We start from the raw sequence: 121896 nt of genomic DNA on the forward strand, positions 1-121896 counted from the left end.
ATGCTTCCAGGCATAATGTACATGATTTTTTTTTTAAAACAGGCATCGAAGCATCTTTCAAAGCCTGCTCTATGTCATCCTTTAGTTTGACCCTCCTATTGAGACACTCATCCCTTTTGGCATAGCTTTGGAATGAGCTTTAGTTTATTACGGTGTCTGTGACTTTCCTACGATGATACACTGCAGAACGACACAAATCAACATTTATTGGTGAGTCCACAGTTCTGCACGTTATCGCAGGTGCAGCGAGATGCTTATGTTTCTAGCTCCAACAATGCAGCAAATATCTAGCGAAATCTACAAAGTTAAACATTGTAGTTTGCCTGGTTCTCTTTTATCAATGAACATTCTTCCAGAAGAGCATAGTTCTTGGAAAGGATTTACCTCATCAGCCTCAGGTTGTCTCAGATAGAGGATGTCTCTTATAGGAGGAAAACACAGACTACAAATGGAAGTGAGAAATGCTGCCATCTTCTGGAGAAGAATATAAAGCTTTTGCCATCCAAGGTATTTGACTGGTTCATCAAGAATCCTTATGAAGAAACAGTGGTAAGATTAGAAGGTATTGTGGGTTCATGTACAGTTGTTGGATACATACAGCATTTAGAAAATCTGTTTTAGGAGAGAGGATGAAAAATAGTCCACATTTAAAGGCTGGAATGGGCTCCATACAATGGGATTTCTAGGCAACATGCCAAGCTGCTGGGCTTGTGGGCTGGATGAGAATCACCTGGGTGTGCAGCAGAACCCACCATATACATTACCACTGTTCAAACAGGGCTGATGTGTAGGTGGTTTGTTCAGGGAGACCTATACGTGGGTGGTTTCCCTCTCCAAGCACTAAACTTTTGACAGGCCACAGCAAACTACACACCAGTTCTTGCACAGATGGAAGGATAGAGAGAAAGGAGGGAGGCTTTGGACAGGACTTAGTAGGTTTTATATGATAAGGTGTGTTTGGAAAACCATGAGTTATGAGTGGCCTTGCACTTTTTCATACACCACATGACCAAAAGTATGTTCGCCAAAAATCTCATTCCAAAATCATGGGCATTAATATGGACTTGGTCCCCCCTTTGCTGCTATAACAGCCTCCACTCTTCTAGGAAGGCTTTCCACTAGATGTTGGAATATTGCTGCGGGGACTGGCTTCCATTCAGCCACAAGAGCATTAGTGAGGTTTGGCACTGATGTTGGGCAATTAGGCCTGGCTCGCAGTCGGCGTTCCAATTCATCCCAAAGGTGTTCGATGGTGTTGAGGTCAGGGATCTTTGCATGCCAGTCAAGTTTTTCCACACCAATCTCGACAAACCAGGTCTGTATGGACCTCGCTTTGTGTTCGGGGGCATTGTCATGGTGAAACAGGAAAGGGCCTTCCCCAAACTGTTGCCACAAAGTTGGAATCACAGAATTGACTACAAAGTCATTGTATAATGTAGGTTAAGAATTTCCACTGGGATTCTTTTCCTCTAACCCTATTACAGGGGCTGAGTCACTGGCTTACTGGGGTTCTCTCATGCCGTCCCTGGAAGGGGTACGTCACCTGAGTGGGTTGATTCACTGATGTGGTCATCCTGTCTGGGTTAGAGCCCCCCCTTGGGTTGTGCCATAGCGAAGATCTTTGTGGGCTATACTCAGCCTTGTCTCAGGATGGTAAGTTGGTGGTTGAAGATATCCCTCTAGTGGTGTGGGGGCTGTACTTTGGCAAAGTGGGTGGGGTTATATCCTTCCTGTTTGGCCCTGTCCGGGGGTGTCCTCGGGTAGGGCCACAGTGTCTCCTGACCCCTCCTGTCTCAGACTCCAGTATTTATGCTGCAGTAGTTTATGTGTCGGGGGGCTGGGGTCAGTTTGTTATATCTGGAGTACTTCTCCTGTCCTATTCGGTGTCCTGTGTGAATCTAAGTGTGCGTTCTCTAATTCTCTCCTTCTCTCTTTCTTTCTCTCTCTCGGAGGACCTGAGCCCTAGGACCATGCCCCAGGACTACCTGACATGATGACTCCTTGCTGTCCCCAGTCCACCTGACCGTGCTGCTGCTCCAGTTTCAACTGTTCTGCCTTATTGTTATTCGACCATACTGGTCATTTATGAACATTTGAACATCTTGGCCATGTTCTGTTATAATCTCCACCCGGCACAGCCAGAAGAGGACTGGCCACCCCACATAGCCTGGTTCCTCTCTAGGTTTCTTCCTAGGTTTTGGCCTTTCTAGGGAGTTTTTCCTAGCCACCGTGCTTCTACACCTGCATTGCTTGCTGTTTGGGGTTTTAGGCTGGGTTTCTGTACAGCACTTTGAGATATCAGCTGATGTGCGAAGGGCTATATAAATAAATTTGATTTGATTTAAAGATTTCCCTTCACTGGAACTAAGGGGTCTTTCCCAAATCATGAAAAACAGCCCCAGACCATTATTCCTCCTCCATCAAACTTCACAGTTGGCACTATGCATTCGGGTAGGTAGCATTCTCCTGGCATCCGCCAAACCCAGATTCGTCCGTCGGACTGCCAGATGGTGAAGCGTGCTTCATCACTCCAGAGAAATCGTTTCCACTGTTCCAGAGTCCAATGGCAGCGAGCTTTACACCACTCCAGCCAACTCTTGGTTTTGTTCATGGTGATCTTAGACTTGGCTGCTTGGCCATGGAAACCAATTTCATGAAGCTCCTGATGAACAGTTCTTATGCTGACATTGCATCATGAGGCAGTTTGTAAATTGGTAATGAGTGTTGCAACCGAGTACAGGCGATTTTTACCCCCCTACGTGCTTCAGCACTCGGCGGTCCCGCTCTGTGAGCTTGTGTGGCCTACCACTTCGCAACTGAGCCGTTGATGCTAATAGACGTTTCCACTTCACAATAACAGCACTTAGAGTTGACCGGGGCAGCTGTAGCAGGGCAGAAATGTGAAAAATGGACTTGTTGGAAATGTGGCATCCTATGACGGTGCCACGTTGAAGGTCACTGAGCTGTTCAGTAAGGCCATTCTACTGCCAATGTTTGTCTATGGAGATTGCATGGCTGTGTGCTTGAATTTACACACCTGTCAGTAACGGTTGTGGCTGAAATAACCAAATCCACTCATTTGAAAGGGTGTCCACATACTTTTGTATACAGTGCCTTGCGAAAGTATTCGGCCCCCTTGAACTTTGCGACCTTTTGCCACATTTCAGGCTTCAAACATAAAGATATAAAACTGTATTTTTTGTGAAGAATCAACAACAAGTGGGACACAATCATGAAGTAGAACGACATTTATTGGATATTTCAAACTTTTAACAAATCAAAAACTGAAAAATTGGGCGTTCAAAATTATTCAGCCCCCTTAAGTTAATACTTTGTAGCGTCACCTTTTGCTGCGATTACAGCTGTAAGTCGCTTGGGGTATGTCTCTATCAGTTTTGCACATCGAGAGACTGACATTTTTTCCCATTCCTCCTTGCAAAACAGCTCGAGCTCAGTGATGTTGGATGGAGAGCATTTGTGAACAGCAGTTTTCAGTTCTTTCCACAGATTCTCGATTGGATTCAGGTCTGGACTTTGACTTGGCCATTCTAACACCTGGATATGTTTATTTTTGAACCATTCCATTGTAGATTTTGCTTTATGTTTTGGATCATTGTCTTGTTGGAAGACAAATCTCCGTCCCAGTCTCAGGTCTTTTGCAGACTCCATCAGGTTTTCTTCCAGAATGGTCCTGTATTTGGCTCCATCCATCTTCCCATCAATTTTAACCATCTTCCCTGTCCCTGCTGAAGAAAAGCAGGCCCAAACCATGATGCTGCCACCACCATGTTTGACAGTGGGGATGGTGAGTTCAGCTGTGTTGCTTTTACGCCAAACATAACGTTTTGCATTGTTGCCAAAAAGTTCAATTTTGGTTTCATCTGACCAGAGCACCTTCTTCCACATGTTTGGTGTGTCTCCCAGGTGGCTTGTGGCAAACTTTAAACAACACTTTTTATGGATATCTTTAAGAAATGGCTTTCTTCTTGCCACTCTTCCATAAAGGCCAGATTTGTGCAATATACGACTGATTGTTGTCCTATGGACAGAGTCTCCCACCTCAGCTGTAGATCTCTGCAGTTCATCCAGAGTGATCATGGGCCTCTTGGCTGCATCTCTGATCAGTCTTCTCCTTGTATGAGCTGAAAGTTTAGAGGGACGGCCAGGGCTTGGTAGATTTGCAGTGGTCTGATACTCCTTCCATTTCAATATTATCGCTTGCACAGTGCTCCGTGGGATGTTTAAAGCTTGGGAAATCTTTTTGTATCCAAATCCGGCTTTAAACTTCTTCACAACAGTATCTCGGACCTGCCTGGTGTGTTCCTTGTTCTTCATGATGCTCTCTGCGCTTTTGACGGACCTCTGAGACTATCACAGTGCAGGTGCATTTATACGGAGACTTGATTACACACAGGTGGATTTTATTTATCATCATTAGTCATTTAGGTCAACATTGGATCATTCAGAGATCCTCACTGAACTTCTGGAGAGAGTTTGCTGCACTGAAAGTAAAGGGGCTGAATAATTTTGCACGCCCAATTTTTCAGTTTTTGATTTGTTAAAAAAGTTTTAAATATCCAATAAATGTCGTTCCACTTCATGATTGTGTCCCACTTGTTGTTGATTCTTCACAAAAAAATACAGTTTTATATCTTTATGTTTGAAGCCTGAAATGTGGCAAAAGATCGCAAAGTTCAAGGGGGCCGAATACTTTCGCAAGGCACTGTATAGTGTATCATGCTATTTCACTGCTATTTTCCTTCAGCCGAACTCAGAGGAACAACAACAAGCGCGTGGTAAGTGTGTAGTGATGAGACAGTAGAACAGGGGTCACAGAGAGAGATTTAATAAATGAGTGAGGTTGTTTCCGCCCAGCCCCCTCAGCTCACAATCCTCTCTCATAGCATGTCCAAAACGTAATGCAGCGTCATCATAGCTTTGAACGAATGACAGGGAATTGCTTGAGGGATGCTTACATTACACTTGGGCTCTGCAATGTCTGGACTGCTATAGAGGGTTTATTCGCTGAGCAATAGCTGTGAATATTAGCATGGGATTATTACTAGTATGTTGACAGAGTGGATGACTCATCCCAGGTAGCAGCCATGGCAACATGTTGCAGGTAAATCATACTCTGTTGTATTTGTTTCTGTTTCTATGTCAGTTGAGCCTTTCTGATGTATTTACTGTTTTGTGTGGACTTGTGCCAATAGTTTTGTGTTTATTTTTCTGATGTGCCTGCTGCATAGGACCACATTCCTGAAGAGTGTGGAATCTTAAGCATGCCTCCTGCCCTCTATGATTACTGCTGTTTATCCTACCTTTTCTATTTCTGTGTCTAAACTCAACCAAGGTCTACATTTCCCGGGGGAAATGTAATTTCTGAAACAGTAGTTAGCTTGACAAACGTAATACATTTCTAAATAAATTGTGACTTAGAGAGACAGAGTTGTGTGTATGTGCTGTCGTCCAGCAGCCAGCCCTACATAGGCATTCATACACAGCGTCCTACAGGATGTAGGGCTGACCACCCCCCTGCATGCCTTGGTATAGGGATTATACACATGATCCCCAACACATTCTTTTGGCCTTCTTTAACAGATGTAGTATCTTCATTTGGGCCAGTCTCCCAGAACAGGAAAATAATCCTGCAGTAATAGGAAATGTGAATTATTATGTGGATTGTAATTCATTGACATTTTTGTAGCGGCTGATACATTTTTCGTGAGGGAAAATAGTTTTTTAGAGATCTAGCAGCCTACGTTTTGACGTGCTTTTGGGAGCAAATGCCCATTTAGGGAGAATAAGAGTTCATGTTAAATCCAACCATTTCAGGATAATAATATTGGAACAATCCCTCTGGATTTCAACCATGACCCAGATGTTGGACAGTAATTTGCAAATAGCCTTTTTTTTATTACTTTATATAAACTATTGGGAAACGGCAAGCTTATTGTAGCAAACAGTTGGAGCCAAGTTGGGTAAAGAGATAGCAGCCTAATGTCCACATTGTTTCCTATAATAGTTTACCTACTATGCTATTTAAAAAACAAATACGGGTATTACAGCCTTGGGTGCTATCTGGTCCGTCTGATAGATTATACAGATTTCAAATCCGTTTGAAATGTATTGTAATCTCTCCTTCAAGGAAGCATAAATAGCATGCGCTCTGGGAGAGAAGAGCTCTAGCACGCTCGCATTAGGAGAAAGTGCGCGTGTGAGTGTTGCTCCTCGTCAGGAGCAAAGGTGGATCAGAGGAGCTGTCAGTTTCAGAACCATTTAGCAGTGAATGGAAAGCTCCTTTTCAACCAAGGTTAAAACGTCAGCCTTCTCAATGCGGAAACAGGTGATAAACGGCAGCGAACGTACACACGGCTACGCGGGTTTATCAGGATTCTGCAGCTTCTTATAACATTAGCATTTGTAATGGCAGGGGTAAGTGACAATCTTCCTTCATGAACCGTGACAAGTTGCAGTGCGGCTTGTTATTGTAGGCTGGCAATGTTACTATTCATTAATGAATGAAACGATCTCTCCAGGAATTGTTCCAGCTATAGCCTATTGTTTTATGTTTGAAGATAGCTTTTGTGTTGAAGCATATCATTTCCATCTGCTTCAGTTCACCAAACAACATCACTTTACAGGTCTGTCGCAGAGCAGAGTGACCATCAGACAGGTAGTAGTTGTTTGGGACAGTTTTTTTTAATGTCCAGAGCTCACCTGTAAACTATTTACATTACGGTATTCCCATTGCAGACCTATCTTGAAATATGACACCTTTCCAGTGATCTGTTATTTGTTGCGCAAGTCTTAGGCAATACAGACTTAGGTTTGGTAATCAAACACCTGATCCCTACCCTAGTATTAGTTCAATAAATGCATTCGACAACCATAGGGAATTACAAGACTGAACATAGCAATCTTCCTTAGTTTCAGATATGTCGACCAGACAGTCATTTACAATCATTCTTCCATGTCAAGCTGTTGCCTTTAACTAGTAGCCTATGTTGGAACCTGGTGTCATTGCTGTCCACAAACGACAAAAAAAAAAAAAATGGATTTGAATATATCAGCCTATCTAATCGCTGTGCCTGACAAGCCTTTTGAAGTGCAGAGGCAGTTGGCCTATTCCCTTTCCTCCAGCCTATCAGATGACAGTGTTTCTATAAACAGCACTTCACTGACTGCAGTCCCTTCCCACTGGGCACACCACGTCATTTCAACATGGATAATTGGGTCATATTTAGTTGATGTTGATCAATGAGATTACAACCTATTTTTACCCACTCCAAAAGACAGCCAAAAGTTAGTTGAATGTTCAATGCGTAATGTCACTATGCTTTCAACCATCTTAAAGCACAACAAAGTTCAAATGGGAATACAATGTCAGATATTTTGTTGATTTATACAAAAGATGCTGTTTCATATAATAGCAGAACCAAATGACCTGGATTGCAGTTGAGATTACATTAAAAGTACATGGTGCAAGTGATCAATGCCGTTCAAGATTCTGCACAGGTTATTACAGCATTGCAGGTCTTGGAGATCTTCACAATGACCGTGCTTTATATGATTACACAAGAAGAAATGGATAGTTACAGTAACCTCAATGTGGCCATGGATGTGTTACTCATTTTAAGGTTAAATGTTACAGTTGAAGTGGGAAGTTTACATACACCTTAGCAAAATACATTTAAATTCAGTTTTTCACAATTCCTGACATGTAATCCTAGGAAAAATTCCCTGTCTTAGGTCAGTTAGGATCACCACTTTATTTTAAGAATGTGAAATGTCAGAATAATAGTAGAGCAAATTATTTATTTCAGCTTTTATTTCTTTCATCACATTCCCAGTGGGTCAGAAGTTTACATACACTCAATTAGTATTTGGTAGCGTTACCTTTTCAATTGTTTAACTTTTGGGTAGCCTTCCACAAGCTTCCTACAATAAGTTGGGTGAATTTTGGTCCATGACAGAGCTGGTGTAACTGAGTCAGGGTTGTAGGCCTCCATGCTCACACGCGCTTTTTCAGTTCTGCCCACAAATGTTAGGTCAGAGCTTTGTGATGGCCATTCCAATACCTTGACTTTGTTGTCCTTAAGCCATTTTGCCACAACTTTGGAAGTATGCTTGGAGTCGTTGTCCATTTGGAAGAGCCATTTGCGACCAAGCTTTAACTTCCTGACTGATGTCTTGAGATGTTGCTTCAATATATCCGCGGTTTTTGAGCAGTGGCTTCTTCCTTGGTACCTTCAGGTGTTTGGAAATTGCTCCCAAGGATGAACCAGACTTGTAGAAGTCTACAATTTTTTTCCTGAGGTCTTGGCTGATTTTCTTTTGATTTTCCCATGATGTCAAGCAAAGAGGCACTGAGCTTGAAGGTAGGCCATGAAATACATCCACAGGTACACCTCCAATTGACTCAGAAGCTTCTAAAGCCATGACATAACTTTCTGGATTTTTCCAAGCTGTTTAAAGGCTCAGTCAACTTAGTGTATGTAGACCTCTGACCCACTGGAATTGTGATAAGTGAAATAATCTGTCTGTAAACAATTGTTGGAAAAATGACTTGTGTCATGCACAAAGTAGATGTTCTAACCGACTTGCCAAAACTATAGTTTGTTAACAAGAAATTTGTGGAGTCGTTGAAAAACGAGTTTTAATGACTCCAAGCTCTGTTCGTAAAACTTCTGACTTCAACTGTACATACCTTTCTAAAATAGTCTTAGGCTATTTATTGTACAAAAGTTATATTGTATTGGTTTTGTTTGTCAACGCTATCAAATATCAACATTTGAGAGAGATTTATCTTCTGCTTGGATTGTTCCATCTGTGCCACTGACTTAGTTTGGCTTGGATTCCAGTTTGTCTACAAATTATTCATTGATATGTTGGATTCACTTCTCAACCAAAAATCTAAGTTTGATTTGACTTAGACTATCTTTAAATGTACTTTAAATTAAGTTTGATTTGATTTAGTCCTACACAATTCAATATCACTAAAGATAATTACAATTTAAATCAACCAGAGCTTGAAACCATAGGCTTATTGTATTATCTATTTATAGTTGATTACAGGTTTGAATTTAAACACTGGCTGTTGATGACTTTACAAATCCTATAAAGGCCTAAATAGCAGCATTGATGATATATCGGTGATAAAGTATGTTCACATTTGATTTGCTATGTTAAACCAACTATATGGAATTACTTAGAAAGCAACAGGGAATGTATTTAGTGTTGAGAGATCTCCACTTACAAAATCATTCTCACGATAGCACATTGGTAATGGTCAGTGACAGCTATAATAGCTAAGCATGGCACGGCTTGGTTAAAACCCTGGATCGGAGACCAAAGGTTAGCAGTAGTAGATAGACCAATTCTCCAGTATTAGGTGCTGCCCAACCTAAAGATTAAAAAAAATATATATATATGTGTGTGTATGTGTGTGTATGTGTGTGTGTGTATATATATATGTGTATGTATGTATGTATGTATGTATGTATGTGTGTTGAAGATCTGTTTTTTAAAGGTACAAATTCAACATATTTTATATAAGTGTTGAAATTTGTTTACCAGGATGACGATGACGACACATTTCCTCTTCAAAACAACAGTTGATTACTTTTTTCAAATCCAATGTATTTTCTACATAGATTCCACATCACACTACGATGACAAATTACATTGATTCAACCAGTTTGTGCCCAGTGGGTTGTCCCAGGTGCTACTCTGTCAGTAAGGCTGATACTTCTGGGTCTCTCTCTCACACACACACTCTGTCCTTCCTACATCTTACCTCATCAATTCTACTCAGCTTTAATGCTGAGGCCATGATATTTTAGCAGTCCTTATTGGTCCATGACATACCTGTTTTCTTTACCCCTGCTATTGCTTCATTATAGTGTCTGTTGTAGGAACCACATTTCTGCTGAAATCCAAGAACAACTGGATGATATTTGTTGGAGGATTCAAAGTTGTATTGTCACCTAGAGAATGTATTCTAAAAATGTCTCCTTTCCCCCCCCATGTCCCCAGGCTCCCCACTGCAGCCAGAGAATAGATCGTGCCAACAGAGGTAGTGCATTGCGCCATTCTCCAGCCAAGATTGATCTGACTGTGTAAGGCACTTGGTTAAGGATATGAGACATCGATGTGTCTGCCAGTGCATAAAGTGGGATTTCAGGGCCACAACTTTCTGATGTCCCTCAGTGATGAGTTTTTTTCAGAATCTGAGCTATGATGATGGGGCTTTTAAACTGTCCCCAGATAAAACCACAGCTGACTCTGCGTGGTCAGTGGATGTGACTGTAATTAAGAGTAGGGCGTTCAACTATTGACTGCGGGCGATTACAATCTTGGTGAGTAAGGGGTTGATTTTTCCATACTGTACATTGAAGTGATCTGCTTATATGCTCAGCTGCTGTTGGGTAAACATTTTAAGGACAGTCTTTAATTTTATGGACAGTCTTGTGACATGAAATTGAATCTGTCTTAAGTGAATTAGTCTCAGCTGTTTATAGGCTCCATTCCTGCTCCCTTGTTTTGAAATCTGACATTGTGTTTGGGTCTGAGGAGACTCTGATTCCCCCTTAGCATAAGCCCATTGAAGTCAAACCATTCACTCATTAACTTCAGCGAAGCCACAAGACCATTTACAGCAACCGCTTATATAGCTTACAGCGACCATGTATATAGCTTACTTACCTTCTCGTGTTCTTATTTCAATATCTTTTGTGTTTTTGTTCTACCTTTTGTTGTTTTTATTACTACATTGATTACTGCATTATTGGGTTTAGAGCTTGAACGAAAGGCATTTGACCGTACTTGAGCACGTGACATTAACTTGAAACTTAAAGATCACCATTTGTAAAGCTTGTTTTCCGAGCGTGTTGTCTGTCGGGTTAAGCTCTCTGTCTGGAAAGGCAAATCCCGGGGAGGAAAAGCAGACACAGACCTTTCCCCTCATTCTTGTCTGGACGGATCGGACACCATCCAGGAGGAGATTGACTGGGGAAGCTGTGGAAATTCACTCCTAACTGTATCCAAACCACAGAGGAAATAGGGTGGGGGTGTGGGGTGGGAGTGGGGGTGTGGGGGGGGGGGGGGGACAATACAGTGGGTGTGCCATTTGTTAAGCTGTCACTTCTATGAGGCAGTGAGAAAATAACTTACATGGTCTCTGCTCTGCTATTTATCTGTCATCAAACTTGATTGACAGAATTTATTACACACAATTTCCAAGTCCAGAACCTCCTAGTGAGGTACAGTAGACATGCTACAGACAGCCTGTCAGTGTTGAGTGCTAGTAGTGTTATCAGAGGGAAAGAGAAACTGACTGTCTGTCTAAGCGTGAGAGTGTGTAGGTGATGCCTCGAATTTGTTTATTCTTGTTTTTCCTCAGAGGTTTACAACTGTTAGACCCTATGACTCAAATTAGCCAAATTAGTTTCTATCCTCTGAATAAGAGGAGGGCCCCAGTCCCCTCTGACCTTGTTACTGCCCCAGCAACTATAAGCTGCATGGTCCTTCACCATCTGTTAGTGCTAAACAGACTACTTTACACCAGTAGCCATTGGGCCGTTAAGACAGCACTGGATCAAGGGATCTGATTGGTCGAGCACTCTTCCTAAAGGGAGGGACAAAGCACCATGAGTGGCAGGAGGTGGAAGATGGAGCTCTATTGGACTTAGGCAGGTCTGGAGGGGGGAGGAGGAGGGAGGCCTAAATCCAGTATGGATGAGCTGGCAAAGCGGACAGCCACTGTGAGTCTAGAGGTGGCAAAGAGGAGAAAGGGAGACGAGGAGAAAGAGGGAGGCAGACCCAGACTGTGCTGCTGCAACTCGGGGGATAGCAGTTGCTATGTGTACAGTGTGGGACTGTGTGTATAGTGTGTGTCTGTAGGATGAACAAAAATGGGGGGGGGTAGGGAATCCTATTAGTCTGAGTACAGAAAAAGTAGGCCTAAGTACCCTGCTCATCAGGGTGTAAGTGTGTTCCATCATGTGTGTTTTTGATATGAGCGAGTGTGAGAGAAAGATCCTCAAGTGTTATGAGGTTGTAATCAGTGTGCCTTGTTCAACATGTGGCCGTGCGATATTAATATAAATGTCTATTGGTCTCCTGGTTTTAGAAATACTTTATGTTAACGGTTTTCTAATTGACCAGAATTGACAGATGTATTTTTAAATTGTAAACTTGGTTTCTAGTCTGTGAAAAACACAAACATTATTTATTTTTAGGTTTTCCTTTTAGGAGGGAGTCATTTAAAAAAAATCCTGCCAGACGTATCCCATAACGTAAGCACGGGCCCTGGCCCCTGGCCCCTGTCTCAAGTACGGTGAGTTAACCTTGTGTAATTTGATGACGAAATAACCACACTACAGATTTAGTAGTGGAAGTAGCATTCATTGTTACATACATAGGAACAACAAAACGTCTTGGGCCAGCCAGACAGAAGTTATTTGGACTTAACTTTTTCAGGTTGGTGGGCATATGACCCAGTGGTTCTATTAAACAAATAGGTGTCCATTTCAGGTTGTTGTCAGTTACCATGGCATTCACAGATCGTGTTAACTTGCAATTTGTCCTGTGACTCGACTCTTCATCGCCTCTCCATTTGTTCGTTCTGTAGTTAACACACAACCTTACTCACCTTGATTGACCAGTGTGCAGGGATAGCTGTGGTGACCAACTGTACAGTGCCTTGCGAAAGTATTCGGCCCCCTTGAACTTTGCGACCTTTTGCCACATTTCAGGCTTCAAACAAAGATATAAAACTGTATTTTTTGTGAAGAATCAACAACAAGTGGGACACAATCATGAAGTAGAACGACATTTATTGGATATTTAAAACTTTTTTAACAAATCAAAAACTGAAAAATTGGGCGTGCAAAATTATTCAGCCCCCTTAAGTTAATACTTTGTAGCGCCACATTTTGCTGCGATTACAGCTGTAAGTCGCTTGGGGTATGTCTCTATCAGTTTTGCACATCGAGAGACTGAATTTTTTCCCATTCCTCCTTGCAAAACAGCTCGAGCTCAGTGAGGTTGGATGGAGAGCATTTGTGAACAGCAGTTTTCAGTTCTTTCCACAGATTCTCGATTGGATTCAGGTCTGGACTTTGACTTGGCCATTCTAACACCTGGATATGTTTATTTTTGAACCATTCCATTGTAGATTTTGCTTTATGTTTTGGATCATTGTCTTGTTGGAAGACAAATCTCCGTCCCAGTCTCAGGTCTTTTGCAGACTCCATCAGGTTTTCTTCCAGAATGGTCCTGTATTTGGCTCCATCCATCTTCCCATCAATTTTAACCATCTTCCCTGTCCCTGCTGAAGAAAAGCAGGCCCAAACCATGATGCTGCCACCACCATGTTTGACAGTGGGGATGGTGTGTTCAGCTGTGTTGCTTTTACGCCAAACATAACGTTTTGCATTGTTGCCAAAAAGTTCAATTTTGGTTTCATCTGACCAGAGCACCTTCTTCCACATGTTTGGTGTGTCTCCCAGGTGGCTTGTGGCAAACTTTAAATGACACTTTTTATGGATATCTTTAAGAAATGGCTTTCTTCTTGCCACTCTTCCATAAAGGCCAGATTTGTGCAATATACGACTGATTGTTGTCCTATGGACAGAGTCTCCCACCTCAGCTGTAGATCTCTGCAGTTCATCCAGAGTGATCATGGGCCTCTTGGCTGCATCTCTGATCAGTCTTCTCCTTGTATGAGCTGAAAGTTTAGAGGGACGGCCAGGTCTTGGTAGATTTGCAGTGGTCTGATACTCCTTCCATTTCAATATTATCGCTTGCACAGTGCTCCTTGGGATGTTTAAAGCTTGGGAAATCTTTTTGTATCCAAATCCGGCTTTAAACTTCTTCACAACAGTATCTCGGACCTGCCTGGTGTGTTCCTTGTTCTTCATGATGCTCTCTGTGCTTTTAACGGACCTCTGAGACTATCACAGTGCAGGTGCATTTATACGGAGACTTGATTACACACAGGTGGATTGTATTTATCATTATTAGTCATTTAGGTCAACATTGGATCATTCAGAGATCCTCACTGAACTTCTGGAGAGAGTTTGCTGCACTGAAAGTAAAGGGGCTGAATAATTTTGCACGCCCAATATTTCAGTTTTTGATTTGTTAAAAAAGTTTGAAATATCCAATAAATGTCATTCCATTTCATGATTGTGTCCCACTTGTTGTTGATTCTTCACAAAAAAATACAGTTTTATATCTTTATGTTTGAAGCCTGAAATGTGGCAAAAGGTTGCAAAGTTCAAGGGGGCCGAATACTTTCGCAAGGCACTGTATGTATTGTGTTCTCAAACGGCAATGTTGGACATGGCTCAAAGTGAAACTGCAAAGGGAGGCTCAGGAACCTCAATGGCACAAAATATGAGGATAAATGGTGCTGGGTATTATGATTAGCAAGACAGTCAAATAACTGCAATCAATTCAACAGGTTCACAATCACCAAATGCATATATCACAGACACCACAGGATACCTCTGAGCATGTGTTTGTGTCAATGTGCATCTGTGTACAAAAAAAACGTGTACACTTGCAGCTAACTTTTACACAGTTGTATAGCTAATCTGATGTTATTCTACACATTTTGCCACGAGGCTGAAAAAATGTTGCTGTTTTAAAGAAAATGTCCTGCAATTCTACACATTTTGCATGGGGCAGAGAGGGAAATGCAGTTTTATAGCTCATTTCATGCTATTTGACACATTCTGCCATGAGGCTGAGAGAAAATTTAGCATTTCTAAAGCTAATTCAAGCTAAAATATAGGTGTCTTGACTGTGATAAAGGCACAGAAAAAAAAGTTAGGTGCAGTGAAATGTGTTTTACACTGTCGGCCATAGTAGTATGAGATGTCTTGTTTGCTAAATGAACAAATGAAATGGGCAGTGGCATGGTTCATATAGCCATAGAAGCACAGTGACATGCCTCAATGTAGTCATATTTGTGGCTTATTGGGGGTGTTGCTTTGTTAGTTATTTTTGGCAACCCATCCTGTGACAGTGAATGTCATTACGGTTAATCTGTTCTGTTATATTTAATCAAATCTGACTAACCCAGTGCACTGCTTGCTATTATATCTGATGGTGTTTGCATGTCTAAGTAAAAATACAAATGATGTATTTCACTGACAAGTGAAGAGCAGCAACAACAACAAAAAATTGCTCAACCTGATTGGGTGATCCTTCGCCCCTGGTGTAAGTGTGCAGCTGTGGGTGTGTGAGGCATGTGTGAGACAGACTGCCCCCCCCCCGTACCATGTGGAAAGTCATGGCACAACCCTGCTCTTTCCCTGGGATCTCAGATAGTTATCACCTGCTGTGTGTGTGCATGCATGTGTGTTTAGGGTCTGAGATTTGGATCATTGGCTATTTCAAGGCCTACATAAAGATGGAAGATATACTTTTAGGTCTTGCTGAAATGGGAGATTATTGTTTGTTGATTTCCAGACAAAAAAAGCATGATCTTTTCAAACTAAATGAGACTTATTCATTACTTAGTTGCCTTAGTTACCTTTGTCTGGCCTTGATAACTACTGTCTTACTGGTATAGTGTCAATGTAGCAAAGGAGGAGAAAGACTTTCTAAGGAAAAGCAGTGGGAGAGGTTAAAGGATATTTCTCTCTACCTGCTACACTGATCACCGGTGTCTGAGTGTCTGTACATGTGGTGTGTGAGGATCAGACTGACAACTAGGGCCAGGACGATACCAATATTGCAATACATAGTATCGTGGCAAGGAAACAAAACACAAAGCGGATTTAACATCTTTAGATAAACAGCCCTAATGTTTGAAACAAACATCATTATGTTGTCATCCAGAGTCACATTTGATTTATTTTCCAAACGATAGCGCGCAATATTTTACATACAGCAGGTTTTTAAAGGACCGAAGAGTTTGGTCTGCCAAACATCCGGTAGGAACTAATATTAGAGCAGTGTGCTAGCAGTGGCAATGGTTGGGGTCTTCCTGCTCCTCATGATTTGTAGGGTAATGACTATCCTGCCGTGACTAAAGTAGAGACAACAGAGTGAACAAGTTCCTCAGAAGGTGGGCCCATGACCTCTGATATAGTGCACAAAGGAAAATATTGAGAGGTTGACCCTGTTAGAGCCACTTTAGAATTTCACCAGATAATATATCTATTTCGATATCAGAATTAGTTGCTTCTCTCTGGTATCTATGTACTCAAACAAACTGAAGGAATTTTACACTTGCTATTCTAGATTGAGGACGTGGTGAGTGTGAACTTGACAGACTACAGATTTGGAGTGTTAACAAAACACTTGGAAAACATGTGGAATGTTTTGGGTAAAAGTAGTCTGCCTGCTGTTCTCGCTTGTTCTGCTTCATTCTGAGCCTTCAAGTTCAAGGATCCTTCACCTGTGAAAATAGAGCTCTGTTGGATTAATCAAAGCTAACAGGCCTGTGGCCAACAAGCAATCAGACACATTAATGGAGTCTATAAAGATACAACCACCCAAGCAAGACCTGTACTGTATCATAACCAACTGTTTACTGTCATCACTTATGATACTATTTCTGGCTATGTCCATAGCCACCCCAAAAAATATGACAGTTTACTACAGAATACTATAGAATTCTGTAGTGATCTTTACAATACTATACTACACACTGTGGTAGACCTTCACGGTGACCTTCAAGCTGACTTGTCTAGTTAAATAAAAGTTCAACTTTTTAAATACCTCAATCATGTGTTGTACTTATGTTATGTTAATGTTATAGTCTACTGTAAAATACTACAAAAACAAAGTTTTTGTTAGCAAAACACTACAGTTTTAAAAACACTACAGTAATTACTATAGTGTTTAATTGGCAGGGTACTGTACAGTACCCTGCCATTTCCTGTCCCCAAATCCCAATTTGTGCCACCCATAAGTCAGAGACCTACATTGCAAGTATAGACCATATATTTTCTATTTTATTAAGATCCCCATTAGCTGTTTCGAAAGCAGCAGCTCCTCTTCCTGGGGTCCATACAACATGAAACATGACATAATACAGAACGTTAATAGGGAAGGACAGAACTACATCAATTTAAGAAAGGCCTACATATCAATACCAACACACCAACTATCTAGGTCAAGTAGGGGAGAGGCTTTGTGAGGTGTTTCTTTATCTGTTTTTTTTTAAACCAGGTTTGCTGTTTATTTGAGCAATATGAGATGGAAGGGAGTTCCATGCAATAATGGCCCTATATAATACTGTACGCTTTCTTGAATTTGTTCTGGATTTGGGGACTGTGAAAAGACCCCTCGTGGCATGTCTGGTGGGGTAAGTGTGTGTGTCGGAGCTGTGTGTAAGTTGTCTATGCAAACAATTTGTAATTTTCAACACACTATTGTTTCTTTTAAAAATAAGAAGTGATGCAGTCAGTCTCTGCTCAACTCCTAGCCAAGATGGACTGTCATGCATAGTATTCATATCAGCCCTATGATTACAATGAAGAGCAAGACGTGCCGCTCTGTTCTGGACCGGCTGCAGCTTAACTAGGTCTTTCCTTTCAGCACTTGACCACACGACTGAACAATAATCAAGATTAGACCAAACTAGAGCCTGCAGGACAAGTTTTTTTTTTTGGAGTGTGGGCTGTATATTGTGTTCCCTACAAGTTATTTAAAAAAGAGCAGATGCTCTGAACTGTTGATTCAGTCCTACCTACCTACCTACCTACCTACCTACCTACATGTTATGGAAAATTTGCTCTGAGTATTTTGTTCAGTAGATTTCTTTATTACAGTACAGTCCCATAGTATACTATAGTGTTTTGTGAGTAGGCCTAAATGTCAGAATGACTGGGAGTAAAACTATTATCGATATCTGTTTCGCTTAGTCACCCGCCCAGGGGGTCAGGGGAACGCATCCCTAGACTGATGTCATGGCGTGACTGGTAGACAATGGCATGACCGCATCACCTCAGGTTACAAAGATGGATTCTGAATTCAGTAACAGTCTTTGATATAATTTTGTGTAAGTTTGTTTTATTGTCTTTTTAAAAGAACATGTTCCTATTGTGTCCTTTCTCTCATTCTCTTTGACAGCCTGAAAAGAAGATGAGCAGAGCAGCATGGCGACGAGACCTGCCAATCATCTTCCAGCTTACTGACCCTCACCAAATGGACCCATTTTTTTGATTCATTTTGGGTTAGAAAGGAAGCTTAGGAGACGAACAACAAGAAAGAGACCGAGGCCTGCACTGAGGCCAGTGTGGGGACCATGTCTCAGTCTGGCAAGATCCTGCACCTGTATGTGGAGGTGAGGTCTGTCCCGGAGGAAGAAGGGAAGGAGTTGGGGGGTGGTGTGGAGGGGATTCACCCACTAGTGCTCCAAGAGCCGGACATCCTACCTCAGTCCCAGCGCACCCCCAGCCACTCCACCTGTACCTGCACCTCCACCCCCAGCCCAACCTCCATGTCCCCTGGAGTGGTGCATAATGTTGGGGGCAGCACTCCCAGCCTCACCCCCTCCAAGTCCTCCTCTAGACACTCGGTCAGTTTCCAGCTGGACCTACCGGACAACTCGGGAACGCCCATCCACCACAGGCAGAGTCTGCCTTACGAGGGGACTGGTCAACTGCTCTCCACTCTCCAGCCTGCACCCGATGGGCTGCAGCATGGAACTCTGGTGCGCCCCCGCTCCTCAGACATTGAGCACTACCAAGGGAGGGTGCCCCTATCCCCTGCCTGCTCTGGGATTATAACTGCCCCCTCCACTCCAACCAGTGGGTGCAGATTCTACGATAGCTCTGGTGTGGGGGATGAGGGCAAACGCTCTGTGGTCAGCTTTAGCTACATAGAGAAAGCCAGCATTAAGTCTGTGGACAGCCCCTGCAGTGCTTTGTGCCAAAGTATACCTGAGAACCCCTTCAGTAGAGGAATGGAGGAGGGGTATCTGCCTGCCCGCCTCAGGAAGAGGCTTAGTGACCCTGTGTGGTCAGACAGCTGGAAGCCCTCCGGTAGCTCCAGCCCCAAACTGTCCCCCAAGGGCTCCCCCTGTCTCCGCAGGTCCACTCTGGACACTGTAGCCAGAGAAGCCACCTACAGGGCCATGGAGGAATTTGGCTCCCCGGAACTGAGGCGCAGACTGGCAGCCTACAGCCCAGACCAGAGCCCCAGCTTTCCACGGCACTACCAGCAGCAGCTCCGCTGCAAGTCCTGGGTAGGGTCCCCAGTCCCGCCCCAGGGTACCAAAACAATGCCCGTCAATCCACACCTTATAGACCCAGACAGGAACCGCGGTTTAAATGGCCTCACCAGAAGCCCAGCTTCTGACCAGCTCTTCGTTCAAGCCAGGCAGTCCTACTACAAATACACCATGTCCCCCTCCAGTGTTCGCCACCACTATGGTGTCCATAACCACAGGCCAGGCCTGGGGGACGAGAGCCCCAGCTTGTCCTCCAAGTTCCGCCCGCCTTTACCTACAGGGAGGCCCACTGCGATCCAGCATGACATACCAGCAAGCATGTCTACCAGCACCTCGGCCTCTTGCAACCAGAGGACTAGCTGCCAAACCAGTAGCTACACTCCTAGCGACAGCCACTGCTTACCCAACAAGGTAAACTCCAAACTGTCAGATCAGTCAAATGGCAGCAAGCTGGGAAAGGGATTGAACCAGACCAGTGGCAGGAGAAGTATCTCCCAGGCCTCTAGCCCTGACATGGCCCGTAAGCTGGCAGAGGAAGTTACCAAGCTTCCCACCATCCTCATGGACAGGAGGACTCCCTCCCCCACCCCGTTCCAGACTGACTCGGCTAAGTCAGAGAGCCCCAGGCCTGGCTACCGCTCTAGGAAGTCTCAACCCTATACCACCCTCCAGGGCACGGGTTCTCCAGCACAGCCCCACCCTGAAGCTAACAGTAACACCCACCTCCAGGACCACAGGTGGACAGACAAGGAGTCTCCTAGTGTTGGATGCCACTCCAGAGAGTCTATACCAGGCCAAGGCTCGGGGCAAGCCTCCCCCCTCCTACAGCAGAAGGGCATCTCCTCCCCTACTATGCCAGCTATGCTGCACCCAGTGGTGGCGTCCCAGACTCCTATCATAGACCCTCGGCTGCAGAGAGCTGAGCTGGTGGCGAAAGACAGCCCCACCCTGCACCGCCACCAACCCCCACAGTACATGGGAGACCGGGGCTCCCCTGGCCTGTATAGGAGACAGTACGACACCCTCTTTGACAGAGGGGATCCAAGGGACAGCCCGGAGAGCAGCAGGCGCCTGGTTATAGGCAACGACATGGAGCCACCAGACAGCTGGACCTCCAGGATGCAGCAGTGGAGGGAGAACGTGTCCATCACGGACCAAGACGAGTCCAATAGAGAGGATCAGACTGCTGATGGTGATGGATTGTGTGTGGTGACGAAGGAAGAGCTGATGCAACAGGGGAGGGATGAAGCAGCTGTGTTGGGGGATAAACATGGGGTAAACGGGGGGGAGACCCAGGACCATAGCGGATTGCTGGGGTCTTCCCAAAGCTCCAGTGGAGTGACAGGCAGTCTGGAGGAAAACAGTCAGCCAGAGAGGGACTGTCTCTCTCCAGAGACATCCAGCCAGTCCAGCCAGAAGAGCAATGACACTGAAGACACTGCTTCTGGGATGCAGGTGGGGGAGTGCGAGATTGTGTTTACAAGTGTACATTGGTTGAGTAGGTGATAAAGTACATTCTCCCTGTCTTTCATCTGTTGTAGTCAGACAGCCACTACTCTGTGCTGGGCCCGTCCTTGCACTCCCAGAGGATTGCCCATGCCAAATGGGAGTTCCTGTTCGGACAGCCCACAGAGGACTGCCACGATTCTAAAGGTGGGCGGTCCTGTCCTGAAAGAGCTCTAATCACTGTCTTACTCCTCCTCCTCTAGTTTAGACTTCCTAGTTTGTCAGCCCCGCCTCGTGAACAAGCAGCTAGCTGCACAATATTCCTGTAATCCAATTAGCTTTGGCTAGATTTGGCTATAGAGCCATCAGGGCCTGGCATTAGCGCTGTCCTTTTTAAACTCTGACTGACTCGCTTCCTTCTCTTGCAACACAAACATTTTCTTTGTTTACCCAAAAGGTTACAGCACTTTATTGATCGTTTAGAGCAGGGGTAGGCAAATAGGTTTAGCCCGGGGCTGTTTTGGTCAGAGGGCTGGAACATAATTATATTAATTTGTACACTGCAAATTGACCACAACTCAGACCAAAAAGAGAGTATTTTCAAATACTATATCATTACATACCTGGATGATATTGACACGGTCACATATAAACATTTTTATTTGTGGTAACACTTAGGAACTGATTTCCTAAATTTAAATTTGACCAAAAATGAAAATCATTAAAACATTTAATTTTTTACTGAAAACTTTGGGGGGCCACAAATTATCACTCGCTGGACGGTTTTAGCCCCTCAGGCTGCCTGTTGCCGACCCCTGGTTCAGTCTACACGTTTCCGCATCACACGTCTTTCATTTAATGTGTGCTTTCCTGTTAATTACATTTAGACCTTAGAGAATCTATCCCCTTGTGTTTAATTTACGTTTTCTTTATCCCTTCTCTTCATCTCTCACTCATCTTCTACCATTCACTATTGAATTACAGTACTCATCACAGACCGTGTGTTATAGGCCTCAAAACGGTGAATGTCTTCACAATAAACTCTACCGTTATAATAACAAACTATACATTTAGAACAAGTCATTTTATTACATTTCCATGGTCTTTAGAACAGGTAATTTTACTTAGTGGGACAAAAATATTGAGGGCTCTATTTTAATAAACCTACCGCAAAGGTAAATCTTAGTGCTGGCGGTAGCATTATAGTTTTGGGGGTGTCAAATCTTTTAGCTTTTTTCACAAACTGAATTATGGGCGCAGTAACTGGCAGTGGTGCGAAAGGGCTGTGTTTTGATGAATAAACAAGTTCTGGGTGTGTCGAGGCTTGGCCCTTCATTAGCCAATCAGAATGTGCTCCATGGCTAAATATGTGATTGCTTCAAGTTGTATATTTTTGGTCTCTTATCTATTGCGTTGTCATCTACTCCATTATAGCCTAGTTCATTAAATAGCCTGAACCATATTTGCTAAATATGTTGAACATGTTTGCAGTCCACGTTGTTCTAGATTCATTGCTTCAATATGGAAATGCATTGCTAAACATAGGCTATAGCATTAATACTAATATAGGGGCTAGGCCTACTGTAAAATGCAGAATGGACATGCCAAGGATAGTCTATAATCAAGATTGAATTCGCTAGGCTAACAACGCAACCATTTTGTTTTAAATAGGCAATGTCTATATACAGTTACAAGCACCATAATTGCTCCCCGTTGGCTTATAATACAGACAAGGCAACTTAGACTATGTAGAGTTTTACGCACATCCAAACTTTTGACAGGAGCTGGATAAAGATCCAATATAAAGAGAAAGGAGGCATGTCCACTCACCGTTATACAGCTCGCAAATGTCATGTTTTATAAACATCAGGGAACCCTCTGACAGATCATATTTACACTTCTACAGAAATAGCAGACGCAATCCCATTACTTTCTCGCCATGTACGTTCTCACCATAAACCCATAGACGGTGAATCTTTTGAATAAGTTTGTTTTTCGTTTCATTTGATTAAAAAAAACAATGTTTATTTTTTTAAACAAACAACATTTTACCTGAAAAAGTGAAATGCAGGTGAATAATGAAAAAGGACAAAAGCCTCAAATATTTCAAAGCAAGTCTCAGTAAACCATTTAAAATCTCTTTTATTCATGGGCTACTTTTGGCTAATGGACAGGATTAAAATATGCACCTATGAGATACTGCTAAACCAGCCTTGATTAAGGGGAGGGGGAGGGATCATATGGTTTCGAAATACGAGATTCACTGGCACAAAAAGCATATCTCTCCTTCCATGGGTAATGTGCGTCAAGGCTGGATAGGCTGTTCGTCCCCCTTCCAAATCCAAGCCATTATCAACTGCATTATCCCTAAGACCTGCTTTTTGTGGGTCTTAAAACGTCCCATTAGTGCTGCATGAAATTGTCACTTTTGCGCCTGTTAAGGACACACCTCAAATATTGCCACCCCTCCCACCTCAGCGCAAGTGAGCTGATGTTAAACAGGTAAATTGCCAAACCTGGCGTTATGGCAGGAAGCTGCTGTTTTTCCATGACAAAATTGCAAACTAACGTGCATAGAGTAATCAGTCCTCTCAATACAATGTACCATCATAATGGAATACAATCTATACATTTACTTCTGGTCTTTAGGACAATACATTTACTTCTGGTCTTTAGAACAATACATTTACTTCTGGTCTTTAGGACAATACATTTACTTCTGTGGTCTTTAGGACAATACATTTACTTCTGGTCTTTAGGACAATACATTTACTTCTGGTCTTTAGGACAATACATTTACTTCTGGTCTTTAGAACAATACATTTACTTCTGGTCTTTAGGACAATACATTTACTTCTGGTCTTTAGAACAATACATTTACTTCTGGTCTTTAGGACAATACATTTACTTCTGGTCTTTAGGACAATACATTTACTTCTGGTCTTTAGGACAATACATTTACTTCTGGTCTTTAGGACAATACATTTACTTCTGGTCTTTAGGACAATACATTTACTTCTGGTCTTTTAGAACAATACATTTACTTCTGGTCTTTAGAACAATACATTTACTTCTGGTCTTTAGGACAATACATTTACTTCTGGTCTTTAGAACAATACATTTACTTCTGGTCTTTAGAACAATACATTTACTTCTGGTCTTTAGAACAATACATTTACTTCTGGTCTTTAGAACAATACATTTACTTCTGGTCTTTAGAACAATACATTTACTTCTGGTCTTTAGAACAATACATTTACTTCTGGTCTTTAGGACAATACATGTATGATTATTTGTGCATGGTTGTTAGAACATGCCATTTGACTAAGTGCAAGATATCTTGGTAAACAATATTCATGCACACTTTTACAATTTGTCTTTTTCGATATCCTACTCTACAGCCCCCCCTAGGGGCACCTCCAGCGAGTCTCCCAAGCATACCCCTCCCTCCTCCCTGCCCCTGAAGCCCACAAATCACTGGAGGGAGCTGGACGATGAGGGACAGAGTTTATCCTATCACAACGTCCAGCAGGTGGAGGTGGAGCTGGTGACTCTGCCCCCAGTCGCTGTGGTTGGCATCTCACCCAAGACGGGCATCATCCGGAAAACCATCAAGTACTCTGAGACGGACTTAGATGCGGTGCCCCTGAAATGCTATAGGGAAACAGACCTGGATGAGGTAATGTTAGCTGAGGCTGAGGCCCAGGCAGAGAGCGAGAGAGAACAGGAGGGGGTGGAAGTGGACTCTGCCTTTGGGAGTAATCGCAGCGTGCTGGCCACCTCGGCCTCTAGCGCCAGTACCATAGTCCACACTGACGGAGAGGTGGAGGAGCTAGAGGAGGAGATGGTGAGCTGGGCCAGTGTGAGGATGCAGGGGGATAAGAAGAGACAACATGCCACCCATGAGGATAATCAGACGTACAGTCTGCTGATGAAGGGGTGAGCCATCCACTGTTCAAACACACCATACCTTGAAAGCAAATATAGAGATGAGTTTAACACTACAGTACCTGTGCCTACCTCAAATCGAAACTAAAATGTATTCATTGAAACAATGTACAGATCTGTTGAACTTGTAGAAAAACAATGTCAAGGAGTATCCCATGTTAAGATGTACATGTTTTTTTCCCCTGTAGTCGTCCGTTGGACTACATATCAGATTCCCATTCAGCACTCAAGTCCCCCATCTCATTGACCAGCCCTCGCAGGACCTCTGCGGATGGCCTTGACTCCTTCAGCCACCACTTTGAGAGCATTGTGGAGTCTCACCGGGCTAAGGGCACCTCTTACAGCAGCCTGGACAGCGTTGACCTCTTGACCCCCAGCGGCCCGCACGTTTTCACCTTTGACCTTCCCACCCTCACCCCTGAGATCCAGAGCCAGATATGTGAGAGTGCGCGTCACATCACGGAGCTGAGTTTTGCCCCCCTGGCCCATCCAGAGCCTCCCAGGGTGTCTGTCCCTGTCCGGTCTGAGAACACGCTGGCCGCCACAGGAGACGGGCTCAGCAGCTACTCTGAGGATTCTACTTCAGGAGGGAAGTCTTGGTTGGAGAAAGACTCAATGAAAAATAAGTCTAACTTAGACTTTCCTCTCATTCGGTGAGTGACAGACAAACAGTCTAAATGAAAGCATGGACGTCAAGGTATACTTAATTTAGACCGTTTTGTATCAGCAACTTTGCCATGTCCGTGCAGGAGAAAGTGGTAACGTGCACGCGCAAAGTCACAATCCCTTCACCAACCTCGAGATTGTTTAGCTGTGATATCTCTTGAGTGAGTTTGTGTGTTTGGTGGTGGCAACACCTACAGTGAGCTCCATTTTTGTTATTTTGGCTCTGAACTCCAGGCCTTTGGATTTGAGGGGATACAATGACAATGACTGTCCGCTTTAATTTGAGGGTATTTTCATCCATATCAGCTGAACCGTTTAGAAATTACAGCGCTTTTTGTACATAGTCTCCCCCCATCAAGTATATTGTACAAATTCACTCATGTGTAGTAAAAACTTTAGTATTTGGTTCCATATCCATAACGTGCAACGACTACATCAAGCTTGTGACTCTACAAACTTGTTGGATGTATTTGCTGTTTGTTTTGGTTGTGTTTCAGATTATTTTGTGCCCAATAGAAATGAATGGTAAGTAATGTATTCTGTCAATTTGGAGTAACTTTTATTGTAAATAAGTATAGAATATGTTTCTAAACACTTCTACATTAATGTGGATGCTACCATGATTATGGATAATCCTGGATGAATCGTGAATTATGATGACTGAGAAAGTTAGACGCACAAATATCATACCTCCAAAAAAAACCGCTAACCTCTCCCTGTTATTGTAATGGTGAGAGTTTAGCATGTCTTAGGGGTATGATATTTACCATTCATTTCTATTGGGCACAAAATAATCTGAAACGCAACCAAAACAGAGAGCAAAATTCATCCAGCAAAGTTGTAGAGTCAAAAGCGTGATATTTCTAATGGTTCACCCGATCTGGATGAAAATACCCTCAAATTAAAGCCGACAGCCTGCACTTTGACCTCAGCCATTTCAAATCCAAAGTGCTGGAGTACAGAGCCAAAACAACATCAAAATTGCCGCTGTCCCAATACTTTGGAGCTCTCTGTATTTTGCTCTGATGATCTTATTATAAGATATAGTATCCTATAATGCTGTTTCATAATGGTAAACCGCTTAATGCTGCTTCCGTTATACATGTCTTTACTGCTCCTAGATGACCTACAAAAGGACTGTCACTAAAATCTCATGCCATGTGTTGTCCCTTGAATGGTTGTTCCCAATTATTTGGATTGCATTTGGAGTTTAGAGCCTATGATCTAAGCATGTGTGACATATGGTTTGGTCTGGCATTTCCATTATTGACAGTGTCTGTTTTTGTGTATAGCTGTTTTGATCAGCATCTGGCTGACCTGACCAAATGAACCACGTAGAGACGCTCCAGACTCTCCGAAGCTCGGAAGGCCTGATGCAAGAGCGCAAATAAGACTAAATTGCCTCCTTCTCACAGTCTGTCTTTAACTGTGCCATGCATTTCCCCCATCACATTTAACCCCAGGGGAGTCTGAGCTGAGGTCCTCTGAGCAGGTCGTGAGTCCTAGGTGTCTCAATTCTCAAGAGTTCCAATTCCTATTATATTAGGATATCGCTCCGAAATATGTGTTTAAAAGGACCCTCTGGGTACTCCCTAATCTAGAGGGCAGGCGGTAGCCTCGCGGTTAAGAACATTGGGCCAGTAACCAAAAGGTCGCTGTTTCGAATCCCTGAGTCAACTAGGTGAAAAGTTTGTCCGTGCCCTTGAGAAAGGCAGTTAACCCTAATTGCTTCTGTAAGTCACTCTGGATAGGTGTGTCTGCTAAATGACAAATGTAGTACTTTCTATGGTTATGGAACTCAACCGCAGAGATTTAGTTGTACCACTAGATGAGGCCAGAGAGCCATTGTTTCTTTTCATGAATGTTTATCCAGAAAGTATTTATTACCAGTACAGCACTGTCTGCTACATGGTATTGGATTGAGTGTGTTGTGGTTTGATGTCCAATGATTAGGGCTCAGCAGTATGATACCTCTGGTTAAGGTACACTATCGGTCAAACGTTTGAACACACCTACTCATTCAAGGGTTTTTCTTTATTTTTTATTATTTTCTACATTGAAGAATAATAGTGAAGACATTAAAACTATGAAATGACACCCATGGAAGCATGTAGTAACCAAAAAAGTGTTAAACAAATCAAAATACATTTGAGATTCTTCAAATAGCCACCCTTTGCCTTGATGACAGCTTTTCACACTCTTGGCATTCTCTCAACCAGCTTCATGACGTCATCACCTGGAATGCATTTCAATTAACAGCTGTGCCCTCTTCAAAGTTAATTTGTGGAATTTCTTTATTTTAATGTGTTTGAGCCAATCAGTTGTATTGTGACATGGTAGGGGTGGTATACAAAAGATAGCCCTATTTGGTAAAAGACCAAGTCCATATTATGGCAAGAACAGCTCAAATAAGCAAAGAGAAACGTCAGTCCATCATTACTTCAAGACATAAAGGTCAGTCAATACGGAACATTTCAAGAACTTTGAAAGTTTTCAAATGCAGTCGCAAAAACCATCAAGCGCTGTGATTAAACTGGCTCTCATGAGGACCACCACAGGAATGGAAGACCCTGAGTTACCTCTTCTGCAGAGGATAAGTTCATTGGAGTTACCAGCCTCAGAAATTGCAGCCCAAATAAATGCTTCACAGAGTTCAAGTAACAGACACATCTCAACATCAACTGTTCAGAAGAGATTGTGTGAATCAGGCCTTTATGGTTGAATTTCTGCAATGAAACCACCACTAAAGGACACCAATAATAATAAGAGACTTGCTTGGGTCAAGAAACCCAAGCAATGGACATTTTAGACTGGTGGAAATGTGTCCTTTGGTCTCTTGGAGATTTTTGGTTCCAACTACTGTCTTTGTGAGACGCTGTGTGGGTGAACGGATGATCTCCACATGTGTATTTCCCACCGTAAAGCATGGAGGAGGTGTTATGGTGTAGGGGAGCTTTGCAGGTGACACTGTCTGAGATTTATTTAGAATTCAAGGTACGCTAAACCAGCATTTTGCAGCGATACCCCATCCCATCTGGTTTTGGCTTAGTCCCACTATCTTTTGTTTTTCAACAGGACAATAACCTAACACCCCTCCAGGCAATGTAAGGGCTATTTTACCAAGAAGGAGAGTGATGGAGTGCTGCATCAGATGACCTGGCCTCCACAATCCCCCAACCTTAACCAAATTGAGATGGGTTTTGGAGGAGTTGGACCGCAGAGTGAAGGAAAAGCAGCCAACAAGTACTCAGCATATGTGGAAAATCCTTCAAGACTGTTGGAAAAGCATTCCAAGTGAAGCTGGTTGAGAGAATGCCAAGCGTGTGCAAAGCTATCAAGGCAAAGGGTGGCTATTTGAAGAATCGCAAATATAACATATATTTTGATTTAACACTTTTTTTGGTTACTACATGATTTCATATGTGTTATTTCCTAGTTTTGATGTCTTCATTATTATTCTACAATGTAGTGGCTAATAAACAAGTTGGTGTTATTTTCATTGCAAGGTGTAGGATATCAGTCCCACCAACCCTGCTAAGAATGGAATTATTATAAAATTTGTTTACAGGACAAATTATATTAATAGGGGCCTGAGAATCCGAGTACCCGGGTCCTATTAGTGAATGTTAATTTATGCATAAGTGTACATTATATAAAACATGTGTTTCCATATGTGTAGGCTTACTCATATCCAGTGTATTTTCCCATCTATTCAGTGAGTGAGCGTTTCCATGTGTGTTTAGCGTCACTGGTTTCACTGAAAGTCAGTCAAACTCCTTCTGCCATGCCACCTTTCCATGTGTGTTTAGCGTCACTGATTTCACTGAAAGTCAGTCAAACCCCTTCTGCCATGCCACCTGGCTCCTTGGCTGCACCGCCTTTCATGTAAGGCAGCCAATCAGATATGTAGCTCAGCCAGACATACTGGGTAACCATGGCAGCTGCAGATTAACTTCCTGGACCATGTGATTTCAGGGTTTTAAAATAGAAAAGAGCCAGTTGAGTGTGAGGTTGAGCACTCTTTTGGACTATTATGTCACAGGAGGCTACAGTATTTACTGCAGCGGGGGCCATTGACACAACTCCTTTTTCAAGTCCCACCATGAACTCCAAAGTCTTTTGATCAAACTACAAAAGGCACTTTTGATTTGAATCGAAAGCTCATTTAAAGATGTGTTACAGGTTGACTTTGAGAAAATCAAGTTCACTGCAGTTGGCTTTTGATCCACAAGACAACAAGAGACCCATTGTTATAGAGCCAGACTTGTTGGACTGAGTGGTCTGGAAGGAGTCTTATCTTTGGCTAGATTCTTTACTTAATGTGCCAGAAGCCATGTCAACAATGACTTTTAAAATATGAATTAGTAAAACCATAAAGTCTGTTCTTTGGTAGACATGAAATAGATTTATTAGTAAAGGAATAGATCTGGTATCATCAGCCTGTATGATGTCATTGTTGTATGCTACTTTGATTATCTTTCATTTCCGTTTGTTTGGCTTTACTGCAACACGGACACACTTGAGTTTTTACTGAAACTGTACTGGGATTTAAATCCGATTGGGCTACATGTGTATTTGTTTAGAGCGATAGGAGCTGACAGATGTGAAATCAGAAAATAGGTTAGAAACATAGAAAGTGGGAGGGGAGGTAAGGGGAGACAGAGAGGAAGAGAAGAGAGAGGGGAAAGGAGGTGGGATTGCAGCCATGGCGAGAGGAAATGCATGCTTTCTCCAGCAGCGGAAAATAGCCCAGCTGATGAGCCATCCGCAGAGAGAGGCACACGATGGATACTGACTGAGCGACAAGGCAGTGAAAGACTGAGTAACTGACCGAGTAACTTTGAGTTCAACAAAGATCCTGCCAAATTATTACCACATACTGTGTCCACACTGGCTTGGATACTTCAGATTGAGCGCTACAGGCAGAGACGGAAGAGGAAGCGAGACACCCCACTCTGTTTTTTTTTCTGGTTCAATGAAATTCAATGTACTAAGGAGACCAGACCCAGCTGCTATTTCATTCACACCCAGTTAAGTAGACCGGAACTGACCTTAATTTTTTTTTTACAAAAATGGACTAAGAAAAGACAGTACAGTATGAAACTCTGTGGTGGTTTAGTTCACTCAGGCCACAGAGTTTCTATCTTCATTTATCCACCATCTTTGCTACAGGGAGCCGGAGAGGGAGGAACTGACCGAGCCAGCGAGGGAGTTAAAGAGATACGGGACAGCAGGGGAGGACAGCAACAGGGTAACGGCAACAGATTAGGGCGCCAAATAAGGCAGAGCGAGTATCCAGACACCAAGGAGGGGAAATGGAAGATAACATGTTGTGAAATGGACCATGAGGCTCTGCTAGGCTCAGGCTGAGAGCAGTGTCGGGCGTGTGGCTGGAGATTCCATGTGGTCAGTGGGATAGACTGTTGACTGGCAGGGTTACCTCACCGCAGAGTGCCGTGGTTGGGTGTGAAAGGGGCAGGGCTCTGGGGACAACATGGCACGCTATTTGCTCTGCTGGGGGGGCGGGGCTTTGGAAGACGGGTACCTGTATGCCCCCTATCCAGCTATCTACCGGTGAGTTCCCCACTGTACCATACCTACATCTGTCTGTCTGTCTGTCAGAGGTGTGTGGACCTCGACAGTGTTATGGACAGCAGAGGTTGACTATGTGTTTTTAACATTTTGTTACGAATGGTCTAATGTTATCAAGTCAATGTGAGCTGATTATCTGTGTTTCTGTGCCTCCTAGCTGGCTGGACAGTGTTATACAGTGTCTGGTAAGAAATGGGTGATGTACATTACATTGATGTACAGGGTGAGCGTGACAGTGTGTGTTCCGAGGAGCTATGTGGCACTTCATGGTGTTATTGATGGCGTGATTAAACCTGTTGGCTCTGGTCCCCACGACAGCGGCTCACCTACAGTGATCAGCTAGCGGGAGGGGGGGGGGGGGGTTCTTCAGTTACTATAATAACCTAGAACCAAAAGTTCTAGAATGTTACGTTGTCCATGGACCATGTGTTGTTATTTGTCCAATCATTTCAGCTATTTTGCCCTTTCCTGACCTGAGACTCGTCAACTGAATCAGCAACATAGATTCCTGTTTATTGCCTCTGTATATTAACTGTAGCGCCTAGATTCTTGCTCTTGTGTAGAATGCGAAATTGAATTCTTGATTAGGGTGTATATTTTTGGTTTATTTAGAAATGTGTTGAGTGAAACCCCTTGACGTGACTCATCTGATTTTCCAGGGTACTTTGGCTCTGAACTATCTGTACAGCAAGAGCTAAAACTGTTAATAATTCATAGCACAGATGGGAACTGGGATAAAAGCTCTAAGATATTTCCTAACAGGGGAAGCAATGTGATTCCTTCAAGTAGGCCTAATAACTTCCACAAACAACTCTCAGTGCCTGTTGGGGGGGGTGGAGAGAATGTGTGTGTATGTTGTAACATGCGTGGACGAATACTAACTTATTCAGTAGCCACATACACTCATCACTCCTGTTGCTGCTCTGTTCTATAGCATAGCCTGAGTCAAAGAGCAAATACATCAGAGAACATGTAACTCCCATTGTTCAGCTTACTTTGGTTACCTTTTTAGATGTCTTAGCTTCACCTGGAGCTTTGTCTGTCCGTCTTAGTTGGAGGGTTTCTTCTCAGTGGTGACATGTTGTCAGCCCTTGTCAACAAAGGCAAGACTGAGCACTTTCTCAGCGTCTGTGTGTGTGTGTGACTGTTCTCATGATGCAGCACAGCCAGTTTATGAGACTGCTGTTTTCGGGACATAAGATGTCGGTTTGCGATAGTGACCATGTGTATAACTTTACAACCAACTTTACATTTGACTGTAAAGTTAAGGACATAACCTGGCAATATAAAGGCTGGAGGTCTGGTTTTAAATGTTGAGACTTTTCTATAGAGCTCCATGGACGCTGTTGAATGAAATATCCACCGGCCACTCCTGCTAGCGTCCCAAAAGAACAGTCTCCCTCACCACACCCTGGAAAATAAGTCTGGGAGTCTTTCTCTCTCCCTTTTCTGTGGAGGAGTGGATCATAAACCCATTGTTTTAAGAATAAACAAACTCAGCCCCCTGTTACTTATCTCCCCACCCACCTCCTTTGTGGTGGACCATTCTGTCAGAGGGGGTGACCCAAAGGGCCGGTGGGATAAACCAAACGCAACCAATAAACAGGGGTGTTCTATATCCTGAGATGGGTTGCTACCTTGCTGTGGAGGTCTGAAAGGAGTCATGCGTTTGAGGAGGAACTCTCTTGGCTTAAAGCAAAGTGGACTACTAATCAAAGGACCATGCTGTTAATTCGGTAGGGCAGATTACTTCATCTTGTCTAGATGGGGATTCACCCACTGTAAATGCATGGGCATTTCTGCAACGAATGGCTGCAACTCTCTACCATGTTGTTGTAGGAAGGACTTGCTGACAGTTCCATCCGAGCTCTTAAATGAGCTCGGATTTTGTATTTTCTCAAATGTCTGCAGAGACACAAGTCTAACTTTAGTCAATTTGCTTTGTGACTATCGTGGGTGTAGTTTGTAGACGCAAATGGAAATGTTGAACCTTTTTTTTTTGTAACTCTCTCTTTATAGAGAATTTCAAATTTGAAGAATGAATTGACATGGTGATTTATCCGTTCCATACATGACTCATATCATTGTATACAGATTCTCCCCTAGGGAAGAGCTTATTAGTTAAGCACTGTGCATGATATTTATTCTAGAAATTCTCCAGCCCGTTTTTACATTTCAGAAGTGCAATAGATGGATCATCCTTTCAGACACAACCAAAAGCACTGACATTTTCTGTTTAACTTTTCTTTTTGTCTCTCCATTTGATTAATAACAGTGTAGTTGGGTATAATCATTTGCAATCCACGTGTGTTATGAGCTGCGGAAGAACATTCATGCACAGAACCCTTTTGATGATGTTCAAAAATGGGGAGAGTCCTGTGGGACTGTTTAGATACTACTGTGAATAGACATGCTAATACTATGCCATTCTATACTATCAATAAGAGCCTGAAGCTGGAGGGGCTGGAAATAAACAAATCCAGCTGCGTGTTATGAGTGAAAGCAACGCGGAGCAATGGAGAAAATCGACGGGTGTTTCCCTTGGAGACCATGGATTTAATACAGAGTTCATCTCGGTGTACTGCATGTTAAAAATAGATGGAAGTTGAAAGGTTATAGTACAGCTACATGCTTGGAATAGTGGTTCTGTTACAATTGGCTATATCCTGCCAAGTATGGAAGGGCTGTGTGCCCACTTCCCATGACAATAACCTTGGCACCTGCTAGTCAACTGATTTATAAATATGGCACCTGCCAGTGCCAACCGTCTTCTTTACTATGTGCCAAGACAGTTTGGCACCGACAGTTTTATTATTATACAGTTGGCAAAAGGTAATACAGAATTTGAGACAGACCCAAACCTATCCCGTATAATCGATTGTTACTTAGCTACCGGTTTTATAATAGGGCTAGAACAGCCTCATGTGAGTCATCCCTCCTCTCCTCTTGTCATCTGTCAGGGAGAAGCCAGGCCACCGGGCTCCAGACCTGTTCCCGCAGCAGGACGTGGGCGAGCACTTGGCCCTGGGCAGCACCGAGTCCCTGTCCAACGGCAACAAGGCTGACCTGCAGGCTGCCAAGCGCCTGGCCAAACGCCTGTTCAACCTGGATGGCTTCAGGAAGTCTGACGTGGCCAGGCACCTCAGCAAGAAGTGAGTTTACTGGAATACTACATATTTGAAAATACTTTCAAATAAAATGTAATTGGTCACATATTTAGCAGATGTTATTGCGGGTGGAGCAAAATGCTTGTGTTCCTAGCTCTTAACAGGGCAGTAGTATCTAACAATACACACATCTAAAAGAATGGAATTAAGAAATATGTAACTATTAGGACGAGCAATGTCGGAGTGCCGCTGACTGAAATGCAGTAGAATAGAAGTGGGGCTAAAAAGTATTTAGTCAGCCACCAATTGTGCAAATTCTCCCACTTAAAAAGATGAGAGGTCTGTAATTTTCATCTTAGGTACACTTCAACTATGACAGACAAAATGAAGAAAAAAAATCCAGAAAATCACATTGTAGGATTTTTAATGAATTTATTTGCAAATTATGGTGGAAAACAAGTATTTGGTCACCTACAAACAAGCAAGATTTCTGGCTCTCACAGACCTGTAACTTCTTCTTTAAGAGGCTCCTCTGTCCTCCACTCGTTACCTGTATTAATGGCACCTGTTTAAACTTGTTTTCAGTATAAAAGACACCTGTCCACAACCTCAAATAGTCACACTCCAAACTCCACTATGGCCAAGACCAAAGAGCTGTCAAAGGACACCAGAAACAAAATTGTAGACCTGCACCAGGCTGGGAAGACTGAATCTGCAATAGGTAAACAGCTTGGTTTGAAGAAATCAACTGTGGGAGCAATTATTAGGAAATGGAAGACATACAAGACCACTGATAATCTCCCTCGATCTGGGGCTCCACGCAAGATCTCACCCCGTGGGGTCAAAATTATCACAAGAACGGTGAGCAAAAATCCCAGACCCACACGGGGGGACCTAGTGAATGACCTGCAGAGAGCTGGAACCAAAGTAACAAAGCCTACCATCGGTAACACACTATGCCGCCAGGGACTCAAATCCTGCAGTGCCAGACGTGTCCCCTGCTTAAGCCAGTACATGTCCAGGCCCGTCTGAAGTTTGCTAGAGAGCATTTGGATGATCCAGAAGAAGATTGCGAGAATGTCACATGGTCAGATGAAACCAAAATATAACTTTTTGGTAAACTCAATTCGTCGTGTTTGGAGGACAAAGAATGCTGAGTTGCATCCAAAGAACATCATACCTACTGTGAAGCATGGGGATGGAAACATCATGCTTTGGAGCTGTTTTTCTGCAAAGGGACCAGGACGACTGATCCGTGTAAAGTAAAGAATGAATGGGGTCATATATCGTGAGATTTTGAGTGAAAACCTCCTTCCATCAGCAAGGGCATTGAAGATGAAACGTGGCTGGGTCTTTCAGCATGACAATGATCCCAAACACACTGCCAGGGCAACGAAGGAGTGGCTTTGTAAGAAGCATTTCAAGGTCCTGGAGTGGCCTAGCCAGTCTCCTGATCAATACACTTTCAATATAACATACATGAAAACAAGACTAACTATGCAAAATATTTTGTTGTGCAAGAGATTTTGTTGTTGGCAGACTGCATCGGCGCAGGATTCTATTGCGACTCGGGGCCCTACTCTACAGACTGGTGCGCCATAACCAATCAGAGCTGCAGTAGGCCTGTAGGCAAATCACTCATTTCCATATATGGATTTGTGTCATTCACTGTGAACTGGATTGCATGTAGCCTTGTGTGCACATTTTGTCTTATTCTCTGTAATAATGGTATGGGAATAATAATGCATTTTATTTTGTAAAGTGGTTTCTTGCATCAAACAAGATGACAAAATGTTCAGTCACCTCCTTGTCTGAAAGACAAGTGGATAAACAGGTTAATGTCAAGCCCTGCATGTTTTTTTTTTCAAAAGTCTCATGGAATGTAGGCCGACATGGAACACCACACATTGGCTGCTACTGTAGACTGAATGATAAAACAATTATTTCCATATTAAAATGTTATGTGATAGTTTTTTTTTATGGTAGGCCACAGTAGCCTACTTGGCCGCTGTTAAACAGTCAATTAAAGCAGGTACAGTCTGTGTTCACAATAAACGCACGCCGGAAGTTGCACAGACGTTTCACAAGGTTCAAGTTTGCGCTCAGCAGACCTGAAATTTGCCCCGTGCTGAAAAATATTAGCGGGAACACTTGCTTGACATCAAAAAGTACTCGGTACATTTCGAATGCTTAGCAGGACAGAAAATTGGTCTAATTCACACACTTATCAAGAGAACAACCCTGGTCATCCCTACTACCTCTGATATGGCGGACTCACTAAACACACATGCGTCATTTGCAAATTGTTGGAGTGTCCCCCTGACTATCGATAAATAAATAAAAACAAGAATTCTGCCGTCTGGTTTGCTTAGTATAAGGAATTAGAAATGATTTACTTTTGATAATTAAGTATATTTGAAACCAAATACTTTTACTCAAGTAGTATTTTACTGGGTGACTTTCACTTGAGTAATTTTCTAATAAGGTATCTTTTTTTTTTTTTTTTTTTCAAGTATGACAATTGGGTACCTTTTCCACGTGTGTGTGTGTGTGTGTGGTGCGTATTCTTGTGTGTGTTGCTTAATACAATGTATACAGTTGAAGTCGGAAGTTTACATACACTGAGGTTGGAGTCATTAAAACTCGTTTTTCAACCACTCCACAAATTTCCTGTTAACAAACTATAGTTTTGGCAAGTCGGTTAGGACATCTACTTTGTGCATAACACAAGTAGTTTTTCCAACTATTGTTTACAGACAGATTATTTCACTTATAATTCACTGTATCACAATTCCAGTGGGTGAGAGGTTTACATACACTAAGTTGACCGTACCTTTAAACAGCTTGGAAAATTCCAGAAAATGATGTCATGACTTCAGAAGCTTCTGATAGGCTAATTTGCATCCATTGAGTCAATTGGAGGTGTACCTGTGGATGTATTTCAAGGCCTACCTTCAAACTCAGTGCCTCTTTGCTTGACATCATGTAAAAATCAAAGGAAACCAGCCAAGACCTCTTAAAAACATTGTAGACCTCCACAAGTCTGGTTCATCCTTGGGACTAATTTCCAAACACCTGAAGGTACCATGTTCATCTGTACAAACAATAGTACGCAAGTATAACACCATGGGACCATGCAGCCGTCATACCGCTCAGGAAGGAGACGCGTTCTGTCTCCTAGAGATGAACGTACTTTGGTGCGAAAAGTGCAAATCAATCGCAGAACAATAGCAAAGGACCTTGTGAAGATGCTGGAGGAAACCGGTACAAAAGTATCTATATCTACAGTAAAACGAGTCCTATATCGACATAACCTTTAAAGGCCACTCAGCACGGAAGAAGCCAATGCCTCAAAACTGCCATAAAAAAATCAGACAACGGTTTGCAACTGCACATGGGGACAAAGAGTATACTTTTTGGAGAAATGTCCTCTGGTCTGATGAAACAAAAATGTAACTGTTTGGCCATAATGACCATCGTTATGTTTGGAGGAAAGGGGGAGGCTTGTAAGCCGAAGAACCCCATCCCAACCGTGAAGCACGGGGGTGGCAGCATCATGTTGTGGGGGTGCTTTGCTGCAGGAGGGACTGATGCACTTCACAAAATAGATGGCGTCATGAGGATGGAAAATGATGTGGATATATTGAAGCAACATCTCAAGACATCAGTCAGGAAGTTGAAGCTTGGTCGCAAATGGGTCTTCCAAATGGACAATGACCCCAAGCATACTTCCAAAGTTGTGGCAAAATGGCTTAAGGACAACAAAGTCAAGGTATTGGAGTGGCCATTACAAAGCCCTGACCTCAATCCCATAGAAAATGTGTGTGCAGAACTGAAAGTGTGTGCGAGCAAAGAGGCCTACAAACCTGACTCAGTTACACCAGCTCTGTCAGGAGGAATGGGCCAAAATTCACCCAACTTATTGTGGGAAGCTTGTGGAAGGCTACCTGAAATGTTTGACCCAAGTTAAACAATTTAAAGGCAAAGCTACCAAATACTAATTGAGTGTATGTAAACTTCTGACCCACTGGGAATGTGATGAAAGCTTTTATTTCTATGATAAATAATTATCTCTATTCTCACATTTCACATCATTAAAATTTAAGTGGTGATCCTAACTGACCTAAGACAGGGATTTTTTTTTAGTAGGATTAAATGTCAGGAATTGTGAAAAACTGTGTTTTAAATGTATTTGGCTAAGGTGTATGTAAACTTCAGACTTCAACTGTAGTTACAGTAAAATACTTTTGATATCTTTGGTTTGACCGGTCTAATTGTCTGTATCTTGTCATTCTGTAGTAATGAGTTTAGTCGGATGGTGGCAGAGGAATATCTCAGTTACTTCAACTTCTCAGGCCTTACTATTGACCAGGCAATACGGTGAGATCTCTTTCAGTGGAAATGGTCAGAATATGTAGCATAATGTCCAAGTGATTTCATTGAATAGTGAACACTCACAATGCTATATGTCTTCCACAGAGCCTTCCTGAGGGAGTTTGCCCTCATGGGAGAGACACAAGAGAGGGAGCGAGTGCTGGCCCACTTCTCGAGGAGATATCTACAATGCAACCCAAATGCAATACCTTCTGAAGGTTAGACTGGTTGAATGTATATATGTGTGTGTGTGTGTGTGTGTGTGTGCGCACGCACGTACGTGTACATGTATTTTTGTGTGTGTGTATATATATGTCCACACACACATTATTTTGTTCAAGTTGTTACAGTTTTAAGGTTATTAAAGAACACATATTATCCATATACTGTGGGGCACTCTTACGCTGATATTGCATTAGAACACACTGAAACATCTCTCGCTCTTTCTCCCTGTTCCAGACAGTGTCCACACTCTGACCTGTGCCCTGATGCTGCTCAATACAGACCTGCATGGCCATGTGAGTAACTGTGGGTGAGCCAGGGTGCTAGAGAGCTGTGGAGGGAATGTTGGTAAAGAGTTGGAAGTTTTCTGGTTGAAAATATAGACCATTGGCTTGAGCAGGAAGACCACTGGGCCCTGGTTATAGCTTATAGATATGTAACCTATACGCTATAAAACATCAATACAGACCTAAAGTTGTCCTTCGAGGGGTCCTTAAGCAGACAGTGTGAGTAAAGGTGCTTATTTTTTCCTTCCTCAGAATATTGGCAAAAAGATGTCCATTCTGCAGTTCATCAACAACTTGGAAGGACTAAATGATGGAAAAGATTTTCCTAGAGAACTGCTCAAGGTCTGTTGAATTAGTTAAAATATACAGTAGAAACGAATATAGCTAGATGTGTGGAACCAGGCGCGTGCGCACACACACACACACACACACACACACACTTGTGCACACACACACACACACACACTTGTGCACACACACACACACTTGCGCACACACACACACACACTTGCGCACACACACACACACACTTGCGCACACACACACACACACTTGCGTACACACACACACACGCACACACACACACACTTGCACACACACACACACACACTTGCGCACACACACACACACACTTGCGCACACACACACTTGCACACACGCACACACTTGCACACACACACACACACTTGCACACACACACGCACACACACACACACACGTACACACACGTGCACACACACGTGCACACAGTGGGATCCTTGGTTTAGCTGCAGGACCTCAATTTGACCACATGATCTCTTGATATCCATGATCTGGTTTCAGTCAGTCTGTTGAGAAAACTTAGTTTTTTCTCCCCCCCGATTGTTGGTTGACATCAGAGTAACTTACTCCACTGACTGGCAAGCCTGCTCAGACGATATCGAGAGATGCATGTCCTGAAAGCTGTCAGAGACGTAATGTTTCTCACCCTCCGATGTGTTCTTTTACATGCGTGATCCAGCATTACGTAGTTTCTCCCTGTTGTAGTGGAAAGGGCTTTCTGTCTATTATAAAGGATTTGAATGTGATCTGTTGACCACCTCTGAGCTGTTGTTAACAGCACCATGTTGTGAAGATCAGAGAGAGCGAGTCAACATGTTCTACCTTCCACCCTCTCGCTCTCTGCCTCGCTCCTGTGAGCAGCATCACCTCCTACTCCCTTGTTTTCATCTCCCTCCCTCCTTCCTGTGTTTTTCAGTTTTTCTTACTCATTCTGTTACAAATCATATCACCGCATGGCAGAACATTTTCCATCTGCCTGCTTCTGTTCTTCCCTCGTTTCTCCATTTCATGTATGAAGTGTATCTTTTTCTCTCTCCCTAATTGCTCCTTTGCTCTCTGTCTGTGATATGTGTTGTGTTCCTACCTTTCTGTTCCACCTACCTCTGTGGGAGCTCATCCCAGCTGCCCACAGAGATGACCAAGCTTTGCTACTCCTTAGAGTCTCTGTTAACTATTCATATCACAGCTGAGATATCACAATGATGAAATATTAGGGAAGGCTCAGCAATCCGCCTCCTGTTTGTCTGTTCTATTGGTGCAGAGCGAGGAGGCTGCTACAGTACAGTAGTCAATGGGGCAGGGCTCATATGGTAAATTACTGGTGACGGGTGAGAGGGAGGACAGGCCTCTCGGTAAATGGGAATTCGGCTGTCACATGGTGCCGCCTGCTGTGATGAGCGTTTTGTCATGGCATTATCAGACAGGCGTTACAAATCACTCTGTCTTTCTCACTCGCTGCTTCCTCTCTGTCTCTCTCTTTCTTCCATATTATTCTCCATATCCTCTCTTTTCATAACCTTGTCAGTATTTTGTGTACAGTGTGAGTAATGTTAATGTGTCTGTTGGGCGGTGATTATGCAGGGTATGCTAATGCAGACAGTGTGGTGTATGAAAATATATGCAGTCACCACTAAGTTGCTCTGGATAAGAGTGTCTGCTAAATGACTAAAAAGTCAAATGTAAAAAAATAAGTGTAGATTTCCACTTTTTTCTCTGGGTGTCAAGGGCACAGTTCTCTGTTGCTGTGGCGCATATTAACACAACTCACTACAGTGGAGAGGTTCACTTTGCTTCCTACAATCAGCATGTCACACTGTTCAGTTACTGTCATAGGAAACATAAACAGTGAGGTGTATTGACATAATGAGTCTGTGTTCATTGAGCTCACTTTGTGAATAGATTTTTATTTTATTTCACCTTTATTTAACCAGGTAGGCCAGTTGAGAACATGTTCTCATTTACAACTGCGACCTGGCCAAGATAAAGCAAAGCAGTGCGACAAAAGCAACAGAGTTACACATGGGATAAACAAACGTACAGTCAATAACACAATAGAAAAATCTGTATACAGTGTGTGCAAATGAAGTAAGGAGGTAAGGCAATAAATAGGCCAATAGTGGCGAAGTAATTACAATTTAGCAATTCCCACTGGAGTGATATATGTGCAGATGAGAATGTGCAAGTAGAAATACTGGTGTGCAAAAGAGCAGAAAAACAAATATGGGGATGAGGTAGGTAGTTGGATGGGCTATTTACAGATGGGCTGTGTACAGCTGCAGCAATCAGTAAGCTGCTCTGACAGCTGACGCTTAAAGTTAGTGAGGGCGATATAAGTCTCCAACTTCAGTGAATTTTGCAATTTGTTCCAGTCATTGGCAAAAGAGAACTGGAAGGAAAGGTGGCCAAAGAAGGTGTTGGCTTTGGGGATGACCAGAGAAATATACCTGCTGGAGCATGTGCTACAGGTGGGTGTTGCTATGGTGACCAGTGAGCTGAGATAAGGCGGAGCTTTACCTAGCAAAGACTTAGATGACCTGGAGCCAGTGGATTTGGCAACGAATATGTAGCTAGGACCTGCCAACGGGAGTATACAGGTCGCAGTAGTGGGTACCATATGGGGCTTTGGTGACAAAGCGGATAGCACTGTGATAGACTACATCCAATTTGCTGAGTAGAGTGTTGGAGGCTATTTTGTAAATGACATTGCCCAAGTCAAGGATCAGTAGGATAGTCAGTTTTACAAGGGTATGTTTGGCAGCATGAGTGAAGGAGGCTTTCTAGATTTAACTTTGGAGATGCTTAATGTGAGTCTGGAAGGAGAGTTTACAGTCTAACCAGACACCTAGGTATTTGTAGTTGTCCAAGATATTCTAAGTCAGAACCATCCAGAGTAGTGATGCTAGTCGGGCGGGCAGGTGCGGGCAGCGATTGGTTGAAGAGCATGCATTTTGTTTAACTAGCATTTTAAGAGAAGTTGGAGGCCACGGAAGGAGTGTTGTATGGCGTTGAAGCTCGTTTGGAGGTTTGTTAACACAGTGTCCAAAGAAGGGCCAGATGTATACAGAAGGGTGTCGTCTGTGTAGAGGTGGATCAGAGAATCACCAGCAGCAAGAGCGACATCGATATATACAGAGAAAAGAGTCGGCCCGAGAATTGAACCCTGTGGCACCCCCATAGAGACTGCCAGAGGTCCGGACAACAGGCCCTCCGATTTGACACACTGAACTCTGTCTGATAAGTAGTTAGTGAACCAGGCGAGGCAGTCATTAGAGAAACCAAGGCTGTTGAGTCTGCCGATAAGAATACGGTGATTGACAGAGTCGAAAGCCTTGGCCAGGTTGATGAAGACGGCTGCACAGTACAGTGGATCATAGTGGGTCAATCAATTTCATTTTCAAATATGTCCCGACCCAATAGTGGGAAACGGAATATCCACTTCAATGGGATAGATTGATCAGATACATTTTAGGGCAGTTTATTTAAAAGGAATCTGCCCAATGCCAAAACAACCACCGCCCCTACCTTGTATGCAGTTATATAGATCTGAAAAGATTGGATCGGTATAAGCAGTATGGCAATGGCTCCACCTTACCCTCTAGGCTAGGTATCCTATCCAAAGCTTTCAAGTCAATTTGATGCAGAGCGAAATGAAAACTGTGTACGGATAAGAAGTAAAGCCCTGTCAACATGATTTAGTCCTTTGTGTTTTAGCTCCCGTCATCCTCTGATAAGACCGCTTCTCCCCCTACCATCCCAGTTGGCTGACCAGACTGTGAGAGATCTTTTTCTGACAGGCTACCTTCCAAAGGATTATTTTCCTCAGTGACCTGGAAATGTTAGCTCTCAATCAGGAGTTCTGATTATTTTGGTGTGTGTGTGTGTGTGTGTGTGTTTCGCAAGGAGTTTCTGTTTAATGGTTTTACATTATGTTCTATACATTGCTCATCCCATAGGTGATCATTTTCTGTCCTTTTTTTGTCTAGCCTATATTTCAGCCCACAAAATAGTAGCATTATCTGGAAGGCAGATTTCTTCCAAAGACTATTAATTACTGTATTAGAAAGGCACCATTGTTTCATACTTGTCCCTGGACTGCACATTCCTTTCTGTTACAATGTTAGACTGGTGGAAATGGAGTGTGAAAAAGACCTGCATTTTAAGAAAACAGTGATATGGAGGCAAATGATTGACACTAAAAGGAGGGAGGGATCTGAACAGAAACATGGACCGGGATTTGCTGCTCAGCCGGAGAGAAATGCGCATAGAGAGAGAGAGAAAGAGAGAGAGAGCAAGCTCTCCGTCCTCATCATCCGCTTTCTTTTGTCACTGTGATTCAGTCTGTTTTTTCATCTGAAGCACACAGGGAAATAGAACAACAGTTATTGAAAAGAGGGAGATGAAAGGAGTGCGAAGCACAGATGCAATTTTCTCTCCCGACTCTCATAGAGGGATTTTCGGAGGGAAATAAGAGATTGACGCATACGAAGGAGAAATAAGTGGATGTGTGAGAACCATTTACAAGTTTGAAGACAAACCAGTAAAGAGGAGAGGATCCAGGAACGGAGAGAACAAAGAGAGAGAGAGGGGACCTGTTCAGTCCCTCATCAAGCCAAAAGCCTTTAATTTATTAGAGAGCAACAGGGTAGTCTGTCTCCAGCATCTGTATCGTCAAGCCTTGGATACATGTTAGTTCCAATAGGATGTGCGGTGGCGTCAGTTTGAGGGTTCTCTTCGACAGCTTGCCTGTGAGTGAGTGGGTGGAGTCCTTTCCCTCCACCCGCTCTATCTGGTTTGGTGTGTGTTGGTAGTGTATGTGTGTGTGCTGATGTATGTGTGGGTGAACTCCGTTGCTTGCTCATTGCTGTCTTATGGTTGCTATGATCGTCTAGTCATCATTAGGCCTCGTTAACTGGGTTGTTGTTTACGTGTGTGTTTTTTTTTTTCGTGACTCTTGAGTATCATTAGTTGTTACGGAGTGTATGTGTGTATGTACCAGCTCTTGAATAGCATGTTGGCAAATGCTTGACATCCTTCCAAAAAGACTTCCACCTTCATATACTTGACGCAGAATGGTGCCACAGCAAGTGGCAGTTGCACACCACTGTTTCTCCATACATGCATAATGAATGCATATGGATCCATTATGCAGGAACTGAAGTCCCTTCGGAGGGCTTGAGGCCCATGTTAACCTCCATCTGTGGTTTCCTCAAACGTCCAGTGAAGCGCAATTCGTCAGACCGCAACCCCTGTTGTCAGTCACCAGTGACAGTGATTGTCTGCCTCTCTGAGAGTCACCTCTTTTGTCATTCTCTCTTTTTTTTTTACCTTTTAACTGAATCTCTACATTTTGGTGTTAAGCTTTGAAAGAGGCCATATACAGAATCTGTGGAGCCTTTGATCAACAGGAGAGATCCGGGATTATCTGGCTTTATCCCTCCCTCCACCGTCTCTTCTCCTCTAGACTGCTCCTGTTGGTGCATTATCATGATTGGTGTAAACAGCATCCACTCTGATGGGCGGAATCGCTCCCGCTCTCTTTGCTCTGTGCGTGTTCGCCGGGACTTCCGAGTGATGGACCCCTTCCGCTACCCCCGCGCCCCTCGCTCTCGTTCTCTCAAACCCTTGTCCTTCCCTGACCTGCTGGGAAGGTCCCAGGATGGACAGAACCACCCACAGGCCCGCAAGAAGAAGGCACAGCTTGGAAAATGCAGGGTACGTTTTGTGTGGTTTGCTTTGGTCGAAGCAGCAGGCTTGTGTTTCGATCAGTGTGACTAATATGGTCAATGTGAACTGCTTTATTCAGGGCATCTAATGATTGTTGTCGCACAAGTAGCAGGATGACCAAGGGTCCCTCCACACTCATTAGACATTCCACACACACACACAAACGTTTTTCATATGTGTGACGTTTGTTATGTCTTGTCTTTTTCTCTAGGCCTTGTACAACTCCATTAGAAACGAGAAGCTCCAGTGGACCATGTAAGTGCTCTTTGCATAAGAAGGATGTTTTTGTTCTCATGAAAGTATGGGTATACAGTACCAGTCACACCTACTCAGTCCAGGGTTTTTCTTTGGACTCTTTTCTACATTGAAGAATAATAGTGAAGACATAACTATGAAATAACACATATGGAATCATGTAGTAACCAAGAAAGCATTAAACAAATCAAAATCTATTTTAGATGATTCCATGTGTGTTATTTCATAGTTTTGATTTCTTCACTATTGAATGAGTAGGTGTCCAAACTTTTGACTGTTACTGTATATGTATGTCTGACTTTATTTGTGCACTTGCCTTAATTCAATTAACTGCTGTTAAGGTTTCCTGAATTCATATCGTAGTTGGATTCATTTTCTCAATGTCACAAAATGTGTTGGATTGAAAAAGTCTCTCAGCGTATCATGTTTTTTTTTATTGTAATTAGCCGCAAATCTACTTGAAATCAGTCTACAAGCAATTTCCCCCCTACAGAATCAACTACCAACTGTGCCCCTGTAGCATTTGCCAGACTGTGTGTGCACCAAGGGTTACTATTCTGGACCTAGTCTTTTGTGATGCCCTGAGCCCCTAATTTAAGACGTAAGCTCTCCAGATGTTGTTACCATGAATACATGTCCCTACTTGCCTCTTTCGTAATTACAGGTCAATGTCTGACTCTGATTCTAAAGTGCAAACACATACAGCACACACGGTTTTAGGGGCTCAGTCAGCCTCTGAAGGAGAGCAGTGGGAGCAGCATCTTCTCTCACATTCCCTTTCACTCTGCACCACTCTGCTTTAATCTTCCCAGTCCCAACATCCCAACGCTCACCATGTGCCTCCCTCTCTATCCTCGTTTTTCTGCCTGTAGCCTCCCCTCTCTCCCCTGACCTCTTTCCTGCTCTGTATTTCACTTTTGCCTCCCCCCTCCCTCTTCTCCACTACTTGCTCTTGTGGATTCAGAGAGGTCAGCAGTTACTTAGCAACAGATGAGAGCTGTGATGTACAGTATGTGCTGACTGGTCGGTTCACTGTTCAGAATATACCTACATGTATTAGCAGCTGCAACACAAGTGGTTCGTTTGTCTTTTTTTTTTTTTATTAAAGCTAAATTGATGCAGTTTTGTAACACTTAAAATTTGACCTGCGGGTATAATTTATAACTTGTTTTATAAGCATTTTATAAACTTTTGTCTAACAAAAGGGCCTATTGTGTTATCTTTATGCATTTAATATTGCAACTGGCTCAAATTGGCTGTTGTCAAAAAATCGCGAGGTGATTATATAAGATGTTATAAGGGGGTCACACATGCTTATGACAAGTCTTACAATGCATTATAACTGCATCATAATGCATGATACCTGCAGGCTATGGTTTTGAGGAGGTATGGTGAAAGAAAAATGGATAGAGAGCGGAGGTGAGCGACAGAGTTCCTTTAAGAGACCGATTTTTTTCCCCCCCCCCATGGGTCCTGGGATGTGTCACACCGAAGAGTGTTCGACTGAACCGCATGCATGGTTTGTGTTGTTTCTGGTTTGTGTCCACAGATGTGTGTGTGGCTTCTGTGATCGTGGATGATTTCATCTTAAAGATCGACGCGTGTGTGCGTGCGCCTTTATGTACACATCTGAGTGTGTCTCGCAGAGAGACGGCGGAGGTGGACAGTACAGTCAGGACAGTGTGACGCAGCAGCACTCCCCCCTCTGACTAACAGCAATTTCAAGCTCATACATTAATGAATGTTTAGGGGAGCAGCTGCAAGGTTCCACTGGTGTACAGATCTGCATTCAGTCAGTGTCTTCAGTGGGCGGGGAGACACCATCCTCCCCAAATGTCAGTGCTGTAGGATTCTCTCTTATAGCCTCATTGAACACTCGGACCCCTCAGTTCACGGGAAAAGGGCATCACAGTCAGTCAGAGATGCCAGGATACTGTTATCTAACAGACAGTGAGTCACTCACCACTCATACCGATCAGGATTGTTCCTCTTGCAGCAAAACCATTTTTTTATGTAAGAAATGAATTATAGATATCTGAATGATAAGTGAGTGGATGAGATGTTCGACATAGCGTTCATGCTTGTCAAAGTGAGTTCTGTCAGTGTTCAGGCGCAGGGTTTTTGAGCAGGGTTTCAGTTGTTAGAAACTTGGTGAACCTTTCTCTGTGATTGGCCAGTAAGATGCAACCAAGCTGCTCGGCGGGAGCATCATGGGATGTGTCCTCTCAGCGTGGGTGACAGACAGCCAGTGGCCCGGAAATCCAGAGGCTCTCACAAGCGTGGCATGCTGAGTGGATAAAGACATGGCCTTCTCACCTCCAAGCTATTAGGACTGAGCGTTCATTCATTTCTACTGGATCTGAACTGGAGGACATGACTTAAAACAGTTTGAGACTAGCAGGTTTTGTTGATTAGGGACGTAACTTTTTGTATTTGAATTGTGTCCTCTCCATAGCGATGAGGAGGAGTTGCGCAAGTCCTTTTCAGAGTTGGCCGATTTGCGCACGGACTCCGCCTCTCACACCATGAAGCGAATCGGCAGTGGTCTAGGCGTGGCTCAGAATCCTGACGCCCTGATCTATAAGAATGGTTTCCTGGTGAGGAAGGTCCACGCAGACTCTGACGGCAAGAGAAGTAGGTTCTCTTTACCCTCCCCTGTCACCATTCACCTGTTAACCATAATCTGTTCCACTTCACTGCTGATAAATCTGACCGTGTCAATCTAAACATTGCTGTACTATTTTTAAGTTTGATTAAAAATCACACTTGGGAGCAGCAAATACTGAGTGGATATTTTCTGTGTTTCCATTATCTGTTTTTCAGCCCCTCGAGGTAAGAGAGGATGGAAGACTTTTTATGTCATGCTGAAGGGATTGGTCCTTTACCTGCAGAAGGTACACCAAACCACACCCCTCCCAACCATCCTTATATCCCAGTCTCTGATTGGACGTGTGTGATAGCGTTCCGCTCTCTGATTGGTCCGTAGGGAGAGTACCGTCCAGATAAGCAGCTGTCTGAAGAGGATCTGAAGAACGCTGTGTCCATCCACCACTCTCTGGCCATGAGGGCAGCAGACTACAGCAAGAGGCCCAACGTGTTCTACCTGCGCACTGCAGACTGGCGAGTGTTCCTCTTCCAAGCACCGTGAGACTCCTCATCCTCCACCCACTCCTCATCCCTACCCTTCTCCACCCATTTCTTATCTCCACCAAGTCCACCTCTTTAACTACATTCTTAATCGTATGGAATTATCTGACCCAATTTTGTGCACTGTATTAGCCTTGGTCGTTACTCTTTCTGCCTTCTACAAGGTTGTTCTGTACTAAGTGCCCCCAAAACAGTAGTGATTGAGTGTAGAGTGGGCAGTGCCCCTCTCATACAGCCCCAGGCTCAGGTAGAGGATCATGATGCTTCTGTGTCTCTGGAGGACACAGTTGTCTGTGATGTTCTAGATATACCCTTTCAGTGTTGGGATGAATTCCATTTCCATTTAGGAAGTTAATAAAACAAATCCTAATTGAAAATAAGTGTCACACTTCTTCAATTGATAACTGACCCTAAGCCTTTCTACGTGTGTTCTGGGGCTGATCATTTGTGGCCTTTATTCTGATAGCCAGTATGCAGATTTGAACTCTGTTGTCTTCCATCTCAGTAATGCAGAGCAGATGCAGTCGTGGATCACCCGTATCAACGTGGTCTCAGCCATGTTCTCAGCGCCACCCTTCCCTGCTGCCATCGGCTCCCAGAAGAAATTCAGCCGCCCGCTGCTGCCAGGCTCCAACACCAAACTGTCTCAGGTACACAGAGGCCTCCACTCACATCATGACCCTTTCTCTCTGTCCTTCCAAGTACTAGTTCCCAGCTCAATCCCACTCATGCCATCCAGTATCTGTACTGTAGAGAGATCAACCCCCAAAATTGCAGGAACTTGTCTACTAAAGACAGACTCCTGTATACTTTTTTTGTGTGTTAAAAACAGAGAACTGCTATTTTACAACTAACTCGAATGCGTAAGTAGGCTTCTATGTTGATCAGAATTCTGTATGAGTAACTGACTTTGGTGTAGCCTTATGTTCATGGTCCTCCTTTGCCTTGTGCACTGACAGGAGGAACAAGTGAAATCCCATGAGACACGTTTCCGGACCATCTCCTCTGAGCTGATCGAGCTAACTGCTGTGATTCCAGACAAAAAGGCCAAAGTTCGTGATCTGGAAGAGCACAAGCAACGTGAGGAGTACCTGGAGTTTGAGGTGAGGGAGGGATTGATAGTTGTTGTCTGGTTAAATCGAGTGACAGGGATTGATAGTTGTCACATCTGAATAGTTGCAGCCAGAGCCATAGTCAAGCTGAGTTTGGCAGACTGAGTTTGTTTGATATTCAGAATTTTAATGGCTGCCAAATGTTTCAAGACAATTCCATTCCAGGTTCAGCCAGAATGGAAACTTGATTGCTTTTGCTTGGTGCCAGAATCCAGAACAGATTGCCAAACTTTACTGCCAAACAATGGCTCTGATCTCAGCAATGCCGAATCCTGTTTGACATCAAGTGTTCTCTCTGGCACAGAAAACTCGCTATGGGACGTACGCAATGCTACTGAGGTCTAAGATCCGGAGTGGGGAAGAGGACCTGTCTCTGTTCGAGTCACGCCTCTTTGACGATGGGGGTCTCCAGAGGGCCCACTCCAGCCCCACTCTGCGGGAGGAGCACAGCAGCAGCAGCCAGGCCAGCAGTACCAGGGAGGGGGGAAGCAGCAGCAGCCAGGCCAGCAGTGCCAAGGGGGGGGCCAGCAGCAGCAGCCAGGCCAGCAGTGCCAAGGGGGGGGGCAGCAGCAGTAGTTCCAGCACCAGGGGGAGCAGCAAGACCAAGCGCTCTGAGCCCCAGAGACACAGCTACAGACAGGCTGTCAAACAGTGAGAGGGACACAAGAGGGTGTTGGGGTGGACAGGGCGGTTTAAACGATTGGACTATCCGTGTCGATCGATACACAGGGACCACTGGTGTGCCCGGTCTCCATGACTGGAAAATGGTGGGGAGGAGAAAGATAATGGGGGGGATAGACCTGTTGCATGCTTCTATCCCGAGAAACCACAGACACTGGATGCACCAGGGCTAATTCTACAGTACAGTGGATACTCAGTCTCCCATTTTACTATACAAATGACTAACTTCTGCGTGGTCCTGCATTACTGATAACATCCACATTCATTTCATTTGATTATGCTTTTGGACCAAATTCTTGTTGACATAAGAGACAGAGATCAGAATATTACGTTAAATCAGTCATTAAATCTGGGTTTTTTAAGAGGTGTAGGTTGTTTTCCCTCCACGAAGGTTCAGTATCAATCCATTCCATCTACTGTATGTCATTACTGCCCAGCCCACCTCTCGGTGACCATCTAGGAGGGACTGAGACAGAGCTGCATCAGTTCATCTCACTGTTCCCATGGAGACTAAACGGACCCCGTGCTCATGTCAGGACCCCTACCGACCAGAGTGCCAGGACCTCAACCCACCCACGATGCATTTGGAGGGAACTGGAAGAAACACTGTATTCTTCATGAGACATGATCAATTGGAATGAATATAGAAGGTTACTGGACATCATTTTACGATGCTGCATGCACATACTAGTTTTGTTTTCAGTCTTTGCTATGATTTTGTTATTCTAAGGACTTTTCTGGTGACAAACTGCACTGATCCAGAACCAGGCCCGATTTGAGTAACTGTGGAGCTCTGCTGGGTCTACTGATTTCTAAAGACCTTTTACACACACCAGCTACGGCACCGAGGGATTTGTCACACTAATGGGTTGATGAAGTAGATTGATCACACAGGCTGGCTATCTGTCCGTTTAATTAACTTTTTGAAGAGAACTGCATGCATATCAGGAGCTTGATGACTCCGTCTTCGAGGACATGCTTCACGATGATATTAAAAGACAATAGTTTTTAAAACATTCTTACGTTATTCACGTGGTGTTCTGCATTTGTACAACTGAAAATGAAACATGACAGAGCTTAGTTTACAGTACTTCTCAGCTGCATGTCAAACACTCGTTTTGAAAGTGTCTACAGGAAGAACTCGTCAGATCATTGATGACAAATTAATTCAAATGTTGGTAGAATGTTGATTTAAATTCAATATTATGAATTGTAATGAGGCACCGTCTACCACACCCAATATATTGTATAAAAGAATGTAACATGTGTAAAACTATATAGAATGTTATGGTGTGGCATAGCCATTTTCTTCTCAGGCTGGCAGTGTTGTCTGTAAACTGGTGCAGTAATACCACAATATAGCCACCAAAGGGAGCAGTTCAAACGGGAAACGTTGGTCCTAGGTGGTAAGATTGACTTGACTGTATTATACCGGGTTTATCTGGGTGTCATGGTCTCAGAGGCTGCATTTACACGGGTAGCCCAATTCTGATCTTTTCCCAGCAATTGGTATTTTGACCAATCACATCAGATCTGATTTGATTGACCAAAAGACCAATTCAAAAAGAATATAGGTCTGCTTAAACGCAGCCAGAGTGAAGTCTTACTGCTTTACTTTCCCACGTGTTAAAATATGACCACGGTGAAATAGATGATTCCATGGGCGGAGGTTCCCACCATCAACAGTATGAGATTGTTTTATGTTGTTGAATTAGACAGAATAACCTCACATGGCGGAGATGGTTCTGTGATGAGTACCCTTGCCTGAAGACATTTGCATCTTGAACTGTTACCTAGGCTTTAGCTCAGCGGGTTCAAACCAGCAACATTGGCTGTCATTGTAATTCTATGGGGACCATGACAGGGTGAGGCATGATGTATTCAGTCATGCAGAATGCCACAATCACTTGTTGGGTGTGTCTTGCTCCCACTGTGAATACGTGAGGTTGTATGGTGAGGGACAATAAATCAACAGTAGACCTAAAAACTAAAGTAGAGTCAAGGACCTTTTTGAGTAGGGCTTCTAATGTGATCGAACACAGGGGTTATCACACCCTTCTGCACTTTGGGTTAGGGACTAGTGTTGAAGTCGAATATCTTTCTTTCTTTTTTTTTGCTTACCAGTTGACTTGGTCTTGTTGAGTATTTGTCACTGTCAAATGTAGACTGCTATTTCTGTACATGTTTCTACTGGACTCACTTCCCATAGAGACGCTAAAACGTGCAACTTATTTCTATACATTTTTCTTGATTAACTCTGCATATTGTCAATAACACATTAAGATTTGTCTCTGTCAAATATACTAAATGGTTTATCTTTTGAGGAATAGTTGACAAAAATAAACACATTTTGAAAAGACCCCGTTGTCAGAAATTCATTTAATTCAACGACAAGATATAGTTAACATTACATGGCAAATACACTCGCAAACGTTTCACACCTGCAGTATGGCTGTACAATTATTTGGTGAATGTTAAACCAAATTAATACACAGTATTAGTAAGACTGTCAGCCAATAAATATGTGTGAAATTGATTCATAATTCCATTCAACAATTTGACATTGCATATTTGAGATTCTTATTTATACTTTGACTTTTTGGAAGGTGTCAATGTACCACTAAAAAAGACCAGCCTATCTTTTGTCAACTTTCACCATCAGAAATAATGTAAGGAGATGAGGCCACTTATAATTACTGTACATATTGAGACCGAGTTGTCCTTAGTTTGTTGCCTTCGGCTTTCTGTCTGAATAAGAAAAATAACGTACAAGAACATTATCTGGATGCCCAACAATGTGAGTTGTCAACGTTGCAGTCATGGCAGAGAGAATTCTGCATTCATCAGCAAAGGCTCTGGAATGACATCCAATTCTCAATGGTTTCCCCATAGGGTGTGCTGAACAGGGTTTGTTATATCTCCCAGATGAAATGCTGGACTGAAACCTCCCACCCACCGAGCTGGTCCTACCCCTCACCCTTCCTGGTGCTCACTGGTTGGCCAAGGCTGGCTCATCCATTGGCTGACTCCCAAAGCCGCTGTCCACTGTCTGATCTGAATGGCAGAGTGAGGATGGTTTTTATGTCTCATTTCATATATTAGGCATGAACAAGAGTAAATAACATTGAATTAGGATCAATTCTACTGTTTTTGGGAAGGAACCTCTACATACAGTATGCCTTTGCAATGGCATAAGTACATGATAGAGAGACTGATAATGTGTATGTGTGTGGTGGATTGTTCTAGTGGTCGCTCTGGTACCTGTGTTCTGTTTGTCCTCTCTCAGCTCAGCCCGTCTCAGCAGTCGCACTCCTTCAGTCAGACCCAGAGACTGCAGAGCCTCCACCAGTCCTTCCACTGGACCGCCACCCAACTACACAGAGAGAGAGAGAGATACTGTCGGCTCACTCGGGCACCATCATCTTTATTCTCTTCAAGCAGTCATGCCATTCTAACAGCCTACTTACTTAATACTTAGCCCCTTGCTAGACACACACACACAGCCCCCCTGCTCACCTTGTAATTCTCCAGCAGTTTGTAGCAGGGAGAGGGACTCTCCTGGTACAGGTGTGCCAGGGAGAGCATGTTGAGTTTCTCTGCCAGCTGTCTCCAGGGCACATCGCCCAGACTGAGGAGCTCACACAGTTTATGGAGCGTCTCACTGTCTAGCTGCTCACTTTCTGCTGAGGGGAATGGGAACAGTGGTTAGATTACTGGATAGAGCTCAGGTAATGTTCCCGAGTCAAAATGGTGGCATGACCATTCTCTTACCGTCCATGCTGTTTGGTTTAGGCTTTTTACTTGAGTGTTGGCTGGACTTGGGTCTCTGTCTGGTGTCTAGAAGGTCTCTCACCTGTAGCAGGGGACGATTTATGTAAGTTCAAAGGCTGGACTGAGGTTAATGCCAATCTATCCACACCACAAACACTACAGCATGTTCTGTTTTTAATCACTTTTTCCACACAAATGTCGGGTTGATAAGACGAATCAATCTCACCTTTTGACATTTAGTAAGGTCAAAGGGTGTATGTCCTGTTGCTGGTCTCTTACGAGGGTTGACTTGTTCTTTCCCCAACGGTGGTGGGATGGTTGGTTGCTGTTGGATCTGTAACTCTCTGAAATCTCTTATTGGTCCATCCTCTTGCTCCTCATCAGAGGAAGAGGAGCTTAAGAAGAGCGGCTCATCATTCTCCAGATTCTTATCGGCTCCTGAGGAGAGGAAAGTCGTTAGTGTTCTATTTGCGTTCTGTTCACTTAATGGACACTTTTCCAAAGCAAAAAACATGGCGATCAAATTGAGGACCGTACAGTGAAATGCTTACTTACAAGCCCTTAACCAATACAGTTAAGAGAAAAAGTGTTTAAAAAAAGTAGTTAAAGAGCAGCAGTAAAATAACAGTAGCGAGGCTATATATGCACAATAAATGACTGCTCACACACTTCAATCTCGTTTTGTAGTCCAGTCCCTATGTAACTGAATGAGGTAAAAACATTCTGTTCATGTCATGCATTGGATGGTTGGTAGGGGGTATGTATCTCACCTGCAGCAATGAGCATGGAGCAGAGAGTGGGGGAGCCCTGACTGGCGGCCAGATGGAGAGGAGTGTTACCCCCAAACGTACACATGTTTACGTCTGCTTTCAGCTGTAGGACAGGAGAGAAGGGGACACCACAGGTTAGATAAAAGAGAAACGGAGACGCCACAGAGTCTGAGTAAGAATAGTAGATGAGTAGCTTCATTAAGGTGTGTGCGCACTGGGTGTCAAGTAAGGTACCTCTGTGATGAGAGTGCAGGCCACTTTCAAGAGGTTCTCTCTAACAGCCAGGTGGAGGGCGGAGCATCCACTCCCCCGCTCGGGGTCATTGATCTTAGCCCCGCTCCCCACCAGCAGACGTAGACAGCGCTCTCCTCCCTTGCGAACAGCCAGATGGAGAGGATGGAGACCTGAGAAGGAGGGAATTAAAGAGATTAATACCGTCTACTACAATAATAAGCACCTAGTGAGTCTTAGGCCAGGATTCAATCAGAGACAAGGCTGTAGACAAGGCGTCTTTTTAAAAGGCATTGTTCCCACGTTCGGCTCAATCGGAAATTACCTTTAAATGTCAAGACGTTATAACACAGACTGGATTGAATCCCATCCTTAAGTTAATTGAAGGAATACTGAGTTTACTACTATTGAGAGTAAGCAGCAACCACCATTGCTTAGTTGGTAATTCACATGGTCTAATTATCATGCTCAAGTCTCATGGGCGGAATAAACTCAGATTACCCCCTTCTTTCAACCATCCCAACTCACCATGATAGTCGGCCATGTTGACCAGGTGGTTGTAACGTTCTCCTAGGTGCCCCAGGAGGACCCTGAGTGTGACGTCGTCCCCGGCCAGCGCTGCCAGGTGCAGGGGGGTCCGGCCGTCCCGGTCCAGCAGGGTGGGGTCAGCCCCGGCTCTCAGGAGAACATCCACCACCTTAACCTGCCTGGTGATCACCGCCAGATGGAGAGGAGTCTTCAGAGAGCGAGACAGAGAGATGGCGGACACAGTCAGGAAGAATGAATCTCTTCAACACTAAACCTCCCCTAACTGTACAACTAGGTAGACCTAAAACGTATTCTAGTTTCCCTACCCCCCCAAAAAAAATGTCTGTGTGCAAAGATTCTAAAATCCATCTTCTAAAGTTCAATCCAGCCCTGGTGAGTGGCAGAAGGGTAAATACCTGGCTGAGGTGGTTGAGCTTGTCGAGGACTTTGCGTTGCTGGATGGTGAGGAGTGTATGAACCAGCTGCTGGATCACAGCTGACTGCTGGTGAATGATGGCCAGGTGCAAAGGCCTGTGGGGAGACAGAACACAAAAGTGAGCAAAGCAAACTCAATACAAAACACACTGCATGTACAGTATAATGTATAGAATGGAGGCAGACACTCAACTCAGATCCTCAAAAACATGTACTGATGTGCTGTAGAGGCAGAGTTAGACTCACGTGTCTCCGTTTTCATCCTGGACCCCACATAGGTGTCTCTGCATTGCCAGAAGGACCCGGACGTCCCCAGTTGTGCAGTACTGTAGGAGAGCCCCAGCTGTCTGCTTGGTCATCCGAGTGGCCCTGCTCTGGAGAGTAGCAGCTGGAAACAAAAGGATTGTCTTATTAACATAACACAACTTATGACAATTTCTCCAACATGTAGCTAGCTAACTCTAGTTGTCCCTGCCCCAGCACTGCTATAATGTGGCTTACCAATCTGGAAGAGCTGCTGTTGTAGTGGTGGTGAGGCTGTCTGTCCTGGCGTCTGTCCTGGCATCTGTTTGGCCATCCCTCCAGCTTGCTGCTGGGTACCCTCAGCCTGGGCAGTGGTGCCTGACATCTGGGCTCCACCACCCCCAAAACAAGTGAATCCACCCCCCATCCACCCTGATCCATTCATCTGCTGGTTAAACTGGAATCCTGTGGATAGGAAAGAAATGATTTAGTGAGGAGGCCAGCATTTCATCTGATATCAACGAGAATAAGGGCAGACATAAAAAGAGTTCAAGTATGTAGATCTAGGTTCCTCACCTGCTCCTCCTGGTCCTCCGGCACCTCTCCCTGCCCCCCCAGCCCCTCCCAGAGGCCCTCTCCATGGGTCATTATAGGGGAGGGGCTTCTGCTTCTTACGTTGAACCTCCTCTTTATCTAAGTTACACACGCAGAGGAGAGCCAAAGAGAGAGGGAGAGGGGAAGAGAGCGTTAAAAAGGTTTGATTCAATCCAATGGGACCTCCAGCTCTGGACTCCATCATTGTTCTCTCTCGCAAAAGGGATTGTGAGTATCAGACTAACTCACCTTGAATTTGAGGAACGTAGGTGAACTGCTTGGGGTCGCTGCAGTCTCCCACTTTCTTCCTTTTCAACTGGAGGAACACAGTGACTGAACGATCGATCTCTGTGCTGTGGTACGGGGGTGTCTTAAACACGATGGCATACTGCACAGGTAGGGGCCCAAACAGTGACATCAATGAGAAGGGTTTGAGTAAGATCATACATGGTGTGCGGTCAACATTTGCCAAATAATGTGCTTGGTATTCACAAGAATACTTATTACTCACACAAAATCCCCCCCCCCCGACACACTCTCTCACTTCACACTGAGTAAGGACTCTGTACCTGCTTGTGGACATCAGTTGGAGAGAAGTCACCAAAGGCCTCCCAGCTTCCATCCTCCTCATAGAAGCGGATCTCAATATCATCTGAAAAGTAGAACAAAACATGTGTGAAATTGTGTAAATTGTTTCCCAGACAAACTATTGTAAAATGAGTGCGGGCTGAACTGCCCCCTCACCTTTTTGTACTTTGTCACACAGTAGGAAGATCTCATCCCCTCCCAGCACAGACCCAGAGGTCTTATCCATACGGGAGATTTTCAGGTTGGAAGCGTTGGGTGACTCTGGGTGGATAAATATAATCATGTGTTCACTACTGACAATAGTAATACATGTACATTTTTCAGCACTAACACAAGATATTCAACTAATCAAGGTCTTGATGATTAGTTTTTTCATTTAAAATCAGATATGATAGTACTGGTCTGAAACAAAAGCCTATAGGTTCCTAGGACCAGGATTGAAGAACACAGAGATGGAAAGAGTTTCTACTCACTGCTGTCAAAGATGGGATTGGAGACCACTGGCTTCAGGGCCCTAGAGAACCCTCCGTTACTGTCCTGGAGGTAGGCCGTGAACTTTAACCTCACTATGTTCAGGTCCATGATCCTGCCCAGCTCGTTGGCTTCTCTCAATATGGCTTGTTCCTCTGCATCTGTGAGCGATAGACAGAGAGAGGGTGTCTTTGTAGCAGTTTTCACAAACACATTGATTTCTATGCACTAACATGTAAACCATGCGATGAGATTTGCACAAAGTTGTGGGTTGCACGTAGTATATCTCAAGTTAGGATTCCACCCTCAGAGTAGATTCCTCATTTGAAAGGACAGTAAAGTAGGCTCTTACCAGTAAAATGGTAGTGCTGCCCCCTTTGTCTCCTCTTCTCGTCTCTCAGTCTCTTGAACAACACTTCCCCCACCCCTTTCTTTGTGACATGGAGGATGCCCAGGTTACTGAACCTACAGAGGAGAGATAAATCGAATGAGAAATGGGTAGTTTGAGAGATGTTGACATTCACCAGTCAAGTTACGGCAGGTAGCCCAGTGGTTAAGAGCGTTGGGCTAGTAATCGAAAGGTCACTGGTTCAAATCCCAGAGCCGGCAAAGGTGGAAAACTAGATAGACAACCAATCTGTACTCACTGTGCTGTGAGTTCATTGGGGCCCACATCCACACTGCATTTTCCACTTTCCGTGCAGCAGTGCCTCCCCACCAGACTGTGAGCGTGGACCTGGGGGGGGTCAGAGTGGGTCACCAGCTGCACCTCTACCCTGGCTATCCCCACATAGTTAGACACCTGGAGAGACGCAGACAGAACGAAAGAGAGGGCGTTAAGACAGACCGTTATTGACTAAAGATAACTATGTTCAAGTCCTAAGAGGCTGGACTTCACCTCAATACACCATTACACAGATACACTAACAACGTACAAAGCAAGATGATTCAGTGGAGAAGCACAACTTTACAGTTAAATTACTGTAACAATTGTTTTTATTCACAACGTGTGTCTCAAACAATAATGCAATGTCAATATATCGAATATGTCATTTGAAAGCGTATTGGGCTCCATTGAGTTAAGACGCATGGTGAAAAGCAGGCAGACAGTGAAGCTAAAAAAAAAACAGATAAACAGACAGCCAAGTATCCAACAGTGTGTACTACAGTACAGTAGCTGACCTTGACAGTGGGATAGGTTCTCCTGTTCCTCTCGCTGGAGGCCCCTGGGAGCCCACCGTGGGACGGACCCTCACACTCATAGCGGAATCTGAAGCCTCTCTGCAGACAGGCGAACAAGGAGGTCAAGAGAAAGTTCCCCAACATCAGTGCCTGCACTTACTGTAACAAAGAGTCACTTCCTAAATCCTGGACTTTCCAACCCAGCGTCATATTCTAATCCCATAAAGCAAAGACGGGAGTGAGGGACAAGCCTGACATTGGTATCTCGATTTCTACATTCCATTCTAGTTCAAAGGGCACCTTCTTTGGGATAGTTGAGAGCAGGAGCAAGATATAAAGTACCTATAGGAAAATGGTTGGTGTGAATGTCATAGTTTCGCAATGAAAGGCGGGAAGAGCTCTGTGAATTTGATAGTTTCGAAATTGGTGTTCAAGTCTTATGCAATTACTTTGAACAGAAACAGTAGAGCAAGGGAAGACGTCATTCCACTGTTTTAAGAGCAACTCGCTGAGCTCACCTGTTTGGGCTCCTCAAGTATTTGAATGTAGGGTCCATGAACTGTTAACAAAGAAACACAGGGTCACTGTCACTGGAAGGTGGAGGCTACAAATCAAGACTCACATCCAAGCCCTTCAAAAATCCAGGGTAGAGAATCCAAAGATGTAAAAAAAATATAGGCAGCATATTTGCGTTACATACATGTGCATGGTTCATTGTGTACGATATCATAATTGCTATGCACTACATACGGCATGTGCAGTTTTGAAAGACATTTAAACATGTGTCAGTGAGATCCCTTCTACTTGAGTGACGTACGTGCCATATTCACATCATACCAAATAATATTACTACAGTACAACTTGAGTATGCTGCATCCACGTGGTACAACGTGTACACAAGGTACAAACTCACCTGTCTCGGGTATGTAGGGCTCACTCTTGACCTCCACAGGTGGCATGAACTCATAAGTCGATAAGTTCATCATCAGCTGGGGAGATTACATGATTACATTTTTATTTGCATATCTTTCAAAAATGTATTTCATTCTAACATAATATAACAGACATACTGTCAAATCAAGCAAATACATTACCTCATTTTCAATCATTTTCATGCTGTACTGAGCTTCATCCATTCTGAAACACAAGGGTGAAATACAAATGACCAAATGTAGTTAAGACTCTTTTCTGATCATAAATAACAAGTCTCCATACCTTTCAGTTTTGTAGAGATGTACATAGACAGGAAGTCGTTTACTTCAATACTACTCAATGTGAAAAAGTCACTTGACTCACTAAGTCCCCTCTGTTCCCTCTCATCGAGATTTTATTTATTATTATTTTTTTAATTCAAGTGAAAGAAATATGAGATGTAACAACAAAAATGGAGATAACGTTCAATCTCATACACTCACACTTTATGGTAATTGAACAAGGAAGGGTGTTGCAGTGTTCTGTTCTTTTCTTACTTTCCCCCTCCCTCTTTTACTCACGCATATCACTTCCTGGAAGTGAGGAAGGGAAAAAAAACAGAGAGGAAATCCCCCAGAATACCAGCTCAGCGCTGCCGCTGATTTCAGACTGACTCAGTACACCAGATACAAAAGCCTGGTGTTTTTTTTTTTATAAAGAGCCTTTATTTCTTTCTCTATAATCTTTAAAATAACATCCAACCTTCTTCCTCTCCATTTTGCATTCGGAAAAAAAATCCAACTGAACTGAAGGAAAGGGGGATGTCTAGTCAGTTGTACAACTGAATGCATTCAACTGAAATGTGTCTTTCTGCAATAAGGCTATTAGAATAAAAGTTCTGACTTGATGTGAACTGGAGGTTAGCCTAACCCTTCAAAGTGAGACTACAAATGCCCAAACCTGTTTTTCTACTCTGAACAATAGGGAAAAACCCTGACAACAGCCTCCTATTCTAGGGGGGGGGGGGGGGGGGGGGGGGGGGGTTCTAAGGTCATTGTCAGTGGCTTCCGCTCTGACTGGGCCATGTTCATGTAGTAGGTTTAAGAGTAAGCAGGGTTGGCCCAGGTGCTTTTTATACAGATGAGCAGGATGCTTTTCCGAACGTGTTACATTGTCACGCAAAATGTCACGCCTCTGTGAGACAGTGTCATGATGCTGAATTGAAAGGAAGTCTGCGGTTTGAAGAATGTTAGCAGTGACATCTGTCATCTAAACCAGGGGTGTCCAAACACCAGTATCCGTGACACTAGGAGTTAAGGAAGAAAACATAACAAAACATGAAGCGGACTTCATTTCTTGAGGAAATAGTCCTAATGTTGTAAAAAAAACAGCCGTGTGTTGACACAGAGTCACATTTGTTAATTTTGCTGAAGTAGGTTGTAGCCCTTCACACTGGTGGAATGCAGTGGCTGTTACAGTAACATGCTATAAATGTCACGAGTTCAGACTCTGTGCTTCACAGCTCTGTATGGGTTTTCACTGACAGACGTTCTGAACTTGAGCACTGAATGTGACAAGAAGTTGCTCCCCTCCCTCCCACTAATTGTGCTTTTTTTTTTGTCTGAGTGAGGGAAATGCTACATTTTGAAAGAGACATTGAGGATCATAGTAAATTACGCTTTGATGTCATACAAGCAAGCCAAACGCCCGTCCAAATGCGTACTTCACATTTCCATATGATAAAGCTCATGTTATACATTGTCAACATTTATGATCACTATGTTTGATGTACAGTTACAAGATGACATGGTGTCCTACCCCTGGGTTGTTCTGACCAAAATGTCTGTTGTGAAGAAAATTCACCGTGGAACACACACTTGAATGTGCACAAGTCTTTTCTAGGCACCAAAATGACGATCTGTTTCTCTAAATTGCCCTGTGAAAGCCTTACACTGTAGAATCATATTTTATAAAAATTACAGCTGAAGACTCTTCATTGAGTCATAAAAGTGCATTGAAATGGCTTAGGAACCGTGTACACTTTGGGGAGGTGTGGCCACTGGGAGACACCCGTTGGTCCTCTCACTGAAACCCTTGTCATTTTTTGGTCTGATGTTGCATCTACCCCACATTTTCCAGGAATATTCTTATCATGTTACTGAACGTATCCAGTACCTTCAGATTTTGTTATCAAAAAATGCGGCTCAAAGTACAGCACACATCAAATCAACAGTGTAAATGTTTGGATTCAGTCTTGTGTCAAGTGAACCGTTCTGTCCTCAACTTTGGTCTAATCATTTCCCCATAATCTCCAAACTGTTCCCTTTCAACTGCTACCAGGCTTATGCATATGCTTTTCCTATTTATTCTGTAAGACACATTTCATTTAGCCCTGTCCATATAGGCTAATTCCCACGAGTAAAGGGTAACTAAAAGGACCATAGAGTGAAATCGGCTTTGGTTCTTTTTTTGCAAAGGAAAAGCTGGTATCACAGTACTGCGCTACCGGTATTGTGACAACACGAAACAAAACGGAGGCCTTTGTTTTATAGATTAGATTCCGAGTGGCATAAGAGAACGATGCGTGGACATATCAGAACACGCAAGAACGTGTACTTGTGTATGAACAGATTAATATGGCAAAGACAACAATTAGATCAAGTTGGCAAACAGCACCACCTCCAGCGGCAGAATGAGTCTCCACCTTTCAGAAGTAGCACCATGAACACAGCTGCCATTTTACTCAAGTCTTCCTCTCGCACTAGGCCTACTCCACCTGAGCTATCAAAGCGTGCCAGCTAAAGAACAGCAGAACAAACGCAACACTAAAACAAGCACAACCATTTACTGGTTCATTCCTTTACAACAGACCCCACTCTTGACCCTGATCCATAGCTCCAGTCTGTTCAAATTGACCTCAATCAACTGTAGAGGACAATCAACTGTCAAAAGACTGTAGAGAGACCCCTCAACAAAGCAGCCCAACAATCACAACAGCAGTACGTACCTTAGTGCTTCAGACATGATGCCTGTCAGTGGATCATAGATGATGATACTTCGGGCTCACTGTCAGCTCCCTGCAATAGGAAACTGTTATTAGTCCATTGGGTATTTCTAATTCAGAGGGGTTGGGTTAAATGCGGAAGACACATTTCAGTTGAACGCATTCAGTTGTACAACGGACTAGGTATCTCCCTTTTCCGTTCCCATATTTCCTATGGGTTTAACAACATCATCCCACCACTATAGTGGCTCACCACAGCAAGTTTGTGTGTCCATATCCAAATAGTACAGCAGCAGACTAATACGGGAATTTCCAGGCCCTGGTTGCTGAGATGGGGCCAAACCCGCAACCCACTTTTCCCGATGAAACAATGTTGAACAAATTAGAATGAATGTACATACAGTCAGTAAGCATAGACAATCAGTAACCATCTTGCATAATGAGAGCTTTATTAGTTGATCCAATTTGTACATAATCTTCTTGTTACATATTTATTAATGAAATAACTTAGTCTGCTGATGCCTAGGCTTCAGCTGTAGACCTATCATCACCTCACAGCCAGTCAACCAACAATTTATGGCTGTGCGTTCATTGAGCACAACAAATATGCTTCGGCCATCATTTGTAAACAAATTCATACTACATATAGTATTACAGCATGTTCTTACGTCTGGCGCGGTCCCATTTCAATGTAACTATCATCCTTTTAAAATCATATTTGTTTATGAATATTTTCTGATGCATATATAGCCATGGGTTTATGAAGGCAATTAGGCCGTTAAAGTTGTTTCATAACTTCAAACCATAATTTATAATGAAAAGGTCACAACTTTCCAGCAAGATATAGGGTATATATAGGCTTGTCAAAGGAGTCTGTCCTGGATTACGTATAACAGGGAAGACTACAACATACATGCAACCACTGTTCATAAAATCCCTTACCTTACAACTCCTCTGAACTTGATCCACCTCTAAGGAGAGAACTGGGCAGCACGACTGCTGCTGCTGAAGTTGATCAAACCGATGATGAAATGTCAGGGCGTACCTCAAAAGTACAGAGCACAGTGTTCACTTCACTGTCGGCTCAAATCCGGGATTTGTTCCATGTATTTCCCCATCTATTAAACTGTCGATTTTCTCATATTTAGCTATCTGTTATGATAGGCTGCCTCTCTTGTCTACGGTCTATCAAGCCAGCTGGAAAGCCCCGGAGAGCTGGGGGAATTCCGCAGACACGTGTCAAACTCGAGCTACCAATTGGTTGTGGGAAGTGCCCTTTCTACAAACTCCCGCCCTCATTGCAACAGCAATAACATGATCTGGACTGCAAAGATGAGAGGTTCAAGCAAGGATGTAATGGATGTTTGTATATTTTAGTAATAAAATGTGATATGGACAGAAACAAAATGTATATGGTACTATACTGCAGTATTTGTACACTGAAAATATATATTTTTATTTCACAAGGAAAAATTATTAATATTCCAACAAATTCATACAAACATGACACCATTTTACATATCAACATAGTACTTTCAGGGAGGCCTAAACATACCTCAAAGATCTGTGATGACTGTGGTAGGGTAGTACAAATACATTCATGTGACATTTGGAGTTGATTCAAGTGAACCGAGACATGTTATGATTTGGGGTCATGAAAATCCAGCAGTAGAAAGTCCTGGGCAGTGGGGACGCTGTTCTCGTCACACAGGAAGTGGCTGCGGACGGTAAGGAGGAAGGTGCGTCTGGGAATGGACAGCAATGAATAAATCCTCTCAGCCACTACCTGGACTAACCTCACATCTGACCCTGGAGCTGTGGGAGAAAGAGACATAATAATGTCAGTGTCACAAACGGCAGGTGGATGAGTGACAGAAAGATAAGAGGCATGGGTTTGGCGGTGGGAAAACACATCCTCTTACCGACCGTCTTGCTCAGCTTGTCAGGAGGAGTGTCGAGCAGGATCTTCTGCAGCAGGACAGGTGGCACCTGCACACACACCTGGCTTTCCCCATTCTTCACTGTCAGTATTACTGGCCTGGAGTTAAGTGGGGAAGTCACTTTACTAAACCAAAACACAAGCCAAACAGTCAGATGGTACTAACATAGTGTAAGCTAGTATTGGAGCTTGAAAGAGCCATTTGCGGTTGATATAATCACCTCTTTTAGAAAATGAGAGCTATTCAGGCTGCTTGAGTTAATTACCGGCCAATTCCATTTCCATTTGGAATGAGTGTGTTTGGTACGTCTGAGAAATGGACACTTCCACGAAGATAATGCGAGTCAGTGAGTGAAGCATTATTAAGGTCTCTCTGTATACCTTAATGTAATGTAAATGCTCGTGATGTTGGTGAGATGCACCGTGTTGTGGTTGTAGGACCTGTAATAGCGTCGTACTCCAGTATGGGGGAGGCAGGGGTAGCAGGGACAGTAGATCCCGTTGTCATCTGTGTCCAGTTCGGCAGCGCAGCGCCCACAACCTGTGAACGTGATGTCACCTGACACTGTGTCCAGGATACTCTCCAGATGCGTGTCGCTGTCCATCCGCTGCAGTGCATTCTGGGAGGGGCTGCCTTGAAACTGGAAAGCTGTGACGTGAACTCTCAGTTCCACATCACCTTAGAGGACAAAAAGCAACAAATGATAAAAGTCAAATATAAGTAAAAACAAAAGAGAAACATTACATCTGCCTGAGGCTGATGCCACACAAGCGCTTGCACGCAGCACACACACAGGTTGTTACACAGGTAAATAGTGGCACACAAGCGCTTGCACGCAGCACACACACACACAGGTTGTTACACAGGTAAATAGTGGCACACAAGCGCTTGCACGCAGCACACACACACAGGTTGTTACACAGGTAAATAGTGGCACACAAGCGCTTGCACGCAGCACACACACACAGGTTGTTACACAGGTAAATAGTGGCACACAAGCGCTTGCACGCAGCACACACACACAGGTTGTTACACAGGTAAATAGTGGCACACAAGCGCTTGCACGCAGCACACACACACAGGTTGTTACACAGGTAAATAGTGGCACACAAGCGCTTGCACGCAGCATACACACACAGGTTGTTACACAGGTAAATAGTGGCACACAAGCGCTTGCACGCAGCACACACACACACAGGTTGTTACACAGGTAAATAGTGGCACACAAGCGCTTGCACGCAGCACACACACACAGGTTGTTACACAGGTAAATAGTGGCATACAAGCGCTTGCACGCAGCACACACACACACAGGTTGTTACACAGGTAAATAGTGGCACACAAGCGCTTGCACGCAGCACACACACACAGGTTGTTACACAGGTAAATAGTGGCACACAAGCGCTTGCACGCAGCACACACACACAGATTGTTACACAGGTAAATAGTGGCACACAAGCGCTTGCACGCAGCACACACACACAGGTTGTTACACAGGTAAATAGTGGCACACAAGCGCTTGCACGCAGCACACACACACAGGTTGTTACACAGGTAAATAGTGCCACACAAGTGCTTGCACGCAGCACACACACACAGGTTGTTACACAGGTAAATAGTGGCACACAAGCGCTTGCACGCAGCACACACACACAGGTTGTTACACAGGTAAATAGTGGCACACAGAAACACACAGTTGTGTTGAATATTGTTCTCCTGGATGTCTTTTGTTTAGCATTACTGTCTTGTTGTTTTTGTCGTAAAAAAAAAGTATCCATTATTGGTCGTTGGCACATCGTGGTTGTTTGAATTTTAAAAAACAATTGTACAAAAATAAAAAGGCACCAATTGGTAGATGGGCATAAATTTAAAAAATGCAGACATTGGAATTATATATATATATAAATAAATAAATAAATAAATAAATAAAAATGGTCAGCAACTTCTCAATGGGTTGTGAGAACAGCAATTTAGTGCTGATCCTGCTACTTTTCAATACAGAAATGCATTTACAAAACTGCTGTACTACATGACAGAACCACTATTTTTCGATTTCTCAAGTGTTGTAACATTTTTGTGGCTTGACCAACCAAAATCCAATTGTATTTTCCTGTGACCCTACAAATAAACAAAGTAATGTTCCTGGTCAAAACCCATGTTGTGACCCAGTAGGAATTGCAATGGCCATGAGTCACGCGTAGGTCCCAACCCACTATTTGTCAAACAAACACTGATGTAGCGGCTTACCAGTGTACTTCTGGGACAGGAGAGTGTGCAGGTCTATCTCCAAGCTGGTGCTGGTATGTTTGGCAGGGCCTGGCCGGTAGAACTCCAGCGCCCGCGTGTCGTCGGGGAAGAGAGGCTCACAGGAGCCCCAGGGGGTGGAGTGCAGCTCCAGCAGGCCTGTCGTCATACTCTCTCTTACCAGGAGCAAACGGAAAACCCACACTGCATCTACACAGGAGCAGGGGGCAGCAGCTCACTCATGCAGCAAAATCTAAATAGCTGGTTAGATTATGTAACGCATACAAGTAGAAGGATTGCTAGCACTTGGCTAAATGTTTAGCAAAGTTAGTAACTCATTCTTACTTGTTCTGACTTTACCTTTGTTCCTGTTGATACGCTGCAGCCAGGTCAAGGCAGCTCCCCAGAGCACCACTGCCCCCTGCTGTCCATCCCCCTGCTCTACAGTCAGCACAGCCTTCAGTACTCCTCCTACCCTGGACGTGCCCTCTGCCTCGGCTCGCCACCCTGGGTTACACACACAGTCAGACACACAGGTTGCTGCTGTCAACACTCATGTATTGATCGATGTCCATACAACCACCTTCCATATCAAAGGCAAACAAAATGCATAGCAGACAAAAGGGATACATTCAGAAGTGTGCGCATGCCTGTCTGAGTGACAGCTGTGGCGATCTCGGTGCACGTGACAATGCTATGTTGTGTGTGTGAAAAATATAGTGTGTGTTTACATGATGTAATCTCCTAGTCTGAGGCGTATTACCTGTGATCATCTCAGTGTGTGTGATTCGAAGCAGGGCATGCACCAGCGTGTCAGGTCTCAGGGTCCTGAGACGGGCGTGGGCGATGGTGTTAGGATCCTGAGGGACGCGAGGAGGGAGGGACACCAGCAGGGGACGCTTCTCACGCAGGTAACCACACAGAGACCTCAGTGTCCGGCCATTCACATTCTGTGGGACTGAGGAACACAGAAACATTTGTCAATCCCCTCTAGATGTAACGTGGACTTTTTAAGGACTCAACAGTCAGAGATGAACATGTGCAAGGGGCTTTCACAAACACTGACATCATGTGAAGATCAACACCCTCTGAAACGAGTGTTCAATAAAAAACAAGACATCAGGAAGCTATTCAAATGGTCACACTATGCCAAGAGCAGAGAGCAAAAGTGAGTAAGTGAATCTACACCATAAATCAAGACAACTGTGAAAGTGTGATTAGAAATTCTAGAACTTCTAGGGAGGGGTGATAAATGTGCCGCAAGATAAATTGACAGGCACTTGCGAAATTCCCTGCCTAGTCACCAGATTAAAAAATATATATAAATTTAACTTGGCAAGTCAGTTAAGAACAAATTCTTATTTACAATGACAGCCTACCAGGGTACAGTGTTCAGGGGCAGAACGACAGGTTTTTACCTTGTCAGCTCAGGGATTCGATCCAGCAACCTTTCGGTTACTGGCCCAATGCTCTAACTAGGCTACCTGCTGCCCCAACGGGGACAAGGCCTACAGGTGCCCAGGTTGGAATCTAAATAGTTGGCTGATTCTACTCCTCTACTTCCACAGTTTATTGTATCCATATGACTTTGGCATGATATTCGATTCATAGTAATGAATTTATAATTGTCACCACAATTAAGACACAGTGGTTTACAAATGGCTTGTTAATGATGTGGTGTTTCCTGTCTAAACAGCCCCACCTAGAGGTGAGCTGCTGCCAGTGACTTGGCCCAGGTTGAGGAGCTTGCTGCTGTACGACGACTGCAGAACCGTCTCTCCTCTCCACTTGTCCTCATTCACCATCACACCTGTCATGATAACACAACAGGTACAGTAGCTGTTACTCCTGTATCATTTATAGAATTGATAGTATATTGGTAGAAAGTACAAATATAAGGAGCAAATGCAAGGAACTTCCTTGCACCTTGATTGTTGTTACTGTAGTACATAAACTGGATAAAGGTGAGTACTTGCAACTGCAAGAGATAACAGCACTATTTTATCTATAAAATATTTATAACAAAGTAATACAAGTAACTTGGTAGTTTATACCTACCAGTGATGAGCAGCACATCTCCAGAATACACAGTAAGGGCCCAGAATGCTGCCCTCCTCCACAGGACCACCTTCATCTCCACTTCTGATTGGTCAGTAACCACCACAGAGGCCAGGGGGATACAGGAGCCAGCAGACGCCCCGGACCTCACTCTAATCTCCTTCAGATGACACGGGTGCACCACGGCCACTAAGATGGAGTAACGCACTCCCTGGGTGCCACATCTAGCCAGGGTGGTGTGGGCTTGGGAAGTAACACAACCCTTCACTGTAGTCTGGTCTGATGACTGATCAGTTCTGTCTATTGTGGGGGAGACTTTACTCCTTTTAGGGGCTGGGGGTTCCGGTGAGGTATTTACAGGAGATCTAGGTGATGGGAGAGGGCTTTTGGAGACTACACCCACTTCTTTGTTCCCCATTGGGTTACGCTGAGAGCAGAGCACCCCATCAGCAGTGGCCTCCAGTATCACCCCTCCTTCCTCCTGCCTCTGGCTCAGCAGGGGCTCATAGAAGAGCTCCATGGAGCCCTGCTGGGTCCCTCCTTGGCCCCGCTCTCTGGGGGACTGAGTGGGGGTGGCTGGGCTGTACAGCTCTGGGGAGCTGGTGAAAGTGGATGGTGTGGATTTAGGTGGCGTTTGTGGAAGTCTGGTTTTCACAGGGCTGGTTTCTGGTTGTCCCCCCAGTCTTCCTCTCAGGAGCAGGGCCTGGCTGAGTGTCCATGCACTGAGGTACTCCGTCTCCACAGACACAGACTGAGCAGGGGCTGGATCTGACTGGATGCCTGCTCTCTCAGGGGCAGACTCAGGCCCTGGGTCAGGCTGCCCGGCAGGGAAGCAGCTGTCCAGATACTCCTTCACTGATTCAGAACACATGTCCTCATCATTAACGACTGTTTGCTCATTCTGGGGAGTTGAGCTCGCCAAAGGGGCCAGGCCGGCCTGGGTTGTCTCTTTACAGCCTGGTTCTCTCTGTAAGGGAAATCCGGTTTGGGTCTCAGGACCTTGGAGACTGGTACCGTGCTTGCTGGTACTGAGCAGCTCTCCGGGCTCTGATGAAGCGTCAATCTCACCTCGACCGTCACTTCCATGGATCCCACCCTCATCTTCCCTGGCCCTCAGTCTGCCCCCCTGCCAGCAGAGCTCCATGGTCCTCCACTGACCAGACTTTCCCTCATCAACATCAGACACAGGTGTGAGGGGAGGGGCACCCATGAACACATGAATTTTGGGTTTGTCGGTCATGCTGCTGTTTTCACTTAAAGCCACATGTCAGAATCTCTTGGGTTCCATAGACACTGCGATGCAATCCTTTCCTCGGAACAGAAAATACTCCTGTGAAGAAAACAGAATCTACGATATAACATATGCATGTTGATAATGATTACTTCATCCCTTTGATAGATTTATAATGTTAATATGGTTATTATGTAGGCTAATGCTTAGTAAATGTATGTGTTTCTTGGTCAAATAAAGATGAACTCTTTGCCACAGTATGATGCCAAAGAGCAGGACTAGAAGACTTTAAGGTGGGACACTGTAGAGCCCAAACTCACTGATGTGCGAAATCACCTTGGAGGGGTTGAATACTGTACCTCAGTGGAATTTGACTTCCTCTCTTTAAGCAGGGCACATTTCAAAAAGGACAAAGAAGGATGTTTAGCTATTGCTTGGGAGGACAAATAGATTTGTTTCGTCAAGCAAACCTCACACGAGTCAGCAGAAAGCGTAATGGTGATTTGAAAAACATGGTAGAACCCCCCCCACGGTCAAACCCCCCCTCCACACTCAGTACAGGGATTTTAGTGCAGCAGAGGTATACAGCGCCACAGCTGGCAACAATAACAGAGGTCATTAGTCACAGACTCTGTTAAGTACACATGTTCCTGGAATGTGATGTTTCTTTGGAAAAGCCAAAAAAGGCCATGTGTTTGATTAACTCCCTAGAACTCACCAACCAGACGATGGGTGTTGTGAGCACGTGGGCCAATGATCCACCAGAACTGTCCGCTTTGAAACCACATCAAGGTTGATCGCAGCCCTTGAACTACAGAACGCTGTGGTGAGAGACAGGAGAAGATGGGAGTGAGGAGAGGGCGTAGGCCTTCTGATTGTCAAAGTTGTGAGTGTGCTTATACCACAGACACTGCCAGATTTGGTGCAGCTGTAGAACGTTTTGAGGCTCTATTAGCATAGTTGTGGTTGATCATTGGTAGGTTTCTTATTTAAGAAAGCATGGTGGACTGGACTCTGTGTGTGTGCGTGTGTGTGTCCAGCACTAGGGGTGATCTTATCTGTTTACTCAGGGTAGAGGTTGCATCAGCCAGTGCTGTGCCTTTTAGACATGTGTAAGCAAACCCTTTGACACACTGCCCAGTAAGCAAAATGAGGTGGAAAGACCTCTTTTTAGATGTCTTTTCCAGACGTTGACATCACGTGCATTTCAGGTGCTGAATGAAAGGTTAGAAGACATCCTATTTCCAGATGTTGAAAATACATTGAAAATATGTCTTATACGGATGTCAAAAATATGTATATTCCGGACATTGAAATTAGGTGCTGAATGAAAATTCAGCAAATTTTCCGGACGTTGAACATTCTGCCTGTCTGCCTGTCTTTCCCAGACTATGAAAAGTTCTCATTTACAGACATTGAAAATACACATTTTTCAGTCATTGATTCTATGGCCAAATTTCAACTGCTACACATTCTCAAATAAATAAGCATTATATCACAATAATAATTTCACACCTCTTAATAGGAGAATTGCCCAAAATTTAGTATTGCACCCATGTACTGTATCACATGCACTTATGTTAACTTTTTCAAAAGCTTTAAAACTGAAACAATGATATTCAAAGTTGTCCAACATACAGAATAAAGGTTATATTTATTTATTTATTGCTATGAATGTGATAGGTTGTTGTTAATCTACTTTAGTTGAATGCACTGAAGTCAGTCCTATAGGTCACACTAGATAAGAGCGTCTGCTGAAGGAAAGTTCTCAGGACATATAAAAACAAACACTTGCAAAGCATGCTGGGTATTATTCTAAGGAGCTCCGCCCCCAAACATGTAAACATTTGGTCGGTGCGGACCAGATCCAAAACTGAACGAATCATTGATGTCTAGGCTATTTTTCACAAGTTTGAATATCACAGTACAGTAGTAAAAACAGTAAAAACAGAGTACAGTATAGTACAGTTCTATATGGTACAGGACAGTGGAGTTTTATTCAGTAGAGTACAGTACGGTACAGTAGTTTAATTCCTTAGAGTAGACTACAATACAGTACACTTTACTCTAGTGTGCTCTATTGTACTGTACATTTCCTTACTGTACTGTGCACTACAAGGATGGGCCCGCGGTTCAATTTCCTCAAAAACTTTTTTAGGAACTTACTGTTGAGAGTTAAAATAATAGAATACACAAGGTGCCATTTTGAAATTTGGTTGTGCATCAGCACTATTTCTCTCATGTCAGGTATAATGTTTTAGATTGGTAAATGAACTTGCCGCTAGATTATCTCAACTTGTAGTAATCATGGTCGAATTACCGACTGGGGGGCCCCCATTGATTTTGTTAGTCACTCTCACTAAAATATGATATTAAAAACTGCAAACATCTTTCTCCAGCCTATGGCAAAATATGTAAAATTGCAGGAAATTGGCTGTTAAAACTGCACATTTTTCTCTCCACCCCATGGCAAAACAAGTAGAATTGCATGAAATTAGTCTGCTTTCACGAGGGTTCTGACCTGCATGTGTGGGTTTGGATGTGCGTATACTGACCCCGAGCCACTAAGGTTGAATTCAGATTTTTTTGTGGCCCCGACCTCCATCAAAGTTGCCCATCCCTGGTGTACTGTAATGTACTGTGTAGCTCAGTTGTAATTCAGTTGGTAGAGCACGGCGCTTGCAATGTCATGGTTGTGGGTTCGATTCCCATGGGGGGACCAGTATGAAAATGTATGCACTCACTACTGTAAGTCGCTCTGGATAAAAGCATCTGCTAAATTACTAAAATGTCAAATGTACTGTTATCTGCTGTGCTCTACTGTCAAAATTTGTGAAACATAGATGTCTATGATTGGTTCAAATTTGTTCCTTTCCAGACCAACCGATCATAGACGTCCATGTTTGGACTAAATCAAGGCTGGTCTGGACAAAATCTGAATGTCTATGTTTTGGCCAAATATAAAAAGACGTCGCCTGACGACAAATGCTTGGGGTGCTAGATCTACATCTAGATGTCAGATTGGGCGTCACTGGCACAGATGTGACACGACACCCTTCTTCCCTGCCAACCTATGACGTCAGGGAGACACCCATAAAACACACCAATGTGCAGCGTCTTACTTACTAAGGGACACCGTCTGCCTTGGCGTTCATTCCTAAAAATTGGGATGTCGTGGTGTATGACTTTGATGGTTTCTACAACTGCTACAGTCTGCAAGTCTCCTTCCCTCTGTGATGCAAAATAACTAAATGTAACTGAGCATATGGAATATATTTTCTTCAGTGCTCTCTAACGTTACTCCCTTCCCATGGGTGAACCTGCTGTCTTTCAAAGTGACAGAGAACTTTTGAGGGGGGTTTGGGAGCAATCTAAGGGTGCTGCAGTTCAAGATAACAATTTTGAAGACCCAAAATGTGTATCTCAATCCATTTATTTTCCATAATTCGGTACTTCCTGTATACCCCACACCCTTGAACATACCCCTCTCCAACTCATTTCTACAAATACAAATTAACTCTCTACCACATCATTCACTGTGCAGGATTACATACACGTTTTTGACATTTTGCTTGAATCAATGTCAAAACAACCAGGCCATGTTCAGTACGAAAACATTGTGCAACGTTGCAGATATAAATGCTATGAATAGACTAGCCTGATGTGATTCCTTATGAATTTCACACATTTATATCTGAACGTTGCGTCCTGCTGAAAACGCCAGGGGGCGCAAAAAAACTTATCGCGGAGGCGCGCATAATTTGCATGCGCGTTCAAGTGGAACCCTCCCCAGTGAGGTGGGAATCCACACAAACACGCCTGCCTTTAAAACAAGAAAGGGGACGTATGACTGCTGTAAGATCAATTCGAAACGGGACAGGACAAGCCGTTGTCTTGTTATAAGTTTTTGGTTTGCCTTCACTTTTCTTTGAATATCATTCGTTACTAACCCGCTACCTCAGTTAAAAATGTACAGATATTTCGGAGAATTACTTACTCGTGGTGCAAGCAGTGCTCTGGCCTCGGGATGTGTTGAGTCGGCTCTTCCAGTTACCGCGTCATTGATGAGGGTGCGCCACTACAGCGAGGTCGTGGGAGAGAAAGATGCAGATGACCCCAACTTCTTTAAAATGGTGGAGGGATTCTTTGACCGCGGTGCTAATATTGTTGAGGACAAACTGGTGGAGGACCTCAAGAACAAGGAGACGCCAGTGCAGAAGAGACACAGAGTTCGCGGAATTCTCAAGATTATCAAGCCCTGCAACCATATACTGAGTGTATCGTTCCCCATCAAGCGAGACAACGGCGAATGGGAGGTGATTGAGGGGTATCGTGCCCAGCACAGCCAACACAGGACCCCCTGTAAAGGAGGTAAAGCGGGGAAAGTGAAATGACAGTGAAGGGGCGTGGGATCAAACAGTGCTAAAGCTGACACTGTAACTAGCATGTTCGCCAGCCTGTCAACTCCTGTACAGATGGTTCAAATATTTTCAAACTTTCCTAAGCTACGTATGTTTCGATGCTAGCTCGCTAATATTGACTTTTAAAACTACTTTGTGTGAGGAAGCGGCTGGTTTCCATGTCTTGCTAGCTACTTTGACAGTCAAACCATGCCCCCCCGGGGGGCAACGCAAATCCACATAGCTAACTTACGTTAACGTTACCACCTTAAGGTAATATGCATTGGCTTAATTACTAACTAGTTAACTAGGTACCTTAGCTATCCATCACTAAGCTAGCTAGATAAGTTATGACACACGTACAACCGTATTCTGTTGCTAGGTACTCCATGTACAATTATGATGTAATAAATCAAAATATAAAACGAAAGCTGATGCACAAAAGGTATTTCGTCAGTCACCGGGCAAATTAGCATCTGAGGTTGCAGGGGCCTATCTTCTTTTGTCTTCTTCTATGAGGTTTAACTGCGGTTGGCATCCAATTTGTTGCATTACCGCCACCTACTAGACTGGAGTACAACTCCCTTATACTTTGCTTGATTTTAATAATAATACCAACAGAAACACAAACGATTATCACTAGACCACTTCTGGTTACCCTCACCGATTCCACATTACACATCTCTTTGATTCACCCACCATGAAACCAAAAATGGATCAGCTAAAAGGCAAGAGTACACTTTTTCCATAAACTTCACTCCTACTGTCTGACTCATCTTTTTTCTGACCCTTGGCGCATACCTTGGTCTCCGATAACTTCACCACACCTATCACCTCCGATACTTCCTCCGATACTCCTCCTGTCTTCAGCTCCCTCTGCTTACAATTTCTATTTAAAAAATCTTTAAAAGCATCCTTTTTTCAACATTTCTTATCGGACTCAAGTTCACCCTCTTCTTCCCTCTCTCTTAGACCTCCTCTCTTTTTCTCTCCATTCCTCCTCTGTTTTCAAGTATACGTATCCTTATGATATTACTGCACTACTGGCAACCATCTTGTTCTTGCTTTCTCTAGCGACTCCATTTCCCTCACATCGAACTGTGTGATACCCAGGGAAACGAAAAGTAGGTTGAAAATACTGTATCCCTGAACCGGAAACGGACGCTTTATACCACTTTAGTTGTAGCAAATAGTTAATCTGTGTCGTTTTTCAATGGGAGCATATGAAGCACAGTGGGCAGAACAAGCAAGGAGGTGGGCGAAGCACAAGCTAGATCCTATTGGCGCATTGTAGAATATATTTGCATATTTCCGTTAGGGAACGCCGCCTCGGAAGTGCGCATGTGCACAAACTCAATTTGACCTTGCACTCCTAAACATTGCAATTTTTTAAAAACTGACAAAGCATCAAGTCTAAAATATAGGGCACTGTGTTCATAACAGATTCAGTTTTGAGAACAGAAAAATGTATTGTGATCAGATGTTTCATCGTTGAGAACATTTGCAGAATGTCAGCACAGTTTCACCTTGTTCCATCCCCTCCCACTATCCACGACTGGACTTCCTCTCACTACCATATTTGTGACTCGTTTCAGGAAACTAGGTGTATGTCATGCATCACTACTTCACAAGAGCGCCATTTGAATGTAAACATTTATTTTTTTTAGAAGAAATGCCTTCTGGAACATGTGAACTTTCATGTGCATTAATAACAAACTTGTAGGCCGTCTGTAAATACAAATACAAATTTAAATAAATAAAATAAATGTGTAGGTAATCAGTATGTGTAGGTAATTCTTTCTAACATGGCTTTTTTGAAAGTTATCATGTAGTAGAACTGCATAAGTGTTGCTCTCCACTTTCTGGAGGAACGAGTTTTGAAATCAGTGGAATTAGAGTCTGATAGCTAAGAAGATGGAGAAGATTGTAACATTTGATTGCAAATATGCAGACTGAGTAAAAGATAACACACAGAAGGCTGTTGTATAAAACACCCGTTTCCTGATTACATCTTAAAACTAATGGGAACAGTGACATCTGTGACAGAGAGGGAGAAGCAAACGGGTAAGAGAGTCTAGCTAGCTACATTTTCAGATTTGACATGTTTCTAATTTTGTCAGTTGTATTCGCTTCAAGTTAGTGTACTGTTGGCTACCGTTAGCTGGCTGGCTAGTTAGCTAACGTTACGTGTATGATCTGTGTAGTAATATTATTTGTATCTCAGAGCCATTCGCATTGCTAGTTATGGCCTAATGTTAGTTAGCTAACATTGAACCTGGTTGGTTAGCTACCTTCAAATTCATGCAGGGTAGTAACGTTATGAGTTGGGATTATGGTTAATTGTTTAGCTAGCTAGCTACATGTCTAAACAAGACTCCACTATGCAAGTAACTATTTCGATAGAATGTTTGATGTCACTGTGACAACTGTTGCCTAGTGGTTAGAGAGTTGTGGGCCAGTAACCAAAAGTTTGCTGGATCGAATCCCCGAGCTGACAAGGCAAAAAAAATCTGTTTTGCCCCTGAGCAAGGCAGGTAACCCACTGTTCCCCCTGCGTCGAAGATGTCAATCAAGGCAGAGGGGTTGGGTTAAATACGGAAGACACATTTCAGTTGAACAACTGACTAGGTATTTTCCCTTTCCCTAAATTCGCTTTCCCTAAATTCTCAGAATATCTGATGAATTACGAACTCTCAACACCCGTTGAATATGGCCAGTGTCAGTAAACGTTGGCAAAAAAGCGTAATTAAATTATTACCAGCAACAAAGCTGCTGTCACCAACGCTCTGGATAACATAACAGCCTAACCTGCTCTGCTAGGGCAAGTAAAATGGTCAGTGAGATGTTCTCTCATTTGTGTCTGTAGGTAGCTAGCCAATGTTAGCCAGTTAGCTTGGGTGCTTGACTGTTAGGTCAGAACACTCGGATCAACCCTACTTTTCGGCCAGAGCGTCCAGTGTGTGCTCAGAATGCTCCGAGAGCGAAACGGCTCTGAATTTACGAATGGCCAACCTGACAGTGCTCTGAGTTTACAAATGCCCAGAGCACACACTGGCACTCAAATCAAATCACATTTTATTTGTCACATGTGCCGAATACAACAGGTGTAGGTAGACCTTACAGTGAAATGCTTACTTACAAGCCCTTAACCAACAATGCAGTTTTAAGAAAATACAAAAAAAGAGATAAGAATAACAAATATTTAAAGAGCAGCAGTAAATAATAGCGGAGCTATATACAGGGGGTACCGGTACAGAGTCAATGTATTGAGGTAATATGTACATGTAGGTAGAGTTATTAAAGTGACTATGCATCGATAATAACAGAGTAGCAGCAGTGTGTGTGTGTGTGTGGGGGGGGGGGTCAATACAAATATTCTGGGTAGCCATTTGATTAGATGTTCAGGAGTCTTATGGCTTGGGGGTAGAAGCTGTTTAGAAGATTACATTTACGAACACACCCATATTATAAGCCAACCTTTAGTTTTGATATCTTTGGTTGTTTAGTACATTTGTACATGGCCTAACATGTGAATCCTTAAAGAGATGGGTGGGGCTGGCTTAAGAGGGTGTGAACGATGCTGAATGGGTTTAGACAAAGAAGTGCTCTCCAGTAGGTACCAAAACAATCAAGGGCCATTTTCTCAAAGGTGAGGTTACAAGTTTATCAACTTTCAAAGCAGAATGAATTTCCCATTGTTCCTCAACAGTAGTGTATGATATACAATTGAGTTGCTACTTTTATCCAATGTAAAAAACAGCATTTAAAATGTTGCTACATAACACCGAATCCAGCCGGTCGGTCACATTTTGGTGGTGAGAAAACATTCTAAACGGATGCCTCAGCTTTACAGCCCCTGTGAAGTATCTGGATTACCCCTTCTGTCTGTGGTGGTAGCTGATTGGAAGGGGAGACACTATATGGACACACCTGCGGCCTAAGCGTCAGATCAAAATTTAAGGGGCTGGTCCAACTCAAGGTGTCATAAACAAAATGCACCCCCCTCCTAAACATTCCAAATATTTTCACCTTTTACTGTAAAATACATTGAATACCCTCCCCTCTCATATAATTAACTCATAATGTTTATGACCAACTGTAGCGACCCTGGATATCGACTTTGCCACTTCAGCATGCTTTTGTGGCACAGTTGATGCCACGCAGGACTACAGGCCAGAAGGTTGAGGGTTCGCCGACCACCACAGACAAGGTCTCTCTCCCTGCCATGTTTCATAACATGATCAGAGCCGGCTGTAGACAATGATCAGCTAGGGGGAATCAGATTTTCAACATTTTGATGCCATATTTGTAATTATATTAAAAATATGCTGCGAATTTTCCACCAACGGGTTTCTGTACCAATCCACCACACAACCAATAAATAAAACATACCGACTTTGGGCACTTAAATATCATGGTTTGTGTTTTCAACACCACAATAAAAAGACTGTCAATCTCTATCAACAGAAAATACATCCCTCCCTACCTTGTAGGCTTACCCAGTATCAAATGCTTGGCTTGACATTCTCTGAATGTCATTAAACTTTTTGGTGTTTTGTAATGTAGTTTTCCATTCATCAATTGGCCGCTGCACAGTTCGGATATATAGATTTTTTTATTTGATTTGTCAGTATAAAAAGAAAGCACAATAAAGCAGGGGACTTATTTCCATTGTAGTCCCTATTTTTATATATTTTTTTTTTACAAAAATACATATACCATAACAGAGATGACAAAATGCTCAACCTCCCAGATGAGTAGGAGGGGGTACAATTCTCACCAGCTTGTTTGACATGTAGCTTATTCTTTAGATGTTTGGGCCAGCTGGTGAACCAGCCATAATCAGCCATAATCAAAGTGACACTGGACTTTTGCATTTGCCTTTAGGGTGTCTATAGCTAGGTTTCCATCCATTTGGCGACATATTTCCATGTGAATATTCAAAAATCCATTAAGTATATGCCATTTGAGTTTCTTTTAAGAAAATTTGGCATCAGACAACATGACAGGGAACATTTTAATGGACATCCTTATGCATTCAGATCTGACCTGGCGCAGCCAGTGCCATCAACAAATGAGAGATGTTGGCAAAATGAGGCACATTTACGTGCCCTTATAGCTATAACAAATTAGAAAAAACAATTGTTTTTCTTGGTTTACTCTGAAAAAAATGTAAACTACAGTAGACCTACACACTTCAATGCAAAAGATCAACTGACTGTTCATCTGTTAAATACCGCGCTGCCTGTCGAACACTTGAAATTATAAAAGCCTATCTAATAGGTCCAATTAAATGAGATGCGCATGGTAATTTGTTGAGTGGCTACTTTGGGAATATGAACTCATCCATGGCCAGAAAAGCTGAGAAAAGTCTTCTGCAATGGTTACGATATGTATTAATGTTTATAAATAAATTGTCTACTTGAGAAATTTGACATTACACTATTCAGACGTAGTGGTCTACAAATGTCAATGGTAAAGGTGAACCATCTGTTCTACCATTAAACTGCGCATCAGATCGCATAGAGCAAAATACTTTAATCTACACTGCTCAAAAAAATAAAGGGAACGCTAAAATAACACATCCTAGATCTGAATGAATGAAATATTCTTATTAAATACTTTTTTCTTTACATATTTGAATGTGCTGACAACAAAATCACACACAAATGATCAATGGAAATCAAATTTATCAACCCATGGAGGTCTGGATTTGGAGTCACACTCAAAATTAAAGTGGAAAACCACACTACAGGCTGTTCCAACTTTGATGTAATGTCCTTAAAACAAGTCAAAATGAGGCTCAGTAGTGTGTGGTGCCTGTATGACCTCCCTACAATGCCTGGGCATGCTCCTGATGAGGTGGCAGATGGTCTCCTGAGGGATCTCCTTCCAGACCTGGACTAAAGCATCCGCCAACTCCTGGACAGTCTGTGGTGCAACGTGGCGTTGGTGGATGGAGCGAGACATGATGTCCCAGATGTTCTCAATTGGATTCAGGTCTGAGGAACGGGCGGGCCAGTCCATAGCATCAATGCCTTCCTCTTGCAGGAACTGCTGACACACTCCAGCCACATGAGGTCTAGCATTTTTTTGCATTAGGAGGAACCCAGGGCCAACCGCACCAGCATATGGTCTCACAAGGGGTCTGAGGATCTCATCTCGGTACCTAATGGCAGTCAGGCTACCTCTGGCGAGCACATGGAGGGCTGTGCGGCCTCCCAAAGAAATGCCACCCCACACCATGACTGACCCACCGCCAAACCGGTAATGCTGGAGGATGTTGCAGGCAGCAGAACGTTCTCCACGGCGTCTCCAGACTCTGTCACGTCTGTCACGTGCTCAGTGTGAACCTGCTTTCATCTGTGAAGAGCACAGGGAGCCAGTGGCGAATTTGCCAATCTTGGTGTTCTCTGGCAAATGACAAACGTCCTGCACGGTGTTGGGCTGTAAGCACAACCCCCACCTGTGGACGTCGGGCCCTCATACCACCCTCTTGGAGTCTGTTTCTAACCGTTTGAGCAGACACATGCACATTTGTGGCCTGCTGGAGGTCATTTTGCAGGGCTCTGGTAGTGCTCCTCCTTGCACAAAGGCGGAGGTAGCGGTCCTGCTGCTGGGTTGTTGTCCTCCTACGGCCTCCTCCACGTCTCCTGATGTACTGGCCTGTCTCCTGGTAGTGCCTCCGTGCTCTGGACACTACGCTGACAGACACAGCAAACCTTCTTGCCACAGCTTGCATTGATGTACTATCCTGGATGAGCTGCACTACCTGAGCCACTTGTGTGGGTTGTAGACTCCGCCAGCATTCAAAAGTGACCAAAACATCAGCCAGGAAGCATATGAACTGAGTAGTGGTCTGTGGTCACCACCTGCAGAACCACTCCTTTATTGGGGGTGTCTTGCTAATTGCCTATAATTTCCACCTGTTGTCTATTCCATTTGCACAACAGCATGTGAAATGTATTGTCAATCAGTGTTGCTTCCTAAGTGGACAGTTTGATTTCACAGAAGTGTGATTGACTTGGAGTTACATTGTGTTGTTTAAGTGTTCCCTTTATTTTTTTGAGCAGTGTATTTACTACTGTGAAGTGTGTCCAATTAAATGAGATGGGACAAATGGTAGGCTATCCTAACTTATTCTACAGTCTTGGCCCAAAACATTGGAAACCTTGCACTTTTTTCAAATAATGCACCATTTCTTCCAGAAAACGGTTGAAATTTTAAAAAATTGGTGTCCACATATGTCTTCAGTGTGCAGTTGAACTAAACAAAATCTGAATAATTGACCAAATCTTAGCTTATTCCACAAAGAAATCCTAAAATGGCCAAGACAATATTGGCACCTTCTAGAAGTAGTTAGAAATAATTAGATTTCAAGCAGGTGATTTTCCTTTACGTTGGAATTGAACTTGCCTATTGGGGAGTTGCAGGAACCTGCAACATACTAATCACATTCAACCAGTTTGAATAGAGAAAATTATTCCTTCTCCTGCTTTGTGTACCACAATGAGCATGGAGAGAAGAAAGAAAACCCGAGAATTATCTGATGTCAGACAAGATTGGCTACAATCTCAAGTCCATCTCCAGAGACCTTGATGTTCCTTTTTCCACCGTACATAATGTTATCAACAAGTTTAAAGGCCCATGTCACTGTAGCCAACCTCCCTGGACGTGGCCACGAGAGAACTTGATGGAAGATTGCAGTGCAGGATTGCTTGAATGGTGGAGAAAGCACCTCAGTCAACTGCCACACAAATTCAAGCTGACTTTCAGACACAAGGTATGACAGGTTTAACTCGTACCATCCTTTGCCAACTCAATGAAAGGGGGTTATATGGTAGGAGACCCAGGAGGACCCCACTGCTGGAAGACATAGGAAAGCCAGACTTGCAGTTTGCCAAAACGCTCCTGAACATGCCAAAAACCTTCTGGGAGAATGTCTTGTGGACAGATTAAACCAAATTAAGAGTTTTGTTTTGGTAAAGCACACAATCTCTGAAGGCTTCATTTTGTTTTCTGTAAACAAAGAAAATAACACCTCCCCTACAGTCAAACAAGGAGTCGGTTCAGTGACATTTTGGGGTTACTTTGCTGGCACTGGGTGCCTTGAACGTGTGCATGGCATCATGAAATCAGGAGAATACCAAGGCATTTTGGAGCACACCAAGGCATTTTGGAGCACAATGTTGGACCCAGTGTCAGAAAGCTGGGTCTTTGACTCAGGTCATGGGTCTTCCATGAAATTGATTTGCAATGACTCCAGTGATATCGGAATTTCAACATTTATTGTATCAAATGGTAGCCTACAATGGCATATACATTAATGGGCTACTTGATGGCCAACAGAGGCAAATGTATAATTCTCCACATTTAGCCTAATTTCAGTTAATTGAGGACTTTTTCCCCATAAAAAAACGCAAGGGAGTTCCATAACTTCCATTTCATATTTCCACTCTGGCAGCACCCGAGACCCAAGAACTGAGCATCCATAAAGCACCTGGCTTTATACCGTTTTCTTTAAGCAGTCAACATTAGAATGCAGTTTAAACAACCACCCAGCAGATTTATGTAATGCGCCCAAAGTCGTTTTCCAGTGCTTTGTCTCCATTACTTATTGACGTGCATCAGTTCTAGAGTATTTAATGGTTTATGGAAAAAGGTTTGGAAATAGGTTACTACATAATCTAAATAGCCTACCTACAACTGGTAAAAAGTTGTCAACGTCTCCTGCCGCTCACGTGACTCAGCCAATAATTAGTGCTCTCTTAACACACATGCACCCATCTGGCCCTCAGCAACAGCCTGTCTAACTGCCTGACAGTAAGGAGCAGTGAAATATACATTTTTAAGATCAGCGCCTTGGCGACCGCCAAAAACCCGTGACCAATACATTTTCACCCGCGACATCGTTTTCAAAGTAGCCCAATTTGTCAGGAAAATCGCGAACATGTCAACACTGCCTGTGGGAAAGAACTGCTGCCCAGTGGGAAGCAACTCACGTGAGCAACCACCTCGTGTACAACATAGTTGTACTGGTTCATTCGTACCGTCTTGTCGTTAAGTTAGCTAATTGGCATGTCATGGTGACCAATACTACAAGTTAATTCTCCCTCGCACATCTAAATAAACACGTAACAACTTTTAACTAGCGGCATGGTGCTGTTGTTGCCAGCTAGCCAGCATAAACTGGAAACTGCTCGACTGACTGAACTGAATCCATTCGTCGCCACACTGGACTCTGAGCTGCGCGACCTGCGTCATCAATTTGAGCACCAGGCGTGTCTGCATAGCCTCTCCTGATAGGAAGTTTGGAACTGAGGTCAGCATATTATTTACACGCGAGGGGCCAAGAAATGACTGAGCCATAGAAATAGAATAGATAGACTGAATCACAATCCCAAATTCAGAGGGTTGAAAATGGAAAATCATAAATCTAGTGCAGTTGAATGGAAGTTTGAACTCCACCCAGGACAGGAATGCTGACAGTACAGTTGTTGGTTTGTTTATTCAACTGGGCAGAGCCTTGTATGGCTGTGTGAACATTGGCGCTTTAGGATTTAGGCTGGATATTGATCATTGATGGTTTATAATAATATGCGATTTAGCAGATCACCAAAGCATGACATGAAGAACCACTTAGGGCTGAACTTGCTAGGTGATGCTAGTGTGCACGCTCCATTTTCAGAGAGCAGACAGCTCTCTTCCTCAATTTCTGTCCAGGCTGAATTGTATAAAGCTTGGTGTGGAGCTTCAGGATTTGTTCTGAACTTTTAATAACAAATTACTTGTAGCTTCTCTCATTTGTCTCTCTGGAGTTTGTTTTAAAGGAAGGATAATGGGGTTGTGCCAGTTTTACAATTATTAAACTCGACCAGACCTGACCAACTCAGAGCTGGTCAAAACCAAACCTGGATACGGTAGTGGTGTGAGATGAGAGCATAAGTCCTTTACGTGGGAGGAGGCTGCAGTGGCTACTGGGTTGGCTAAAACAGGGGGGGGGGTGAGAGACTATTGTGTTGTGCTGCTCCTGTCATAGACTGGAATGACCCTCGACAGAGGCAGCCCTACTATATTTAACCTGTGATGAGGATATGAACTCTTGAACCTTAAGTGCCTGCTTGCCTCACTCATCTCAGTGAAATGTACGGTGTCAGCCAGTTTCTCTGTATTCAACTTTATGCCATGAATTAGGGATCCAGAAACCAAGACCCTGTTGTTTCTTGAGTCTTGTTAGGCTAGCTAGGCCATCATTGTAAATAAGAATTTGTTCTTAACTGACTTTCCTAGTTAAATAAAATGTTCACCAGTAGCCAGCCATTGAGTAAAAGCCATAGTACAGAAATGCTGGCACTGGCGATGACGGGGGCGGTGTTAGAATAATTTTTGGCACCTGCCACGGTTATTGGAATGAAAACTCTCTGGCATTACATCTCTGGGCACTGAGCCTTGGTATTGATGGGCGCACTGGAATCTCTCTGTTTGGCTCCCTGTCCAAAGATGACCTGAGTTTGGTACAGGAAGACATGACATTTCCCTGAATATTTGAGGTGGCTTTTCTAATTTGAACCTCAATTCTGTTATGTTAGTCGATTCTGAGCCATGTCCATATGTCAGCTGACTTACAGTAGACCTATGGCAGATGGTTGAAATCTGGATGAAATCTGATTTCTTAAAAGAGTGTTGGTGATGAAGCTAGTCACAATCAAACAATTCTCTCCCTCTGGTAATAAATTACACTTCAATCACAATCCTGTTAGGTCTGCTTTTGAATTGCACACCTTCCCAAAACCAGTTCTCTGCATCAAGTTTGAACCATCAGCCTCATGTTGCACTAATTAGAAATACCCTGCACTTTATGCAGCTATTAAAAGCTTCAGTGTCTTCAGAAGTGGAAAGTTTGAGGTCCTGTGTGTAGAGCAGCCATGCTCTATAGGTGGTCTGCTGACCTGATCCGGACACAAAACGAGGTCATTACGGACCGCGGGTCCCGACCTTTAAAAAAAAGTCACTTTTTGGGAATTTGGTCGTGATTTCACTCCTGGTATCATATGAAGATCCATAAGGCATGGACAATTTGTAGAATTGCAGGAAATTATCTTTGAAACGGCAACATTTTCCCATCGCTCCATAGCAAATACTACTATACTATTTGAGTACCCCTGCCTGGTATAGTGGTAAGAGTCAGTGAACAAGACGGTCCTGCCAGGAGCACATTTAGTTTCCAGCTCAATGTTTTTCCTCATTGTGGGGGAGAGGAGTGGAGGGGGGCCCGCGGTCTCAGGAGTGAGAGCGTTTTATTAGTTTAAATACCTGGCTGCCACCCAGGCGTGAGCTGGTTGCCCCATTCAAAGCCGATGGTGAAGTTGACTAAAAATTAAGTGATGTATGTCAGACACATGGAGTAATTACTTGGGGTTCCTATTCAAAAGTGTTAGCTTTTTTAAAACCTGCCTTCCCGGGAAAAAAAACTTGTTTGAAAATGTAAGTCACATTACAAGCCCATAGCTTGGTGCAACCCGGTTCAGCCTAATCAAATCCCCTCAGTGAGCCATAGCGCTAGGCGGAGGTGTGGTTTCACCACCCTCGCATGCAAGCCTCTCCTCTCTACGGAGCTCTACTGTAAGCAAAATTTCCATTCGTAGGATAGCTGTAGGCAAAGTCATTAATATTCATGAGTTACATCTGGTGATTTGTTGGGCCTTCTTGCTTGTGTGACATCATACAGATGCACTGCAAAGCCTTCTGTTTAGCTTGCTCACCGGCATTAGCAGTAAGCACAGAACAACTTAGGAAACCCAGCTTCGGCTTAATTAAATGTGGAAAAAAATAAAAGCCTCACCAGCTAGCTACCAATCAATTTTATTTTCACTAATTGTTATTTTTACCTTTCCACAAACTCTGTTGCTTGATATGTGCAAGTTGACCCAAATGTATTAAAGAACAGGAAGTCCACAATTCGTTGGCTAGTAGTGGCTACATTTCAGTCATTTAAGTTAGTTATCCTCTTAAATGCAGCGGACAATGGATAAACTAACAATAAGTTGCACATAAACTCAGCAAAAAAAGAAACATCCTTTTTTCTGGACCCTGTCTTTCAAAGATAATTCATAAAAATCCAAATAACTTCACAGATCTTTGTTGTAAAGGGTTTACACTGTTTCCCATGCTTGTTCAATGAACCATAAACAATTAAGGAACATGCACCTGTGGAACGGTCGTTAAGACACTAACAGCTTACAGACGGTAGGCAATTAAGGTCACAGTTATGAAAACTTAGGACACTAAAGAGGCCTTTCTACTGACTCTGAAAAACACAAAAAGAAAGATGCACAAGGTCCCTGCTCATCTGCGTGAACGTGCCTTAGGCATGCTGCAAGGAGGCATGAGGACTGCAGAATTGCCCATGGTAATAAATTGCAATGTCCGTACTGTGAGACGCCTAAGACAGCGCTACAGGGAGACAGGACGGACAGCTGATCGTCCTCGCAGTGGCAGACCACATGTAACAACACCTGCACAGGATCGGCACATCCGAACATCACACCTTAGGTACAGAATGGCAACAACAACTGCCGAGTTACACCAGGAATGCACAATCTCTCCATCAGTGCTCAGTCTGTCCGGAATAGACTGAGAGAGGCTGGACTGGGGGCTTGTAGGCCTGTTGTAAAGCAAGGTCCTCACCAGACATCATCGGCAACAACGTCGCCTATGGGCACAAACCCACTGTCGCTGGACCAGACAGGACTGGCAAAAAGTGCTCTTCACTGACGAGTCACGGTTTTGTCTCACCAGGTGTGATGGTCGGATTAGCATTTATCGTCAAATGGAATGAGCATTACACCGAGGCCTGTACTCTGGAGCGGGATCAATTTGGAGGTGGAGGGTCCGTCATGGTCTGGGGCGGTGTGTAACAGCATCGGACTGAGCTTGTTGTTGTTGCAGGGAATCTCAACACTGTGCATTACAGGGAAGACATCCTCCTCCCTCATGTGGTACCCTTCCTGCAGGCTCATCCTGACATGACCCTCCAGGATGACAATGCCACCAGCCATACTGCTCGTTCTGTGTGTGATTTCCTGCAAGAAATCTCAATCCCATTGAGCACGTCTGGGACCACGTCTGGGTGAGGGCTATCCGCCCCCCTCCCCCCAGAAATGTCCAGGAACTTGCAGGTGCCTTGGTGGAAGAGTGGGGTAACATCTCACAGCAAGAACTGGCAATTCTGGTGCAGTCTATGAGAAGGAGATGCACTGCAGTACTTAATGCAACTGGTGGCCACACCAGATACTGACTAATACTTTTGATTTTGACCACCCCTTTGTTCAGGGAAACATTATTCAATTTCTATTAGTCACATGTCTGTGGAACTTGTTCAGTTTGTCTCAGTTGTTGAATCTTGTTATGTTCATACAAATATTTACACATGTTAAGTTTGCTGAAAATAAACGCAGTTGACAGTGAGAGGACGTTCCTTTTTTTGCTGAGTTTGTCTGAAAATGAACTGTCTGTGACATGTCTATACCAATGAGCTCCCGAGTCTAGGTGCAGAAAGTGGCTGAGGTGAATCAAACCCTGTAGCTAGCTAACAAGCAGTCCTTTGCGACAATGTTACTGGGATGCAGGAATATTAGATGTCTTCATTTTAAGATCACTGTCATTGAAGTTGGTGGTTACTACTGGTTTTAGATCCGGGGGGAGAGAAATTGTCCGCAAAGGGCTCAGAGTGATGTCCCACACCCAAGAATCCTCAACCAATCACCCGACGTCTATTAATGACTTTGCCTCCGGCTATCCTACGAATGGAAACTTTACCTACTGTGACTGACACTGGGTAACTGCAACCATTTTGTGCAGTAATCAAATCAAATGTTATTGGTCTTTATACACATGGTTATCAGATGTTTTTGCGAGTGTAGCGAAATGCTTGTAAGGACTAGAAGCGAGGCAGCCCTCTCGGTCGGCTCCATCTTGATTAAAACTGACTGACTACCTGCAATAACTACGAGAGGCCAAGTATGAAATGGAGATTAAGTTAATGGAGGAGGATGCTCTCTGGTTTTAAAAAGTGGATAGTGTACACATTTCACTTTTTTTATTGTACAGTAACTTATAGGCTTATTGTTTTCATCATGTATAAGGTGCAGGTATACCATTTTCCTAATATTCTCATACACACCTACTCTAGCTAGAGAATGAAAATGGGAAAACATTACTTTTTTTCAGCCAAGTCTGATATCACAGGTTTCACCCCACTAACTCTGCCATGTTGTATGTTTCAGGTATCCGCTACAGCACCGAGGTGTCGGTCGATGAGGTGAAAGCCCTGGCCTCGCTGATGACATACAAATGTGCTGTCGTGGGTAAGGGCTTTTACACACCTAGCCTTTATCTTCGAGACATCAGGCCTCCAGACATGTTTATATAGCCTGTTGTGTTTTTTTCTGATGTAACCCCTTCCATTTTAAATTCCTTCAGATGTTCCATTTGGAGGAGCCAAAGCTGGAGTGAAGATCAATGTAAAGAATTACACTGTAGGTATTAGTTTGTTTCGGGATACACCAGAGTATCTTAAGAAATTGTTGATGTCCTTTCATCCCATTCTCGCAGTCACATGGCACTTTTCATTAGCTTTAGGTTGTGTTCCCTTTATGTACAAAGCAGTTTCTCAATAGACTACAAAGTCAGTTTCTACTTTATTTTGAACTTGTTTATCTGTGACTCAGAGCTTATCGTACAGGCTCACATTACCAAGTAATCTAAACCAGTGATAAGGTTGCTGTCAAGGCATGTCATTTTCATCTCACTACGTCCATTGTGATGTATTTTACCCATAGTGCATAGATAATAACCATTGGGCACACACTGTTTGTTTCAACGCATTGACATGGAATCAATGTGGGAAATATGTTTGATTTGAACTAAGTAATCCAATTTTAATCTAATTTCAACCTGCTTTGTAAACATTGAAATTAGGGTAATACTTTATCTTAAATTAATTGACTTAACCTGACTAACAGGTTGTTACATCAATTTAATTTCAACCTAATCATCAGATCTACATTATCAGTCAAAAGTTTATACACCTACTCATTCCAGAAGTTTTCTTTATTTTTACTATTTTCTACATTGTAGCACAATAGCGAAGACATCAAAACTATGAAATAACACATATGGAATCATGTAGTAACCACAAAAGTGTTAAACAAATGAAAATATATTTGAGATTCTTCAAAGTAGCCACCCTTTGCCTTGATTACAGCTTTGCACACCTCTTGGCATTCTCTCAACCAGCTTCACACGGTAGTCACCTGGAATGCATTTCAATTTAAAGGTGTGCCTTGTTAATTTGTGGAATTTCTTTCCTTAATGAGTTTGAGCCAATCAGTTGTGTTGTGACATGGTAGGGGTGGTATACAGAAGATAGCCTTATTTGGTAAGTTTAAATCAAAAAGTTATTTGGCACATGCGCTGAATACAAGTAAGTGTAAACCTTACCATGAAAATGCTTACTTACAAGCCTTTACCCAAAAGTGCAGTTAAAGAAAGAGTTATGAAAATATTTACCAAATAAACTAAATGAAAAGTAACACAATAAAATAACATTAACGAGGCTACATACAGGGAGTACCGAGTCAATGTGCGGGGGTATTCGTTAGAGGTAATTTGTACATCTACAGTAGGTAGGGGTGACGTGACTATGCATAGATAATAAACAGCAAGTGGCATCAGTGTACAAAAATGGAGGGGGGAGTGGTGTCAATCTAAATTATTCGGTGGTGATTTTATTAACTGTTCAGCAGTCTTATGGCTTGGGGGTAGAAGCTGTAAAGGAGCCTTTTGGTCCTATACTTGGCGCTCCGGCACCGCTAGCCGTGCGATAGCAGAGAAAACCGGCTGTGACTTGGGTGACTGGAGTCTCTGACAATTTTTTTGGCTTTCCTCTGACACTGCCTAGTATATAGGTCCTGGATGGCAGGAAGCTTAGCCCCAGTGATGTGCTGGGCCGTACGCACTACCCTCTGTAGTGCCTTATGGTCAGATGCAGAGCAGTTGCCATACCAGGCGGTGATGCAATCGGTCAGGATGTTCTCGATGGTGAAGCTGTAGAACCTTTGAGGATCTGGAGACCCATGCCAAATATTTTCTCCTGAGGTGGAAAAGGTGTTGTGCTCTCTTCCCGACTTTCTTGGTGTGTTTGGACCATGATAGTTTGTTGGTGATGTGTACACCAAGGAACTTAACTCTCGACCCGCTACACTACAGCCCCGTCGATGTTAATGAGGGCCTGTTCGGGCCCACCTTATCCTGTAGTCTACGTTCAGATTCTTTGTCTTGTTCACATTGAGGTAGAGGTTGTTGTCCTGGGACCACACTGCCAGGTTTCTGACATCCTCCCTATAGACTCTCATCATTGTCGGTGATAAGGCCACTGTTGTGTTGTCAGCAAACTTAATGATGGTGTTGGAGTCGTTTTTGGCCACGCAGTCGTGGGTGTACAGGGAGCACAGGAGGGGACTAAATACACATTCCTGAGGGGCCCCATTGTTGAGGATCAGCGTGGCAGATGTGGTGTTGCCTACCCTTACCACCTGGGGGGGTGGCCCGTCAGGAAATCCAGAATCCAGTTGCAGAGGGAGGTGTTTAGGGTCCTTAGCTTAGTGATGAGCTTCATGGGCACTATGGTGTTGAATGCAGAGCTGTTGTCAATGAACAGCATTCTCACATAGGTGTTCCTTTTGTCCAGGTGAGAAAGGGCAGTGTGGATTGAGATTGCGTCATCTGTGGATCTGTTAGGGCGGTATGCGAATTGGAGTGGGTCTAGGGTATCCGGGAGGATGCTGTTGTGAGCCATGACCAGCCTTTCAAAGCACTTCATGGCTACCGACTTGAGTGCTACGAGGCCATAATCATTGAGGCAGGTTACCTTCGCTTTCTTGGGCACAAGGACTAGGCTCCCGTCACTGGGCAGCTCGCATCTGGTTTTCCCTTTGTAGTCCGTAATAGTTTAAGCCAAGCGTCAGAGCTGGTTTGTAGGATTCAACCTCAATCCTGTAATTGACGCTTTGCTTGTTTGATGGTTCGTCTGAGGGCATAACGGGATTTCTTATACGTGTCCAGATTAGTGTCCCGTTCCTTGACAGCGGCAGCTCTAGCCTTTAGCTCAATGCGGATGTTGCCTGTAATCTATGGCTTCTGGTTGGGATATGTACGTACAGTCACTGGGGGGGGACGTCGTTGATGCACTTATTGATGACGCCGATGACTGAGGTGGTGTACTCCTCAATGCCAGTGGATGAATCCCGGAACATATTCCAGTCTGTGCTAGCAAAACAGTCCTGTAACATAGCATCCGTGTCATCTGACCACTTCCATATTGAGCGAGTCACAGCTTTAGTTTTTGCTTCTAAGCAGGAATCAGGAGGATAGAATTATGGTCAGATTTGCCAAATGGAGGGTGGGGGAGAGCATTGTATGCATCTCTGTGTGTGGAGTAAAGTTGGTCAAGTGAATTTTTTATTTGGTTGTACAGAGGATAAGTTCATTAGAGTTACCAGCCTCAGAAATTGCTGCACAAATAACTGCTTTACAGAGTTCATGTAACAGACACATCTCAACATCAGCTGCTCAGAGGAGACTGCGTGAATCAGGCCTTCATGGTCGAATTGCTGCAAAGAAACCACTAGTAAAGGGCCCCAATAAGAAAATGAGACTTGCTTGGGCCAAGAAACACGAGCAATGGACATTAGACCGTTGGAAATCTTTCCAGTGGTCTTTAAAGTCCGAATTTGACATTTCTGTTTATAACCGCTGTGTCTTTGTGAGACGTAGAGCAAGTGACCGGATGATCTCCGAATATGTGGTTCCCACCGTGAAGCATGGAGAAGGAGGTGTGATGGTGTGGGCGTGCTTTGCAGGTGACACTGTCTGTGATTTATTTAGAATTCAAGGCACACTTAACCAGCATGGCTACCACAGAATTCTGCAGCGATATGCCATCCCATCTGGGTTGCGCTTAGTGGGACTATCATTGTTTTTCAACAGGACAATAACCTAACACACCTCCAGGCTGTGTAAGGGCTATTTGGCAAAGAAGGAGAGCGATGGACCGCTGCATAAAATGACCTGACAATCATGACAATCACAAGACCTCAACCCAATTGAGATGGTTTGAGATTACTTGGATCACAGAGTGAAGGAAAAGCACCCAAGTGCTCAGCATATGTGGAAAATCCTTCAAGACTGTTGGAAAAGCATTCCAAGTGAAGCTGGTTGAGAGAATGCCAAGCGTGTGAAAAGCTGTCATCAAGGCAAAGGATGGTTATTTGAAGAATTGCAAATATAAAATATTTTTTTATTTGTTTAACACTTTTTTGGTTACTACATGATTTCATATGTGTTATTTCATAGTTTTGATGTCTTCATTGTTATTCTACAATGTAGTGGCTAATAAGCATGTTGGTGTTATTTTTATTGCAAGGTGTAGTATATCAGTCCCACCAACCCTGCTAAGAATGGAATTATTATAAACTTTGTTTAAAGGACAAATTATATTAATAGGGGCCTGAGAATCCGAGTACCCGGGTCCTATTAGTGAATGTTAATTTATGCATAAGTGTACATTATATAAAACATGTGTTTCCATATGTGTAGGCTTACTCATATCCAGTGTATTTTCCCATCTATTCAGTGAGTGAGCGTTTCCATGTGTGTTTAGCGTCACTGGTTTCACTGAAAGTCAGTCAAACTCCTTCTGCCATGCCACCTTTCCATGTGTGTTTAGCGTCACTGGTTTCACTGAAAGTCAGTCAAACCCCTTCTGCCATTCCACCTGGCTCCTTGGTTGCACCGCCTTTCATGTAAGGCAGCCAATCAGATATGTAGCTCAGCCAGACATACTGGGTAACCATGGCAGCTGCAGATTAACTCAAGACAAAGGGTAGCTGCTTTGAAGAATCTCAAATATAAAATATATTTTTATTTATTTAACACTTTTTAGATTGCTACATGATTCCATATGTGTTATTTCACAGTTTTGATGTCTTCACTATTCTACAATGTGGAAAATAGTCAAATTAAAGAGTAACCTTTGAGTAGGTGTGTCAACTTTTGACTGGCACTGTATGTATACGTAGAAATTGTGTTGAAAATTCCACATAGATACGGAAAGAATCTGGTGTTTGGTCTTTCCAGAGATGTTCAATCGGGTTGAAGTCCGCCACTCCTGCATTGTCTATGCTGTCTGCTTAGGGTTGTTGTCCTGTTGGAAGGTGACCCTTCGCCCCAGTCTGAGGTCCTGAGCGCTCTGGAGCAGGTTTTCATCAAGGATCTCTCTGTAGTTTACTCCATTGATCTTTCCCTTGATCCTGACTAGTCTCCCAGTCCCTGCATCTGAAATACTTCCACACAGCATGATGCTGCCACCACCATGCTTCACCGTAGGGATGGTGCCAGGTTTCCTCCAGGCGTGATGCTTGGCATTCAGGCCAAAGAGTTCAGTCTTGGTTTTATCAGACCAGATAATCTTGTTTCTGTTAACTGTGGGACATTTTATATAGACAGGTTCCTGCTTTTCCAAATCATGTCCAATCAATTGAATTTACCACAGGTGGACTCCAATCAAGTTGTAGAAACATCTCAAGGATGATAAATGGAAACAGAATCCACATGAGCTTAATTTCAAGTCTCATAGCAATAGGTCTGAATACTTAGTAAATGTGACTCACCACCTGGATTCGGTCTTATGTAGCAACATTTGAAATAGTTATTTTTTTACGTTGGTAAAAAGTAGAGACACAGCTACAAAATGGTATATCATACACTGCATGTTTGCGGAACAATGGGGAAGTAATTCTGCTTTGAATGTTGATACATTTGTAATCTCACTTTTGAGAAAAGGGCCTGTTTTGGTACCTACTGGAGAGCTCTCCTTTGTCTACACCCATTCAGCATTGTTCACACCCTCTTAAGCCAGCCCCACCTATCTCTTTCAGGATTCACACGTCAGGTGCTAAACAGTGAGTAGTGTAGTAAAGATTTAGACTAAAAGTGGTAGAAGCCTACAACAAGGAAAGATTCCCGGTAAACAAAGTGTCTAGATGATAAAAATATTTTATAAAGATCAGATGACAATTTCCCAGACACACTTGTTTAATTTGATGGGTAATGTGAAAGAAATGCTAATACCTCAGCCACATCCAGTGGTGGAAAAAGTTGTCATACTTGAGTAAATGTAAAGATACCTTAATAGAAAATGACTGAAGTAAAAGTAAGTCACTCAGGAAAATACTACTTGAGTCAAAGTCAAAGTATTTGGTTATAAAAAATAAAGTACCGCAAGTTAATGTAATTGCTCAAATTTACTTAAGTATCAAAAGTAAAAGTATAAATCATTTCAAATTCCTTATATTAAACCAGATGCCCATTTTTTTATATTTTTTTTACTGACAGATAGCCAGGGGCACACTCAAACATCATTTTTCAAACAAAGAATTTGTGTTTAGTGAGTCTGCCACATCAAGTGCAGTAGGGATGACCAGGGATGTTCTCTTGATAAGTGTGTGAATTGGACAATTTTCCTTTCAAAATATAACGAGTACTTTTTGGTGTCAGGGAAAATGTATGGAGTAAAAAGTACATTCTTTTGTTTTGGAATGTAGTGAAGTAAAAGTTGCCAAAAATATAAATAGTAAAGTAATGTACAGATACTTAAGTAGTACTTTAAAGTATTTTTACTGAGGTACTTACACCACTGCCCAAATGCCTTCACACCAGTATATTAGCATACTTTATATACTGTTACACCATCACTTAACTTAAGTATGGAAAACTGTGATAAGGCCATGCAACCTGAGTTGAAACCTGAGTGAGGTGCATACAGTGGGGCAAAAAAGTATTCAGTCAGCCACCAATTGTGCAAGTTCTCCCACTTAAAAAGATGAGAGGCCTGTAATTTTCATCATGGGTACACTTCAACTATGACAGACAAAATGAGAAGAAAAAAAATCCAGAAAATCACATTGTAGGATTTTTAATGAATTTATTTGCAAATTATGGTGGAAAATAAGTATTTGGTCAATAACAAAAGTTTATCTCAATACTTTGTTATATACCCGTTGTTGGCAATGACAGAGGTCAAACGTTTTCTGTAAGTCTTCACAAGGTTTTCACACACTGTTGCTGGTATTTTGGCCCATTCCAATACTTTTTTGCCCCACTGTATGTACAGTACATAAACAGATGCATGTACCATATATTTATGTGGTGGACACTTGATACGGTCACATGATATTGTTGTGGTACTGTATGTCACAAAATCATATTGCGACCACACACAGCAAAATATTCATATCAATATTAATTTTACATATATAAGTGGATGGGTCTCTACAGAAGGTCTAAACGGTAAAGCCAAATGGTTACTTGCATAGTAGCAATATCAGAAGTAGTGTCAATTATAAATAAAATAATATACAGTATGTACAAGAACAATAACGATAGTGATCGAGGCAGTTATATGCATACTGGTAAAGTGGCTGAGCAGCAGGATCATTTTTTTTTTTTTAAATAGTAGCAGCAACGTGTTAGGAGAGAGTCATTTGAATAGAGGCACTGCAGCTAGTGCTGATGACTGGTCTGTCCAACCCACGCATGAACAAGGGAATCTATATTCCGTCCTGCCCTTGACTTTGGTGCAGGGCATGTGATGTCCATAGCCTCTTCGTCACCGCTCACTCTGAACAAGCAGGAGATGCTGCTCTTGCTTCTTCAGCTTGACTGATTTAACAGCTTCTGGCAGATTGACAGATCTGAAGACCTGATAGTTGTCCTTCTGCCACTGCCAGCACAGGTCTGTCCTCGGCTTAGTGCTTGAGATGTGGGGCAGCAATTTTCTCCACACATTCCTGAAGGAAGACAGCCTAACTACACGTACCTCTGGAAAATACAGAAAAAAAATTAAGCTCAATAAAAGTAGTGCCAATAATGTTGGTCAATTAAATAATCAAGATGTGTTTTTGCTTTACATTCCAAGTGTTGTCATCGATTCCTTGTAGAGATACCACGCTGCTGCTTTTGTCACATGGTATGACAGCAGCTTTCCACCAAAGTGTTTGTGTCCTGGGTGGGATCCTGGTAATACTATTGCATTATCCTCTGCGTAGTTGTTGAAGTTCAGCACTCGCTGCAAGTCCTCATGCTTCTGGTGTAACCTGTGCTTGCTTGGGCCAGCTCTGTTTTTGATGGGAGGCATTAGACCATTCTCCTTGTATGACTGGTGGAGGAGAGTCAGGCGTGTTCTGGTGAAGCTGAAAGACGAATTCCAGATACAAATATTTTAGCATTATTATACAATGGTTGCGAAATGGAATTCTGAGAACATAACTACACACAGTTCATACACGTAATGTTCAATAGCTAGCCAGCCATCTAACGTCAGCTGGCTAGCTAACAGCAAGCATTAACTAGCAATACAAACCTGATTGTCATAGCTTGCTAAAGTTAACCAAGTAGGTTCAATGTTAGCTAGCTAGGCTATAACTAGTAATGCGAAATGGCATTCTGAGAGAACATCACTAAAAATATTTTTACCTAAATCAGGGATTTCCTCATCGTTCTGATTCATTTTCAGTCAGAGAGAGTTGGCATGACACGATCGTCCTCAAGAAAGTAGTCCATCACAACTTTTTCCCGCTGACCTTTGTTGATAGCGCCTGATAGATTCAGGGCAGAAATGTTTAGCACTAGCAACATATTTGTAGTTCTCCATGGCTAACGTTATATCTTTCGAAAACAGCAATAGAAAGGATTATCTACGCATAACGAGCAGCTCATTTTAGACACAAGATGCTACACCGCAGACCAATCCAAACTCATCGCTCCGCATGTCCAGTACACTCATTATCTCAGCCAATCATGGCTAGCGGGAAGGTTGTGGTCTTTTTCTGTGGCTAAACCAACTAGGCCTGTAATTTAACAGTTTTATTCGTATTTACAGGTGGCATACAAGTTTTGATATTAAGGCACATGAAAGTTCACATGTTCGAGAAGGCATTTCTGCCAAAAAACACTTTTTTACGTTCAAACGGCTCTTTTGTGAATTTGTGACTTTGCGACATACGCCTAGTTTCCTGAATCGGGTCACAAATAAGATATTTCTGTTTTACATTTTTATAAATGTGCTAAAAATTCTAAACCTGTTTTCGCTTGATGGAAGAATTTTTTAAAATACATTTTAGAATAAGGCTGTAACGTAAGTCAAGGGGTCTGAATACTTTCCGAATGCACTGTATACACTGAGTATACCAAAAATCTTCCTAATATTGAGTTGCACCCTCCCCTTTGCCCTCAGTATAGCCTAATTTCGTCAGGGCATGGACTCTAAGGTGTCCAAAGCATTCCACAGGGATGCTGGCTCATGTTGAGTCCGTTGCTTCCCAAAGTTGTCAATTTGTGTGGATGTCCTTTGGGTGATGGACCCTTCTTGATACACACTGGAAACTGTTGAATGTGAAAAACCCAGCAGCGTTGCAGTTCTTGACACAAACCGGTGCACCTGAACCTACTACCATACCCCGTTCAAAGGCACTTCAATCTTTTGTCTTGCCCATTCACCCTCTGAATTGCACAATACATGTCTCAATTGTCTCGAGGCTTAAAAAACCCTTCTTAAACCCGCCCCTCCCTTTCATCTACACTGATTGAAGTGGATTTAACAAGTGACATCAATAGGGGATCATACTGTAGCTTTCACCTGGTCAGTCTGTCATGGAAAGACCGAGTGTATATAATGTATGTTAAAAGACATCAATAAGGGCAAGGTAAAAGTTGTCTAATCATCTATTTGGCATGCTATTTATAGGGCTAGTGGTAACTATGTCTAACTTCCAATCAACCTTAGATGAATGATAGTACACCTAGCTTCACATTGAAATGATGGTGTTCTCTGGGCAAATCGAATGTCAATGCAGCCTACATAATCTAGTGGAATCTAATGGAATAAAAAAATCCATATTTACATATCGGAATATTCATTTTGACTATCACAATATTTCTGTGCTAGTTGGCTGTATCTGCATAGCTTGTTCTCCTTTTTTTTTTTTTTTAAATAGGAAGCCAATTTTGTTTTCAACACTTATTTCCATAACTAATCAACTTGTTTTCTCATGGCTCTCTCTTGTCCCTCTGCAGCAGACATATGATAAGCAATATGTTTGGATCATCGAATCACAATAAAACCTCAGTATCAATACATATACTGTAGAATCGTGAGAATTGCCATACACATTGAATTGGTACCTAAGTATCACGATAATGTCACAATTCCAAGCCCTAAGATAAACCCAACCTCACTCAGAATGTACTTTTAACATACAGCTTTTGTAAGAAAAGTTAGTTACTTTCAACTCTTCAATGTTATTTAGGTAGTCTACTCAAATGAGTATGGAAGCTGGTCAATGTCTAAATGTGTTGACATGATAGCTCAGCTGAAACGAACACAGCTTGTTCACAACGCTAAGCAGGGTACATAGTTAGACATCTGGATGGTAAACTAGTTCTCTTTGAAGTGCATTACCTCATGTATCAGTAGGAGTCCCTCAATGTTCAGACAGAAATTGTTACTGTGGCTACACATTAAATTCAATATACCACATCACTTAGGTTGATAGCATGATAAACAATTACGTTGATTCAAACATACCATTCTATCAACATTGAAACAACGTCAACATAACATGTCTAATCAAATATGAACCATAATATATTGAATATAGGATTAAAAAGATGAACGTTTCTATGTGGAATTTCAACATATATTTCTGGTTATGTTGAAATTAGATTGTAAGTCAGTTTAAGTCGATGTATTTAAGTTGAAGTTGTACCCTAATTTCAATGTTTACAACGCTGGGTGCAATTAGATGAAAACAACTGAATGATGACTTGTTTTCAAATCCAATGTATTTTCCACGTTGATTTTGCGTCACAATACGTTGGCAAATTACATTGAAACAATGTTGATTCAGCCAGTGTGTGCCATGTAGGAAGGCTGCAGGATGTCCTATTATGTGACCATTCATTGGAGTGTTTGTTTTAGCAGTGATCGGAACAAGGATGAGAATCTCTATCTTCAACTTTGACCCCAGAATTAGCCGAGATTACTACTGATAGGGAAGAAGGAGCCATAGAAATGTTTTTTATTGTCTGTTTCTCAAAAATAGAAAATATGCATGACCTGTACTTAATAGTTATTTAAATTTGCGAATAAGAATGTAATTAAGTGCATGTTGTACATATTATAGCACACGTTATTAAGATGTTGAATACCTACCATCTAAATTTAAAGATCACACCATTCCTGAAAGCCCCATTGTGTTCAATAGAGCTGTGCACAGGAAGCTGTTAGTCAGTGGACTCTCCCTCCACTTCCTGTAGCCAGCCCAGCGCTGACCTGCCCTGTGGTGTTATTAAGCATTGGCAGCTCTGCTCTGGGGGAGAACTGCTGAGCCATCAGCTGGTAAACATCATGACGGGGACATTTACCCCTTATCCATCTGCTTGGCTGCTGGCTCTGAAAGAGCAGGAGGGTTTTTTTGTCCCTTGATCCTCCTGAGCCAAACTTATAGTCCTTGAACCAGGTGGATGAGTGTTTCACCTTCAGTTTTCATTCAATGAAGTCAAGTAATCCAGCTTTGACATTAGTGTTAAACTACCTGAAGCTGATGTTGCATCTCAATATTTGAGAAACCTATTCTATCACAAAGCAGGATGTTTTTGTGCTGTTAAAGAGCACAATTGGTTATTTGGTCTGACTTTACTGCCAGTGAAATATTCAATGCCATTTATCATACTGTTATTTCTCTGCCTGCAGGACAATGAACTGGAGAAAATCACCAGAAGATTCACCATTGAGCTGGCCAAAAAGGGTTTTATTGGTGAGCCGTGTCTGTGATCAGGGGAACACTGAAGGCTGGTGGTGAAAATGTCTGGCGGTAATGTGTATGTCCGCATGAATACATGGTCCCCTGTAGTGGGGGAGGGGAGGGGGGTTTCATGAGCACACGGCGCAGCACAAACATAAATAACCATGATGAGAGAGGAGTTAAACAGAAGGCTTGACGAGGGGAAACTACACCAGAAAAAAATCTAAGACTGAAAAAATACACCAAATATTTTTGAGGGATGTCAGAATTAAATAAGCAGTTCACGTTATTTGTAACAGTGACCTATCATTCCCAAGGACTTCCGTTTGTTTTAAGAGTTATTTTAGGATGATGCTTTCAAAGTATGAAGTACCCGTGACCTGACTTCAGGCTTTCGTAGGGGGTTTCTAGTCTGACAAGTCCAGCGTTTAAATAGGCAAGAATGGCACTCTTTATGTCTCTGTTATTCAAAGCTGTAAATGTTGTCCACATGATCACTAAATCAGGAAGTTCAGAGGAAGCCAGTTATTAAAGGGCATTCCAGGAACATTCTTCCATAGTGGGATGAGGGGACTGTTTATATAGCGACATGTCTTGGTTACACGTCATGTGACTAGACTACCTACAGTACACTGCAATAGCTTCAAAGTGGGCCATGAGTGCCTCTATCTAAAAACAGTACTACTGTTTCACACCAACATATTTAGATGGGTCTACATGCGTTTCAGTATGAGTTTGTTGTTGGTTTATTGTTTGTTTCTTCTTTACTGAAGGCATTTTTTGTTATCCTAGAAGTTCACCTTAACCTCTCTTCTTTCCCCTGTCAGGACCTGGCATTGATGTCCCTGCCCCTGATATGAGCACTGGAGAGAGGGAAATGTCCTGGATTGCTGACACCTATGCCAACACCATGGGCCACCATGTACGTGTTCCCCGTATGAACTCACTGCCCTGTCGTGGACATTTCCTGTATTACCAAATCATGAGAGCAAACCACACACAAGTCAGAGTTATCATAAAGTCCATCTTTAATTATATGAGCTCCATAACAACCCTGTGACTCTCAGATCAATTCAGTGTCTATAAATGAATTCTCTGAGAGTGCTTACATATTTGCAACTGAGATCCTTTATAGCAAAGACACACATAGCCAGACAGCATTGGCTATAAATTGTCGTTCCGTTTGGTTTCCTAAACGAAGCTCTTATCTCGTTCTTGGTACAAAATAGTACCAAGACATTACCTCAACCAATGGTATATATCAATTGTCATTTTAGACACTCCCATCCCAAATACAACCCATCCTGGACAAGCTCACAGAGAGGAGAGTGAGCCTCTAGGTCAAGATAAGGGCAACCTCAGAGGGAACATAGAATGGTTCCAGACACTGCCATCCTCCTCTCCCTGATGGGAAAAGTAGGGAGTGACTGGCACACGGACATTGCGGAGCCAAGAGATAATTGGTTCCCCCTCAATCATCCCTTCAAACAGTTTAAAAGATACGTTTACACATGACACATTCACAGATAAGACTAACCAGACCTGTCCCCGCTCTGGGCCCAAGTAACTTTCCCACATAAGCATGCTATAAAATGAATAAAACATCTTATTTATAAATGTTACCTAAAGAATTCTGATTCTGCCACGACAGCCCTCTCCCACAATAGACATGGTGTTTCCCCCAGCACTTCCTATCAACTAAGCTAAACAGCTTTGAACAATTATCGTAAACCACTTAAATGAAGGAAAATCATGTCTTATCAACCTTATAACCAAGCAACTATGTTACATGACCACAAAGCAAAACGGTGTACAGTAGCTAGTAGTCAAGTGATAAGTTGTCATTATTCTGTGTGTACACTAGCCATCCTTATTGACTTTGCTGAGTAAATATTTCCTGTATGTCACTTTTCTGTTTTTGTTCCTTTATCCCTTTTGATGATTTGAGTTTTTACACAAATTTCTGCTGGCCTTTTATATGACCCTTATTTTCCTGTTCCAAGTCTACTGAAAGACAAAGCTCTAGATTCCATTAAGTTTAACTGTCTCTTGCTGTATGACGCTTATATATTTTGTTGATTGCCAGGGAGGAGGTCAGGGAGCACTCCAAAAGTAAAGCATTTCAACTGTACACTAGAGCGTCTACCCTATAGCCTAGTCATAGAGGTTGGCCTCAGTCTAAAATCAGAACTACAGAGACGTGCTCTTGTCCTGTCTAGGATGAAAACTTATCACAGTTTGAGGACAACGCTGTGTCCATGTAGGCCTCATGTTGGGACCTTTTTGGCATAGTCTTCCAAATAGACTCGTTTCTGGGATATATTGATGTCATTATTGTAAAGAGTCTCGCTAGAGCCTGATCTTTATCCCTCGGATGATTGGTCTCTGGTACATCACAAAATGTGTCGATCCCCATCCAGTGTGTCTCTTACAAGGTTGCAAAACTACTTAAAATAAAATGGCCGCCTGCTCCTTTTATTGGCTTTTGTGAACTTGCTAACTCCACCACTAACTATCCATATGTTCCTCTCCTCTGTGTCCAGGACATCAACGCTCATGCCTGTGTGACTGGTAAGCCCATCAGCCAGGGTGGCATCCACGGAAGGATCTCGGCCACCGGGCGAGGAGTATTCCACGGCATTGAGAACTTCATCAACGAGGCGGCCTACATGAGCCAGCTGGGCCTGAGCCCTGGCTTCACCGACAAGACCTTTGTCATTCAGGTACACAGACACAGCATTTATTGATTAGGAATGGCATTTGATTTACTTTCATCAGGTCTCAAAGCATTTTACAGTGTATGGGGTGGCATTATAGTAAAAGGTACAGTACCAGTCAAAAGTTTGGACACACTTACTCATTCAAGGATTTTTCTTTATTTGTACTATTTTCTACATTGTAGAATATTAGTGAAGACATAAAAACTATGAAATTACACATGGAATCATGTAGTAACTAAAGTGTTAAACAAATCAAAATATACATTTTAGATTCATTAAAGTAGCCACCCTTTGCCTTGACAGCTTTGCACACTCTTGGCATTCTCTCAACCAGCTTCACCTGGAATGCTTTTACAATGCTCTTGAAGGAGTTCCCATATATGCTGAGCACTTGTTGGCTGCTTTCCCTTCACTCTGCAGTCCAACTCATTCCAAACCATCTCGATTGGGTTGAAGTCGGGTGATTGTGGAGGCCAGGTCATCTGATGCAGCACTCCATCTCTCTCATTCTTGGTCAAATATCCCTTACACATCCTGGAGGTGTGTTTTGGGTCATTGTCCTGTTGAAAAACAAATGATAGTCCCACTAGGTGCAAACCAGATGGGATGGCGTATCGCTGCAGAATGCGTGCCTTGAATGTGTGACTTACCTCCTCCATGCGTCACGGTGGGAAACGTACATGCAGAGATCATCCGTTCACCTACTCTGCGTCTCACAAAGACATGGCGGTTGGAAGCAAAAATCTTGTTTTGTCTAATGTCCATTGCTCGTGTTTCTTGGCTCAAGCAAGTCTCTTTTTCGTATTGGTTTCTTTAGTAGTGGTTTCTTTGCAGCAATTCGACCATGAAGGCCTGATTCACGAAGTCTCCTCTGAACAGTTGATGTTGAGATGTGTCTGTTACTTAAACTCTGAAGCAGTTTTTGGGCTGCAATTTCTGAGGCTGGTAACTAATGAACGTATCCTTTGCAGCTGAGGTAACTCTAGGTCTTCATTTCCTGTGGCGGTCCTCATGAGAGCCAGATTCATCATAGCGCATGATGGTTTTTGCAACTGCATTTTAAAGTTTCTTCAAAGTTCTTGACATTTTCCAAATAGAATGACCTTCATGTCTTGAAGTAATGATGGACTGTTGTTTCTCTTTGCTTATTTGAGCTGTTCTTGCCACAATATGGACTTGGTCTTTTACCAAATAGGGCAATCTTCTGTATTCCACCCCTAACTTGTCACAACACAACTGATTGGCTCAAATGCATTAAGAAGGGAAAAATTATTTTATAAAAAATATTATCATTATTTTTGGTTAGAGGTAGCAACATGAGACTACTATAAAGGATGGCAGCCACGCTGTTGGTATAATCACTAAATAGCAGACATAGCTTGTTAAATGTTGATGTACAGAGGACTGTCCTCCCTCCTACAGTAGAACACTGTGTTACAGCTCATTACAAGCTGTACTGATTGGAGGCTGCACCATGTGTTACCAATATCAGAAGTGATCCATAAACCCACTGGACCAGAAGACACTACATTACACTCATTAACAAGAACGTAAACATAAATGTGCATTTGGTACATACAAGCGGAACAGGCTTAACAATATGTGACTTACAAGGCACTCGGGCCAAAAACGGCTCCAACCAATGTTCTTATTTTATTCTGAAACATGTCGTTCTTCCTTCTCTTCTCCCAGGGTTTTGGTAACGTTGGCATGCACTCCATGCGTTACCTACACCGTTTCGGGGCCAAGTGTGTTGGTGTTGGAGAGATGGATGGAAACATCTGGAACCCCAATGGCATCGACCCCAAGGAGCTGGAGGACTACAAGCTGGTTAGTACACAACTCATAGCTACAGTCACTAACCTACAAGTTGATCTCTCTCTGGCTGTTTCATGCCAATGTGGAAAGCACGGTCTAAGGGTGCCACCTAGGGGACGTACAGTCTTCCTACACCCAAAGTCCTCCACAGCCGTACAGCCAACTTGGCAAACCATTTGAGATGCATGACCAAGGATATACTTTGGTCCTGTAACTGTATACTGTATGTCTCATTCTCTTTCTCTCTCGTTCTTCTCACCAGCAACACGGCACCATCGTGGGCTTCCCCAACTCCACGCCATACGAAGGCAGCATCCTGGAGGCCGACTGTGACATCCTGATCCCGGCCGCCAGCGAGAAGCAACTGACCAGGAATAACGCCCACAAAATCAAGGCCAAGGTCAAAGTTCAACAATCATGTCCAGACCAGCAGTCACTCTTATTACACACTGAGTAACGTGCAGTAAATCCACATTAATGCAGGCTAAAGTTATTTAAAATGTACATAATCATCACTGACCTCTATTGAACCTCACTAACAGTAGAAAGGTGTTTGTGGAAAGCTGAATTCGGTATGTAAAGTGTATTTAAATCGTCTTGTTTTTCCAGATCATTGCTGAAGGAGCCAATGGACCCACCACCCCTGACGCTGATAAGATCTTCCTGGAGAGGAATATCATGGTGATTCCGGTGAGAGGCTGTATGCAGATTTCAGATTGCATATTCATATTTTCTCAATTTTTGAACTTGTAACAGGTTCCATTAGATTGTGTTGGTCCTGGAGACCTAGATATTTTTAGGGCCGTTTTCACAGACCCAGATCAAAAAATGTTGGCCTAGAAGTAGGCCAGGGCCCGTATCCACAAAGCGTCTGAGTAGGAGTGCTGATCTAAAATCTGTCCATACAATTGCATTCTTATTCATTATGAACTTAAAAGCAAAAGTGATCCTAAATCAGCACTCCTACTCAGACGCTTTGTGGATACGGGCCCAGATTCTGACTTGTTAAGTCTACAGTGAAGACCGGGATTTCCTGAACATTGATTAGTTGGATTGTATACCTCTGGTCTCCAGAGTCTGACTCTATTTCTTTGAATGGAGATGAATCATATTTTAAACTATTGTTTAGAAGCAATTTTATGCAGATAGTTGCTTAATCTGTCTCCGTGTAACTTACTCTTTGAATAGCTGTAATGTTAGTGTTTGCAAACTAACCCACCATCTCTTGTTTATTCAGGACATGTACCTGAACGCTGGTGGAGTGACTGTCTCCTACTTTGAGTGGCTGAAGAACCTCAACCATGTCAGCTACGGTAGACTGACCTTCAAGTATGAGAGGGACTCCAACTACCACCTGCTCAGTAAGTCTGACACCTCCCAAACCGTAGGGATGCACTCACCCCTGCTAGTTCAGCCTACTCTCTGTTATGCCACATAAAGATGGATTTTGTTTATCTTGTATTATGCTAAAGTTGTATTTATCACTGTAGTTCGTGTTGAAATCCTTAATTTCATTCATTACTGGGAATGAGGACTATTTGAAATTTCAGAAACCATTGGCTGCTTAACCACCATGTTTTTTTATTTTACGGCTGTGACTTGCAGTATGTTGCACATTGAATATTTTTTTGACTGCAGAGTACACACACACTTATGTTCCCATACGACAAACTCAATGTTGCTCACAACAAAGGGAACTAACAAATAAAATCACTGACAAACAAAACGGAAACAGGTGGGTTATAAGAGGAGTTGTCAAAGATACTCATGGGGCTGTCCACCGAAAGTTGACTAGCAACAAGTCTGGGTCCTTAAAGACAACTACTAAATTTGCACTAAAAAGGGCAAACCAAAATAAAAACCCAAACGAATTTATAATATGGAGCTAAAAGCAAGTGGAGCAAACCAAAAGGGGGGAACAAGATAAAAGGCTTTGTTTTTATCTCAAGCAGAGGAAAAGCTAAACCGCTGTCAAGCAGTTCCAACAGCTCTCATGCTCTCATTCTCTCTCGAGAACCAACTGGATCACTGGGCCAGCCACTATTAAATATCACCTGGGCTAGCACAGGCAAAAACACCTTCCGGCTAATGAGATGGACAAGCCAGCACAGTTGTAACACATACTTACTAACGAGGTGACACTAATCGGTGCGCCCTACATTCCAACGTGGTACTTCAAAATATAAATGGAAAAAACCAAACCTGTGACACCTTCTTCCTTAAGACAAGTTTGCTCACCACCAACAAAAAACAACTTATGCGTCACCTTCTCCAATATCAACGTCTACTGGCTGTCAACAATTAAATATAAGACAAAGTAATTAAATATATATTCCATCTTTTATAAAGAAGCATTATTTTTATATGTAGTTGGCTATAACTCAAGTTTTTGAAAAACTCACGTACGCTTCTATAGCTCTCATCCCCTAGGACCGAGCCAAAACAAAATTCCTCTCCAAAACGTGCAGTCAAAATAAATTGTGAGCCAAGGCCACACACTGGCTAAACACAAAACTTATCGACTGACGAAGGTTGAAAGTCATGCGTTCTCCGATACACAACCCAACCAGCCGCACTGCTTCTTAACACAGCGCGCATCCAACCCGGAAGCCAGCCGCACCAATGTGTCGGAGGATACACCGTGCACCTGGCAACCTTGGTTAGCGCGCACTGCGCCCGGCCCGCCACAGGAGTCGCTGGTGCGCGATGAGACAAGGACATCCCTACCGACCAAGCCCTCCCTAACCCGGACGACGTTAGGCCAATTGTGCGTCGCCCCACGGACCTCCCGGTCGCGGCCGGTTACGACAGAGCCTTGGCGCAAACCCAGGGACTCTGATGGCACAGCTGGCGCTGCAATACAGCGCCCTTAACCACTGCGCCCCGCGGGAGGCCGACTGCCCACTCTTGAAAAGACAATCAGCAACCAAGTTGTCCTTACCACGAACGTGTCTGATTTCAAGGGGAAACTCCAACGAAGGAGTCTGTGGTTCGTGGAGCTTGTCTTTTGCCGAAAAAACTAGAGGATTATGATCGGTATATATCCTCGTAGGTGTAGAGACATAAACCGCGAAGTGCTAGAGAGCCAGTACCAAAGCGAGTGTCTTTCTCAATAGTCAAGTATAGCTTTTGATATGAGGCCAGTTTCTTTGAAAAGTACCCCACAGGGTGCTCAACGTTGTCTTTCTGTCGGAGCACAGCCCCTGCGCCTACGTCGCTGGCATCGGTGTGCAGAGCAAACAGACGATTATCATCATGAGGTAACCTCAGTATCACTTGTCGAAGTGCAACTGGATGACAATTTGAGATACACTGGGCCAATCGTCCTGCCTAGAAGTGGCTCAAGAACACAATTTCCACATTAGAACACCATCTCTGTCAAATAACCCCTCTGGAGTTTGATGAAACAGCGGCTAGAGGGAAATATCTTTACTCTGTTCAGCAATCAGCTGCTTCCTAGACGTCAAAGTGTCAACTGTAGGAACTCTATCTTCCTTCAGTGGTTCTACAAATTCGCTCACCTTTGTGGTTTTCAAAGGAGAGGTCAACTCCGGTTTATTGAAATCGGGATCACCAATCTCAGACAGATCGCCCATGGTGGGATCTATCGGCACACGCTGGGAACACTCTACGGTACTTTTCTGATAACCCATCAGGTTCCTCTACTGAGTTCCTTACAAACAACAGGATTTGGCACAACCTTCCCTCCATCTAAATTGTTTCCTAAAATTAATGAGACCCCCTTCACCGGGAGGTTAGGCCTCACTCAAACGACATCGGAAACAGAAATAAGATCAGACTTGAGTTCCACATTATACAAAGAACTTCCATGCAACCCATCTTCACGCTTTGCCTCAATTTTGTCCCGCACATTGAGTATAGTTGCAGAGAGTCCCTGTAATCCTAGATTCAGATCATTCAGGTGAGAAAAAACATCACCCAGATAGGCCAGTCGTGTGAGAAATCCGTCATCATGCAAGCAGTCAGACAAGTGAAAATTAGGGTCAGTAAAGAGAACTTTAAGCTTGTCTCTCAATAAAAATAAAAATGTAAATACTTGAAAACCAGTGCACTTCTTTATGTTGTAAAATCGTTATATGGTCACTGCCCATATCATTGCATAGTGCAGAAAATACACAAGTTCAGGGCCTTGTTTTAACAAAGTTAACCATTTTCACTGTAGTGTCCAAAACGTATTTCAAGCTGTCAGGCATTCCCTTGGCAGCAAGAGCCTCTCAGTGGATGCTGCAGTGTACCCAAGTGGCGTTGGGAGCAACTGCTATGTCTCACTGTCATGGCTTTTGCGCCATCAGTACAGATACCAACACATCTTCACCGCCTAAGTCCATTTGATGTCGCAAAGCTGTCCAGTACTTTAAAAATATCCTCTCCTGTTGTCCTGGTTTGCAGAAGAGGATGTCTTCCTTAATTGACCCCCCCCCCCCCCCCCCCCCATAAACGTAACGGACATATACCAGGAGCTGTGCCAGGCCCGCCACGTCTGTTGACTCATCCAGCTGTAATGCATAGAATTCACTGGCTTGTAAGTATGCGAAGTAGTAATTGTTTCAAAACATCTCGTACCATGTCACTGGTGCGTGGTGAAACAGTGCAGATGTAGTACTGCTTGTAGTAGCAGTTTACCAGTGCAGCTGGTATGTGTCTCTATGGATGGGGGGCTTACTTTTATTAACAATTTATCAATTTTCGAGGAAACGGAATGAGCAGCATCTACGTTTGGCTACATACATTTTTGGGCGGCCGTTAGTGGAATTCCCGTGAGAGAGTAATGGTTAATGTGATTGGATGTTAATTGTTTGACTAGGCTACCTGTATTTGACATTATGTTATTTCGATGAAGACTAGATGGTGGTTTAATTCTATTTTTGGCAGTGAAATGAGGCTACTCAGGCGAGAAAAAAATATCACCCAAATGTATAGCCCCTTTGGAAAATCTAAATAGACTGTTAGAAAATGTGTATCACATATATATTTGCCGTACACCCGACAGCATTGCGCATACCCCACCCCAGTTTGGGAATAGCCGTACTTACATACTGTAACCAGTTGCTGAAGTGTCAGACAAAAGCAAAACACCCTGCATAATGAAGGATTGGGCCACCCTAGTGTGTCGCAATATCTTCACCAGCTGTTTAAAAGTATCGCCACTCTGCAGAGACACGAACCCATCTGAAACGGAGTCACATGCACATCTGATCCCAAATCTTGTTTAGGAGATACACCATTCCCAACCAGAGACTTAATGGGCTGGAGGACTCCCACAAGAAGGAACTGCTTTTTCTCTGTCTCAAATTTCGGTTTCAACTTAAGCCACTGAGAGACAATGTGTCCTATCTCATGGCAATGAATGACAAACTGGTGGATATGAAAAACCTGTTTTCTGACGATCCTTATCTTTGGGCACTGTAGAAAAGGACTGAAACCTCCTCAGTAGCAGGTGACTTATCTGGATAGCTTTTTTTGTGTAGGAATTACTACTGGGTGCTTTGTTTGAAGGTAGTTTTATGTGTCAACACAAACTCATCTGGCAAATCAAAATAAAACCTAAACCAACTTAGGGAACTAAAAGCAAGTGGAGCAAACTGAAAGGGAGAACTCTCAGAAGAAGTGTTAAACTATGGTCAATCACTTCCAACATCTCTCATGCCCACTCTCTCGAGAACTAACTGGAGCAATGGGCCAGCCACTATATAATATCACCTGAGCTAGCACAGGTGAAACGCCTACCGACGAATGAGATGGACAAGCCAGCACAGTTGTAACATACTTACTAACAAGGTGACCCTAATCGGTGCGCCCCATGGGAAAAACCAAAAACTGTAAAACAGACACAGGACTGGATTTAATGCAGGGGTTTACCGAGGCTGAAGCCCCTGGGCCCAGATCAGTGGGGGGCCCAAATAGGCAGCAATAAAATAAATAAATTAAACACATACGGTATATATTAGATATGTAGTATATATTTGTACTTGTACTTTTTGCTGCAACCATCAACCACAGGAGGATTCAGGAGCCCGCTCTCAATGAGTGTAGACAGCCTGCTGCCTCTGCTAATTGTCAGATAGGGGAGGTAGAGGGCCCATGTAGGTAACTGGGGGCCCCTGCCTTGATTGGGTAACTGATTAATGCAAAAACAACTGCATAATCAATAAATCTTAACTGTTCAATTGTGTTAGTCAGGGGCTGGGCACAAGAGGCAAAAACATCACGTTTTTTTTTTTTTATCCCAACCACACGAGTCCGCTCTCAATCTTGAAAATACACCAGAGCATTAATTGTTTCTAAAAAGATAAGTGGATTAAATTTGATCAAACTCATACAGGGAACTGCCAAAATAAAGGAAGCGCCAACAAAGTGTCTTAAAAGGGCTTTGGGCCACCACGAGCTGCCCAGAACAGCTTCAATGCGCCTTGGCATAGGTTCTACAAGTGGACCTAAACCATGCCAGGAAAATGCACACCACACACCATAACACAGACTTTGTATCCTTAATTTACTCAAGGGTTTCCTTTTATTTTGCCAGTTACCGGTTGCCTATGTTCGGGAAGGCCGCAATTTGGGCAGCATGTGTGCCAGTTATATATGTTGTGGCCATAAACATATAATCCATTTTGGAACCTCTAACCCTAGCAATTTGACTGTTTAACTCATGGGTAAACTAACAATTGCTGACTTGAATGAGAATTGCCATCTATGGATTATATTTATACTGTGTGGTTAATTGCGGCTGTCTGTTTGCCTTTTGCAAATTTCACAATACAACCGCGGGAAAAATGTACAGTTTGGAAAGCAAATGCCTACCACTCACAAGAGAAGACTAATCTGTCTGTGGAACGGAGGCGGGCGGGCGTTGGGCACAACCTCTCTGTGCCTGGAGATATACAACATTATTGGCAGTCACATGCAGAGTTTCTAGGAAGAGGTGGTTGCTGATTGTCTGCAGGCCATGTATGACACTCTCGCTCACCCTCTCTCTCTTTCCCGTCTATCAGCAGCATCAGTCAATGAGGCAGTCTCACATTGTGCACATGTATTTTCACACAAAAGCCCTTTATAACATTGAGTCGCTCATGATGAGTGGATTAGCATTGGATCTCTATCTGGCTGGTCATCTTGCATTCAATTATGTCATCCTATGTAGGTTAGTGTTTTCAGTACATTGCAGGGGAGGTTTGAGCTGGGGTTATGCTTGTGACCGAGTGGGAGGTTTTCTGAATATTTCAGAAGCTGAATCCATTCCCCAGTCCCATGAGTGGCAAGATTGGGTAATGTTGGAGACATGGTAGAGGGCTCAGAATAGATACAGCTGTGCGTTGCCAATCCCCCAAAATGTTGGCAAAAAGTGAAAATGTATACCAGATTATTAATGCAAGTGAACAAACTAATCTAAATTTAGTTCACTTTATTGTTCAGTGAGGATTCATATAGACTAATACATATAATCTATTCATATACATATGAACTGTCTGTGTTCTCCCTCAGTGTCCGTCCAGGAGAGTCTGGAGAGGAAGTTTGGGAAGCATGGGGGAGCAATCCCAGTGGTCCCTACCTCTGAGTTCCAGGCCAGGATCGCTGTGAGTACAACCCTTTTCCCCTTATTCTTTCAATGCCCCTGGATTACTTTCCCCTCATTCAAACAATACCCCTAAGATACAGTATTATAGACATTCAACAGCAGCTGTTGATTTTGTTCCATTTTAATTGTTTGTCTCAGTATTCACAAACACACACTCTTGTTGTCCAGGAGTTTTTTGCAAAAATAAATGTGTGCTTCATAGGAAAATAACTCTTGTCTTTACACCTGTTCACCTAATGTGAACTCTATTGAACGCATTAACCTTGTATGGGACACCAGTAAACAATGCAACCTGATCCTGATGATAGACTATCCCCTGAGGGGATTTGTCCTGGGAAAAACCGCTCCCTCCCCGATGCCACAGTCAAACAGACTCCTTTAGGACAGACTTGTAAAATCAGATACGTCCTCTGCTTGCTGTTTTCCCCAGCCACCATTTTGTACATTAGTCTCAAAGATTCAAACACATTACCTTACTGTTGATAAATGAGGCTCACTGAATGACAGACTGGAGATAAATGCTTTGGTCCTGCAATTTCATTATAACCAAGTTGAGAGAGATTTCAAAGTTGAGCTGCGTTTCTCTAGAGATGAGTAATGGTTTAGTTTAGTAGGCTAGATGTTGCGCTCTGAGCCTTATTTTCATTGTATTTTCTTTTGTTTGGTTCCAGGGCGCTTCAGAGAAGGACATTGTGCACTCAGGACTGGCCTACACCATGGAGAGGTCTGCCAGGGTAAGAGGCTGATTGCTTAAACGTGGTTATCTGTGCTAAACTATTCCTCACAGGTCCAGAGGTTTTGTTGAAAGGAAATGCTGTCTTAATCCAACTTGATGTCCTGAGGCATCTTATTAGGGGTAATGAAGTTGTATACATCTCATTACTCAAACAGCACTAAGCAGTGAAAAGGCAATATGAGCCCTCTCGCCACCATTTTATTTTCCCAATGCCAGCTCATAAAAGGAATCCCTCTTGAATATGCGCACACACACACACACACACACACCCTCTCACTGGTTTGCTGTGCGTGCGAGCAGAGCCTATGGGTAACTGGAGAAGCCAGGGCTTTGTTAGTCTCATTCGTTAAGCCCCAGCTCTGACGCTAGAGAGAGCAGAGAGCATGAGGATTCAGGCCATGACCTGCTCCTAATCACACGGACCACCCTCTACCATTAACACACCATATATCCAACAAACACTGATGACTTTAATGTCACGTCTGACTGAGGATACAGCAACTGCATAATACAGGGTTTCCTGTACCGCATCCCAGGAAATGTAATACTCTGTGCAGACATACTGCCTGACAGTCTGCTGGTTTATTACTTTGTTATATTTCCCTGGGGGTTATTTCTATACAATTACACACAGATGCTTTATTATCCTGTGGAAATGGATCACTCCATTGAAAATGGAACAATAGAGGTGTATTGCTGTATGTAACAAATGGCGAAGGGAGGGGCTAGTAATGAGTACTTGGAAGGGACAGGGAGATTTTATATATTTGAGTTGATGATCTTTGTCTTCTGTTCCCCTTTTTAGCAAATCATGCGCACAGCTAACAAGTACAACCTGGGCCTCGACCTGAGGACGGCAGCGTACGTCAACGCCATCGAGAAGGTCTTCAAGGTGTACAACGAGGCTGGTCTTACCTTCACATAGGTGGCACCTCCACAGCCTCTGTCCATCCGAGCAGACCCAGGGCCCCGCCTCTCCCAGCCTCCAAGCAACCTTTATAAAATCTTTATATAACGTTCACGCGTTTACATTTTACACATGACCGTTAGCTTTACTCTTTGCATATGTATTTCAAGCAAATCAATACACATTATTTTGCATTCTCATATTATCAAGAGACCACATGTTCTAGTTTGCTTTGAATCTGCTGTTATGAAACTACTGTGCCTATGGTTATTTTTTTTGCCTGTAGTCATTCCATCGATTGAATTGCTGTTACTATATTATTATGCCAGGTAACACCAAAAACTCTGGTCTGCAGCTTTTACAGGCTAGTTCTTTTCTGAATTAGTGCTGTGCTTGTTCAGTGTCTGTTACGGACATACTGTTACTTCACTGACAGAGTTGAAGAAGTTGGTTAACAGAATGTAGAGCAGTGACACACGTAAAGCCTTAATTTATCCTGTGTTGAAGTGGAGTAGGTTAATCATTTTTATCTGTACCAGAATGTTTTTTCTATTTAAGGTCAGTCTTCTTACAGTATAAAGCAGTGTCTACACTTCAGGGTGATAAAATGTGTTAGTAAGCAGATTTATTATGTTACTCTGTTGACATGACACTAAAAGGATCAATTCCAGAAGATTGTTCTCTGTTGTTACTGGTGTTTGCTTGGGCAGCCACAGTTTGTTTGAGTGTCTTTCTCTGTGTTTTTGCCTTTGTTTAATTCTTTGTCTCGGCTCAGAACTTGATCAAGGTTGGTTTGCCTTTGTTTAATTCTTTGTCTCGGCTCAGAACTTGATCAAGGTTGGTTTGCCTTTGTTTAATTCTTTGTCTCGGCTCAGAACTTGATCAAGGTCGGTGTGGTTTTTGTGCTGAATCCTTAGGGCTAATGGAAGGGGAGAATATGTGGGAACAACATTTTTCTTTTTCTTTATATCAGCCTTTGACTGCTTCAGGATTCTATGTAACATCATTTGTATAGCCTTTTCATTGAAGAATTCATTAAACTACAAAACGATTGATTGTGTTGATTCAAACCAAACTATGATTCCCTATGGGGTATGTACAAGATTTTTCCATGTAAGCAAATCCTGTTTATTTTGTATATCAACAGCTAGTTATTGGCTGCATAATCCCCACTGTACCTATTTCATCCAACACTACAACCTCTACAGAATGGGTGTCCCGATACCGGGACGGTTGTTGTTAACGTGCGCTAATGTGACTATAATGACGTAAGTAACAGCCAACTTTCCAGGACATAGACTTGTCTTATATGGGCAGAAAGTTGAAATTCTTGTTAATCTTACTGAAGTGTCTTAATTTACTGTAGCTATTGCAGTGAAAAATGGCATGCTATTGTTTGAGAGTGCACAATAAACTTTTTTATCTCGGCAGCTCGTTTGATACATTCACCTCTGAAGGTAAAATAATGTACTTACATTCAGTAATCTTGCTCTGATTTGTCATCCTGAGGATCCCAGAGATTAAATGTAGCATAGTATTGTTTGATAAAATCTATTTTTATATTAAAATGTAGGAACTGCGTTCTACAGTTTGAACCCCTGCTGTCTCAGTTTGAAACTTTGCACATACACTGCTGCTATCAGTTGGCCAAAATCTAAATTGCGCATAAACTCCTGTGTGATTTTTAATGGCCTTTCTCTTGCATTTCAAAGATGGAAGAAAAAAATTGAAACGCATGTTTTGTTTGTATTATCTTTTACCAGATCAAATGTGTTCTCCGACATTAATTTCACATTTACACAAACTTCAAATGGTATCAAGAATATGCATATCCTTGCTTCAGGTCCTGAGCTACAGTCCGGTAGATTTGGTGATGTCAAAGGGGTCAGATCCCTGCTCAGACAGGCATTTGAGGCGACAGGTAGCCTAGTGGTTAGAGCATTGGGCCAGTAAACAAAAGGTTTCCAGATCGATTCCCCGAGCTGACAAGGTAAAAATCTGTCGTTCTGCCCCTGGACAAGTTAACCCACTGTTCCCCGGTAGGCCATCATTGTAAATAAGAGTTTGTTCTTAACTGACTTGCCAAGTGAAATAAAGGTAATTTAAAAAATGAAATCTAAAACTAAAAAAACTTTTGATTTACTTTTAAGATATAATACAAAACATTAACATTACACAATGCATTGTGACAGTATTGGGTGGTCAATAAAATCATATTCTTCATAGGTAATACAGAGGTATGTCAGATTGATCATCAGGTCCTGAGTTAGATTTGGGTATGTCATTTTAGTCCAACATTTTTTTAAAGGGTCTGATCCTTGCTCATCTGAGCATTCAACAGACTTTTGGGCTAAACATTTTTATTTACTTTTCAAATATAATACAAAACATTAACATTACACAATGCATTGTGACAGTATTGAGTTGTCATAATATTCTTCATAGGCTATATCCAGAGGTATGTCAGTTTGATTGATCTGTTACCAGAATAGGTTCATCCCTAGCTCCAGTTCCTCTTATGTCCAATTCAGATCTTAGACATGCATAGACCATGTGTATATCAGAGAAATGCCCCTGGGGAACAGGGACATCATTGAGACATTGCTAGTGAGGAAAATACACACAGGTGAGAGAGGGATAGGACCATTAAGATTACATTGAGAAAAAGAAACGGCTTCAGTCTGACTCAGCCAAAGAGACTTCCCAAATGATCACACTTGGTCTGCGTTGCTGTTGTCCTTCTAGTTGCCATCTTTCTCGCCAGATATATCTCCTGCAATGTCTCCCAGTAGGTCGTTCAGGTCTGAGGGATAGGCAGAGTTGATTAGGATTAATGATTAGAATTAATAGTTTGAAATTATACAGATGGTATTTCTTCTGGTCTCTAAGCAGCAGCAACCCAAAAAAACAGCAGCAAAGGTTCTATCAGACTTTTTTTTAATGGCACACCTGAATAGAATACATTAAGTTTTTACTTCATAATACTATGTAATTTGTACTTCACTGTACTATGTAGGGCATTCAACTATAACCACATAAACTTTACCTTGGTCACCACCTCCGCTACTTGACTCTTTCTCATCCTTGCCAGATAAGAAACTTCCAAAGCATCCTTCCTCTTTGCCCTTGTTGCCATCCATTAATCCTCCAATACCGCCGATACCTCCACTGATATCCTTGCTGGACTCCTTCTTCTTTGAATCATCTCCTCCAACTGTGGGCTTCACCTTCTCTTTACCACTGCTTCCCCCGCTGGGATCCTTCTTAGAGTCAAGCATAGTCTTCACCTTGACTTTGGCAGCTTTAGCTGCAAAACATCACCAAATGCGCTGTTTAGAAAACTAACCAGAAACAAATGACGCATGAAACTAAAAGGAGACTGTGTTATATTTGCCCCTGACATCACCCTATCAAGTTTTAAAGTTACAAACTGTGTGATATCATATTTGAAGATTTCAGAGAAAGCAACTGTGTACGACATAAAAAGCAACATGTGTTTTATTGATTTGGTGCCAGGTGCCAAATTCCTGATTACCGTCTATGGGTGTAGTTGTGCATAATGAACTGACAGCATCGTCCAACAACATTCCAAGCCAACATTTCTTAGGCCTACATGTTGTAAACTCCTAGGTGATTACACCGTAACGTAATTAGTTCCATGGATAGCAAAATTGAGCATAAGTGGCTTAGTTTACAACACAATCCTAAAAAACAGGTGCAATATATTGCATTTGCATGTGTCATCGAGTGCTGTGTTTTGGTTAATCAGCACACATTGATGTTAATGCCCTGAGGTACCGTACCAGTTACAGTCAAATCTTAAATGATTTCTCATCTAATTAGAGTAAATGAGAAGCTGAAAAGCGAGGCTCGGATTGTTTTAAAGCGTGCTGACCTTTACAAAATCAAATTGTATTTGTCACATGCTTCGGAAACAACAGGTGTAACTTAGACTAACTACTTATGGGTTATTTTCCAACAATGCAGAGTTAAAGATAAAAAAATATATATATAGAAAGTGACATGACAAATGAATAACAATAACGATTAAAATAACATGGCTACATACAGGGAGTACCAGGACCGAGTCGATGTACAGGGGTACGAGGTAATTGAGGTAGCTACAGTATGTACATACTGTACAAACCATACAAACCATTAGGAACACCTTCATAATATTGAGTTGCACACCCTTTTGTTCTCAGCAGACTCTAAAAGGTGTTGAAAGTGTTCCACAGGGATGCTGGCCCATGTTGACTCCAATGCCTCCCACAGCTGTGTCAAGTTGGCTGGATGTCCTTTGGGTGGTGGACCATTCTTAATACACACGGGAAACTGTTGAGCATGAAAAACCCAGCAGCCTGGGTGTTCTTGACACACTCAAACCAGTGCGTGCGCCTGGCTACCATACCATACCATACCTGGTCAGTCTATGTCATGGAAAGAGCAGGTGTTGGTAATGTTTTGTACACTCAGTGTATATAGGTAGGGGTAACAAAGAGGCTTGAGGAGTGATGGTTTTAAAAGACAAGGCCAGATCATTATTTACAGCTGAAAGAGGAATTCCACTGAGCTGCTTCAAAGAGAGTAACTGCTTTTTATACACATATCTGAGCACAAAGGACAAGGCAGTGGGAAAACAACACACAAAAACAATTCAGGTCTATCCAAGTAGCAACCGCCCTCAAATGCGACATTTTGTATGACAGAGCCACAACAAAAAAAAGCATATTTCTGCCTTTAATCATTTGCAGCTGCTGCAAACCTCACTCCAGCTAATGCAAGGTCTGACAGTGAAACTGCACAAAAGAACCATACAGAACAGAAGTAAAACAAAGTCACCCACTTCTTCCCCTCCTCACCCAACCTCATCTGCTCCCCCCTTTACCCCCATCTCCCCCTCAGGACTCACCTGCCGTATCCACTGCCTGGTCGACATATTTGTCCGCTGAGTTGCCCAAAATGCCTTTGAGGAAAGACATGTCTCTGAACAGTAGTCAGTAGTGTCCCTAAGGCAGGTTGTGTCAGGAGAGAATATTTCAAAGTAGTGTGTGGGGGCAAAGGTGGTCATGGAGTCTTATAGAGGTTGGCACTTTCTGTCCCTGATCCTATGCCTCTCAGGGCTCTGCTGATTGGCCAGAGAGGTCAGGGTGTATCTCAGGATGATAGGGAGGTGGGCTGGCTAGACTGGTTACACTGGTTTGAGGATCTGATTCTGAATAGGTGATGTACTGTATTTACCTAGTTACCTACATACTGTATGTAAATATACAGTGGGGAGAACAAGTATTTGATACACTGCCGATTTTGCAGGTTTTCCTACTTACAAAGCATGTTAGAGCTCTGTAATTTTTTATCATAGGTACACTTCAACTGTGAGAGACGGAATCTAAAACAAAAATCCAGAAAATCACATTGTATGATTTTTAAGTAATTAATTTGCATTTTATTGCATGACATAAGTATTTGATCACCTACCAACCAGTAAGAATTCCGGCTCTCACAGACCTGTTAGTTTTTCTTTAAGAAGCCCTCCTGTTCTCCACTCATTACCTGTATTAACTGCACCTGTTTGAACTCATTACCTGTATAAAAGACACCTGTCCACACACTCAATCAAACAGACTCCAACCTCTCCACAATGTCCAAGACCAGAGAGCTGTGTAAGGACATCAAGAATAAAATTGTAGACCTGCACAAGGCTGGAATGGGCTACAGGACAATAGGCAAGCAACTTGGTGAGAAGGCAACAACTGTTGGCGCAATTATTAGAAAATGGAAGAAGTTCAAGATGACGGTCAATCACCCTCGGTCTGGGGCTCCATGCAAGATCTCACCTTGTGGGGCATCAATGATCATGAGGAAGGTGAGGGATCAGCCCAGAACTACACGGCAGGACCTGGTCAATGATCTGAAGAGAGCTGGGACCAGAATCTCAAAGAAAACCATTAGTAACACACTATGCCGTCATGGATTAAAATCCTGCAGCGCACGCAAGGTCCCCCTGCTTAAGCCCGTCTGAAGTTTGCCAATGACCATCTGGATGATCCAGAGGAGGAATGGGAGAAGGTCATGTGGTCTGATGAGACAAAAATAGAGCTTTTTGGTCTAAACTCCACTGCCGTGTTTGGAGGAAGAAGGATGAGTACAACCCCAAGAACACCATCCCAACCGTGAAGCATGGAGGTGGAAACATCATTCTTTGGGGATGCTTTTCTGCAAAGGGGACAGGACGACTACACCGTATTGAGGGGAGGATGGATGGGGTCATGTATCGCGAGATTTTGGCCAACAACCTCCTTCCCTCAGTAAGAGCATTGAAGATGGGTCGTGGCTGGGTCTTCCAGCATGACAACGACCCGAAACACACAGCCAGGGCAACTAAGGAGTGGCTCCGTAAGAAGCATCTCAAGGTCCTGGAGTGGCCTAGCCAGTCTCCAGACCTGAACCCAATAGAAAATCTTCGGAGGGAGCTGAAAGTCCGTAATGCCCAGCGACAGCCTCGAAACCTGAAGGATCTGCAGAAGGTCTGTATGGAGGAGTGGGCCAAAATCCCTGTTGCAGTGTGTGCAAACCTGGTCAAGAACTACAGGAAACGTATGATCTCTGTAATTGCAAACAAAGGTTTCTGGAACAAATATTACGTTCTGCTTTTCTGATGTATCAAATACTTATGTCATGCAATAAAATGCAAATTAATGACTTAAAAATCATACAATGTGATTTTCTGGATTTTTGTTTTAGATTCCATCTCTCACAGTTGAAGTGTACCTATGATAAAAAAAATTACAGACCTCTACATGCTTTGTAAGTAGGAAAACCTGCAAAATCGGGTAGTGTATCAAATACTTGTTCTCCCCACTGTATATATACTTTTATGACTCGTCCAATCTTTCCTTGACTACTTTTATCCAGTGCACCAGGGGGCTTTTAACTTGCTTTTGATAGTGAATTCCCTGACTGCTTGCCTTTCCCCCGAATAAAATATTATTTGTGGCTAGGTAGCTAAATCACAGTAGTGCAGTGAGTAGCCCGTGAATGTGTATGTTGGGGAGGGTGGGTCATGGAAACTGGAAATGGAAAGGTTGGAACGCCGCTCTGTCTCCTCCCTCAGTAGGAATGCTTGAAAGAGTGGATGACTCACCATAATGATACTCTTGCTCTCACACGCAGACACAGAGATGAGAGGTGCCAAAAAGCGGTGGCCTGGATACAAATCAAATTTTATTGGTCGACTACACATATTTAGCAGATGTTATTGTGAGTGTAGCGAAATGCTTGTGTTCCTAGCTCCAGCAGTGCAGTAATATCTAACAATTCACAACAATACACAGATCTAAAAGTAAAATGATGCAATTAAGAAATATATAAATACTAGGACTAGTGGCATTTACTAAAATACAGTCTATATATGAAATGAGTAAAACAGTATGTAAACATTATTCAAGTGAGCAGTGTTACATTATTAAAGTGACCAGTGATTATATGTCTATGTACATAGGGCAGCAGCCTCT

General features: G+C 43.1%; 4 protein-coding genes across 7 annotated transcripts; 2 read left to right on the forward strand and 2 right to left on the reverse strand.

Annotated features, from left to right (window-relative positions):
• Positions 1 to 6000: 6000 nt before the first annotated feature.
• On the forward strand, positions 6001 to 52439 carry psda (pleckstrin and Sec7 domain containing a). Of its 3 annotated transcripts, XM_021609023.2 has the most exons (18): positions 6001 to 6435; positions 10039 to 10361; positions 18097 to 20653; positions 20740 to 20851; positions 24046 to 24583; positions 24781 to 25245; positions 33811 to 34002; positions 38257 to 38337; positions 38437 to 38549; positions 38791 to 38849; positions 39093 to 39182; positions 45097 to 45140; positions 47596 to 47774; positions 47964 to 48034; positions 48127 to 48284; positions 48793 to 48937; positions 49247 to 49390; positions 49704 to 52439. In XM_021609023.2, exons 3-18 carry the CDS (start codon positions 18272 to 18274, stop codon positions 50052 to 50054), a joined length of 5124 nt encoding a protein of 1707 aa, XP_021464698.2. In that variant the 5' UTR covers positions 6001 to 6435; positions 10039 to 10361; positions 18097 to 18271; the 3' UTR covers positions 50055 to 52439. The 3 variants fall into 3 exon arrangements, with proteins under 3 accessions (XP_021464698.2, XP_021464689.2, XP_021464705.1); XM_021609014.2 differs by lacking the exon at positions 10039 to 10361; XM_021609030.2 differs by lacking the exons at positions 6001 to 6435; positions 10039 to 10361; positions 18097 to 20653; ... (1 more) ...; positions 24046 to 24583; positions 24781 to 25245 and adding an exon at positions 29926 to 30832.
• Positions 52440 to 52443: 4 nt separating this feature from the next.
• On the reverse strand, positions 52444 to 71130 carry LOC110527634 (nuclear factor NF-kappa-B p100 subunit). Its single transcript, XM_036989819.1, has 32 exons — positions 71001 to 71130; positions 69052 to 70381; positions 68696 to 68803; positions 67757 to 67951; positions 67354 to 67500; positions 66997 to 67203; positions 65190 to 65427; positions 64732 to 64847; positions 64450 to 64624; positions 62813 to 62860; positions 59988 to 60030; positions 59807 to 59882; positions 59412 to 59452; positions 58894 to 58992; positions 58359 to 58513; positions 58064 to 58176; positions 57714 to 57872; positions 57397 to 57501; positions 57222 to 57304; positions 56902 to 57040; positions 56635 to 56751; positions 56317 to 56523; positions 56062 to 56203; positions 55797 to 55911; positions 55381 to 55588; positions 54856 to 55025; positions 54622 to 54724; positions 54078 to 54289; positions 53852 to 53933; positions 53597 to 53760; positions 53342 to 53453; positions 52444 to 53134 (listed from the first exon to the last, which is right to left on the reverse strand). Exons 2-32 carry the CDS (start codon positions 70289 to 70291, stop codon positions 53070 to 53072), a joined length of 5184 nt encoding a protein of 1727 aa, XP_036845714.1. The 5' UTR covers positions 70292 to 70381; positions 71001 to 71130; the 3' UTR covers positions 52444 to 53069.
• Positions 71131 to 74066: 2936 nt separating this feature from the next.
• On the forward strand, positions 74067 to 115810 carry glud1 (glutamate dehydrogenase 1). Of its 2 annotated transcripts, XR_005037742.1 has the most exons (14): positions 74067 to 74653; positions 88968 to 89048; positions 89164 to 89219; positions 100553 to 100616; positions 101432 to 101526; positions 103148 to 103327; positions 105017 to 105154; positions 105405 to 105542; positions 105752 to 105832; positions 106380 to 106503; positions 112646 to 112737; positions 113411 to 113473; positions 114281 to 115219; positions 115270 to 115810. XR_005037742.1 is itself a non-coding variant. In NM_001172529.1 (13 exon segments), coding segments are annotated over 13 exon segments (1635 nt in total). In that variant the 5' UTR covers positions 74101 to 74250; the 3' UTR covers positions 114401 to 114505.
• A 310-nt stretch (positions 115811 to 116120) lies between these two features.
• LOC110527672 lies at positions 116121 to 119511 on the reverse strand. Its single transcript, XM_021609108.2, has 3 exons — positions 119295 to 119511; positions 117429 to 117689; positions 116121 to 117185 (listed from the first exon to the last, which is right to left on the reverse strand). Exons 1-3 carry the CDS (start codon positions 119362 to 119364, stop codon positions 117124 to 117126), a joined length of 393 nt encoding a protein of 130 aa, XP_021464783.2. The 5' UTR covers positions 119365 to 119511; the 3' UTR covers positions 116121 to 117123.
• Between the last annotated feature and the right edge of the window lie 2385 nt (positions 119512 to 121896).

Source organism: Oncorhynchus mykiss, chromosome 1 (assembly GCF_013265735.2).
Source record: "Oncorhynchus mykiss isolate Arlee chromosome 1, USDA_OmykA_1.1, whole genome shotgun sequence".
In the NCBI taxonomy this organism is placed as follows: Eukaryota; Metazoa; Chordata; class Actinopteri; order Salmoniformes; family Salmonidae; genus Oncorhynchus; species Oncorhynchus mykiss.

What these genes read in the sequence shown, in the direction of transcription:
- psda (XM_021609023.2), top strand. Translation starts at nt 18,272, where the DNA reads ATGTCTCAGTCTGGCAAGATCCTGCACCTGTATGTGGAGGTGAGGTCT. An exon ending in GGACTGCCACGATTCTAAAG is followed by an intron (nt 20,852 to 24,045) that starts GTGGGCGGTCCT and finishes CCTACTCTACAG; the next exon opens with CCCCCCCTAGGGGCACCTCC. An exon ending in CCAACACCAAACTGTCTCAG is followed by an intron (nt 48,938 to 49,246) that starts GTACACAGAGGC and finishes GTGCACTGACAG; the next exon opens with GAGGAACAAGTGAAATCCCA.
- LOC110527634 (XM_036989819.1), bottom strand. Translation starts at nt 70,291, where the DNA reads ATGACCGACAAACCCAAAATTCATGTGTTCATGGGTGCCCCTCCCCTC. An exon ending in AGCTCAACCACCTCAGCCAG is followed by an intron (nt 55,589 to 55,796) that starts GTATTTACCCTT and finishes CGCTCTCTGAAG; the next exon opens with ACTCCTCTCCATCTGGCGGT. An exon ending in CTCCATGCTCATTGCTGCAG is followed by an intron (nt 54,290 to 54,621) that starts GTGAGATACATA and finishes TCCTCTCCTCAG; the next exon opens with GAGCCGATAAGAATCTGGAG.
- LOC110527672 (XM_021609108.2), bottom strand. Translation starts at nt 119,364, where the DNA reads ATGTCTTTCCTCAAAGGCATTTTGGGCAACTCAGCGGACAAATATGTC. An exon ending in CCAGGCAGTGGATACGGCAG is followed by an intron (nt 117,690 to 119,294) that starts GTGAGTCCTGAG and finishes GATGTTTTGCAG; the next exon opens with CTAAAGCTGCCAAAGTCAAG. An exon ending in TAGCGGAGGTGGTGACCAAG is followed by an intron (nt 117,186 to 117,428) that starts GTAAAGTTTATG and finishes CCTATCCCTCAG; the next exon opens with ACCTGAACGACCTACTGGGA.